General features: G+C 30.1%; 11 protein-coding genes across 18 annotated transcripts; 6 read left to right on the forward strand and 5 right to left on the reverse strand.

Moving 5' to 3' along the window:
* The first annotated feature begins 4516 nt into the window (after positions 1 to 4516).
* Positions 4517 to 31484, forward strand: LOC119611403 (segmentation protein cap'n'collar-like). Of its 2 annotated transcripts, XM_037966968.1 has the most exons (6): positions 4517 to 4546; positions 6453 to 7016; positions 19093 to 19512; positions 19580 to 19676; positions 28870 to 30077; positions 30174 to 31484. In XM_037966968.1, the coding sequence occupies exons 1-6, from the start codon at positions 4532 to 4534 to the stop codon at positions 30594 to 30596; spliced, it is 2727 nt and encodes a 908-aa protein (XP_037822896.1). In that variant the 5' UTR covers positions 4517 to 4531; the 3' UTR covers positions 30597 to 31484. The 2 variants fall into 2 exon arrangements, with proteins under 2 accessions (XP_037822896.1, XP_037822897.1); XM_037966969.1 differs by lacking the exons at positions 4517 to 4546; positions 6453 to 7016; positions 19093 to 19512; positions 19580 to 19676 and adding an exon at positions 22238 to 22834.
* A 1752-nt stretch (positions 31485 to 33236) lies between these two features.
* On the forward strand, positions 33237 to 34621 carry LOC119611405 (COP9 signalosome complex subunit 6). The gene is made up of 2 exons (XM_037966971.1): positions 33237 to 33796; positions 33876 to 34621. Exons 1-2 carry the CDS (start codon positions 33419 to 33421, stop codon positions 34518 to 34520), a joined length of 1023 nt encoding a protein of 340 aa, XP_037822899.1. The 5' UTR covers positions 33237 to 33418; the 3' UTR covers positions 34521 to 34621.
* Positions 34622 to 35281: 660 nt separating this feature from the next.
* Positions 35282 to 37047, reverse strand: LOC119611404 (diphthine methyl ester synthase). The gene is made up of 2 exons (XM_037966970.1): positions 36634 to 37047; positions 35282 to 36571 (listed from the first exon to the last, which is right to left on the reverse strand). Exons 1-2 carry the CDS (start codon positions 36766 to 36768, stop codon positions 35864 to 35866), a joined length of 843 nt encoding a protein of 280 aa, XP_037822898.1. The 5' UTR covers positions 36769 to 37047; the 3' UTR covers positions 35282 to 35863.
* A 2562-nt stretch (positions 37048 to 39609) lies between these two features.
* On the forward strand, positions 39610 to 44421 carry LOC119611407 (host cell factor-like). The gene has a single exon (XM_037966973.1). It carries the CDS (start codon positions 40573 to 40575, stop codon positions 44281 to 44283), a length of 3711 nt encoding a protein of 1236 aa, XP_037822901.1. The 5' UTR covers positions 39610 to 40572; the 3' UTR covers positions 44284 to 44421.
* A 1931-nt stretch (positions 44422 to 46352) lies between these two features.
* On the forward strand, positions 46353 to 49139 carry LOC119611410. The gene is made up of 3 exons (XM_037966977.1): positions 46353 to 47036; positions 47575 to 47787; positions 48689 to 49139. Exons 1-3 carry the CDS (start codon positions 46513 to 46515, stop codon positions 49113 to 49115), a joined length of 1164 nt encoding a protein of 387 aa, XP_037822905.1. The 5' UTR covers positions 46353 to 46512; the 3' UTR covers positions 49116 to 49139.
* Positions 48490 to 52421, reverse strand: LOC119611408 (bromodomain-containing protein 8). 3 transcript variants are annotated; one of them, XM_037966976.1, is made up of 4 exons: positions 51911 to 52421; positions 51658 to 51847; positions 50257 to 51603; positions 48492 to 50188 (listed from the first exon to the last, which is right to left on the reverse strand). In XM_037966976.1, the coding sequence occupies exons 1-4, from the start codon at positions 52295 to 52297 to the stop codon at positions 49227 to 49229; spliced, it is 2886 nt and encodes a 961-aa protein (XP_037822904.1). In that variant the 5' UTR covers positions 52298 to 52421; the 3' UTR covers positions 48492 to 49226. The 3 variants fall into 3 exon arrangements, with proteins under 3 accessions (XP_037822903.1, XP_037822904.1, XP_037822902.1); XM_037966975.1 differs by having other exon boundaries at positions 48490 to 50185; positions 50257 to 51847; XM_037966974.1 differs by having other exon boundaries at positions 48494 to 50188; positions 50257 to 51847.
* A 1118-nt stretch (positions 52422 to 53539) lies between these two features.
* Positions 53540 to 55951, reverse strand: LOC119611406 (homeobox protein Hox-B4). The gene is made up of 4 exons (XM_037966972.1): positions 55803 to 55951; positions 54056 to 54468; positions 53669 to 53865; positions 53540 to 53611 (listed from the first exon to the last, which is right to left on the reverse strand). Exons 1-4 carry the CDS (start codon positions 55949 to 55951, stop codon positions 53546 to 53548), a joined length of 825 nt encoding a protein of 274 aa, XP_037822900.1. The 3' UTR covers positions 53540 to 53545.
* Positions 55952 to 58343: 2392 nt separating this feature from the next.
* Positions 58344 to 108171, forward strand: LOC119611414 (LIM and senescent cell antigen-like-containing domain protein 1). Of its 5 annotated transcripts, XM_037966985.1 has the most exons (8): positions 58344 to 58531; positions 74541 to 74598; positions 105861 to 105980; positions 106047 to 106352; positions 106434 to 106575; positions 107371 to 107487; positions 107567 to 107708; positions 107783 to 108171. In XM_037966985.1, the coding sequence occupies exons 3-8, from the start codon at positions 105877 to 105879 to the stop codon at positions 107977 to 107979; spliced, it is 1008 nt and encodes a 335-aa protein (XP_037822913.1). In that variant the 5' UTR covers positions 58344 to 58531; positions 74541 to 74598; positions 105861 to 105876; the 3' UTR covers positions 107980 to 108171. The 5 variants fall into 5 exon arrangements, with proteins under 5 accessions (XP_037822913.1, XP_037822914.1, XP_037822912.1 ...); XM_037966986.1 differs by lacking the exon at positions 74541 to 74598 and having other exon boundaries at positions 58508 to 58531; XM_037966984.1 differs by lacking the exons at positions 58344 to 58531; positions 74541 to 74598 and adding an exon at positions 99233 to 99383.
* Positions 58949 to 60689, reverse strand: LOC119611413 (MKI67 FHA domain-interacting nucleolar phosphoprotein). Its single transcript, XM_037966981.1, has 2 exons — positions 60356 to 60689; positions 58949 to 60282 (listed from the first exon to the last, which is right to left on the reverse strand). Exons 1-2 carry the CDS (start codon positions 60455 to 60457, stop codon positions 59140 to 59142), a joined length of 1245 nt encoding a protein of 414 aa, XP_037822909.1. The 5' UTR covers positions 60458 to 60689; the 3' UTR covers positions 58949 to 59139.
* LOC119611412 (autophagy-related protein 13 homolog) lies at positions 63005 to 65863 on the forward strand. The gene has a single exon (XM_037966980.1). It carries the CDS (start codon positions 63610 to 63612, stop codon positions 65344 to 65346), a length of 1737 nt encoding a protein of 578 aa, XP_037822908.1. The 5' UTR covers positions 63005 to 63609; the 3' UTR covers positions 65347 to 65863.
* A 3229-nt stretch (positions 108172 to 111400) lies between the features above and the next one.
* On the reverse strand, positions 111401 to 113663 carry LOC119611411 (inositol polyphosphate 1-phosphatase-like). Its single transcript, XM_037966978.1, has 4 exons — positions 113485 to 113663; positions 113147 to 113404; positions 112708 to 112981; positions 111401 to 112653 (listed from the first exon to the last, which is right to left on the reverse strand). The coding sequence occupies exons 2-4, from the start codon at positions 113363 to 113365 to the stop codon at positions 112001 to 112003; spliced, it is 1146 nt and encodes a 381-aa protein (XP_037822906.1). The 5' UTR covers positions 113366 to 113404; positions 113485 to 113663; the 3' UTR covers positions 111401 to 112000.
* Between the last annotated feature and the right edge of the window lie 5985 nt (positions 113664 to 119648).

Raw genomic sequence — 119648 nt, forward strand, 5'->3', positions numbered from 1 at the left:
GATTCGTATCAGCGCTTAAACTTAGTTCAGTGGGTCTCATTTTAAATTGAATTATATTAAAGATAATTTTGATTCAAATGTTATTCTTAAAACTATGAAAATCTGAATAATGACTGTGTCCAATAATACATCAGCCGATATTTTAAAACTTTGAAATTGAAAGCAAAAATTTATTTCAAATGTATTCAGCGGATTTCTTTTAAATTACATCTTAAATACCTTAAGTATGGATCTCTCTCTTTTTTATCATGGCCGTCGTCCAATCAATTGCAGTTTCCATAAATTTTAGAATAACATAGTCCCAGAGTGGTGGGTTGCTCAAAGTAGGACACTATTGATATGTTACACATTTAAGTACTTGATATTTTTTTCTTCCGATGTCTGTGCATAATAAAAGTCTTAGACTAGGACTTTAAAGACCTTCTTGCATATGATATTTATCTCTTAAAATTTGTGTTATAAAAATTTGCCATTTTTCTGGAATTTTTCAAATATCCGACCAGAATGATGATCAAACATATACAATATCGTTTCCGAATCGTAAAATAGACTATTTTCAATTTAAAATACCATCAAAATAACTATTTTATCAACCTCTCTATTTTTTGTAACTTAAATGTTAACTCAGATTGTGTAAAATCTCAGTTTAAACATTTTAAATATTACATTTTTTAATAAGAAAACTTTTTCTCATTCACACGTAGAATAATTAGAAATCACCCAACCATTCTCTCAGCAACTTCTATCCATTTAATACTAGAGTGGTACCGTTATATTAAATAGTTTTCATATCATTATCAACTATAAACATAATAGTTTTACAAATTGTCTATAGTTTCTAAAAAATTCACTATAATTTTCATAAAGAGAATCCAGCAAATAACCCCTTCTAACACAAACAAACCCCCACTACTAAAAATATAAACTATTTGACCCCCCTTAAACAAATTCAGACAAGAAAATACAAGAAAAGCTAATAACAACCCTATATGTTGTATTTTGATAAAAAGCAATTGAAATGTAAATCAATGGGTTTCTAATATACAAATATTTATTCATTCTTTAACCAATAATCTTTAATAAATATTAGTTAGAAATGAAATAAAACTTGCAACGGGGGCAATCAAGCTCTTGAACATGAAGTAAAACGCCCTTAATTGTGGTGAAAGACCAAAAACAAATTGTGACAAATGTTTAATGTTCGAACATACAAATAGACAACAAATAGCAAATAAATAGAAAAGGAAAAAAATTAAATAAAATAAAACCAATATATAGAAAACACTTTAAATAAACAATAAGGTGAAAAATATTTTTCTTGTGTGTTTGGTAAAACAGGGATGGAAAATATATAATGGAAAATTAAAAACCCCTCCGAAACTAATCGTAGTTTCAACAGACAGACGAACTGGGCGATCACCTTTGAATCTAATAATGACAAAAAAAATACATACATACTGTTACGAGTCCAAATCCATTATTTAGATGTGTTACAAACTTATGTGAATGGATCACAGACAACTACGATGTATGTCCTATAACATATAAGTCGGCATAAGAAGAACACGACTTAGAAATTATGATTTTTTACGTAATTTCGTTCGGCCCGTTCGTGCTTCCAACAGATAGACATAGCTGGTTCGTCTTAGTTAGTTATTTAGATAGTTAGTTATTTAGATAGATAGATAGATAGATAGATAGATAGATAGATAGATAGATAGATAGATGATAGATAGATAGATAGATAGATAGATAGATAGATAGATGATAGATAGATCGCTCGCTCGCTCGCTCGCTCGCTCGCTCGCTCGCTCGCTCGCTCGCTCGCTCGCTCGCTCGCTCGCTCGCTCGCTCGCTCGCTCGCTCGCTCGCTCGCTCGCTCGCTCGCTCGCTCGCTCGCTCGCTCGCTCGCTCTCTCGCTCGCTCGCTCGCTCGCTCGCTCGCTAGCTCTCGCTCGCTCGCTCCTCGCTCGCTCTCTCGCTCGCTCTCGCTCGCTCGCTCTCTCGCTCGCTCGCTCGCTCGCTCGCTCGCTCGCTCGCTCGCTCGCTCGCTCGCTCGCTCGCTCGCTCGCTCTCTCGCTCGCTCTCTCGCTCGCTCGCTCGCTCGCTCGCTCGCTCGCTCGCTCGCTCGCTCGCTCGCTCGCTCGCTCGCTCGGTCGCTCGCTCCTCGCTCGCTCGCTCGCTCGCTCGCGCTCGCTCGCTCGCTCGCTCGCTCGCTCGCTCGCTCGCTCGCTCGCTCGCTCGCTCGCTCTCTCTCTCGCTCGCTCGCTCGCTCGCTCGCTCCCTCTTCGTTCGTTTCGTTCGTTCGTTCTTCGTTCGTTCGTTCGTTCGTTCGTTCGTTAGTTAGTTGTTAGTTAGTTAGTTAGTTAGTTAGTTAGTTAGTTAGTTAGTTAGTTAGTTACAACACTAACTACTAACCTATCGGAGGGCACATTGTTGGTTTGCATTAGAACCCAATCGATTTTTCTGATTTTCATTGTCAAGGGTAAGAAATACCCTGTTGACCATCCCTGCTCTAAAATATGAACAACTACAACAACCCACAATAAAACCTTAGACAACTGACTGTCTAACTAACTGACTACAAGTAGACACAGTCATGTGCTGTGAACTGTATTACCAAGAACCTATACAAATTATAAAAAACTATGAAAAATAACAGTTAGTTAAAACCTAAAATAATACACAACAAACACCAATTTAAATACAAAATTACACAAACAATTGTAAAATAACACAATTTGGTTTAAATACGAAATGAAAAATAATAATAAATTTGTATAACTAACGTTTTTTTTTTCTTGTTTTTGGAAAATATTTGAAGCATAAAAATAACAACAACAAAAAAGTAAATAACCTTTTTTTAAACAATATGGGTTAAAATTAGAAAAAGGCCATGTTTTTCTAATAATTTCTTAAAGTTTGTTTGGGTTCAGCTGTTACCAAAGAGAGAAAGAATGTAGCTGCTTCTACTGCTGGTGGTTACCCATAGTTAGATAAACATTCAAGTGCCACCTTTCTAAGCCAAACAACCAACCAGTCTACCCATCCCTCCATTTATTTATATTTACAGAATATTTTAAATTTTTTATTTTATTTTTTTAATATTTTCTTGTAGACCCATTTCAACTGAAGTGGTCTTGTTCTAGAGCAATTTAATAAAAAAGGTTATTAAACTTGGTTTATACTGTTTGTTGTTGTTATTATTTTAAAACCTTAAACCTATAAATTGCGCCTACATTATTATTACTTATACCAATTAAAATTCCTAAGAATTTTTTAAGAGTAACAAATGTTTATTTAAGCAAAATATAAATAATAATAAAATGAAAAAAAGTTATAACATAAGTTTCTTTGACATAAAAACAAAATTTAAAGTGAATGCATCTTCACTTTTGGTTGTGTTAACAAAAAATTTGGCTTAGACAACTAAATAAAACAAATTTTCAGTGTGTTTACGAAACACAAACATATAACCAAAATCTTAAAATTTGTTGCTGTTTTTGTAAGCCTGTAATAAGTGTAAAAGTTATTTCACTAAAACGCCATTTCTAACTTTTAAGGGTAGATTTAATTATGCCCTTTACTAGATGAACACCCTTAAAACACGATCACGACTTTTCCATATTCAATTTTATAATTAAATATTTCATAATTCTTACAGCTGCGCTTCCTGCATTAAGCTATATTCCATATTTTGCTCTTACAATAAAAATTTATGATTAATGATCTTTTTTTTAAGCTCCTACAGTTTATTAAACATATTTGTTTTAATATTTATAATAAATGATTTTAAACTAGTCATTGAGAAAGAACAGAATTGTTCTGCTCAAATAAATATTTAATTATCAAGAGATTTGTCGGGGCAAGGTGTTTCCAAATAGAAATAATGACAAATAATTTATCAAATAAAAATGTAACTGCAGCTACCACAAACAACTACTGTTTGTTTAAAATTTAAAATACCCTAGGGCATTTCACTAATAAATTCTCATAAAATTTATTTTATAAAATATATTCAAAATTTCTTAATGCTTTAATTTTAAATATTAAAAATAATAAATATTTTGTAAATATTATTGAAACTGGTTTTTGTTTCAAATTGAAATTGATTATTCTCTTGGGTTAAAACTCCATAGAATTATTTTCTTAATTTACAAAAAGCCTGTCAATCAAAATATTTTTATGCAGTTAAAAATTTTTTAAAAGGATTTTTTTTTTTTCGATTTTAGTTTAAGTGTAGGTTGTTCATTATAATTTATTCTTTCTTGGACTCTCTTCTCAACTCTTTTCCTCAATCTTTTGTTGTAACAAAGTCAAAATTATTTTCGTTTTAAGTATTATATTCTTTTCTAAGAAATTGTGTCGGTTTTGTTCAAAAAAGTATGCAGAAATTTTTTTGAATACTTTAAGAATTTATATTTTTGAAGATTTTATCTAAAAATGTTTTTTTTTTGTGATTTTCTAATTTTAGGTGAATACATTCGTTTGCCTTTAGACGATATACTTAACGACGTTATACAATTTGCTGAATGGCTGGTGAAGAGGTAAGATGAATGAAAAACCTTTGCAAAAAAAAAATCCAAAATTTAACATCTTTTCTATAGAAAACTTATCCAAGAATAAAACAATTTTTCCACAGAGAACTTGTCCAATAATCAGACAACTTTTCTACAGAAGTCTTGGACAGGAATCGAGCAACATTTCCATTGAAAACTTGTCTAAGAATCAGACAACTTTTCTATAGGAAACTTGTTCAAGGATTAAACAACTTTTCCATAGAAAACTAGTCCAAGTATCTGAAAACTTTTCTATAGGAAACATGTTTAAGAATCGATCTACATTTCTATAGAAAACTTGCCCAATAATCAGACGACTTTTCTGTAGAAACATGACCAAGAATAAAACAACTTTTCTATAGAAAACTTGTCCAAGAATTGAACCACTTTTCTATAGAAACTTGTCAAAGATTTCAACAACTTTTCTATAGAAAACTTGTGCACGAATTGAACCACTTTTCTATAGAAAACTTGTCAAAGAATTGAACCACTTTTCTATAGAAAACTTTTCCAAGAATTAAACCAGAATTGAACCAATTTTCTATAGAAAAGTTGTTCAATAATTGGACAAGTTTTCTATAGAAAAGTTGTTCAATAATTGGACAAGTTTTCTATAGAAAAGTTGTTCAATAATTGGACAAGTTTTCTATAGAAAACTGGTTCAATTCTTGTCCAAGAATCAGACATCTTTTCCATAGAAAACTTGTCCAAGAATTGAACAACTTTTCTATAGAAAACTTGTCCAAGAATTGAACAACTTTTCTATAGAAAACTTGTCCAAGAATTGAACAACTTTTCTATAGAAAACTTGTCCAAGAATTGAACAACTTTTCTATAGAAAACTTGTCCAAGAATTGAACAACTTTTCTATAGAAAACTTGTCCAAGAATTGAACAACTTTTCTATAAAAAACTTGTCCAAGAATTGAACCACTTTTCTATAGAAAACTTGTCAAAGATTTCAACAACTTTTCTATAGAAAACTTGTGCAAGAATTGAACCACTTTTCTATAGAAAACTTGTCAAAGAATTGAACCACTTTTCTATAGAAAACTTGTCTAAGAATTGAACCAATTTTCTATAGAAAACTTGTTCAATAATTGGACAAGTTTTCTATAGAAAACTGGTTCAATTCTTGTCCAAGAATCAAACATCTTTTCTATAGAAAACTTGTCCAAGAATTGAACAACTTTCTATAGAAAACTTGTCAAAGATTTCAACAACTTTTCTATAGAAAACTTGTGCATGAATTGAACCACTTTTCTATAGAAAACTTGTCAAAGATTTCAACAACTTTTCTATAGAAAACTTGTGCAAGAATTGAACCACTTTTCTATAGAAACTTGTCAAAGAATTGAACCACTTTTCTATAGAAAACTTGTCCAAGAATTGAACAACTTTTCTATAGAAAACTTGTCCAAGAATTGAACAACTTTTCTATAGAAAACTTGTCCAAGAATTGAACAACTTTTCTATAGAAAACTTGTCCAAGAATTGAACAACTTTTCTATAGAAAACTTGTCCAAGAATTGAACAACTTTTCTATAGAAAACTTGTCCAAGAATTGAGCTACTTTTCTATAGAAAACATGTCCAAGAATCAGACAACTTTTCTATGGAAAACTTGTCCAAGAATTGAACAACTTCTCCATAGAAAACATGTCCAAGAATCAGACAAATTTTCTATGGAAAACTTATCCAAGAATCAGACAACTTTTCTATAGAAAACATGTCCAAGAATCAGACAACTTTTTTATAGAAAACATGTCCAAGGATCAGACAACTTTTTTATAGAAAACATGTCCAAGAATCAGACAACTTTTCTATAGAAAACATGTCCTTTTCAATAGAAAACTTGTCCAAGAATTGAACAACTTAAAAAACTAATTTTCCTAGGAGGACGATACTGGTGCCAGTACCTCAAAAGCGGCTGCAGCCAATAACAACAACGGTAATCACTTGAAATCGGAAAAAGAAGAACAAGAAGATGAACAAAAATCTACTACACCAATAAAAACTGCTGCTGGTACAAGAAGTAAAACTGAAACTGACTTTGGTAAGGATTATAAAAGTGAAGGTGATTTAAAAGACGATCTAAATAGTGACGATAACAATAAGAGCAAAAACGGTACTGGAAAAGAAAACAAGGACAAAGCAGGCATCGACGAAGACGACGACGACAACGATAGCGATCTGCCACAATCAGAGATCGAAGTCAGTTCTTTGCCATCACCATTGTTTGATTTAGATGACGAAGCAAAAGAAGAACTAGCTGATTTAAGTATGATGTTACATTCGTCAGCTCCGTTTGCTCCGCATCATCATCATCATCCGCATGCACATCATGCACGTGCTGGCGGTGCTGTTGGTGGCGTGGGGGGTGTTCAAAACTATGGTGGTGTAAATAGTGCTTTTCATCGTCAACCAAGTTCGGGTGGTTTCCATCATGGACATCATCAGGTAAGATATTTTTATTATGATTTTTATTTATAAATACATTTTTTTTTAATTAATCTTTTTGTTGATGTTTGTAAGATGTGTGTAGATTTTGTCAAGTATCCTTCATTTTTATTTTACATGTCTCAAGTACTTTTTTGGTGAGACTTAAAATTGGAATTTTTCCAGAGATTTAAGTGAATTCAAGTTAAAATTTTAACATACATTCAGTAATTTGTTTAGTTTTATTTATAGAATATTGTGGTTTAAAAATTAAATTTAAAAATAATTATAGGAAATTTTATTTGCTATATAAATATTGTTTACTTAAAAATTCTCATAATTTATTTTCTTTACAACTTTATTATGACGTTATTCGGGGATTATATAAGTAAAAACTATTTATATAAAACTTGTGAATTTAATACAAAAAAATATATATAAAAATCATTAGTGTTAATACACACATTAATTGAATTACTTTCATTAAATATTTTACACCACCGAACTAACGAACTGCAAAAAAAAAGTATTAATTATTTTAAAACCCACAAAAAACCTTTCTTTCATTCACAAATATAAAAAGTTCCCCCTTTTTTTCAACACAAAATACAACAATGAGTGAAAAAAATCAAATCAGACATTCAAACGAACGAGCACATCACATCATCTTTTCATCCATCTATGAGAAGAAGGAATAAAAGCGTTAAATTGAATGAAATTAAAATCAACAAAAAGTAACAAACAAACTTGGCTTAAAAGATAAACTCTAGAGTTAAATATTATGGATTTTTTTACCTTCTTAACGAAGCTGCAACCAGAAAAAACGTCTAAATTGAGATTTAATTACAAGCGTCATAAAACATTCAAAATAAACAAACAACAACTACAGAACGAGGTACGGGGACAAATGGACAGACTCTCAGACAAATGGTCAATCAAGAGACATTATTATTACTGTTGTTGTCATATAAGTAGTTTATTATTATTTTTTTTTATTATTATTGTTGCAGTTGTAGATATTATTGAAAAGATTTACTTTAATGACAGAAAAAAAGGTTGGCTAAATGCAATTAATGCAAAATGCCACTGCAAAATATGTTTCGTACTAAGTACTACTGCTGTTGCTGGTACGTACCTTTACTTTTAAAAGTTTTTTATTAAGGGGTGACAGTTAAATTTAATTAATACAAACAATACACTCATACAATGTTTAATTAATAGTAAATTGCGAAATTAAATAGATTTAATAAAATTAAGTAAACAAAAATTAATAAATTAAATTCTATAGAAGACTCGCCAAAAAGACAAATAACTTTTCGATAGGAAACTTCACGTAAATACAGACAATTTTTCTATTGAAATATTGTCCAAAAGACGGACAGATTTTCTATAGAACACTTGCCCGGAAGAAAGACATTTTTACTATAGAAAACTTGACAGAAAGACAGACAACTTTTCCACAGAAAACATGTCTAAAAGACAGACAACTTCCCTATAGGAAACTTGTCCAAAAGACAAACAATTTTTATGTAGACAACTTGTCTAAAAGACAGATAACTTTTCTATAGAAAACTTGTCTAAAAGACAGATAACTTTTCTATAGAAAACTTATCTAAAAGACAGACAACTTTTCTATAGAAACCTTATCTAAAAGACAGACAACTTTTCTAGAAAACTTGTCTAAAAGACAGACAACTTTTCTATAGAAAACTTGTCTAAAAGACAGACAACTTTTCTGTAGAAAACTTGTCTAAAAGACAGACAACTTTTCTGTAGAAAACTTGTCTAAAAGACAGACAACTTTTCTATAGAAAACTTGTCTAAAAGACAGTCAACTTTTCTATAGAAAACTTGTCTAAAAGACAGACAACTTTTCTATAGAAAACTTGTCTAAAAGACAGACAACTTTTCTATTGAAAACTTGTCCTAAAAGCAGACAACTTTTCTATAGAAAACTTGTCTAAAAGACAGACAATTTTTATGTAGACAACTTGTCTAAAAGACGGGCTACTTTTCTATAGAAAACTTGTCTAAAAGACATAGAACTTTACTATAGAAAACTTGTCTAAAAGACAGACAACTTTTCTATAGAAAACTTGTCTAAAAGACAGACAACTTTTCTATAAAAAACCTGTCTAAAAGACAGACAACTTTTCTATAGAAAACTTGTCTAAAAGACAGACAACTTTTCTATAGAAACTTGTCTAAAAGACATACAACTTTTCTATAGAAAACTTGTCTAAAAGACAGACAACTTTTCTATAGAAACTTGTGTAAAAGACAGACAACTTTTCTATAGAAAACTTGTCTAAAAGACAGACAACTTTTCTATAGAAAACTTGTCTAAAAGACAGACAACTTTTCTGTAGAAAACTTGTCTAAAAGACAGACAACTTTTCTATAGAAAACTTGTCTAAAAGACAGACAACTTTTCTATAGAAAACTTGTCTAAAAGACAGACAATTTTCCCAAAGAAAACTTGTCAGACAAATAACGGCGGCAATTATTTGAACTCTTTTTTTTTTCTATTGATCCATTATTTCTAGAAACCAAAACTATTTGAAATTTGCCGATTTCTAACGGTAAATACAATTTAAAAGGATTAACTTAGACAAACACACACAAAAGAGATTTTTTTGCAAAATTCGGGATAAACAATCATTAAGGGAATTTTCTTTTTGCAAAAGGCAAAAACTAAAAACATTAATCACAAATCTTGATATTTACTTTCAAATAATGTGCGCTTACATGTTGGTATTCAAATGTACAACTTGCTTTGATCTGAGGCGACAATGAGAGAAAATCTCAACACAGCAAGTGAAAAATCAATTGCATTTTAGTGTTAATCCCTTCTTTGCATTAGAGTGAGTTATAACAGGGTGTGGAAAAAGTGTAATTTAAAAAATTCCTTATTGTTATAAACATTAAAAAAAACTCTGCTGTAATATTCACACAAAAATAACAGCTCATATGTGAAGACACCTATCTATCTATTACAAACACTAAATTTTTACACAGGTATACATACATACATTTCCACATTTATGCAAAATTCCTAGATCCTGTATAAAATTTTTATATCATGTTCCTTTCTCTTCTTCCTTTTGTGTGGTAATTACTTTGCTACTGTGACTTTATGACTGTGTGGTTTTACATTCTCACTCTTTTTTTTTTTGTTTTTGTAAATTCCATTGTAGCATTGCACCCAACATCGTGTGATCTATGTATGTTGCACTGCATGCGTTATTCGGGATATACCGCAACAAATCATTATGCGGCTTCATGACTTTGACAGGTACTTAATGACACCCCATTTACATGATATTTTTCGGTTTGACTTAAAGCCTGTATGTGTGTGCTTAAGCTGGACGAACAAAAAAATAAAACAATCAGCAGTAGCATTTAGTAACAATTAAACAAGAGATTTACTTACTTACATGTGTATGAACATTTATAGTCATTAAACATATTTTGTTGTTGTGTTTTTGTTACCCGACAATCTGTGACATTATTGTGCTGTGACAGCGATTTATAAATTTTATTCTGTAATCCGTTTGTCACCTGTTGATTGTGTGGTTTGTTGAATAATTTACTAAAAAGTCAAAAAATTATTAGTAAATATTGTTGTATGTTTAGAAACAAAATTTGTAATTCTTTTAGAGGTTGATGATCAATTTGTGATTGCTATATTTTACAAATTTCTTTTCAATAATTCTATGGAATCCAAACTTCATTTGCTAGAGCAAAGGGAACACTACGCACGTAACTTATCTGAAAGACTTTTCCAAAACATATCTGAAATGTAGAAATACTGAAAGACAGCCAAATTTTCTATAGAAAACTTGTCTAAAAGACAGACAACTTTTCTATAGAAAACTTGTCTAAAAGACAGACAACTTTTCTATAGAAAACATGTCTAAAAGACAGACAACTTTTCTCTAGAAAACTTGTCTAAAGACAGACAACTTTTCTATAGAAAACTTGTCTAAAAGACAGACAACTTTTCTATAGAAAACTTGTCTAAAAGACAGACAACTTTTCTATAGAAAACTTGTCTAAAAGACAGACAACTTTTCTATAGAAAACTTGTCTAAAAGACAGACAACTTTTCTATAGAAAACTTGTCTAAAAGACAGACAACTTTTCTATAGAAAACTTGTCTAAAAGACAGACAACTTTTCTATAGAAAACATGTCTAAAAGACAGACAACTTTTCTCTAGAAAACTTGTCTAAAAGACAGACAACTTTTCTATAGAAAACTTGTCTAAAAGACAGACAACTTTTCTATAGAAAACTTGTCTAAAAGACAGACAACTTTTCTATAGAAAACTTGTCTAAAAGACAGACAACTTTTCTATAGAAAACTTGTCTAAAAGACAGACAACTTTTCTATAGAAAACTTGTCTAAAAGACAGACAACTTTTCTATAGAAAACTTTTCTAAAAGACAGACAACTTTTCTATAGAAAACTTGTCTAAAAGACAGACAACTTTTCTATAGAAAACTTGTCTAAAAGACAGACAACTTTTCTATAGAAAACTTGTCTAAAAGACAGACAACTTTTCTATAGAAAACTTGTGTAAAAGACAGACAACTTTTGTATAGAAAACTTGTGTAAAAGACAGACAACTTTTCTATAGAAAACTTGTGTAAAAGACAGACAACTTTTCTATAGAAAACTTGTCTAAAAGACAGACAACTTTTCTATGGAAATCTTGTCTAAATGACAAACATCTTTTCTATAGAAAACTTGTCTTAAAGACTGACAACTTCTCTATAGAAAACTTGTCTAAAAGACATACAACTTTTTCTATAGAAACTTGTCTAAAAGACAGTCAACATTTCTATATCTTGTCTAAAAGACAGTCAACTTTTCTATAGAATACTTGTCTAAAAGACAGACGACTTTTCTATAGAATACTTGTCTAAAAGACAGACAACTTTTCTATAGAAAACTTGTCTAAAAGACAGACAACTTTTCTATAGAAAACTTGTCTAAAAGACTGACGACTTTTCTATAGAAAACTTATCTATAGAAAACTTGCCTAAAAGACAGACGACTTTTCTATAGAAAACTTATCTATAGAACACTTGTCTAAAAGACAGACAACTTTTCTATAGAAAACTTGTTTAAAAGACAGACAACTTTTCTATAGAAAACTTGCCTAGAAGACAAACAGCTCTTCTATGAAAAAACTTTTCTAAAAGACTGACAACTCTAAAAGACAGACAACTTTTCTATAAAAAACTTGTCTAAAAGACAGACAACTTTTCTATAGAAAACTTGTCTAAAAGACAGACAACTTTTCTCTAGAAAAATTGTCTAAAAGACTGACAAGTTCTCTACAGAAAACTTGCCTAAAAGACTGACAAGTTCTCTACAGAAAACTTGTCTAAAACGCAGACAACTTTTCTATTGAAAACTTGTTTGAAAGACTAACAACTTTTCTATTGAAAACATTTCTAAAAGACTGACAACTTCTTTATAGGAAACTCGTTTGAAACACAGACAACTTTTCTATAGAAAACTTAACCCCCTCCTGGCGTATGTACATTGTAGGTGTTTACATCTAAAATGTTTTTTTTTAATATAAATGTCAAGTGTAATTCAAGTTCAAGAATCTTAAAAGTTCCAACCCTCTTATTACATTTTGAAAATGTTCTAACTCTATAATTTAAATTCACATTGTTGTTATTATTCAATGAAAAGAAAATACACGCAAAAACATTGGAAAACATTGAAAATTTTAAAAAGGGCTAAAAATGTGTATAGAATTGAAATACTAAATACAATTTTCTATAAATGGAAAAAAATGTTTCATTTTGATGCTTTTAAAATATAGTAATTAAAAAGAATAGACAGTAGATACGATATTTACATGTTGCAGTTGGAGGAGGAGCGGTGAAATGGGAGATATGAAATAAAATATTTAATAAATAAGTAAAAATGTTTAAAGCGTCTGAGTCGAAGTTTAAACACCCTGCAATTTTCTTTATAATTCGAGCAAACTTTTTTAATCATCATGCCCTTATTTATCAGCACAAAATTATTGCCTACATTGTGATCGAATAGTTTGCTCTTGCGCAATAGACTTCATTTTTGTTAAAAATCAAACTTATAAATAGATCAATAAAATAACGTAACAATACAATGATTTGTTAATAAAATTTTGAAATGGGTGACAAAAATTCGTGTGAATGAGTTTAAACGAAACAAAAAATCTGTAACTAATACCGGTAGCAATAGTAATTTGTATTTCATAAATGAGTGAAACCAAAACATATACCAATACACACATAGATACTTTTTTTGGCTTAAATACTAATACATTGATATAAATATAAATCTTTTTTTGGTAAAAACAACAGCAACGATTTGTTTATTTATTTACTTTACACAATTCTTCAAAAAAAAAAATGTTTTACCTGTCTTAAAATAGGGACTCTAAAAATGAAGAAAAGAATCTTGAATCTTTACCTGTCGTCTACGAAATGTTTATTTACTTTAAAATACCAATACTAAGCCCAAAACATAAGAACAAGCTCAAGAAGTAGTCGAATGAATATGAAACAAATATCAATCATAAAACAAAACAATAGCAACAAGAACAACAAAAAATAATGAATAAAATATATGTGCAACAGCATCCACATACGTATGTATATCCATCCAGTCAGCCAAAAACATCTTGACCAAAATCTTATGAAAACACTTAACAACTACAAACACACACACACATCTATATACAATCTACCACTACTATAACACTTTAAGATCAATTGTTAAAATGTTGTTGTTGTGTATGGAGTAGAAAACATTTGCGTGTTTTAATCTTTTCATAAACACCAAAACATCCCATCAATCCATGTCGTCGTAGTCGTTTTAGTCCGTCGTCGTCTCCTCTCACAAACTCTAACTCTCATCATCAGACAAAATTGATTGAACGACACAGTGTTTAACAATTTGTCAGTCGTCTCGTTACGTCTCGTAAAGTGATGTTTTTAAATATTTCACTTCAAAATTTTTATTCTAAGTTGATCTTGGAAATTAACAAAAAAAAAAAACTAAATAAAAAAAATTGAAAATATTTACATAAAATAACCATCGTCGGATTTTTAAACTATTAAGACTAAAAGTGTAACGCAGAATAACAAATCTCTTAAAGAATTGAAAAAAATTATTAAATAAAAAATATTTATTTTCAAACATTGAATCTACATTCTAAACATTTCTGAAACTTTTAGTGTAATTTAAACTGTGATATTAAATAAATAATAATAATATTTAATTGAGGTACGTGAAAAATTAAAAAAAATATATATATTAAAAACTGCAAATAATAGAAAAATTCGCAAAAGAAATTTTTAAGAAAAAATATACAATTTTTAAAATGTTTTTGCTGTGATTTCTATAAAACCGATATCTGAAAAATTTAACTGGATTATAAACAAGTAAGAGTTCTATATTCGGCTGTGCATAAAGTTGAAAAATGAAAAAGTACCAGAAAGTGCACTTTTTTATTGAATTTCACCCAAACAGGATGCTGCGTACTTAATTCTATGTTTTTTAGGTTTAAGGCCTTATTCATAAACATTTATCAAAGGTTTATGGAACAAATTTTGCAAACTAAATTTTGATTCATAAACCTTTGATAAAAGTTTATGAATAAGACCCTTAACATTAATAAAGGTTCAAAAATTATCAGTTGAAGAACAAAAAAGTATCACAAAGTTTAGTCTTATAAATGTTTAATATATTAGGATCCTATATGTATGATTTTAGGTTACTATGTTCAAGAATACAGAAAATCAAAGAAGTACCATTTTAATGACGAAAAAGTACCAGAAACTTCCCTTTATAAATTTCCATTCAATCAATATACTGTGTGTTTATTTAATACTAGCATACCCCGGGTGCTTCGCTACCCTAACTTAAATTAAATACATACAAAATTTTGTTTACATTTATAAAAAAATTAAAATTAATTAAACATTTTTTTAATGTTTCAGTTTTATACGTTCAATATCACGTGATTAAATTCGCATTCAATAAGAAGCTGAATGCGAAAGTACTACTGAAAAAAGTACTATAAAATACCTCTAATAGATTAATATTTAATCAAATATTTAATGTTTCTGTGTTCAATATTATATACAAATCAAAAAATATAGTTTGATGAATGAATGAAAAGTACCAAAAGTCCCTTTCAGTAGATTCTCATTCACTAAGGTCCTTACATTTTAAATTTTATTTTCAATATCTATGTTCAATTTTGTAAAAATATCAAAAAGTACCATCGGAAAAACGAAAAAGTACAAAAATCTCTCAATAAATTCTCATTTAATAAGGACAGTGTGTTCCGGCTAACCATTATAAAGAATCTAAAAGGTACCATTTGAAGAATAGAAAAGTACCAAATAGTTACCACTTACAGAATATTATTTAGTCAAGACCATGTATGTTAAAATAATGTTCCTAGGTTGAATATACAGAGTATCATTTGAAGAATGAAAAAGTACCAAAAGTGGAATAAATTCTACCTTAGTGGAAAGTACTAAAAAAAATAGTACAATTTTTCCCCTTTTCGCTTAGAAATATACTTTTTTGAGAATTAAGATTACAAAATGTTCCGTACTTATGTAAAACTATATATCACAGATAAAACTCAAACGATTCAAATCTGCATTCATTTGTTCCAGAAAAATAGTGCTTTTAAAAAGTACCAAACAATTTACTCGAATTTGGTCCTATATAGATCTTAGTACTCGAATTCCAAAATAATATACCAACAGCTTATTTTGTGTGAGTTAATAAAGTACTTTTTAAAATTTTATAAAAATTGGCCGAATGAGTTTGAATAAAATTAAATTTCCCGTTTTTCCCCTTTTTGGTACTTTTTTCCGCAGTGAAATAGCAAAAATTTTATTACAATAAATATTACAGAGTTAGTCCGTAATTTAATAGGAATAATTCAATAAACCGAAAAAGTTTTCTTAATGTGCTAAAAAAAGTACCATACCACCCAAAAAGGACTGAATATTAAAAAAGTACGAAACAGGTGTCTCATAATTTTGGGAGATGTATCCAAAATATTTATAAAAATTTTATTATGTTAATTAGTTCAAAAGTTATAAAGGGCCAAAAAATGTACCAAAATCACAATTGTTACACATTTTTACCCCTTAAAAGTACGAATTTCAGAAAAGTACCAGACACCCATCTGCTCATTTTAAGAGTAGATACAGGTCATTTAAAATTTTTCTTGTATCACTAATATTGTGTAAGATAATTAAGAAAACCTGTTTTACCCGTTTTTTCCACTTTTTACCCATAAATGTACAAATTTTCAAAAATCCCTCCTTAGTGGATCTAGATAACCAAAAACACATCTACTGTCAAAATTTCATGATTCTAGGTTTAGCCGTTTGGGCTGTGCGATGATGAATCAGTCAGTCAGTAACGCTACTCTTTTATATATATAGATTGCATTTCGAGGTTCAGAATTATAAAAGATTAAAAAAGTACCAAAAAATTTACTTCTATAGACCAGTTGAAGCATAAGAAGTACCAAAAAAATCATTCCTATAGACGAGTTGAAGAACACAAAGTATCAAAAACTTCACTCTTGCAGATTTAAATTCCATCTGGCTTCTGGATTCAATATTGCAGAAAAACCAAAAAGGGCCAATTGAAAAAAGAAAAAGTACCAAATATATTTTTCTACAGATTTCCATTCACTCAAGGCTCCGAATGTTGAAAAATGGTCCTTGGTACCAGAGTTTCAAAGAACACCCTATTAGCATATTTAATTTTACAAATTTTAAAATTTTTTCTCACTCACAATTTTCCATCTTTGATTTTGGCAATAACAACACACAGCTTCAAACGTTCCCTGCAAAATTACTGGAGTATATGATCAGTTTAGTAATCCCATATTATGCAGGCATGTTTATTTTTTTAAAACTAAATGGTCCATAGCCTGCATAACATAGGATCACGTTGCGGATCATGTACTTCATAATTTTAGCAAGGGAGTACCCAGCAGTTCGGTCGGACAGTCCCGAACTACCTATTTAGCCTAACGCTTAGGGTTACTCCTAGCCACCGACTGTCCAGGTGACTAGCTATTTTAACATGTGTTTGTCCTACGAGGAAGTCAATTGTCGCTCCATAGATTACGAAGAGAGAGAGAGACAAAAAGCTTAAGTTAGTTTTTTAAGTGTCCCCTCTCTCGCTTACAAAGGGGACACATAACGATTATCTTCACCCTCGTTTACAAAGATGAAAGACGAATTAAAGCCAACCAGTTGGTTAGACGTTAGTGGAAATCATTTTTTAATTTTTTCGGATGCATTGAATCTTTTTCGAACTGCTGGGTAGTTTAGGGATTACCCTGATGTAATGCGTGGATTGATTACGTGGTTCTCACCTAGGACATGGGAATTTTAATTGGATTATGTTTTGTTCCATATATTTGGATTAGTTTTGGACCAGTCCTAGTCTTTTGAGGAGTACTCTTTACATAAGTGTACGGAGTAGTTTTTCTAATTCTCAAAAGCTTGTCTGATAGAAATAATGAAGATTTAGATCTCGGCAGATATATGGGGTCTTATGAAAACCCCTTTTCTGCAAAACCAAAAACTATAAAAAAGGCTTTTAATTAAGTTTATGCCGAAGTTAACTTCGAAAAGGTGTAGTTGTTAAAACAGACCAAAAGATATTAAAACGAATATCGATTCCATAACCGAATTGGTTTCTATTCCGGATTCTCATTTCCACAAAACTAAAAACTTTAAAAAGCTTTTGATCAAGTTTATGTCGAAGCAAATTTCGAAAATGTATAGTAGACTAAAACGGAACAAAATTAAACTATTACTTATTAAAACGAATATCGATTTCGTTCACGAATATAAGTTTCTATTCGGTTTTGGCCAGAAAACAAAAAATTCGTTCAAATGATTTTTTTAGTAACAGTAGTAACATATTTTTTTTTTTTTTAATTGAAAAAAACCCTAAAATAAACATTTACAATTCCCACCAAACAAATTTGTTGCTACAGACAAATACACTAACCTCAGTTGACCCTCTTTTTATGCAAAATCAAACATTTACTTAAAATTAACCAAAAAAAAAACTACCAAAAAAAAGATAAATACTTCAAAAAACCAACGAAATATATAAAAACATATCAATTGAAACGTTTTAAACAACAATTCAAAAAAAAAAAGCTGTCGATCATATCGACACGATTTTTTCATTTCAAACATATTTCTTCCTCTGAGACCGGCACCTTCAGTAAGCCAAATAAATACCAATGAAATGCATTTACAACACTACCAAAAACCCGGCTTAAACACTCTACACTAATATTTAAACAGTCACTTGGAGCCAGTTGGCTTGAAAGGTAGAAAAAAAAACTTCCAACACCAAGCTGTGAGCACTTGTCAATATTGTATGAAGGAATGGAATTTATTTCAATTTAATTTCGATCGATCTTTTCGTTTGCTAACAACGCAGAAACTAAAAAAAAAACTGTAGTTGAGTTGTTGTCTGTTTTTGAAATATTTATTTATGAATAATAAAAGAATTAAAAACCACGTTTAAAACATCGTCAAAATTTGATGCATTGTTCACGTTTTCTTCTTGTGGGTAATGGATGTTGTACTTGTCTTGATTTCATTTTTTTTTTTAGCCATAAACTCTCACAGTTTGTTTAAAATTAAAAGATGATCTCTGCAGAAGAAAATAAATTTACAAATAAATGTTACGCATGCGCACGTTTTAAGATTTGATTTTTTGTTGTGGTGTGTTTTCTTTTGTGAAAAAATCAGGGATTTTATTTGAATTCTGTTTTAAATTTTATTGTTTTTATTACACACAATATGATTGATTACTTATTTATTGATTTCAAAAGTTATGTTTTTTTTACTTTTCTGGTTTGTTGGCAGCGGTTTCAATAAACAAAATTAATCACCCACACGTTGTACAAACATCAACAGTTTGTTTTGTAGAAAAAAATTACAACAAAATTTTTTTTTTTTTTAAATCTTAATAAAACATGTATTTTTTTTCTCTCCCCAATTTGTGCACTTCAGGGTCGTATGCCCTCTCTTAGTCGTGCCGTCTCCATGGAACATCGTTTTCAAGATATAGCCAGTCTTTTCAATCCCATGGGTGTTGTAGGTGGTGTCTCCGAAATGTCTCCTTATCCCCACTATCCCTCACATCCTTATTCCTATCAAAGTGGACCACAACATGCTCAATATCCTCCACCACCACCACATCCCCATCATCATCATCACGCCATGTTACATCCCAATGCCTCTTTGGGTGATTTGTGTTCGTCACAGCCTCATTATGGTCATAATTTGGGTTCTGCCGTTTCGTCTAGCATGCATTTGACTAATTCCTCTCACGAATCTGATGTTTCGGGTGTGGGCGCCGGTGCTGTGGGTGGTTCTGCTGCTGCAAATATTGGAGCTTATAAAATGGAACATGATATGATGTATTATTCGGTAAGTGATTTGTGAATTGTATTTTGTTTGGTTGAGTTTTTAACTTGATTTATTACCTTCTTCTTAGAACGCTTCTTCGGATATGAATCACACTACCGATGGTTTTATCAATTCAATTTTAAATGATGAAGATTTACATTTGATGGATATGAATGTTAACGACAGTAAGTACAAGAAATTTCAAAGATTTTTAAACAAATTTCAAATTCAATTAAGTCATTACTAAATGGCCCTATGATCCTATCAGGATCGAAATAAATTAATCATAAGTCATTACTAGACTCTTTATAGGTAATGTAGTAGTCATTGAAAAGTAAGTTCTTGAGCAAATACTAGTCATTACCGTGTTTTTGCTGGGTGTTTTTCTAAGGGATTGACTTGCGTAGAATTTCTACACCATAAAATTACGAGATGTCGTGTCCAAAAATTTTGGTCCATATCTATGACTTTATAGAAGCGCGAAAACACCTTTAATTATAAAATAAAGTCCAATCTACTGACTTTAAAATAAAAGTTTAACCTGCTGTATATCTTCTTCTTCTCTATCTTCTTCTTAAGTTTAAAACTGCTATAAATTAAAAAAATAAAATATGTATTTATGATTGTTAAAAGATGGAGGAAAGAATATATAAGAGAGATCAAAACTTTATTTCAAAGTCGAGAGATTGAACTTTCAGATGATATAAAAGATATCACGCTATTGTAACGTGGTCAAAAACGGGTTTATTTTACGAACAATTATTAATACACTTTATTTCAGATTAGGATACGGGGCTGCTCAATTATTTAGAAAAGTTTTTTGTTATAAGGTCTTACGCCAATAAGATTTGAGGCCAATTTCTTGGATTTTCTAATTCTGGAACATATTTTTTGAAAATATTTCAAAAATGTTCATGAGTTTTAGAACACTTTTTATAGCATGAAAGTATACACTTCTGTTCCTGCAAAAATGAATGAAGTAAATGATCTATTAAAGTAATCCCAAAACTATTCCCCTGTAAACATGATTGGAGAACATGATCCGTTAAGTAGTCTAATGTAATGCAGGCATGGATAATGTTAATTGTTTTGATAACAACATGGTCCATAGCCTGCATAACATAGGACCATGTTGCGTATTATGTACTCCTATCATTTTAACAAGGGAGTAATCTGATGTAACAAGGGAGTAATCTGATGTAACAAGGGAGTAATCTGATGTAATGGGATTAATCTGATGTCATGCATAGATGGATTACTTGGTCCTAACATAGAACATCACAATGTTAACTGGGGTGTGACTTTTTGTTCATATATTTGGATTAGTCTTGGACCAGTTCTAGTCTTTTGAGAAGTACTCTTTATATGTGTGTGGGGAGTAGTCTCCATTTTTGCAGGAGTATTATTTACGTATGGAAAATCAAATGATATTCAATATTTTTTGTGTTTACACTATTGGTATAAGACAATAACAAAGTAGAATGGTAACAACTGTTTCTTTTCTTTTTTGTATATGTTTACATTAAAATACATCCCTGATCTAATCTTGCTTTTAAAATTTTTCATTTGTAATATATCGAAATTTTCGAAGGATCGGTCACAGGTCATAATTATGAATACCTATAATTTGAACAAACAAACGGCTTTATTTTGTTTCCAATATTAAAGTGTTTTTACTTTTTTGAAAATTAAAAATGGCTACATAATACATATTTAAAACTGAAATCTGATTTTAATAAAAGTTTGTGGGAATATGTGGATTCAAACCACCATTTTTTTTTTTTAATGTTATTCATAATTCAGACCATTGACACTAACTGAAATTATGTATAGAAAGACATTGCACTATGGGTCAATGAGTAAAACGTATAACAGTGTATAAGTATATGTTGACAGCTTATGAATAGCGTAAACATTATAACAGATTTATTATCGATGCAAAATAATGCACTATAGCTCGAAAAGAACTAATGATAGGCAAAAATAGTGTTCAACTAAAATGTAAGAAATTTAATTATCAACATAAATGTAGTAGAGTCTGAAGTCATAGAATTTACAACAAGTGAAATATTTATAAAAAACTGATTTTTGTAACCTTTGACCCCCAATATCTTGCTTAGTATACATGGAATTAATGGTAACTTTCAGCCCCTTAATAACGACCACCAAGACGAGGACATGTATTATTTTTGACTTACTTCCCAGAGCTATAATTATAAAATTTTCAAAATTATAGTATTATAAAAAAACCGTTAAATTTGTATTTAAAAATTTAGGCGGGAACTAACTGTTTCTGTTCTTTAATATTCAAATGAACTTTGAACGTCTAAAAAGTAACAAAATTGAAAACAGAATTGTTTTTAGTATGTACTCTATACAACATTTACCTAATGGGCATGAAAAGAACGTGATTAAGAACAAATAAAAAAGTGAATTTCTGTTGAAATAAAAAATAAGATAAAAGACGACAAAATAAACTCAAACGATAAGAAAATTTGCAAAACAATTGAGAGAAATAAACAAGGTTGCTTAATTATGATGACAAATGAGTAAAAGCTTTTTCAAAACGTTACACACTCAAGAATAATTCTTAAAAAACTACAACAATAAATTAAAAAATAAACAACAGGTTGAGAATGAAGAGTAAACAACAACGACAGAAAAATTATGTATGAAGTAAAAAAAAGCTTTTTGGCTAAAATATTTATTTTTCAATAATTTGTTAATATTTTTTGAGTGAAAAAAAACAGCCCATAGCGACAACACTAATACAATCTCCCGCTAAAATACACTCAACAAAAAGAAATAATAAAATAAAGAAAAATAAAGAACAACAAGGCGACGAGAAAAGTTAAACACGATTTGTGTATACCGTCATCATTATCATAATTTTAGCTAAATAGACTAGACTGGACTGTGACTACGTGCTGCTGTTAAGCAAAAAAAATAATACAAATAAGATCGCAGCACCCACAATAACAACAACAACAAAATTATACTCAAAATACCGCAATATTTTTTTGAATTAATAAAGTTTAGAAATAAACAAGTGCCAATGTACTTGATATAAGAAAATAACAACAAAAAAATGTCAGCAAAAGAAATTAAACAAATTTAAATAATCATTAAATATAAATAATTTGGCATGTGAGAGTTGATTTTTCTACGTATAAAATAATTAAAAGATAAGAAATTAAAAATAAAGAAAAACAACAACATTAATATATTCAGTGATTTATTTTCGTAATTGAGAATTTGCCTTGAAACACATAAAAAAGCGTACAAAAACAATACAAAATACAAAGTAGAATAGAAAACGAAACAAATAAAAAAAAATCAACAGGTGAGCTTTGATATTTTCTACAATTGTTGTTGTTTTTAGCTTTTGTTTGTATGAATTAAGTAAGAGAGCAAACTGTTGCAGTTATTATTATTTTTTTTTTGCTTCATTAATTAAATTTACGCCAAAAATTTAATTTTTACGAGAGAGCAAAAATTGAATTACACATTTTAAGTGAAATATGAAAGAAATTTGTTATCTTGGAACAAAATAAAAATGGGATAAAAATGTTAAAATCAAAATAATACATTTGAAAACTGAACCTTCATAAATTTTATTTTAATGTTTAACATTTAAAATAATTAGTTAAAAATAAATAACATTTAAAAAAAAAGCCGGCAAAAAGTAAACAAAAATATATATGGCAACAAGAAAAACAAATATAAACAAATAAATTAATAATTTAATTTCACTTAATACTGCAAACTTATAATTAATATTAGAAAAGCTGGTAAATTGAGTAATCAATCATTGAAATTTGGATTTTTGTAACAAAATAATAAAAACTTAATCACATTGTTACAAATAAAATAATAAAAACAAACATTGTTTTCTAATGTGTCATCATCAGACTAGTGTTTATAAACCGGTTAACCGGTTAACCGAAGAACCGGTTTTTATTGCATATTTCGGTTTTTCGCAAACCGGTTTTTTAAAACATTGGTTTTCGGTTAACCGGGTTATCCGGTTTTTAAGTCTCGGTTAACCGATTTCAAAAAAATCTAATTTTTAGTACAAAATTGTATGTTTTCTTTGATTTTTTATTGTGATTTTTAAAAATTTTGGATAGTTGAGATTGTTAAACAAATGTTAGGAAATGTTAAACATATACTATGCATATAAAATGGAGATTTACAATTTCAGACAATCAGGAAATTAGTAAAAAGTTGGCATTTAAACCAATAAAAAATTAAGTATTTAAACAAATTCCAACCATTATATGAAGAAATTTGTTACTTATTAAGACGAATAAATAACTTTGATTATAAAATGCACTTCCTTGTTTACTGCGTGAGTATAATAAAAATCGAGAAGTTTGTCAAACGTTCTCAAAACGAATTTTATTTATCAAAACATAAGGGTAATTGTCGCTGTCCGAGAATTTATGCTGCTGGGGTTTTTCACAAACTGTAATGGCTCTTAGGTTGATTATCAGGAAGTAAGTAATGACACCTGTCAATATTCCTAAGTGTCATTCACAGTAATTTGAACAACAACAGGCGTAGCGAGCGGAGGGTGGTCACAATTAAAGCAGTGGTGAGAATCCATGTGAAAGCGGACAGCAGTCGGATTTACCATCTCCGATTTTAATGAAACTTACCACACATATAAAATATATAATATGTTCCACATATCATTGACTTTTTGAATGGAATCTCATTCCAATGTAAAAATATAGCGATTTGAAAATTGAAAAATATGTTAAAATTTCCTAAAAGTACATACACATAATTGCCCATAACTCTGAAACTACTTAAAGTCCAACATAATTTTTGATTTCATATTAAAGCCAAAGATATTGTCTTTAAAATCGTGTAAACAGAATATTTCACTTCCAAAAGGTTAAAGGTCAATTTTCATAGTGTATAATTCAATGTCAAATAGGTCAGACAGCCCCGTGTTAAACATGATAAAAATACATGGTATGAGGATACCTAAACTCTCTTCTATATTCTAGTGAAAACTTTTCGATGGAGGCTCGTGTAGTTCAGGAGTTATTAACCAAAACGTAATTTAAAACCAGTTTTTTATACAAAATTGTATGAAAAATTAAACAAACAGAAAAAATACACATTAGAATCAATTTCAATTTATATGGTAAATTACATTGTATCTCATAAACCACTGGTCCGATTTAAATGAAATGTGCAAGAAAATTATGAAGGACGATCAGGCCTTACTGGAGGTATCCTTTGTCATCACAATATTAAAATAAAAGGTGGAAAACAGCGTTTAAGAAGTCATCGACTTCAAAAATTATTTTAAAGCTTCTATCATCTATAAATGAGATCAAATCTAACTGATCATAAACTTTTCGTAATCTATACAATACAGTAAAGCTAGATCCATATTGCAATACTAATTAAATTTAAGGGTTTAAGAGATATAATTTAAATAAAGTAGTAGACAAAAGTTAAACAATTAAACTAAAATAATTTTTCAATTTTACTTATAACTTAGTACTACCATTAAGTTTTATAATACCCGTATTGTCTACTATAAGAAAAATTCAACTTCAGCCAAATCGGTCCTTATTTGCAGATTTGTGAAGCTTTAATATTTTTTTATAGACGAAGTACTCTCATTTAACACCACATACCTCACCTTGTATTTTAACAGGGCGGTAACAAGGTACATTTTCAGTAAGGTTAAATCGTTCTTAATAATTTTCTTGTACATTTTATTTAAATTGGTCCTGCAGTTTAAGAGATACATAGCATTTTCCATATAAATTGAATTGATTCCACTTTGTATTTTTTTCTGTTTGTTTAATTTTTCATACGATTTTGTATAAAAAAAACTTGCTTTAAATTACGTTTTGGTTAATAACTCCTGAACTACACGAGTCTCCATCGAAAAAATTTCACTAAAATATAGAAGAGAGTATAGGTATCCTCATACCATGTCCTATTATAATTTTTAATATGGGGCTGTCTGATATATTTGGCATCGAACAATACACTATAAAAATTGACCCTTAACCTTTTGGGAGTAAAATATTTTATTTGCACGATTTTAAAGACAATATCTTTGGCTTTATAACGAAATCAAAAATTATCCTGTACTTAAAGGAATTTCAAAGTTATGGGCAATTATATGTATATACTTTTAGACAATTTTAACATATTTTTAAATTTTCAAAGCGCGATATTTTTGGTCTGGAATGGGATTCCGACCAAACGTCATTGATTTAAAGAACACTTTCAAACCATAATATGTGTGGGAAATTTCATTAAAATCGGAGATGGTAAATCCGAAAATTGCTGTTTTCTGTCCGTTTTGATATGGATTCACCCAGTGGCTCAATGTCTATGTCGAGACAGTCGTCGTCTACTTCCGTTCCCAATGAATCGTCGCGAGCCTGAACACTATTTATACTAGTGTTGGACATACAATCTTTTATTGATATAGATGCATTATATATTCAAAGGTCAATTTATTCCTCCTATGGCAACTTCCATATACCTGACGAATCAATAATAACTTCAGATCTGTATAAGTTTGCTTTCTTATGATATATTAATGTACATATTTATACTAAAAAGTGCAAATATCTTATTAAGTAATTCATAATATTTCGCAAAATGAAATCTTTCAACTAAATATTATAATATTTTAAAGATTTCCAAACATTTTGGTTAACCGGTTTAACCGGTTTTTTTGTACTCGGTTAACCGACAAACCGGTTTTTTAGAAATGGTCAATTTTCGGTTAACCGAAAAACCGGTTTTTCCAAAAGTCGGTTTTTTATAAACACTACATCAGACCCATCATTCCCCTCTCAAGCCCACCACCGCCGAACAACAAACATTCTAATATTTATTTCTTTATTTTTCATTAGCTGATCATCACATTTATTCGAAACGATCTTGTGTTGTTTAATTTTTTTTCTTTTAATTTTTTTTTTTATTATTTGTTTTCTTTTCGCTACACATCATACACATTTTTTGCTATTATTCATCCATAAATGTATATCTACTACGTAAGTACGTATTCATTGAGTTTGAATTCTTTTAGTAACAAACAAATTAAACCCACTCTCTCTCTCTGTTTATGACAACCAGGCATGGAAAATTGAAATTTTTAAATGGTACTATTCTATGACAAATTGAGTTCTTTTTAGTTTTTAAAGTACTAAACTAAATTGACTATAGACTAAAATATAGACTAGACTATATATTAGACTGCAAACTAGACTATATACATTCTAGGCTACATACCGGATTATAGACTAGATTATAAACTAGACTAGGGAATAGACTAGATTGTATATTTGGCTATGTACTAGACTTTAAACTATACTATAAAATAGATTATAGACTAGAGTATAAACTAGACTATAATCTATATTATAGACTAGACTATAGACTAGATTCAAGACTAGCCTAAAGACAACATTATAGACTAGACCATATACTAGAATATATACTAGACTATAAACAAGACTATAGGCTAGACTATAGACTAAACTATCAACTAAACTACAGACTGGTCTATTGACTACTAGTTAAACTACTTATCAAAAATTTATATAATAAGAAAAAGTACCGAATATCTCGAGAAGGTACCGTAATATTTTTCGATATCAAAAAGCACTAAAGTATACAATTTTCCATGCCTGATCACAACTATATTGAGTAATAATAATTTTATTTCATTAAAACAGTACAATAGTAACAACAACAAACGAAACTGAATTTTTAATTTGATAAAAACCGTATTCCAACGTGTTGAATTGTTATACAGTAGTGTTAATAAAAGTAGTACTATTTGGAACTCATCAATATTTTTATATTTTCAAAAAAAATCTTATCATTCTCAAGATTAACTCGATTAGAACAACCGAAATCTCATTTAATTGGGGAGAAATTTTACCAAAAAAAAAATAAAAACAAGTAAAATACCCCTTCTTATTGAAAAGTTGGTCAAAAATAGATTTATAATACGAAAAAATTAGTAAAAAAAAACTCACTTATGTATGTATGTTGAGATTAAAAACATTTTTAACAATTTAAGATTGTTAACAGATATTTATATACATATGTAGGTATATTATTTTATAAAATTTTCTTTACTCCCTATAATTTTACACTTAACTGTTGTTACTCATATGTATTTCGCATACATTATTTGTTGTCAATGTATTTTTTGTTTTCTTTTTTTATTCATTTTGCGCTGTTTACTATTTTTAAAATGCTGAGTCATTCTTTTTGTTCTTATTTTTGCACAAAATACTCAATTCATTTCTTTGCTGCTTTTTTAACATTTTATCGAATCGAATAAAAGTGAATTTGAAATACATATCTTTAAACATAATATCAACAAGTTGTTGGTTGGTAAGATAGAGAATATTAAGCATAACAAGTTGTTAATTTAGTTTAAAATAAAAATTTAAATACAACATTTTTAATTTAAATTAATCTAATTAATATAAAGTATTAATCCTCTTTAAGAGGTTCGTTATATTTTAATTAGAAATCATTTTGACAAAGAATATCGAGTGTCAAATTAGAATATTATTAAACTTATTAACTTAAAGTGATATTGAATGTCATAATTTAGCAAGTAGAACTGTTACAGTTTATGACATTGTATATTGAGCCACGCCTTTTAAAAGTAGGCGTTTAAAATTTAATATTACAGTTAGATTAATTTATAATGCAATTTTTCTCAACTGCCAAGTCATCACAGATAGTGTTTAATTTAAACAGAAATCAAATGCCCTTGTTGTTGGAATCTTTGAAAAAATTGATAATTTCACTACAATTTTGTTTTTTTCAGAAGTCATGCTGAAACGCAAAATATAAAATTTCCCCAAGTCATTCGAGAACATAAATGAGTTGACAAAAACTTTCGAAAGTACCCTGTATGTGTAGGGGAAATTTTATTCTTTGCTAAAATAAAGATAAGAGAATATATTTTCAACATTTATAAAAAAAAAATTTGCACATAAATAAACATTTAAGAATTCTGTAGATGTTTTTTTGTAGGCATTTAGTTTAATTAAGAAGTATTTTAATTTAAAAAAGTATTAAAATCTCGGCAAAATATATGCTATTTTCTAAAACCAACTGAAAATATTGCTGAATCAGCTTAAACTAGAAAAATCTTCCTATTGCAAAAGAAAAAGCATTTTATATGTTTATTACTTAAATTATGACCACAATTATTGTAAATTGTGAGTAATTTAAAATGAAAAAAAAAAGAAAACACTAAATAATAAACAATTATTATCAACAAACAAAAAAGATTTGTAATAAATTTTTCATAGAATAATAATAGCAATAATTAATTAAATTTTGTTTTTAATTTTTAAGGTTTCTGCCGTATGGTTGATGTCAACAACAGCACCAGCAACAATTCATCGGTTTTGGGCATTTCCAGCGGCCATGCCAATGCAGCTACTGGCTCAGCTAACGGTTCGAGCAGTGGCATTTCCATGAGTGGCACAAATGTAGGCGCCGCTGGTGGTGCCGCCGGCATGACTAGCGATTTAATGAATAGTGCCGGTGCTCAAGGTGGCACCGATCGTTTAGATGCCTCTAGTGATAGTGCCGTCAGTTCGATGGGATCAGAGCGTGTACCCTCCTTGTCGGATGGCGAATGGGGTGAGGGTAGTGATTCGGCACAGGACTATCATCAGGGCAAATATGGTGGTCCCTATGATTACAGCTATAACAACTCTACTAGCAATAATCGTTTAAATGATGGCACTCGTCAACCTCCTGTAGCCCAGAAGAAACATCATATGTTTGGCAAGCGTTTCCTTAATGAACAGCCTGCTGTTAATGCGGCAAATGGTGCCAATCCTGCTGCCACTGGCGTCAATGGTGTGCTAAATGGTCCTGCTCATTCGATTAAATATGAATATGAACCTTATCCTCCGGTAGCTGGTCTACATGAAAATATGGACAATGGCCTGCAGGGTGGTGCCATGGGTGGTCCCACTCTAACCAAGGAACATCATACCTATGGCGGTGCCTACTCGCTCGACTTCTCGGTACGCACTCCCCGTACAGCCCATGAAATTGTCCAACATAACCACACGTACACCCTGCCTCAGGGCTCGGGATCACTACCACGCCCTCAGCAACGTGATAAGAAAACGTCTACATCATCCTCGTCTACCAAATCGTCCAAGTCTGCTCATAATAGTAGCGGCAGTGGCGGTGAGGAAGATAACTATTTGACACGCGATGAAAAACGGGCACGCGCCATGAACATTCCCATACCGGTGACAGATATTATTAATCTACCCATGGATGAGTTCAATGAACGTTTATCGAAATACGATTTGAGTGAGAATCAATTGTCATTGATACGTGATATACGTCGTCGTGGCAAGAATAAGGTGGCCGCTCAAAATTGTCGTAAACGTAAATTGGATCAGATTTTATCGCTTGAAGATGAGGTGAAACAGGTGCGTCGCCGTAAGGAAGATTTGCAGGCACAACGTGACCGTTTGTTTAATGAACGCAAAAGGGTGTCAAATAAGTTTGGTGCTTTGCATAGACACATTTTCCAAGTAAGTTGTGTTTCCAATAAGATTTTATATTGTTAAAAAACAATAACTGTTTACTTATAAAATTATTAACAAATACCATTTTTTATACTATTTTAGTACTTACGCGATCCGGAAGGCAATCCTTGCTCACCATCCGAATACAGTTTACAGCAAGCTGCCGATGGCTCAATTTATCTGCTGCCGCGCGATGCTGCCAATAAAAATGACACCTCTACTGGTGTGCTACAGCACGGCAGCACCGCAAATGGCAGCTCTCAACCAACACACCATCAGCAAATGTCACAAACACATACAAATGCCCATGTAGCCGGTGGTCACCATCATCCTCATCTGCAGCAGCAAGCTACCACTGCTGCTACTGCGGCTGCTGCATCTCTGGCTCACAGTCATGTGCAGCCACATCATCATCACCATCAACAGACACAGCAGCGTCTGCATCAGCCCGGACAAACCACGCATCCGCATCCACAAACACAGCATAATGGTGGTGGTGGAGCGGCGCATCAACAAAAGGATTGAAATCTATTGTGGCAACACTATGCAGCGCATTGGTTTCAAATTCATCATCATCAACATCGTCGTCATCATCAACAGAAACAGCAGCAACAAACCTCTAGTACTCATGGTATAGTACATTCTAATCATTATTATCACCATCATCATCCTCAAACTTCTTGTCACAATCTTCATTATCATCAATCTCCTTCTTCCCATTATTATCAACATCCTGGGCATTACGAGTCTACTTACTGTTGAACATTTGTATTCAGGGGTTTTATATCTTTATTATTTTCTTTCTTATATTTTAATAGTTTTTTTATTTTTATTATTATTTGTTAATTGTTAAATTAAGGCCGTATAAAGTGTGGGTTATGAGAAAAAAACTGATAAAACAAACAAAAAAAGAAAATTTTAAGATATTTTGCACAACAAAAATTTTAGAAAAGTTAATTTTTTTATAAATAGAATTTTAAATATTTTTAACTTCTTAGCTACAGCTTAATTTTATAACTTTGGTTTCAAATGTGATTTTTTTTTAAGTATAAAATAATTCAAAATTTTCCTTTTAATTATTTTTATTGTATTTCAAAAATTTTTTTTGGAAATAGAAAAAAAAGTAGATTGTTAATTAAAATTGGCATTTTTTAAAGAACATTTATATAACAAAATCTACACCACAACAACAAACAATTTTATGAATTTGTGATAAATTTTCAAATTTTAAAGAATGAATTTTTTCTTTTTTTTTCAAAATAAAAACCAAACTATAAAAAAAACAATTACAGCAGCACAATATTACATATGTACTTCTAAAATATTAATTTGTTTCCCCTTTTTAAACTAACACTCCCTCTCTAAAGTATCATCTCTCTCTCTTAACACTAGTGAAGTTATTTAAAAAAAAAATTAACTATTATTTAGTTTATATAATACAAGGAAATTATAAAAATATTTTAAAACTTCTAACAAATCGTAACAAATAAAAAATAATAATGTAATTATGGTTCCACTTAAGTTAAACAAAAAACTGTTAATAATATTTATACACCTAACAACAACATACACGTTTTATTAAATTATTAAAAAAAAATAAATAAAAAATGTACAATTTAGTAACTAAATATTAATTAAAATAACTGCTTGTTGTAAAAGCTTGTTTTCCTTGTTTAAAATATTGCTAATTTTTTTTCTTTTGTTTGTAAATTTTCTTTTTTTATTAATAATAGTTTTTTCATTTATTTAATTTATTTAAATTAAATATTCTTTTTATTTACCTTGTATACATATAAAAAATAATTATTAATTAGTATAACTAGTTTTGCTTGTAAAATGTTTAAGGCTTTTTTTTGGAAAAAAAACAGAAAATTAAGAGAAAAAATACAATAATGTTTAAGCATTTACTTTTATATATATAATTAAAAGAGAAAAAAATTAAAAAAATACACTTAAGTATATGTATTTACTATATAAAACAAACTATCATATTATAATAATAATAATAATGAAATATTCTCAACAAATAATATTATTTGGCTTATAGAAATTCTGTTTAAGTTGTTACACCTTCAGTTTTGTATAAGTCTTTTAATATTGAAGAATATTTAATTTTCTTTGTAAATATTAATTTTAAAACGTATAATTATTATACACAAAATAACACAAATTAAAGAAACTAACTTAAAACACTAATTGTTTTAGTATTTAAGGCGTGAAAAATAAAAACAAAAATTACAAATACGTACTTTACATAAATGTATAATGTATAAAATAAAAAAAAATACACAAAAAAAAAAAACTAAAAAAATAATATAAAATTGGTTTTATTCTTTTAATTTTTTTTTATTTCTCACAAATACAACTCGTATTTTAGAAGCTGCTCACCAAATGCTCCCGATTATTTCAATTCGTCTTTCAGACGTAAATTAGTAATATCATTCTTAAACATAAAGCACTCCCGACTATTTCAGTTACGCTTAAACAACTTCTACATCACAAAAAGAACTTTATGATGATAAAGTAAAAAAGTTGGTAAATTTGGAAGTAAAATTCTATTTTTAATTGTATAAGGGTGTGGCTGTGGGCTGAAAATTTGTCTGCTGTAAAAATCTTTATTTTCAATCTTTTATATTAACCCCAAATTTTCTTAAATATTCCTAGAACTTTAAAAGTTATAAGCAAAAATGTAAATGGGGTATTCAACCATTTGCTTTCTTATCTATTCTTCTGATCACCTAATACTTCGTGGAAAAAATACGATAATTTTTTTTTAAATTTTAGTTTATATGGTTTGCTGTTATGTATTTCAATCAATAGCTCAATAATAACATGTAAAAAGGTTAAATTAATGCAAATGATTTTTTCAGTGTATTTTTAATATTGCCATATGATTCTCTATTATTTGTAATGTTACCATCCTATTTCTTTTGATGATGTTACCAGATCAATACATGTATGTCATTGCAAAAATATATGAAACAAGCAGCTCCTGTGCAAAAAATCATTATTATAGGCTTTTTCGCTAAAATTTTCAAAATTTATAAATTTTTTAAGGAGATAATGCAAAAAAAATATTTTTTCAAAATACCTTATAGTAAATATTTTCTTTATAAATTTTAAAATATTTTGTTACAGTTTTCTTTACGAAAAATACAAATTTTTTCTTGAGTTTGGTGCTTTTTGCATTTAAAAAGTTGACAACATCGCTAGGAAGAAATAGCAAAAACAAAAGCCGAAAGATTTTTGCATTATTAAACATTTTAATCAAATCAATTTGTAATTCAAAAAGAATATAATTTTTTAGTAAAATTGTCGATAACAAGTAAAAAATAACTAAATTTCTAATGGAGCAAATGGATGTAGATTTGGATATGAAGGCTGGATCATCTAGTGAACTTAATACCGGTGGTGATGGTTCTACAAAACCTAAAGTGAGTGTAGGTACCGGAATTATAGGAGCAAATGTAATGGCTGATGCCAGTACAGTGCCATCGGTAACAATTTCTCTACATCCATTAGTAATCATGAATATATCGGAACATTGGACACGTATACGTGCTCAAGCGGGTGAGACATGCCAGGTGTATGGAGCTTTGATTGGCAAACAAAAGGGACGTAATATAGAAGTGATGAATTCATTCGAATTAAAAACGGATATAGTGGGCGACGATGTATTTATCAATCGGGATTATTATATGACCAAAGAACATCAGTATAAGCAGGTAACTTGCAGAAAAACCTCAGCTTATGGATTTAATTTTTTTTAGCGAAAGTAAACTATTTTGTTTTTTGTATTTGAAGGTATTCAGTGAATTGGACTTTATTGGCTGGTATACCACCGGCGAGTCACCCACTGAAAAAGACTTGGCTATACACAAACAAATAGCAGAAATCAACGAATGCCCTATCATGTTACAATTGAATCCTTTGTCACGCAGTGTTGATCAACTTCCTTTGAAGCTTTACGAATCTGTTATTGATATAGTACGCAGTGAAGCCACTATGCTTTTTGTACCCCTCACCTATACTCTGGCAACAGAGGAAGCTGAACGCATTGGAGTTGATCATGTTGCCCGCATGTCGACTAATGATACCGGTGAAAAATCCTATGTTGCAGAACATTTGGTGGCCCAGGAGAGCGCCATTAAAATGTTGAATACACGCATTAAAATTGTCTTGAAATATATTAAAGATGTGGAAGCTGGTAAATTGGCTGCCAATCAAGAAATTTTACGAGAAATTTATGCATTAAGTCATCGGTTGCCCGTGATGCAAGGTGGAGCTTTTCAGGAAGAGTTCTATACACAGTGTAATGATGTTGGTTTAATAAGTTACTTGGGTTCGATGACAAAAGGTTGCAACGATATGAATCATTTTGTTAATAAGTTTAATGTGCTTTATGATCGACAAGGTTCGGGCAGGCGTATGAGAGGACTCTATTTTTAGACTACTTATTAAAAAAAAATATAAATATAAAAATGGTAAACAATATAATATGTATACAAATGCAAACATTTGCAAAATAAATTCTTTTTAAAAGATGTAAAGATGGAGAATTATTTTAATATTATTGGTTATTTTTTAAGAATCTAAAGAAATAAAAACCAATTTCTAAATAATATGTAGTTCTTTTAGAAATATCTTTAAAATTAGTTAGACAAGTCAACAAAATTAAGCTTATTGTGTGCTTTTTAAATAACAATAGCTAACTCTTATGTATTTCCACCCGCTGAGTTCAAAAATGGTTTTGAAAATTTCTCGTTTCCGAGATATTACTATAGTTATCGAGAAATTTGTTAGTATTTTTAATATAATTTTTAAGAACTGACATAAATCCAGAGTTTTTTAACAACACGGTAATCTACGCGAAATTATTCTTTTAAATTGTATAATCATGCTGACAGTTATTGCAGGATAACTTGCAAGGAAGTTGAAAATTGTACTTTTTTGTTTTATCCATTTGATAACATTGAACTCGGCAGGCTAGGAATCAATAATTTTCATTTAAAAGGCATTCCCAGTGTTGTGTAGTGTTATCTTTGTTACAAACATATTCGGAACACACTTCAGTTTTTCTAATTTTCAGCAGCTTAATATATTGAGTATAAAAATTGATTGTTTTGGTTAATGTTGATTATACTTACAAATAATAGTAAGTGGAATATTATCACAGCAGCATTAGAAAATAATTAACTTCATTAACTTAATTTTCTTTTCAGGATCTCACATCAAATATTATTTTTAATAAAGATTTTCGTTTTTCATTTTTTTTCTTAAGATTCAATCACATTTCTTTCTTAGCTTTTTAACAATTATTCAAATGAAGTACATGAATGTAAAAATATATAAGATTATTATTACTTTTTGTTAAATGATCCACATGTTACTAATAAAACCATTAAATTCATAACACTTCCAACTACTTTTGAATGCTACTTTTGCTATTGGAAAAAGTCGAGAAACGATCTAATCAAATGTGTTATTAACTTTATAATTGCCAAATATTTAAAGGTATCTTTTTGGAAATACGTAAACTAAATTCATTCATATTTTGCACTACAAATGCGTATAGTAAAAATACAGAAAAATAAAATTATATTAGTTTTGTAGATAGAGATAACTACCCTACTTTTAAAGCTTAAAAACCTACAGATGTAAACCTTTTATAAAGGAGTACGGGTGTTGGAATATATTATATGTAGTGTTTAAGGGTTTCTAGAAAAGAACAGAAATAACTATAATTTTCTTTACGTATACAACAATCGAAATCATTCATGTCCATTTGAAATCTAATGATTGTAGTCTTCTAATTTTAAATTAGCAAATTGTTGTAGAAATTCAACTTCTAATGGATGCATTTCTTTGGCAGGTATAACAATCGAATGCAGCGGTCCTCCCAAATCTGTGGAGGCCATATCACGCAACGTACTTACTACGATGCGTTGATTGTCATGACCCACGCGGGCCAAGCCCACGCACAAAGATTGTTCATTTAGAATGGTATTGCGTTCCAAAGCATCTTTCTTCTCAACTATTACGAGAAGTTGTTGGGCTGCCTCGGCTACGGTCATGAAACGTGGAGGCATAAACTCCTTTCGCCCCCGCATCAATGATTCCAGTGTGGGCTCCTTAACCTTGATGTCCAGCAGACATAGGGTGTGCATATTGTGCAGTCGATTAAGTTTGATTTTGTCGTAAAAGCTATCGGGTTTCCAAGTCTCATCCCAATATGGGATAGATACTGTTTCACCGAATTTGTACAATTGAAGGCCACAACAGCCGATGGCATTCATTATGGAGGCATTGTGTATAACTTTATAGGGGATTTTCTTTTCTTTGGCTCTTAAAATAAAATCAGTATGTGTAGTGGCTCCAAATGGGTCGCCCACCACTAGTAAAGCAACATCCTCTTCACCGGAACCAGCCAAAATTTCATCAGCACCTTGTTCAACAAGGTCACGATCTGCCAATAGTATAGGACGTCCATAGAATGCTTCCTATTCATAAGAAAATTATTTTAGTTTTAATTAAATATTATGGAAATAGTCGTCACACTTACCAATTCCTCTTTAGGACAGCCCAATATGGAGGTATACATTTCTAAATATACTCTTGTGCATTGTTTTACAATTTCAAGGCCTTTTACTGTAATGTCCTTGGGATCTCCCAAACCCAAACCAATTAAATAAAACATGATTGTGAGTTTGTGTTTGTCTCTGCTTGTGCGTGCGCCTTTGTATGTGCGTTTATTTTTATTTTTGCAAAACTTTAAATAAAACCTATACTCTTTCGAATGTACACCTATTCCCTTATTGGAAATCTTCTAAATCCTTATTTTTGTATTGAGAATTTTTGCAATTTTACACTACTTGCGAAATTAATCCTGATTTCCTGCGACGACTAAAAAGCTTTGGGACAGACACGTGCTGTTTGCTTGTTGCTTTTTTTTTTCTTGTAAAAATGTTGTCTATGCCGTCAAAATATTTAGTGTCTGCCACCGCCGTTAATGTTTGTAGGCGCAGTACTCTGCATGCCCGATTTTATGTTTACATTTTTTACTGCAAATTCGTCTGAGGCTCAGCAATTTGCTGTTTTTTATATAAACTTAGCAGCGAACTTAATAAAGAAGGCAGGGTATCTCAGATCAAAAGTTCATTTTGAAAATGACGCCAAATCACTTTATACGTAAAAAAAAACTTTTACGGAAGGTATGCTATTCAGAAAATGTGATTATAAACAATAAAGAAAAGCAAGCTAGAGTGCTATATTCGGTCATATGGAATATTACATACCCTTCACCTATAAGCTAGTTTTTTTAAGAAAACGAATGTTTATAGAAAGATAAATTGTATATAAATTTATAGTTTATTATAGAAATTTATTTTTTTATAAAATGTTTAAGTTTTAATTTGGTTTCATCCTGATATTATTAAGTATTGAGTTATTTACGATAAGGTGATTTTCAAAAAAAGGCGTTATATGGGAGCTGTGACCAATTATAGGACGATACGAAAAAAATCAAAATGATTTACAAGAGATGTTCGAGTCGAATTTTATTCCGATATCATTATTAATTCATGAGTTATATACGATTAAGTGATTTTTAGAAGTACATACATATACATTTTATGGGACATATGACAATATTTTCATAGGTTTCGGAATTTTGTTCATATCTCCGTCGTTAATGGACCGATTTTGCTGATTTTAAATAGGAAGGTGTGTCTTATAGAATTATTGAAGATTTGAATATCGCGGGAATCTGATGGCTTCAGAAAATGAAAATTGCTTCCAATAAAGTACATACATATGTACTTTATAGGATCAGAAAATACTATTTCAAACCATTTGTATAATTTCGAAAGTTTTTATTTCATTTGAATAATTAAGTGAAAATTAATACATTATGAATAATATTTAAGCAAATTTAATATGTATTTAGATTTGCAAATTGTTCTAAAATATTGCCAAATTTTTCAAAATTTGAGTTACCCTGTTATTAATATTTGAGTTTATAAGAACTTAAACGTAATAATAACTACTACGTTTTTAAGCGTATCATTTTATTGCCACCATAGTTTCATGGACGCATGTCTGATAAGTGTCAAGAAGAAGAAATACTTGGAATGTTTTGACATCTAAACATCTAGCTACATACATATATTTATACAAGTCACAATAAGAATACTTCATTCACAATTAATGTAGTGTATTGTGACATAGGAAATGTTTATATAGATATGTATGTAAATATATGTATACACATACTTCAAATGAACATACATATACATATGTATTTATAAACAAATATAACATTATCTTTAATATAAAACTATCCAAGTATAGTTCATTTTAAAGTATATATATTGTACTTCATATGACAGGGAAAATATTGTAAAATGTTGTTGTGTTGTTTTTCTCACTAACGCCATCTAGTGTTGGTAAAATACTGCAATAATGTTTATATCAACTTTACAGAAATAATAAAAAATTAGACAATGTTTCTCCAATGAATAAATTTGGAATCTATAAATTAAATTAATAATATAATGTTTTTGTTTCGATTTTATGTCAAAATTTATTAAAAATCAAAATTCCAAACAAATTGTGTAACAGGTTATTGTGAATCAATTATGAATTCATGTGTATACGTCAACAATTCGTTGTCGTTGTTGTTGTTGCTGCTTCTCTCGGCTGTCAGATGATATGCGTTATACATATCGTTTGTTCAATTTTCGACATGCGCCATACATAAAATCGATTTCATTTACGTAGTGAAAATATCAGTATACAACAATCAAATACGTAATCGAAGTTTTTGTAGTAAGTGAGTTAGTTCTGCAGTTAGTTGAGCAAGACGTAAACACTACACTGGGTAAATCAAATATAATTATATATTATAAAATGTCCAGAGATGATTTTTATAAAGCTTCTGAGGAAAATATTTCATATATGTATTTGCAATAAGTAAATATAAATTAAAATGTGAGAAAACTAGAATGTGTATTCGCATTTTCACTATAGCCAAAGGGATATTAATGTATAATTCGCGTTTTTCATTGCTTTCCCACTCTTGAATCTGATCTCATACATGACTTTTTTCATATTTGACAAAAATGAGGTGACCCCAAGAATACATATTTAGCCAATGCTTGATACATCCCAAAAAAGGAAGTCCCTGTGTCTGGTCTAAGCTCAGATATAAAGGATAAATAATTATAAGCCATACAAAATAACCACCATACAAACTGGTTTCTTTTATATATTTTTTTTTTTCATTCAGTTGAAAAATACAGTTTAAATTTTTATAAAACCCCAAAACAAGAAAATATCATAAGAAACATAAACAAGCAAAATTTAAAAAAATATAATTTTATTTCATTATAAAAAGAACTATAATTACCCTGTTCTTAAAATAACTTCTTTGAAACACTCTGTATACGGAATGCAATTACGTATTTACATCTTAAGCATATATTTCCATTTTAAGTATTTACGTATGAAATGATGGAGACGCCTTGCTGTATGATACATGCTGTGTCATTCGTGGCCTTGCCACTCATATGTATATAGAGTATTCCTTATAAGAAAAGTTGACGGATGGTAGCATCAATAATAAAGCAAAGACCGAGAGCGACGCGAAATACATAATTAAAAAAACAGAAAGAAGAAGCAGAAAGGAAGAATAATTAAACTTCAAAGTCAGTGGAAATTCAAACGCCGTCTTTTTAAATTTGATATATATATTGTTGACAGTGTATAACCGGTAGTTTGCAAAAGAAAAAATTGTAAAATAAACTGTTTATAAAATTAAAAGTTGAAACGAAAATCAATGAACAATCAATTTAAAAATGAACAATTAAGTGTGTACTTAAAAATATAATAATTGAAAGATAAAACAATTTATATAAAAAAGAAATTTAAAAAACTGCTTATATTTCTGTAATACAAATAAAAACAAGTTGTGTTTTTGTGGTCAATTGAATAATATAAAAGACATTTGTGTTTTTTTCGCAAAAAAAACTTCAAAAATTAATATTGAATAGGATTAACGTCGTCAAATATAAAAATATCTACTAGCGGCTTGAAAATACTTTTGACGTCGTCTTTGCATTAACAACTGTGTAGTTTTGTATATTTTCCAGTTTGCATAAAACAAATGAAATTAATTTAAAAAAAGAAAAGTAAAAGGAACATAAATTCAATAACTAGTGAAAAATTAAATTATATATATAATTATTTTCCATATAACAAACTTTTTAATATCCCTTCTATATAAAATAGATGTGAAATATAAGAAATACAAAAAGTGGAAGTTTTTTTATACAAATGCTGCCTTTCCGCGTTAATAAATTTGCGTAGCCAGGCAGAGAAGAAGAGGAGAATCGACGCACATACATACATAATTACTTATAGGAACACATACACACATTCATATGTGTAGATAGAAATTTTTGTAACAAAATAAAAAACGAGAAAATACAACAACAATATCAAAATGGGTATAAACACGGATAATTCTAATAACAGTGATGGCAACGCGCTAAAAGATAATGAAGTGACACCAACTACAACAAATCAACTAATGCAGTCGGGAGGACAATCTAAACAGGCATCGATTCCAGATCCACTTCCAGTTACTCCAACACATCATAACCAAGGGGATGTAACAGAAATGCAGTTAACCAGCTTATCTACGGAAGACGCGCTTGAAATGGATACGGCAAACTCCGATAAGTGGCAGCAGAAATTTCGTTGGAGAAGAGTTTTTAATACAACCGGTCCTCAACCCCGGCCACGTCACGGTCATCGAGCCATAAATATAAAGGAATTGATGGTTGTATTTGGCGGTGGCAATGAAGGCATCGTTGATGAATTACATGTTTACAATACCATAACAAATCAATGGTTTGTGCCAGCCATGAAAGGTGATGTACCGCCCGGATGCGCCGCTTATGGTTTTGTTTGTGAAGGCACCCGAATGTTTATATTTGGTGGTATGATTGAATATGGCAAATATTCCAATGAACTTTACGAGCTGCAAGCTACAAAATGGGAATGGCGCAAAATGCAACCAGAGGCCCCAGATAATGATGCTCCGCCCTGTCCTAGGTTGGGACATAGCTTTACGTTGGTGGGCGAACGTATATTGTTATTTGGCGGCTTGGCTAATGAATCCGATGATCCCAAGAACAATATACCCAAGTATCTTAATGATTTGTTTATTCTGGAGACCAGAGGTGCCCACAGTCACAATGGCAAGTGGATAGTACCCAAAACTTACGGTGAAAGTCCACCTCCTCGAGAGTCTCATACAGGTGTAAGTTTTACTTGTAAAACCACGGGCAAATTGTATCTTTTAATATACGGGGGTATGAGTGGCTGTCGTTTAGGCGATTTGTGGTTGTTGGACATTGACACCATGACTTGGTCGAAGCCTTGTACCAGAGGTAGAGCTCCATTGCCACGATCCTTGCACAGCGCTACTATGGTTAACAATAAAATGTATGTTTTCGGTGGTTGGGTGCCTTTGGTTGTAAACGATTCAAAAGCCACGACGGAGAGAGAGTGGAAATGTACCAATACGTTGGCCGTTTTAAATTTAGACACAATGACCTGGGAAAATGTTACCATGGACACAGTTGAGGAGAATGTGCCACGCTCAAGAGCCGGCCACTGTGCTATTGGCATTCACAGTCGCTTATATGTTTGGTCTGGCCGTGATGGCTATCGAAAAGCCTGGAATAATCAAGTGTGCTGCAAAGATTTATGGTATTTGGAAGTGGATCGGCCTTTATACGCCGTGAAAGTGGCTTTAGTAAGGGCTTCTACGCATGCTTTGGAAATTTGTTGGCCAGCCACGACTTTTGCATCGGCCTATGAACTACAAATACAAAAAATAGAACCTCCCACGGGTATAGTAAAAGTAAACCCATCTCCTGGGCCCGTAGCTCCTCTTAGTGCTACTCCACAAATTATGCCTAATGGTAATCAAACTGGTGCTGGTTTAAATGCTGCCAGCAATACGGGAGGTGCAGCTACCAAATTTCATCGTATACAAACTCCGACTTCAGTACCCATTGTACCGGCTGCGGCTGCTACAGCTGGAGTTACACCCATAACCACTACGGCTCCAATTGATCAAACATCGGTAGCAGCTGCTCCGGTACGAGCCACCAATAGCAATCAAACAGTGGTTGCAAATAAATTGCAATCACCCGTTTTAGCCCAACAGACATCCGTCAACGCGACTGTACAACCTGTAAGTACTGGAATTTATATAGCACAACCCCAACCACAAACAATGGTAACGGCTTCGGCAGGAGTTGCCACCACAACACATGCTATTACCTCTGTTGCGGGAGGCAATTTGAATCAAACTCCTGCCCAATCAACAGTGGTAAATAGTGGATCTAATATCACCACTATATTGCAAAAATTCCGGCCAACATCTGTAGTTTCAAGGCCCGCCACCACCATAACCAGCACTGTCAGTTCGATGGTTTCTCCTATAACATCCCAACAAATGGTTATTACTTCAGGAACCTCAGCCAATGCCGGTACAGGGTTGCGTGTAGTTAACACCGTCTCACAACCTACAATGGTGGCTACAAGCTCGGCCAACAGTACAGTGCGTTTGGTTTCGGCCACTGGATCACCCGCTTTGCGTTTAAGTACAGCTCCAACGGCCGCCAATACCACAGCTGTTCTGAAAACTACTGCCGGAACTCCTGGTCAGGTTACAACTGTCAGTCAGATTACCGGAAATCAAACCATACAGCAAACATCATCTACCAGTGGAGGCACAACATCGACCACCATCGGAGGCAAACAATACATCATACAAAAACCGTTAACTCTAGGTTCCAATGTACAATTTCAATTGGTTAAGACCAGCAGTGGCGGCGTAGCTGTTCAAACATTTCCTAAAATTAATATTAACATGGCTAAAGGCACAACGACAGGAGCAGCTGGTGGCCAGACAGTAGGCCAAGCAGGTACTGGAGTCACTAACAAGCAGACTCAGTTTATAGTAAGCGGAAATGCTACGGGTCAGCAAAAACAAATTGTTCCCGGCAACCTTGTGAAGTTAGTCTCGCCGCATACTCTTAGTGGCGGAAAGGTGATTATGAAGAACTCCAACATTTTGCAAGTAGGAAAAATGACATCGAATGTCTCGGGCAAACCGGCTTTTGTTATTACCAACAAACAAGGACAACAGCTGACCAATCAACAGATCATTATAGTCACCACGGGCGCTGGTATACGTACCATACCATCGGCGGGAGTTGTGACTAATGCCTCATCTTCCAATATTGTGTCGATAGTGGGTTCTACATCAACTACGGTCTCTAGCACCACACGGAATGTAGTAAACACCCAATCTGGTATGAAAATGCTGCGCAATGTACCGACAAGTGCCGTAAGACCCATTACTATCACCTCGTCAGCGGGCAATAACAATGCAACACAACAGCAATTGACAACACATCAGACACAGCAATTTGCGAATGTTAGTGCAGCCAGCGGAGGAATGCATCAGAAAACTATAACACTGGGCGGCAAAGCCGTGACGGTGCAAATGTCCTCCAATCCAGCCACCATAACAGCTGTACCGAAAACCGTTACCATAGTCGCTTCCAATAGTGGCCAATCACAAACACAAAATCAAATTATTACCACGGGCGGCACAAGTGGCGGTACTACTGGAAAACTCGTTATGGTACCCACCAATTCGGCAGCAGCGGCTGGCAAAAAGGGTTTTGTTAATATATTCAATGCCAGCAATACATTGCAACGTACTATAACGCTGTCATCTAAAGGTACTGTTGTTCAACAGCCCAGTCAGCAGACTATCACAACTGCAGCTACCATTGGCGGTAGTGGTTCAGGCGATAATGCCAATGATGCCATTGCTATAGCTCTGGGCGACCAGGCCTGCAACGAAGGTGACGCCATGGATGATATAATAGAACAATTGGACGGTGCCTGTGAAATTCCCTACGAAGGAATCACAGAAGACATGGAACAAAACGACAACCAAGCTAGTTTACATTGCTTTGATTATCAGAATAATTTGGATTTAAGAAACAATTTGCCAGATCCTTTCAAAAGTAATCACTCCGAAATATCTGAAGAACGAAAAGCGGCAGTAGCAACAGCTTCATCACCAACAACAATAGATAGTTACGTAGGCGCATCGATATGAAGATTTTTTTAAACTTATAATTATTATTAATATTATACATATTATTATGTTTATTAAGCTAGAATAACAATAAGTTCATTGGATGAAATTGTTGGTTAAATGAATTCAGATCATTTTCTCTGTCTCCCTCTCGATAAATGCAAACCAGTTTTTTTATTTACAATAGACTCACACTAACACACACATACGTATGCTGTATGAAATCATTCATATAAATACTTTGTTTTTCTTATTCATTAATTCATTAATTTTACTGTATGCTTTATTCCTTTTTCGTACTATTTAATGTTTCTTTTACATTTTATGAATTAGATGTAATTAAAATTAAAAAAAAAACATTTTTTGACTTTGAAAATAATAAAGGAATAAAAAAAAAAAATGTACACACAATATCTTACTTTTAATATACATCATATGTATTCATAATAGAAACACGATAATGTATAACTTTCGGGGTAGAAAACTTTTATTTTGGGAATGCTGAATCCGAACATATTGGACAAGAATTTTTTACTACTTTATCAAAATGTTAGCCGGAAAACTAATCATTCATATTCTGCATTTCGATTACGTTACGCAATGGTCGCAAAAAGGTGTTCCAACAGAAGAAAAAGCAATTCCAGCTTTACGATCGTAGCTAATTTTTTGTAAGCTGTTAATTTATTGACGAAGTTTCGAATAGAAATACAGAATATCAATGGTACCAAACAGACAAAAATCCGATTCGAATTGAAAATCTTTAGAAGAAATATATAATAATTAATTCACTAAGTTTGTTATTGTCAAGTATATTTACTTTCATTCAGTCGTTTAAATTACGCAATCAAGTAAATCCATTAAATAGTTGTCATATAAAATGAAAAATCCAGTATTTTCCGTCAAATATATACAAAAACAAATAGATAAAACTAAAGCAGATTTAAAAAGGAATGTATTCTTTTTAGAATCTACTTTAAAATCCAAAGAAATAAACATTTAGCTTTATGAAAAGTCAAATTAAAATTTAAAAAAGTAACGGTCTTGAACTCGTTAAAGTTCACTTTATTTACAGGCAATTTATAAAAACCTGCGTTTTTATAATAGTTGTATGTATTACTTTTAACAAGGACACATTAAGCAAATTAAGTTAAAATAAAGTTAACTAAATAATTACCATGGCATAATTAAAAAATTTAAGAAAAATAATAATTTTCATTAAAAAACAAACAAAAACAATAAAACATAATATTGTTTTTAGTCATTTTTTTAATAAATAAAATCATTAAATAGGTTATTTCCGTAAATATATCTTCTCCATTGTTTAATAAAGCCGGTTAAACTTGTTGAAAATATAACGTATTTTTTAGAGTTGTTTCTTTACTATGATTATCATTATTATTATTATTATTTTTATTGTTATTATTGGAGTACATTAAACTATATTTTGTAATACTACTCTACCCGAGGTGGCAATGAAGTATAAACAATTGTTTAAGCACCTTTAATATGAAACAGACAATCAAAACAGCTCCAAGAGCGTCTGTGCCACTGCCATGGTTTTTATTTGACTATAAATGTAAACTACTACCAACGCTACTGCTGCAACTATTTCAACTTCTTTTTTCTTCTATTTTATGGTCTTCTTAATGTGCCAATGGAGTGAGTACTATTGGTGAAGTGTGTTTTTAATACAGTATGAAAAATAGTATTTCATACAGTTTCAAATTTATAAGTTTCGATCTTTTGATATAAGTTTTGAACGGAAATTTAACTAAAACTGAATTGAAACTGCAGTGAAACTAAACTGAAATTGAAATGAACTGAAACTGAAATTAAACTGATCTGAAACTCAGCTGAAAATTAACCGAAACTAAACTGAAACTGAACATAATAATAGTGCCTTTTATTGTTATAACTATACATTTCCATACTGTATCAATTACACTTGTAGTTTTATTTATTTACATGTTCACATTTTTTTTTTTTACAAATACAATTTAACGGTATGGTCGTATCTACATAGATACCACAGATACAACAGCGACTGCTGCTATGATGATGATTTTTTTTCAGTTATTTAGTAATAAAAATATTTTTAAAAAATACAAACAATAACAGTGGCATAATAACCAAATTTGTTTGTATATTATTCAATTTAAACTAATCGGTCGGCTAAGCAAGACGTCAATAACGGTTAAATTTGAATTTAAAATATCTACCCATAAAAAAAAAACAAAGAAATCAAATCAAATGTTTTATAACAACTTAAAAGGATTTTTATTAATGTGCTGCCTAGTAACCGTTATCTATGGCAATAATAGCGTGCAAAGTGAATATTTATATAAAAAAATCATAAAACCCAATACACCCTCGATGATACAAACGATAAAGCAAGATATGCATCAAGCATTTTGTTCGATAACTAATAATACCCGCCTGTTAAAACAAATGTATGATTTTGAAACGGCAAATACGGATATTTCAACGTTACTATTTAAATTACCGAACAGTGAAGAATCACCCGAAACTGAAACGTTAATATTAATGAATCGTCGCGAATTTATAACGCCCACATTTCCGAATCTCACCAGATCATATATGACATTGAGACGTTTGAAAGTGGCTAAATCTCCGTTAGAGGAAAATATGACGGAACTTTTGAAGTTGGAAATGAAAAATATTGTAAAAGATTATGTGTATGATGGCTGGACTGATATGGGTCTGGATGGTTGGAAGGGTGATATAGCAGATTCAAAAATACCCATATATCATAAGTAATTAATTCTTTTGTGTTAATTTTTCTTATTATGGGGTTAAAACCATATTGTGATCTACTTTAATCCACTATTCAAAAAGCTATAGTTTAAATTAGAGTTTTTTATGAAAAAGTGTTCACTAAAAAAATCTACTTTAATATTCAGGCCGACAATATGTATTTAAAAAAAGTCGATATAGAAAATTTTTTGTCTTCTGATACTTCTGACTATTGGCTTCAAAATAAAGATTAAAGCTGTTGTATCTTGTTTCAAGGTTCAAATAGCATGTTCTTCATTAATATTTTTTTGCAAATTTAGGTTAAGATTGGCTTTTCAGAAAAATTAACATATCACGACAACCTGATTCAGATTCAGATCAGTTTTTGTAATATAACAACAACTTAAAATAGGCTTTAATAATAAGGGCTTAAAAAATTAGTTAAACTCTACTTTGAAAAAGTATATATTTAAAATTACTTTTGCAAAATATTTTTCACTCGAAACTGATTATGAACGTGATTTAAATACTTTCAAATTCTCTCACACTTTTCAATAGATATCCTACAACTATAACAAATGATTATCCACATGCCGATATAACTAAAGATTTAAGTAAAGGAGAATCGAATGATTTTTTTCAAGATATCACCACTAATACGTTGAAAATTGAAAAGGCCGAACAATTGAAAATACAAAAAGAAATGGATAAAAATGTATATATAGCCAGAGCTAACGATCCATTTGGTTATTCAACAAAATGGCAAACAAGGTAAGAATTTATGGCATAAAGCTTTTGTTTAAATACTATAATAAAGTGTAGAAGTGTTCACTTACCTTTAAGTGCACGAAACTTTGGAAACTTGTTTGTTATATTTTGCGAGAATTTTTAACCTAATTTAAACCATTATATTGAAAAGTATTTAGAATTCTTAGAAATTGCATATAGTTTAAGGAATTTTGCTTTTTAGGAGTCCATTAAAAATGCATCTATATAAAAATTATATAAAAAAAATTATTTCGTTTAATAATATTATAAGAAACCAAAATATAACTAGAACATAACTTAAATAGAACTAGAAGAGAACTAGTACAGAAGTAGAACGGAACTAGAACAGGACTAGAACAGGACTAGAACTGAACTAGAATATAACTAGAACAGAAGAAATCAGATTTTTGGTAAAATATTTTTTAGTAAAAAATCGGTTTTTATGGAAAAAAGCGAATTTTCTGTAAAAAATAAATTTCTAGTGAAAAATGGGGTTTTTCCGAATACAAAGTAAAAAAAAATAATAAAAATCGTATTTTTAATCAAAAATTGATTTTAAGGAAAAATTAAAATTTCAGAGAAAAATCGTGTTTTGAGTATTTTTTAAAAATACGATTTTTTATTTCACTAAATTTTTTAATATTTCCAATATATTTTTTTACTAAAACACGATTTTCAGTGAAAAATTTAATTTTTAGTGAAATGTGTATAAAATTAAAAAAAAATTTTGAGGTTTTTTATTGAAAATCCGAATTTCAATCACATATTCACACTTTTAAACAAATATTTAATATTTTTAGCAAAAAATAGAAAATTTTATTTTACCAAAACTCACATATCTTTTTAACAAAACTGATAATTTTGCAACATCCTAAATTTAAATTATTCTCAAATTTCATTTTAGAAATGTCTCGAATCAAAACAAATATAAACGTGATGTTTTGCGTCTCTATTCGATGATTAAATGTTCAACCGGATGTGAACCACTAGTGTACAAAGGTTACGGTTGCTATTGCGGTTTCTTGGGTGATGGCATACCAACGGATGGTATTGATCGTTGCTGTAAATTACATGACAAATGCTATGAATACAGTAATTGTATATCATATTTGGAGTATTTTGTGCCGTATGTTTGGAAATGTTATCGTGGTAAACCATTGTGTGCCATAGATCACGGTGAATGGGGTGGACCGCAGTCGTGTGCGGCTCGTTTGTGTCACTGTGACCTGCGGCTTTCGAGATGTTTGCGTCAGTATGCTTGTCCTGGTCGCAGAGCAGTATGTCGTTCGTCCGCTTCGAGAAGGCTGCAGAATTTGTTGTTGACAAAGTAATTTGGTTATTATATGTATATTAAGTTAACTGTTATGTAGTATGTATGAATATATGTTTATTGTTTTTTATTAATTAATTGTTTTATTTTTATATTAATGGTAGCATTTGCTTTACGATAAACGTAAACTTTTCCTAGAGCCACTGCGTCCCTTTGAGGTACCTCCACCAGTGGAGGAAGCTGTTGAACTATTCGATTTTGTATCACGAGTTTCTCGATCCATCTTGTGTCCCGTTTCACAACCATTAGCCATAAATTCTCTTATATTTTGACATTCTTGTTGAAACTGTAGAATAGTTTTAAAAGTGGCCGAAGATGATTTTGTAATCATAAGAGCATTTTGACACATCCATAGAATGTCTCTTTGCAACTCATATATGGAGCGTATATGACCAGATTCTATATTTCGCTTTATTGTTATAAAATCTATAGATCTGAGGCATATTTCATCTAATCTCTGGCTAGAGGACTCATCACTAAGAACTCTTTGTAAAGTGGCGGAATATTTACTGGAATATAAAACATTGTAGATACTAAGTAAAGACTTTTTGGAAGTTCTTAGTTCACGTTCGTCACGATCACTGGATGCCGGTGAATTAGGTATGCTGTCGATGACTGGCGTAGAAGAGTAACGCCTTCGAGAGCGTTGATTTGTTGTGGAGTGATCACTATGTGTAGTGGCATCATCATCAATCATCGGGCTTTCCGAACGATCACGATCGCGTAATTTACGCAGAGCTGTTGGTCGTGGTGTTAGATTGCCACTAGCTGTGTTGATATTTGGTGTTGGCATTTGTTGTAAGGAGGGATTCGGCATTTCATCGTCAGTCTTAGTTTCATGTGGACTTTTACGTTGTCCCCGGCTGCTGCTGTGCTTTTCATCTTTACGTGTCTGTACACTTATATCGGTCGATGAAGAGTTTTCATCAGTATCTGCAATTGATATAGAAGGTGGCGGTTGTATTTTTGGCATCACCAAAGCTTCCGTCGCTTCTTGTTGTGATTCGTTGTTCATGCTATTAGAGGTTTGCTGTTCGTTATTATCCATTTCCTCTGCATAATTTGAAGTATCTACTGTTTTAAGGAAATAAGGATATTGTGAAATTAGTCCATAAATTAGTTTACTTTGTAATTTAACTTACCATTCATTTCATTTTCTTCTTTTGTCTCCATTTTAATTTCTATTTCTTCTTGATGTTGTTCTTCCTTGACCTCTTCTCTCTCCTTTTTTGCAATATTTTCCTGTTTTATCTCTTCCACCATGGGTGCCACAAAAACATCGTCTTTGTGTTCACTTTGGTCTGCCGTTTGTTTTTTGCTATTTGCCTCATTGTCGTTAGGTGAAGGCTCCGCATTGAGTTTTTCGTGGTCATCTAACATTTCCTGTTTAATGGTCACACTATTGTTGGAACTAGTTTCATTTGCGATTTCTACTTGATCTAGTTCGTTTTTTAAAATTGCAGACTCCACCTGATCTTTTAAAAAATGCTCCTCGTTCGATGATTCGTTCATATTCAAACGATCCTTTGAAGATTCCAAAGATGCCACAGCTGCCAGTGGTATGTTATCATTGGAATCATCGCTTGATATTATTTCTATCTTACCGCCTTCCGATTTCATTTCTACAGATTTTTGTGCCGTTAATGACTTTTCGCTAGAATCGCCAGAGCTGGCCTCATTATGTAAAAGTTTTATGTTATCTGTCAGATCAGTAAAATTATCATCTAATTTTTGCTCAAGATCAATATTTTCATCCAGTGGTGTTTCTTCGTCTACACCTTTTAGAAAATCTACTTCTTCGTCTATTACATCGGAAACATCAATGTCTAACTCTTCGATATTGCCAATATTCTTAAAAACTTCCAAAAGCTGTTGTTCTTCATTGGGATCGGTATCATCGATGTCGCCAGTTTGTAGTTCCTCATTTGATTCTATTTTTGTTGCCGTTAAATCCTCTTCAATATCCATGGGAACTGACTCATTATTCGAATCACTCATTGTGGAGTTTTCTACAACTTTTGCATTAGTTGATGCAATCAAATCTGAATTTTTAGCTTCTACTGGGAATGGCGCTCCGGTTTTATTCTTTTCCAGCAACATCGAAAGAGTAGGCGCCGACTGTGAAGGACTTAATAAATTCTGTGTAACTGACGCTGGAGTTGCTATAGTATCTAATGGAGGGCCACTTATGGGTCTAGTTAACAGTTGAACCGCTTCATCATGCGATGGTATTAATGCTGGCTGATTTTGATTTGGTATAGAGCCTCCAGTTAATAGAGTTGTTATAGTGGGTGCAGTATTGCGTACAGAAGGCGATGAAGGTATTAGGCTCGTTGCTGGTGCTCCTGTTGTAGGAGATTTTAAGAGTGATGACAAAAGAGGCGAAGTACCAGTTTGCATTTGGCCTGCACTATTATTGTTGGATGACTGTATAATCGTTTTTCCTGAACCAATGATTTCTTCTACATCCATATCGACGGCTGTAGTATCTGTTGATGATTTTTGTGAGTGTGTTGAAGAAGATGAACTGTGTGTATTAGTACCTGTACGCCAACTTCTTTGTAGTTCTTGCTTTTTCAACTCCCTTTCACGCAATTGATTTTCTAATTTCATTTCTTCTATTCTCTGCATTTCCTGCTCCTTTTCAAGTTCTTTCCACATTTGCAGCAACTGGTCATCACCAATTTGTCCAGCCTGTATGGCTTTAATTTCGGCATACAATTTGGCATATTCCTGGAATGATATTCGAATTATATTTTCCGAAACTATTATTTGGTATATTTTTCAAAAACTTACTTCCTGTTCCCGCCTCAATTCCATCTTTATCTCTTGCATACGCTCCTCTGTCAACCGTCTGAGGATAGCTTCAGTGGGAGATTCTACGGTGGCCGGTGAAGACGATACACTACTCTCCGATGAACGTTTTTTACGCTTTGGCGTCTCAACATCTTCCAATAGATGACCATATTGAACAGCACAGTTTTTTTGTGAAAACCAATCGGACGGTCGGGCTTGCAAAGCATCTTTAGTATTTCCGCAAACAATTTTCAATGTACGACTGACAGACATCCAATTTTGATCACCACTACAGGCGACGGCCGAGGCCAAACATAATTGCTCACGGACTGACCATTTATCCAATGGGATACGATTGATTTGTAAGCGTTCTTGTACACTAGTCATTTATTTAATATAATTTATAGATTTTCAGTACTTTTGATTAGTTTTATTGTTTTCTAACAAAATATTTTCACTTAAAATGCTCTGGCATACAGAGCCCAGCGCCGATAAATATTAACGGCGCTGACTGCTGACATTAATTTCTTCGGAGGCTTAAAATCGACTTAAAATAAAAACGGAAACCGATTGTTTAAAAATCGATATACTTTAAATTGTCTATATAAAATCGGAATTTAATAAAAAAAAACAAAATTCTGCTGCGTCGAATTTAAGTAAAATAATTTTTGATTTTGGACCGTGAGACAACACTTGTTTTCCTCGAATGTGGAATGGAAATAGAAATTTGTGTACTGTATTTTTATGAAAAGTCCCTAAAGTTTATGAATAATATTCTCGAAATCCTTTTAAGTAGTCATTATCACGACTCAACAAAAAACAAGGCTGCCAGATGTTCATCAGTTTGAACATGTTAGTACAATTTATTGTGAATATTTATTTCATTCACAATAGTTTTCTCAGTCAGCAAATCTGTTTATTTTTAAATGTATTATTAGCAGCAAACTTAAATAATGACTTTGGTGAGATTCGTCAACATGGGGATGTAGCTCAGATGGTAGAGCGCTCGCTTAGCATGTGAGAGGTACGGGGATCGATGCCCCGCATCTCCAATTGAACACTTTTTTCATTTTTTGGGAAATTAAAATTTTTTTTTAATGAAAAATGCCCACAACGTTCGAAATATCTAATATTTGATTGAAAATAATATTTTTAATTTTTATTTCGCATTTTTACTAAATTATTATTTTGATCGTATCTATTTATGATTAGTATTAGGCCTTTTTGATTTTTTTTTTTCGATTTATAAAGTTTGTATTCAAAAGTAAAAAATATATATTTTTTCGAAAAATTCAAATTTGTGAACAAATGATTAAGAAAAATCCCCAAAATCATCCATATGTATTTTAGAATATACATGTAGTATGTATGTACAATAGAGCGTTCAAAAAATGGAAGTTGCCTAAGTTACCCGCCGAGAATTATAATGTTTTCATTCTAAGATATAATTTTTTGTCCTGAAGTCAATATTTGGTGAGCCGGATCAAGGAGTAAAAAGATATTTTGAGATTTTATGATTTTTATATATTACGATTTCTTTATAACTAAAATGAAATGTATACAAAGAATATTTATTTAATAAACAATTTGTGCACAAAAATAAAATGAAGATAAACAATTTTTACTACATTAATTTTACAGTTGTTTTTCCATTTTTAATCTTTTCCATTTCATGCGTCTATTTTGAAACCAAACTTTAACCTGTCGAAAAAAAAAGTTAAATAAATTGCGAATCTTGTTTTGCTTTAAATATTTCACCTGTCTTTCTGTTAAATCCAATGCCACTGCGATTTCGTATCTTCTTAAACGGGTTAAATAATTTGCGTGTAAAAATTCATTTTCCAATGCTTTAATTTGCTCCTTCGTAAATGCTGTGCGTTCTTTGCGAGACGATGAGACAGTTGATGTTGAATTTGGAATACTATTTGTCACTGAGCAAGGTGTTTTGGCAGTATCTAAAAATAACATTATACTATTAGAGTTATAGTTGAATATGATTTAGGCCTGTTATCTCAACCTCCGGCTATCAAAGATTTTTAAAGAAACTATGAAGAAATAAATTTCTCGATTTTCAGTTTAAACGTGTTTTGATTTCTCTATGTAAATTTAACCGTTTTCCTCATGAATTAAGAATATTTTACAAACCTTTTTTAATTTCTTTCACCAATTTTATACTGTTGCTGCAGTCTTTTATTTTATTTTCTAATAATTGCTTTTCATCTTCAATATTTTCCTCACACTGATGATACGAATTCCAATTGTAATCGTAATTTGAACAATTGTTATTATAGTTTTGAAAACTTTGATTATACGAATTATTATAATTGTTACGATTATCATCGATCACTAACCGTTCCGTAGACGAACTAACACACATACTATTGATATTAGTTGAATAACTTTGATTAAATTGCTCTATATAATAAGATTGTATAGTATTACGATATGAAGTATCATTTATTGGCGTGATATTATGATTACTGTTAAAAGGATATGATGAGTGTTCCGAATTATCACAAAAGAAAAATTCTTCCAAATTAGTTTGCATGACTTTTGAACTAATTACGTTTAAATTTGAATACAAACTAAACATTGTGTTTTGTGTTCATCTCGTTATGATGTCAACTTAATTTCATTTTACAAATGAGTTTTACAGTTATGTGGGGGCCTCGCTCCGATTGGTTAGAAAGTAAAAGGGAGCAAGTGTTTTGATTGGTTAATGTGATATTTTCATTAAGCATGCATACATACTTATATACCCACATATGGTAAACTGACTATATAAAGAAAAATAACTAAAAGCAGGCTAGAAAAGACAATAAACAAATAAACTGTCATAAATAAGTTGTAATTTTTTAAGAATATGTATGTATTATGAATGCAATAATTGTTTTGACAATTGTGTGGTCGATTTTGGCCTCTTATGAATATGGTTTGTTTATTTTGTGAAATATGATTATTATTACGGAAGTATTTTTAAAATTTATATAAAACACACCAAACGCACGTAAATACTTACACACATACTACATGCAATAATAGTTCTGGTTATTCCTAGTCTTCATTACTCTTAGAGCATAACTATGCCATGTGTGCTTTAATGGTTCTCTTTTAATTACTTACTTCCTATTTGACATGTACTTACTATTTCTATGTTTTTGTACTTGTTTTGCTTTCTCTTGTTTTTTTTAAAGTTTGCCGTTATTTAAAGGAAAAGTTTTAATGCGCCATTTAGTTTAGCTTTTCAATCGTGGTTCCAACGATCAAATAAATCATTTGCCGCATATTAATTATTCATTCATCATTTTACATACATACATGCTAATGTACATATTTACTATGTCTTAATAGTAAAAACAAAGATTTTTCTATTAGACGTTATTTGTTTTATACACATATGGATCATTTTCTTTATTCATTTTAATGTTTTTCTTTTTCTAAAGCAAGTGTAAATATTTTTTTAAGGGGGACTGACTGCATGTCGTGTGTCTTTGTCTTTTGGACCTAATGTGAATGACATGCATACTTTTTACACAGATAAATATTTTTATAAAGTGTTTATTATATTCTCCCGAAATTTTTAAAACATTTTTACTTGTACATAGTTTTATTTAGGGTCTCATTTTACAAAACGAAACTTGGGATATTTTTGAAATTTTGAATTTTTTCAATAAACATTTTTTGAACGTTTTTCGTTTCGTTTTATAAAATGAGACCCTAAGGGTCTCCTAAGGGAGACCCAAACGTTAAAAAAAATTATGGAATTCATACAAATTTATTACGATGTTCAGTGTTTATTACGTTAACGAAAGTTTCGTTTTATAAAATGAGGGGGTAATATTCCCCGTTTGTGAGTTACCTGTAGACCCCGAGTAGGCGGGATTTTGTATACCCAAAATTTTTCTGCTGATTTTTTCTTAAAGGTGAGCGTGTAACAGATTCTACAGTGTATGCATTGGAAGCACTAGGGACCATGGTGCTTATAGAGCCCACACTGCCCGAGCCATTGCGTCTGCGTGGTTTGCCTAAGGAATCAGTCATAGAAATTCCTTTATAACATAAAATTTAAATATGTATTATAAAATTATTTTTTTAAGAAAAATTTAATTTTTTCTTACTATTTTTAGTTATTGGTTCTTTAAAGCTAGCAAATAATTTGTAATAGGCAATACAAGAACCCTTAAATGTAGAGGAAATTTCCGAAAATTATGAGATGAAAGGTTTCATTTTTTAAAACGAAACGACAAACGTTCAAAAAAAATTTGTATGGAAAAAATTCAAATTTTCAAAAATTTCCCAGTATGTATTCTTCATACAATTTTTTACGTTAACGAAAGTTTCGTTTTTTAAAATGACGGGGAAAATTAAGTTTCGTAGGAATATCTATTCTGTCTGGAAACTCAGCATTCTTGTAAATTCCCACGCTGAATGCGAAAATGGACCTAGGTCCATTGTTTCATCAAAATTTCCAAAATTTGTTTACTTTAAACAATTTATGCTGTTATTTCAGGATCTTGAGGCCGAGAGCAACTGAACATTTTTATTTAACGAGTTATAAGCAAAAATTAAAAAATAACAATTTTGATGAATGTTGGAACTAGCACCCACATTACAACAAAATTTATACATTTATTTTTATGTTTGCTTTTTTAATCTCGAAAACTACAGGCCGAATCTGGCTGGAAACTCTTCACGCAGAGTCCGAAAATGGACCTTGGTCCATTTTTTGATCCAAATTTCTGATTTTTTTATTTTGAACAATTTGTACTATTACTTCGGGTTCTTAAGGCCGAGGGAAACTGAAATTTGTCAATTAAGACTTAAATCTATGTTGAACCCGAAAATGGTTTCAGAATTGAGGGTAGGTCCAATAATTCATTAAAATTTCTAAAAAAAATATTTGAGCCAAATATCCCACGAAAGTGGACCTTGGTCCATTGTTTCATCCAAATTTCTTAATTTTTTTTTATTTTGAACAATTTGTACTACTACTTCGGGTTCTTAAGGCCGAGGGAAACTGAAATTTGTCAAGTAAGACTTAAATCTATGTTGAATCCGAAAATGGTTTCAGAATTGAGGGTAGGTCCAATAATTCATTAAAATTTCTAAAAAAATATATTTGAGCCAAATATCCCACAAAATTTAATTTCCCATCATTATTTTTCTTGTTTACGATAAAACCCCAAGGATAAAACAAACTCTGAGTCCAAAAATGGACTCAGAATAAACCTAAGACCTATAATTTAATCAAAATTTTGTTTTTTTTATCTCGTGACGAAAGTTTCTAGAAACTTGACCTTTTGGGTATAATGAAGCTTAGAAACCTGTAGAAACATATTTTTTTTTATTTAATATTTAAACTTAATACATTTATGATTAATATTAACAATAACATTTATAGTTCTATTTAATTATATGTAAGGGCAGTGTCACACGTTCAATATATATCGTGATATTGTTATATGTATTGAACGTGTAGCATGTAATATTGATGGATCGTGTTCCATATCACAGAAAACCCCAATTTTCTGAAATCCAAAATTCGTATCAATATTAATGAATCACGTGATTAATATTGAATGTGTAGCATGTTTTGTGATATCAATCACGATACATTTTTAAAATTTGGAAAAAAATAAAATAAAGCAAATAAAAATGAAATATTGTTTTAAAAATTGTTAAAAAAATATAAAAGAAAATTACTTTTTTCAAAATTTTTGTTATTTCGGTATTTTTGCGGTATTCGTTTAATCATCCGCCGACTCGTATACCATAAAATATAGCAAATACTGAAGAAAAAAATATTGAACGTGTAGCATACCCGAGTTATTCATCAGTATATTAAAATGGGTCTTGATCCATATTGATCAATATATATTGAACGTGTGCCAGTGCCCTAATAAGATATTTACAATTAATTTTTTTAAAATTAAATTAAAAAAAAATAAAAAGAACATTGGAGATGCGGGGCATCGATCCCCGTACCTCTCACATGCTAAGCGAGCGCTCTACCATCTGAGCTACATCCCCATGCTGAGCAGATGTGTCAAAATTAGCACTTCTTTACAAATATAAAATGCATCTTTCGACTTTCGTTCTATTTCATTCAACTTTTTTGACTTTTATATAAAAAGTCGACTTATGACAAAATAAGTCGATCGACTTCGACTTTTCTCCACAAATAGTCTATTCATAGAAAGACTTTTTTTATTGCCTAACCTGCTAATAAAATCAGTATAAAATCAAAAGAATAGTTATTTAATAAGCCTTTGTTTTTTATTGCAACTATTTTAAAAATAAACGTTTTTCTTACTTTATATTTTTAACATAAAGAAGTCAAAAAGAGTTTAAAAAACCCGAAAACATTGCTAAAGGTCTACTGTTTGTTTCAACTATAAAATCTTAGAATGACAGCAGACAACCGTTTTACAAGAGAAGTTTTTTTGACAATACCTATGTAATAAAAAAACCAATCGAATTCCACAGAAATTGGCGCCTTTTCAGTAGAAGTTTTTTTGGCGAAAGTGAAGTAGTGTATATTTTGGTTTGTGCTGTAAAATTTGTGAAAAAAGTGAAAATTCGGAAACAAATTTAATTTTCCGCGTTTAATTTATAAAAATGGTAAGTCAATTAAATACATAAATTGGATAGAAACATAAATCCATGGGAACATGGGTCGTGTAAGTTTACTCATTGACGATAAGCAATCAATTTTAGTATAAAATTAGTTTTGTGATTCCTACAGGCCAAATAATTTTTAGCTGATATCGAACCTTTACATTAGTTGCCCGGCATTTCCAATTGAATTCGAAAAATTTGTTAAAAATTGAGAAAAAAACCATTTATTTATTCGTTGTCGTCAAAGTTTTTAATTGGCCAAAGCATCATGTAACATATTTATAAACATGTATCGATGCATTGATAGATCATATAGTAGGACTTAACTAGCCTTCATTAAAAAAATGTGTATTGCTGCTTTTTAAAAATCTTCAAGCAGAGATAATTGTCTAGATGTCCTTAAACTTAACACATATTTAATTTTTTTTATAATTTCCATTTGTAACACAATCAAATAGAATATTTGCAAATTTTATTAAAATTATATACATACAAATATTAAAAAAAAGAAACTTATATAAACAAACGAAAAACATATTTCTCATATACATACTAATTTTATTAATTAATATAAGTTGGCGAATGTTTGTAATACCTACAAAACTATTCAATTATTTTACTTTCTTCAGATTTTTATTAGACTTTAAGGGTTTAGCCAATTTGCCGCCTTTTACTTTTGAAAGTGGCTTAGCCACTTCTTTGGCTGCACTCATCTGTAAAGCAGTCTTATTTTTCGAAACTCCTGAAGGCTGTTTTAAGGATTTCTTATTGAATTTGCTGATGCCGCCCGTGTGTGGTTTACGCTTTAACATTTGATCGAAACGTTCAACGTTTGAAGATTTTAATGATTTGCCAAAATTCTTTTTGGATTTTTTGGCAATAGATGGGACTGGTTCTTCTTCGGCGCTTTCATTTTCGCTATCTTCATCTTCTTCGTTATCTGAACCTTTAGTGAAGCCATAAGTTTCTTCATCTGAAGAATCCTCATCAACTTCAGCATCCTCAGCTTCACTGTCTTCAGCCATAGCTATGTAGTCTTCATCATCGGAATCTTCTTGTATAGTATTTCCCAAAAGGTCTTCTAGCGCCACCTTTTTCTTTGGCTTCTGTTGTTTATTGGAGGAAGCATCATCACTTGTGGTTTTCCTTTTCGTAGCTTTTGAGCTGCTTGCAGTTTTTTCTTCTTCTTTGGCTGCCTTGCCTTTTGCCTTTTTCTCTCCATCAGTCAAGATCTTGGGTTTTGCTATAATTTCATTGATATCAATACCAAGATGAGCATATTTTTTACCAATCTTTTTAAGTTTTGCTAATTGTTTTTGTGTGCGCTTCTGATAGTTTTCTTCGGACCAATCATTGTGATTCTTCATTTTTTGTTGAATAGCTGCAGTTTTAGACGATACCCATACGTACTTTCCTGATTTATTCTTGATTTTCTTTAAAGAGGTACGGAAATAATTGAATTGTTGCTTTTCTGGTGGTATGTACGTAGCCTTGACAATTTTTTTAAACATCAGATAATTATCCATAGTTTCGGCAGCAACTTCAGCCACTTCGGGGTACTCAAATTCGACAAAGGCATAGCCCTTACTGTTGCCAGTGCGTCTAGAGCGAGCCAATCGTACACGGGTTACATTTCCGAATTGTTCGAAATATTTTTTCAGCTGCTCCTCAAAGAAACCGTGTGGCAAATGTTTGATAAAGACAACACCTTTGGGATCTTTCTTGGGTTGAATTTTATTGATTTTCTTTTGTAACTGTAAAAATATTTTTCGAATTGCAGACATTTTAACACGTTTTTGTTATATTTACAGTTATAGGATTCCTTACCTGTCCCGATACAACAGATTCACCAGCATTTTTAGCCTGCTTCTTATCTTTTCCACTAGTCTTGGGAGATTTATTTGGTTTTTGTTTCTTTACTGGTGGCATTTTTATAATTTATTTTCAAAATCTGAATAATACTTCAAAAAGTTAATAATCTTTTACACACGTGCACTACACTAAACAAAATAAGATTTATGAAAACACAGCCGTAGAGATCTGTGCTGACAAACATTAACGACGACGGCGACTGACACTCAAAACTTTGGCGGCATCTTCAAATTGTATGCCGATACTTTTACTAACACTTGAACAACAGAACGTCATTTTGAGGTAAAAAATACTTTTTAAAAGAACCAGGGAGGACGGAATTAGGTTAAAATTAAAAGAATACATTTTGGTATAAATACCGGCACTCAAGTGTTCTGAATAATGGTCTGTCCCCAGAGCCCTGCGGCGACAAATATTAACATTAAATATGTCGGCGGCGGCTTAAAATCGACTGTAAGCCGCAAAGTTTTCAACTACGTTTAGTTTTTAATTTTTCTACGATTTTAAATAAAAACGGAATCCGAGAGATCAGAAAGTGGGATTTTGGAAGCAAATATATTGTTTATAACAACAAAACAGAGCAAGCTCATAGGTTGTGTGAGAAATTATGCAGGGATGAATAAAAAATTCTTAAAAATTAAAAACAAATCCTTTCTTCAAGTTTTACTAGGATCTACCGATATTTAACCCTATCCTCCATAAAAAACATTGCAGAAATTTTGCCTTAAGAAAATGATCAATAACGTAAAAACAAAGATTTTTTATTTGTTTATTTATATATATACCCAGTGTGCTGTGCTACCCTAAAAGCAATATAAATAAGAAACCCACTTAACGATTTTGATGATTCTAACTACAATGGTTTTCCAGATATACAATTTGTTACATATGGGAGATTCCACGCAAATTATTGCAATTTCGCCAATTATTCCGAACGTTAATAAAGATTTTAATTTAATCTATGAAAAATTTGAATAATCTAATAGCTTCCCAGATATACAAAATTGTGTATTTAATTCATATGGGAAGTGCCAAGCCCCCCATTGAAAGTCCGCCCGTTATTCTCTAAATGTTCTTCAGTAAAATTTGAAGATTCTACCTCTAATAGTTTCTCAGATATACGATTTTTTCTATTTAATTCATATGGGAGCTCCAAGCCCCCCAGATGAAAGTCAGATGAATATTAAAGTTCTTCGTGCAAAATTTTAAGAATTTAGTTCTATTAGTTTCCCTGATAAACCAATTTTTGTATTTTATTAATATGGGAGGTGCTGCTCCCCTCATGGGTAGTCCCATTTATTTCCCAAAATGTTTACATGGATGTTAAAGTTACTCGTGCAAATTTTTAATATTCTAACTATAATAGTTTCCAAGATAAACGAATTTTTGTATTTAATTTATATGGGAGGTGCCACGCCACCTAATGCTAATCCGCCCACCTTTTGTCTTAAATAATTATATTGATACTAAAGTTGCTCCGACAAAATTTGAAGACTCTAACTATTATATTATCTCAGATATACTAATTTAACATTTTCTTAATATGGGCGTGGCACGTCGCCCACATGAAATTTAAACATAAAAAGTAGCCTATAGTTCTTTCCAGACATACAGGAAGAAACTGTGAAAATTTCAGGAAAATCGGTCCAGCCGTTTAGCAGTCTATAAAGCATATACATACATACATACATACATACATACATACATACATACATACATACATACATACATACATACATACATACATACATACATACATACATACATACATACATACATACATACATACATACATACATACATACATACATACATACATACATACATACATACATACATACATACATACATACATACATACATACATACATACATACATACATACATACATACATACATACATACATACATACATACATACATACATACATACATACATACATACTACATACATACATACATACATACATACATACATACATACATACATACATACATACATACATACATACATACATACATACATACATACATACATACATACATACATACATACATACATACATACATACATACATACATACATACATACATACATACATACATACATACATACATACATACATACATACATACATACATACATACATACATACATACATACATACATACATACATACATACATACATACATACATACATACATACATACATACATACATACATACATACATACATACATACATACATACATACATACATACATACATACATACATACATACATACATACATACATACATACATACAAACACACTTTCATTTTTATATATATAGATAAAAATTTAAAAAAATCATTGATACAATTTCTTGTTTTTTTATTATTACTATTAAAAATAAATATTAAAATTTAATATGAATAATCTATTTCCCCGAGTATTAGGATAAATATATATTTATAAATTAAATCTGGCAATATTTTCGTACTAAAACATGCGTACGTGACGTCAGAATCGTACCAAATGTTTTAGTACACTCTGTTCACACATAAAATACAACTCTGTGTACAAAACACAAAACGAAATCAGCAAAGTTATTTTTTCTCTGAGCGTGTGATTTCAGTCCAAAACGGATAAGGCAACTAGAAATACGAAAAGTCACTGAATAAATGAAGAGATATAACGAAAATTCCTTTGTTTCTACGCGATAAAAATATTAGAAAATAAAATAATTTATATTGCCAACAAATATTTACGTGGATATAAAAACTAAATAAATAGAAGATTTATATTTTCAATAGTGCTAAAACAGAAATAAACTTGGTTTAAAAGAAAACAAAACTAAAAAAGGGTGTGTAAAAAAACTATATGAAGAAAAAAATACATGCCAATTTAATTGCAATTACAAAAGCAAAATCGTGAAAAAAAGACAGTGCAAGTTTGATGAAAAATTGAAAAAGCAAATTCTGGTTTTTGACAAAACGAAAAATTTACAAAAATGCGGAAGTACAGAAAATAATTAATTAATTAGTGATATTTTAAATTTAATAAAAAATATACTATATGCCAGAAAAAATAAATTATTTTTAAAACAAAACAAGACAAAACTAAAATTCTAAGAATTTCCAAAACAAAAGCTAAACAAAGAAAAACATAAAAGGAAAATACATAATAAAAAGAGAAAGAAGTGAATAAAGTGAAAAAATACAAAATGTCGACACAACGCATTAATGCAGCTGAAAAAGATTTGGAGAAATTTATTAAATTTCTAGCCCTAAAATCCACCCAAGTAGTGGTGCAGTCCCGTTTGGGCGAGAAGATTCAAACGAAGTGTAATCCTTTGGCGGGCAATGATTGGTTTAATTTAGTCGTCGAAGACCATCCAGATGTTTATGCTGAAACAAAAAAGGCTTTAGCTCTGGCTCCAGGAGAATCAATTTTAAAGCGTTTACCCTTGTGCGTGGAGATTTCATTGAAAACAGTAGAAGGCGATCAAATGATTTTGGAGGTGTGGTCATTGGAGTTGCAACCATCAGCCTCAAATAAAACTAAGGAAGCCAACGATAAGGCCCAAAATCAAAACCTGAATTCTACAGCCACTGAACAACCCTGCTTAAAGACTGCTCATGCTATTTACAATCGCATGGGTATGCTATTGAAATCATTGATTTCTTTGACACGTGCCACACCCGCTTACAAGCTATCCCGACGTCAGTGTCCTGATTCTTACAGTATTTACTACCGCATCTATGTAGAACGTCCTCAGATTCATACTTTGGGTGAAGGTCACAAAAATGTTCGCATTGGTCATTTGAATACTATTGTGGGTAATCTAGTTATGTCGGTTGCCTATCGCACAAAAATGACTATAACGCCCACAACCACTGCTGGCCAGACGAGGACACGAGAAACAAATACCATTATGATTGATTCGAATCATTTCAAACATACCGAAACGGCTGGCAAACAAAATGCGGGCGGTTTGAATGGCAAAAAGTCTGCTGGTCTAGGGGGTGAAAAGAAAATCATCGATATTGAGAAGCCTTTACGCCCAGGAGCATTTACTGACATCGGCAAATTGCGTCAATATACAGAAGATGATTTCGTTTTACCCGAAACACCACCATTTGAATGGCTTTTAAGAAAACCAAGACATGAAAGTGCTGGTAGTGCGGGTACTGGTTCAATAGAATCCTTAAATCGTAAATGTGATTCACCGCAAACATCCCCCTTGGGCAATGGACATCAGAATAATATCAACATTAACAATGCACTGAACAATAATTCAACCAACAGTAATAATGCAAATACCACCACAAACAACAATTCAGCAGCGTTTAAAAGTTTGGAGAACGATGAAAATTTACAACAGCAACTGTTGCAGCAGCAACAACAAAAGTCACCTAACAACTCTACTCATTCACAATCACCCGTTAAGAGTCTGTTTGTTCCACAGCCACCTGCTAACACAAGACCGCCGCCACATGCCTCTACAAACAATTTGCCCTTGTCGCAAGTCAACAATCATTCGGCGGACGATGAGAATCTCCTGAAAGAACTCAATTTCCCTTTTGCCTCGCCAACCTCACATGTCAACGATTTGGCGAAATTTTATCGTGATTGTTATCATGCCCCACCCCTAAAAGGCTTTTCCGAATTGCAAGCTGAAATCTGTACGACAACAGCAACAACGACTACGGCAATTGTAGCACCAATCTCCTCCTCCGCCTCCTCTAATAATACCCAAACAAACGCGGTAAATCCACAATCCTGCTCGGCTGCCTCAAATGCTGCCGATTATTCATTTGTAGATGATCTCTCTAAACAGCTGGAACAGTTTGAGACTTCATTGGAAGATTATGACAAACTTGTGTCACAATTAGGTATTTTACAAACCTCCTCTTCGACCGGCAGTCGCAGTAGTGGTGGCCTGCAAATGAGTAATTAAGTAGCAAACCTGAAAAGAGTAATAATTATCTGTGTATAGTAGAAAAAAGAGGTTATATTCATATTTTATATAGAGAAACAACAATATTTTTTAGTATATAAAATATATTAAATACATGCATATTATGTAAAAAATTACGCTAAAACAAAAAAAAGATTTCTAAACGAAAAAGGTACTGATATTGTAAATTGTAATATTTTTAAATATATATTCGTTTTATTTTTGTATTTATAAATATTATATATTTTTTTAATTTCGTTTAAAAATATCACTGTATAGTTTTTAGTTTAAAATTTGTTTAATTTATTAGAAAAAGTAAGAAAAATCTTGAATAAGAATGTTTAAAAAAAATATATTTTAAAGGCCCTATTATTACATCAAATTTGAAATGTGTCTAAGGTTTAAAAAAAATTGTATGCACATTTTTGTTTCATAAAACTTTGATACGTTTTAAATTGATTGAAAATATGGGTCAATTATTTAAATATTATTAAAAAAAAAAAACCAAAAACATACAAAAAACTAAATATTTTCTGTTGTTTTATTTTCTTTTGATCACATTTTTTATAAGGTTTTTAGATTTGCTTTGCTGCTTATTACTTTTATTAAATTTAAAGATTTGTTTTTTCCCCAAAATAATTTATGTTTTTTCATTTCAACAATATCTAATAATTTTAAAGAAATATTACAAAAAAAATCGAACAATTCATGACAAATCTAATGCATTTTTTGTTACAGTATAATGAGCTTGAGTTTCTTTCAAAATGTTTGTCATTTATAAATATTACAATGAAGATTATAAATTTAAAACATGTTGTTTGGTCCACACATTTCATTTAAATAAAAAAATCACTAGTTTTTGCACTTTTCTCCATTGAACAAGTCGTCATTGTATTTGCAATTAAAATCAATAAGTAATTTTTTTAATTGAAGTAATTATTTTGTTTATGCAAACATAAATGTTAATTAAAAACAAATTTATTTCATATTTATTTAAAATTTTGAAATATGATTTAGCTGAAAAAACACAGTCTCGCTTGATTCTCTTTTATAATCATTGGTGAAAACCATTATAATAATTCCAATTTGTTTTTTACATTGTTTATATTTTTTACAAAATATAACAATTAAACTTTCAAGCAAACAACAATAACAACTCATAATTATAATAAGGTCCAATTATTTTAAATGATCCATTATTATCTAATAAGTAGTATTACTCAACAGTAATATTATAATAAAATATTTTTGTAAAGAAAGTGTTCCTTACTTCTGTGTCATCACAATCTCAATCACTACACCATTTCCCAGTATGTCATGTCAAGGTTGTTTTGTTTAAGATGTGTATTAATGTGTCTTTCATTTTCTTTGACACGTGCCTTTAAATATATACTCATCATGTTATGTTTTCATTATTTTTTGCAAATATTAATTTGTTTTATATATAGAATAAAAAGTCTAGCGTTTTATTTATTTGTTATTTTTAAATATGGAAAACAACATGAATTGGCAACAAAAAAATCCCATAAGAAGTGACTTGAATATGTTCATGTGTATTTTATTAAAATTTATGGTAGAGTGCATTTAAGACACTTTTATTAACAGTGAACAATATAAATTTTCATAAATATCTATTAGTTATAATTTTCTTATATTATTTCTAAAACAACTTTTTTAACATTTCTAAACTAATAACTATTCTTAAAAATTGAAAATATTTCTTTAAGTTCAAAACTCAATTTTTACACATTTTCGAAATTCTCCGAAACTCAAACGTCAATTTTTATAAAGTTTGTCATCTAGGATCTTAAGAATATTATAGACTAGACTAGATCATAGACCAGATCATAGAAGAGATCATCTACTAGATCATAACCTGGTTATAGACTACAGACTAAACTATCGATTAAACTCTTACAGAACTAATGACTAGATTATGGACTATACAGTAGTCTACAATAAAATAATCTATAGACTAGACTATAAACAATACTATAGACTAGACTATAGACTACAGAGTAGGCTATAGACTAGACTACAGAGTAGACTATAGATTAGAATATAGACTAGACTATAAACTAGACTACAGACAAGAATATAGATTAGACTATAGATTATACTATACAATAGACTATAGTCTAAATTATAGACTAGACTATAGATTAGACTATATACATGACTATAGACTAGACTATAAAATATACTATAGACTAGAATGTGGAATATACTATAGACTAGACTAAATTAGAGACTAGACTATAGATTAGACTATAGGACCATGACTACAGACTTGAACAGTAGACTAGGACTATAGACTATACTATAAATTAGGCTATAGACTAGACTATAACAAGACTATTGACTAGACTATAGACTAGACTATAGACTAGACTATAGAGGGACTAGACCTATAGACTAGACTATAGACTAGACTATAGACTAGACTATAGACTAGACTATAGACATAGACTAATAGACTAGACTCTAGACTAGACTATAGACTAGACTATAACTAGACTATAGACAACTAATAGACATACTATAGACTAGACTATAGCTAGACTAATAACAGATAGACTATAGACTAGACTATAGACTAGACTATAGACTAGACTATGACTGACTATAGACGAGACTATAGACTAGACTATAGACTGCTATAGCTATAGACTATAACTAGACTATAGACTATACTATAGACTAGACTACTAGCTAGACTATAGAAAGACTATAAGACTAGACTATCGACTAGATATAGACTAACAAGACTAGACATAGCCTAGACTATAGACTAGACTATAGACTAGATAGGACTAGATATATATAGACTAGACTATAGACTAGACTATAGACTAGACTATAGACTAGACTATAGACTAGACTATAGACTAGACTATAGACTAGACTATAGACTAGACTATACTAGACTATAGACTAGACTATAGACTAGACTATAGACTATAGATAGACTACTAGACTAGACTATAGACTACTATAGACTAGACTATAGACTAGACTATAGACTAGACTATAGACTAGACTATAGACTAGACTATAGACTAGACTATAGACTAGACTATAGACTAGACTATAGACTAGACTATAGACTAGACTATAGACTAGACTATAGACTAGACTATAGACTAGACTATAGACTAGACTATAGACTAGACTATAGACTAGACTATAGACTAGACTATAGACTAGACTATAGACTAGACTATAGAATAGACTAGACTATAATATAGACTAGACTATAGACTAGACTATAGACTAGACTATAGACTAGACTATAGACTAGACTATAGACTAGACTATAGACTAAGACTAGACTATAGACTAGACTATAGACTAGACTATAGACTAGACTATAGACTAGACTATAGACTAGACTATAGACTAGACTATAGACTAGACTATAGACTAGACTATAGACTAGACTATAGACTAGACTATAGACTAGACTATAGACTAGACTATAGACTAGACTATAGACTAGACTATAGACTAGACTAGACTATAGACTAGACTATAGACTAGACTATAGACTAGACTAACTAGACTAGACTATAGACTAGACTAGACTAGACTATAGACTAGACTATAGACTAGACTATAGACTAGACTATAGACTAGACTATAGACTAGACTATAGACTAGACTATAGACTAGACTATAGACTAGACTATAGACTAGACTATAGACTAACTATAGACTAGACTATAGACTAGACTATAGACTAGACTATAGACTAGACTATAGACTAGACTATAGACTAGACTATAGACTACACTATAGACTAGACTATAGACTAGACTATAGACTAGACTATAGACTAGACTATAGACTAGACTATAGACTAGACTATAGACTAGACTATAGACTAGACTATAGACTAGACTATAGACTAGACTATAGACTAGACTAAACTAAATAGAAGGTTATACACAAGTAATAGTAATATTTTTTAATAAAAAAATTTAATTTTATTTACCCCCATATTTTCTCTTATTATAAACTTTATTTTCCATCAAAATAATTAATTTATTTTTTACTTTTATTTTAATTTTATATAATTAAAATAATAACTAATTGTAAATTAAAGTGCCTTTAATTTGACTATGAAAGAGAAGAAAATTTTAAATTATTTAAACAAAAAGCTGCAACGATTATTTTTGCTAAAAACAAAAAAAAATAAACCTTAAAGATTTATTTAAGGTAAATGACATTTTAATTTAAACGAAAAAACAAAACAATTTAAATAATAAAAAATGGTCACTATAATATAGTAAAATTGTAAAATAAATTAATAAAAAATCTATACAATGCAAGTTTTTGTTATTAAAACAATTCAAAGGTTACTTACTATTTATTTTTACAGGTACATATTTTCGGAAAAAAAATAAAGACCCATAATGCGAAAGTAAAAATGTTTGCTACAAACGTAAGACTTTGAAGATTTTTTTGCAAAATAAAATTATAATAAATTCAATGTAATTAATAATAATACTTTAAAATTTAAATGAAAAACAACAAAGGTTTAAAACTTATAAATATTTAAAAGTATAGATTACATTGTTATTGAACTAATATTTAAAGAAATTATTAACATTGTTTGACAAGCTATTATAATTTTTTTAAAAAGCTTGTTATTAGGATTATCATTAAACACTGAGTGAAGTAATTATAAGTGCAAATATATTGTAATTTTTTTAATTCGTAACGATTTTAAAAAGATTGTTTTAAGAGAACTTATAAAAAATATCGATCTATAATTGAACAACAAACTAACAAATGTACTTATAACTATTTTACATAGTGTATAAAAATAAATATTGTAAATACAGGTATTATAATATTTTTTTCTATTAAGAACGTTTATTGTATTTTAAATCGAAAAGAGAGCAAAAGTCAATGAATTTGTTATTTGATCTTTATAATCTTTAAGTGCCATACGTTTATTCCCTCTCTATATTTACACAATATTTTTGTATATAGATTTATAGAAAACGTCAAATAACTAGATTTGCTGAAATATAATACATTCAATCTTAAACTTATAATAATTTTCTCAATTATCTCAATATCATCAAATCAATCTAAAAACTTTATTCATTCAGTCATTCATTATTCACTTACTTTTTCTGCTAAAGCCTCTAAAGAAACACTAAATGCATATTATTATTATTAATAAAATTATAAATAAAATAAAAAAACAAACAATATTATTCAATTTAAATTCAACAACAAATTAAATAAATAGATATGAATTTGACTTAACAATCATCATCGTTATACTGGAGAGTCAGAAGCAAACAGTAAATGAAAAATTGTTAAACAAATAACTTTAAATTGTAGTTTTATTTACTTAAACGTCAGTCCGCCAATATAAAGTAAAATTTAGCATTTATTTTATTAAAGACTAGACTATAGACTAGTCTATAGATTAGTCTATAGTCTATAGTGTAGTCTGTAGCCTAGTCTATACTCTAGTCTATAGTCTAGTCTATAGTCTAGTCTATAGTCTTGTCTATAGTCTTGTCTATAGTCTAATATATAGTCTAGTCTGTAGTCTAGTCTTTAGCCTTGTCTATAGTCTATTCTATTCTATTCTAAAATCTAGTCTATAGTATAATCTATATTCCAGTCTATAGTCTAGTCTATAGTCTAGTCTATAGTCTAGTCTATAGTCTAGTCTATAGTCTAGTCTATAGTCTAGTCTATAGTCTAGTCTATAGTCGAGTCTATAGTCTAGTCTATAGTCTAGTCTATAGTCTAGTCTATAGTCTAGTCTATAGTCTAGTCTATAGTCTAGTCTATAGTCTAGTCTATAGTCTAGTCTATAGTCTAGTCTATAGTCTAGTCTATAGTCTAGTCTATAGTCTAGTCTATAGTCTAGTCTATAGTCTAGTCTATAGTCTAGTCTATAGTCTAGTCTATAGTCTAGTCTATAGTCTAGTCTATAGTCTAGTCTATAGTCTAGTCTATAGTCTAGTCTATAGTCTAGTCTATAGTCTAGTCTATAGTCTAGTCTATAGTCTAGTCTATAGTCTAGTCTATAGTCTAGTCTATAGTCTAGTCTATAGTCTAGTCTATAGTCTAGTCTATAGTCTAGTCTATAGTCTAGTCTATAGTCTAGTCTATAGTCTAGTCTATAGTCTAGTCTATAGTCTAGTCTATAGTCTAGTCTATAGTCTAGTTGAAATTACTTACTTTTTGGATGGATAATTACTTATTTTTGTTCGACAAGGTTAAAAATAACAGGTGTTTCTGTGGATGTTTAGTCTATCCGCTTACACAATGATATTTTAACCTGCTATTTGGGTTTAACTCACTTCCAACTGTTAGTTAAACAGACGTAAGTAATGTATGAAATAACTACATTACTGATTACCAAAATTTTCAAACTTTATGATGCAGGGGAATTCGATATAGAGCCGTAAATCTAATATAATAACGGAATTTGTTTACTTTACGAAAGCCCATTCGACAACGATTGCGGTATTTTAGCTCAAGAAAATTATGCAATATAAATTTATTCGAAGTTTGTTTTGCTGGTAAACAATGGAAATATTTCAAAAATTTAAAAAAAATGACTTTTTGATCCTCTATATAAATTAAAAATAAAATTTAGTTATTATTTTTAACAAAAATAAAATATGTACTAAGTAAAATACATATATTTACATACATATGTATATACTATATACATGTGTATATACATATATAAATGTATGTATTATAAATACATACATATGTAATTCCATTTTGCAAAAACCCATTTGCTGTGCCATAATATTATGCGTTTTCGTAAACACATTTAATAAATGCCAAAAAAATTATATTATTAACTTGAAAATTTATTTTATAAAATAATTTATTTTTAAAATTGTGTAAATTATTTTGCAAAAAAGTCTAATTTATGTCTTTATTCGTCTTCTGTTTATTGTTTTTTTTACGCTTGTCATTATTGTAGTATAATTAAATAATGTTTTCTCTTGTTTATATATTTTTAAAATTGTATTTTATTCAAATTATTGTTTTTAAATGCACCTCAGACACTATTTTTGTCATGAAATTGTTCGGGTTTTTTTTTGTATTTTTAATTATTTTCACATGGCAACAAACCAAACTGGCATAAAGAAATCAAATTGTCGTTGTCAACAGTGTCTTCTTTGTCTGATAATTTTTGTAAAAAAATTATCGTCTATATTATATATGCATATTGTTGCTGTTTATGCATGAGATAAATTGCAATGCAAAAATAAAAAATATATATGTAAGTATATTAAGAACAAAGTATAGTCATTGTAGTTAAAACAACCTGTTCTATAGTAAAAGGGGTTTTCTGCAAGATTTGTTATTTCACATTAATATCAAAATCAAACATTTAAATAAACTGAATTTGAACTAGTTACATAATTGATTCTTTGGAAGTAATTACTAGATAACTTTCAATAATTGACGCATCGGTTTTAACGTTTTTCGTAGAAATAGATACTCATATTTCAAATTTAAACATTCATTTCGAACATTTTATAAAACTTTTAATCGAAAAATACGCCTAAAATTCCTTGAAAATTTTACCTACATAGCTATTTACTAAAAATACGTTTAGAATTATGACCGATTAACCTTAAAAGGTTTTGGAAACTCCTCAGACAAAGAGTTTTTTATTCACGTTCTCATGTTTCATTCCGATGTTTGACAGAATTCGGCAAATGCAGCGAGTTCTCATAAGCGTCGTAAAGATAATCCAAATACAATATTTCAATACCCTGTTTGTTATGATTATTTATGATTGAGTATATTATTTAAGATTAAAAATAAAACAATAATCTTAAAATTAGAAAAAGTTGAGACTGTGAATATTGAAACGAAAATGTTTAAATACAATGGAATTTTTTTGTTATTAATTTGTATTATGAACGATTTTAATGATTTATTTCAAATACATTTTGTTAATAAATTTAAGTCTTTCATGTGTCATTGTTTGTTTTAAATTCTAGTTAATTTTCGGCTAAAAATTAATTTAAATTTTCATAGATTTTTATATATGTATGTATGTACGTAAACTTGTCAATCCGTTTGTAATTTATATAATAAAACTATCCGATCCTATAAAGTATGTATGTATGTATGTACATTTCAAGTCCTTAAAGATAACGGAGTCGATTAAGCTATGTCCGTCTGTCTGTATGTTTGTTGAAATGAATTTTTGAAGACCCCAGATATCTTCAGGACCCAAATCTGCAATAATTCTGTCACACATGCCACATTTTAGAAGATCGCAATTAAAAAAAAGCGATTCGGTCCATAAATAATGGTGATATGAGTAAAAATCCGAGGCAAACTTTGAAAATTTAATAAAAAAATTACCATTTTTGTGCATGCTTTGACAAAAAGAAATAACAACAACAACATGCAGCTTCATATGCTACTAATTTTATTACTGGAACCAAGGACTATTATTGGTACTTTTTCGTTTTTTAACTGGTAGTTTTTTAGTTTTCTATAATACCTAAAATATGAAATTAAACATGTAGAGCCCGGAGTAAATGAGGAGACTTTTTGGTACTTTTTCGTTCTTCAAAAGATACTTTTTGAATTTTCTATAATATTGAACCTAGAAACGTAAAATTAAACATTCAGAGTCCAAAGTAAATGAAAATCTGTAGGTAAGGATTTTTGGTACTTTTTCGCTCTTCTAGTGGAACTTTTTGGGTTTACTGCAATATTGAACCTAGAAACATGTAATCGGGCATATATTATCCTGATGGAATGAAAATCTATCATCGGTTTTTTTTTAATATTTTATGATATTAAATATGTATTGGTCCTTTTTTTCGATATATAGTATCCATATAGAAAATCTATAAAAATTTACCTTCTGAAACTTTTTCGTTCTCCAACTGGCATTTCTTTCTTATTTTATATTGAAAACAGTAATAACTTTTCGAATTTTATAAAATTAGAAAAAAATTCTTCGTTCGCATTTAGAGGAACAAGCCCTAACACTGTGCTGAAGGGTATTTAAGATTTGGCACCGCCGATTGTAGTTTTATTTTAATCACATCCTTCATTAATTGTTTGGGTCAAATGTTAAATATAAAATTTGTGATTTCTATTACTTATTTGCATAATAATTCAATAATTATTAAATAATACTAACGTCATTATAATTATTTTCTTAGGTATACAAAATGTCAGTAATCCATGTCTAAAACAATCTTAAGTCATGTGAATAAATTGGTAAGTACGGGTTTTCTTAAATAAGGTACAAAATATTTCCGATTCCTATTATACTGACCCCCATTTTCACCATGTCTAGTTATTTTTTAACTTTAAGATATACTGACAGTTCTCATACAAAAATTATCTTAACTGGAAGAATAACTACCGGTTAAACGATAACTAAAGGTGATGAAAATGGGGGTAAATATGAGAAAAAAAATTCTACACGAATATGTTTTGTAAATATGCTAATCATTCTGCGACACTTTTTCCGGATCGGTCCATTATTTGCTTATTATTTAAGCTTTCAAAATGTATAAAATGTAAATGTAAATAAATTATATTTGCATGTTAGGTCTGGTAAAGAAAGCTGAAAAAGTAAAGCATTATTGGAATCAATCACATCAGGTTTTTGAAATATCGTGTCATGAAAATTAAAATAAAAAAAGGTTTTTGATCATATTTGAGACGTTATAATGGTGCAAGAGATCTGATTCGGATTCCTCGTAGCTTATACCTTTAGAAAAATATACTTTGGTCTCTGGGTTAATAAATTTTTGGAACCATTACTCGATTCCAAAATCAAATTTGTACTAACAATTCTACCACTTATAGAAATTCACCTCTCGTTATGGTGAAATCAAAGATATAACCTTAATATAAAATTACTTCCTGTTTAAATTTTCAACTATTTTTTTTTTTTGGCAATAATTAATCATTAGAAAATTATTTATTTTAAATGACCTTAAATTAAACAAAAAAAAAAACCAACAACACATTCAGGTTAATTATTTATAAACATTTATATACATATTTTTTCTAAATATTGTTAAAAAACAAAGATTTTTGTTGTTGTTTTTGGTTGCACGTTTCAATGTGATTATTTGCACATTTGTCTATAATAATCATTGGACTTATTGTACAACCAACCAAGTACATACATGTATTTAGTTATGAGTACAAGTATGTGCGTATGTACATTAGGGTAGCTTTTCTTTGATATATAATACTTTATTATTTCATTGGGTTTTGGTTTAAATAAGTATATCAGTTTAACTGAAATGTGTCTGCTTTCGTACTTTCTTTGTAAATAACAAAACAAAAACTTACATTGTAAAGTAAATTTTAAGTCATTATTTTAACACGTTGATGACTTAGTACTTACCACGCTGACTTACAAATAGGGAGTTATATAAGTACTTATTACGAATGATAAGTAGCTAAGCAAGTACAAGTCATTACCATGTTTTTGTTGGGTACATTTTTAATATTTTTGTTTACTTTATTAAAGTTTGTTTTGGGATAAACTACTTACTGTTCATGTATAAGAGAGAATAAGAGCTAATATTGGTTTATTTCTGGAAAATGGAAAATTTTAAGCATCTTAAAATATTTATTGGTGTACTACTTCAACCAAGGCTCTGGAAACGTTGCTAGATATTCCAACCATTGAAACATATATAAGATATGAGGCGGCGCTTACAGCCGAACGGCTCTTTACTTTAGGCGAACTGGCCAAAAACGGTTATAGGACACGTCATCAATGTATACTGGACACATTGGAAGGTTATACACATTCATCGGACGTGCCTGATCGCATACCAGACACTGAATATGTCGGAAACTTTGAAACGCTAATCCTAGATAGAATGTCTTGGTCAAGCGGAACATTAGAGCAAATACCAGTAGGAATCCGTTGCTACACGGATGGCTCTAAATTAGGGGACAAAGTGGGCCTGTATCTATATTGAAGACCCAGAAACAGAAATATACCACCGTTTACCTAATCATAACACAAGCTTCCAGGCAGAAGTACGAGCAATAACGGAATGTGTAAATTGGATTAGAATAAGTATGGCGCCCACAGGGCTTAATATATTTACCGACAGCCAGAAGGCAATTTGTGCGATATCAGGTGATAGAATTAAATCTAAGACCGTATTGGATTCTAAGAAAGCTTTAACTGAATACTCTCCCAGAGGTAAGGTTCACATCATATGGGTACCAGGCCACTCGAGAGTAGTCGGCAACGAAAGGGCGAATGTAATAGCTTTAAAGGGAAGGGAGCTCGATGTAGTTAATCTGACAAACGCAAAACCATTCGACGCAACAAAAGCTGAATTAAAAATATGGATGAGAGAATCCCATAAGGCCTCTTGGAATAATGAAAAGGTGGGTAGAACCACAAAGATTCTATGGGGTGACCCTGATGAGAGCAAAACGAGAAATCTTCTCTTCTTCTCTTCTGAGTGGACAAACAGGATTACGAGCACATCTATACAAAATTGGACGTGCGGATTCAGACGAATGTAGAGCATGTGGAGAGGACAGTGAAACTCTGGAGCACTTTCTTTGCCATTGTCAGGCATTCGTCGAAGTTAGATCCAAGTATCTTGGAAGTGATGTTATTCCGGAAATAACATTCTTAACCAACACCGATTGGAAGATTCTTAGGAATTACGTCCAGGAAACTGAGTTTCTGAACATGGAAAAATAATATATTCAGTGAACAATTTTTTTTTCTTTCTTGAATTGGAGCGCACAACAGGCCCGATAGTGGCCTAGGTGTATTTCTTCGGATTTGATGTAGTATACATCCTCCTATCAACCTAACCTAAAATATTTATTAAATGTAGCGAATTTTAATTATATTTTTATAAATCTAAATATATTTATTTATAATATTATTATTGGAGTTTTAAGTTAGATACTATATTGAGATGATTCGAAAAAAATTACTAATTAAAATTGAATATAAACATTAAATTTCTTTTACTGTCTTTTTAAAAGATATGTATTGATGATCAAAATATATTTCAATAAATTTTATCTTCAAGTCTAGACTAGGTAAAATTTAAATCTCTGTCATTAAAATAAAATTACGTAAAATTATTTTTTTTTTTTTTGGAATTTTCGCAATCTATAAACATAAATTAGAAAATTTTTTATTTTTGTTTAATTAACAAATGGAAAGAAATTAATGAAATTCACTGTACAATTTCAGCAATCCAACATATTGGGTTATTATTGGTTGTTTTGCAATTTTAATTCACGTGTACAAATAACAGTTGGCGTTTGTTTTAGGTTATTGCTGTTTATCTAAAATTTATATTTCTTAATTTTTATTTTATATATATATTTTTCAATAAACAACAAACAAAAAATTGCCAAAGACAACAACAATCAACCGGTAACCGGTCATGACGCCTGTCGTAGACATACGACATGGTATTATATACTTACGTACATACTTAGAAAAACGAGGGAAATCTGAACAATTATTAAGTTTCAGACTTATATAATTTTCAGAAGTTTAACATGATATCATTCCTTTGTGTGAAACATGAACAAAATTTGAAAAAACCTGATGTAAGGACCTTTTTATCCATTGACCCCCCTCGTCAAATATTGACCTCAGGATAAAAATTTTGAGAACTAGTATCTTGAATGAATCAAGCTTTTTTCGGTGGAACCATCAGTATCTTATTGTTTCTCCATACAAACGGAGCCATCGTAATGTATACACTTTGGAATCATTAATGCGTTTTTATAGAACGGGTTTTGTAAGTAATGGCAACATCACTTTACTACTTACCCTCGTAAACTATTTACATACACCCATATGTATGTACATATATGATTCCAGCAAAAACTTTCTATATAAAGTAAGGGGTTAAAATGATAAAATTACACAATAGCATTTTAAGTCAATATTTCAACACGGTGATGACATTACGGTCAAGTACTTACCACACGTTCACTTATAAAAAGGGAGTTAGGTAAGTACTTACTACTTGCTTGCTAATAAGGAGTCAATAAGTAGTAGCCGACAAGAATGCAGTGGGCGTATCCTTGTCGGGTACTACTTATTTCACTAATGGTTTTCCTAAAAAATATATATATCTATCCGTAAAAAATTTAATTCAAAAACAAAGTTTCAAGGCTAAAAAGTACAAATAAAGTTATTATTGGACTCCTTCGATTGAAAAATTAATTATTGGCTAAGTACAATTAATTACCATGTTTTTGCTGGGTTAGTATTCATAGGAGCAGTCTAAGCTCCGTACTGAATTTATACCAATCAATATACTGCAAAAACAAGTAAAGTTTTTAATATATAAAATTAATATATAAATAAAAAATTGACGTTGGCAAAATGTTTTGCATGCATTTGTTTAAGTTTTAAATTCATACATATTGTGTTGACGTTGCATTTTTTTCTTTACTTTTAAAGTGTTGCTTTCATAAAAAAACTAATAAAAAATCAAAATAAAAACAAATAAAATTAGCAAAACAAAATAGAGAAAAAAACTAAAAAAAAAACTTTTAAAACAAAATTTACAAATTCAATAAACAAAATTATGCAAAAAATAAAATATTTTTAAATTAAAACTGATAAGAATGTAGAAATATAAAAAATGTTGCACCAGTATACATACATACATATACAAAATAAAATGACAACAGAAAGAGGCAGAGGAAGAAACGAAAAAAAAAAATCTGATAAGGTCGACAATCACAAGTACCCTAAACAAAACTAATTGCCCAATTAAAATAAAATTTGGGATTTGAATATTCTATCTTTTTATTGCAATAAAAATATGTACATATTGCAATACAAAGATTTCTTATATTTCATGTCGTTTTGTAGGATATAGCTAAATCGGGAAAAAATGATTTTGCACGATAGTTTTGTGGTTGCCAAACACCGCTTAGAACTAAAGCTCTTCCGAAACTGACACTGTTATTCTTATTTTCTTTGAACATCCCCGCATAATTGACCAATATTTTTCTATTGGATGTATTAATGGTCTATTTGAGGGATTATTTTATTTTAGTACAAAGTCTATAGTCTATTCTCTAGTTTAGTCTATAGTCTAGTCTCTAGTTTAGTCTATAGTCTAATCTATAGTCTAGTCTATAGTCTAGTCTATAGTCTAGTCTATAGTCTAGTCTATAGTCTAGTCTATAGTCTAGTCTATAGTCTAGTCTATAGTCTAGTCTATAGTCTAGTCTATAGTCTAGTCTATAGTCTAGTCTATAGTCTAGTCTATAGTCTAGTCTATAGTCTAGTCTATAGTCTAGTCTAGTCTATAGTCTAGTCTATAGTCTAGTCTATAGTCTAGTCTATAGTCTAGTCTATAGTCTAGTCTATAGTCTAGTCTATAGTCTAGTCTATAGTCTAGTCTATAGTCTAGTCTATAGTCTAGTCTATAGTCTAGTCTATAGTCTAGTCTATAGTCTAGTCTATAGTCTAGTCTATAGTCTAGTCTATAGTCTAGTCTATAGTCTAGTCTATAGTCTAGTCTATAGTCTAGTCTATAGTCTAGTCTATAGTCTAGTCTATAGTCTAGTCTATAGTCTAGTCTATAGTCTAGTCTATAGTCTAGTCTATAGTCTAGTCTATAGTCTAGTCTATAGTCTAGTCTATAGTCTAGTCTATAGTCTAGTCTATAGTCTAGTCTATAGTCTAGTCTATAGTCTAGTCTATAGTCTAGTCTATAGTCTAGTCTATAGTCTAGTCTTTAGTCTAGTCTATAGTCTAGTCTATAGTCTAGTCTATAGTCTAGTCTATAGTCTAGTCTATAGTCTAGTCTATAGTATAGTCTATAGTCTAGTCTATAGTCTAGTCTATAGTCTAGTCTATAGTCTAGTCTATAGTCTAGTCTATAGTCTAGTCTATAGTCTAGTCTATAGTCTAGTCTATAGTCTAGTCTATAGTCTAGTCTATAGTCTAGTCTATAGTCTAGTCTATAGTCTAGTCTATAGTCTAGTCTATAGTCTAGTCTATAGTCTAGTCTATAGTCTAGTCTATAGTCTAGTCTATAGTCTAGTCTATAGTCTAGTCTATAGTCTAGTCTATAGTCTAGTCTATAGTCTAGTCTATAGTCTAGTCTATAGTCTAGTCTATAGTCTAGTCTATAGTCTAGTCTATAGTCTAGTCTATAGTCTAGTCTATAGTCTAGTCTATAGTCTAGTCTATAGTCTAGTCTATAGTCTAGTCTATAGTAGTCTATAGTCTAGTCTATAGTCTAGTCTATAGTCTAGTCTATAGTCTAGTCTATAGTCTAGTCTATAGTCTAGTCTATAGTCTAGTCTATAGTCTAGTCTATAGTCTAGTCTATAGTCTAGTCTATAGTCTAGTCTATAGTCTAGTCTATAGTCTAGTCTATAGTCTAGTCTATAGTCTAGTCTATAGTCTAGTCTATAGTCTAGTCTATAGTCTAGTCTATAGTCTAGTCTATAGTCTAGTCTATAGTCTAGTCTATAGTCTAGTCTATAGTCTAGTCTATAGTCTAGTCTATAGTCTAGTCTAGTACATAGTCTAGTCTATAGTCTAGTCTAGTATATAGTCTAGTCTATAGTCTAGTCTAGTCTATAGTCTAGTCTATAGTCTAGTCTATAGCCTAGTCTATAGTCTAGTCTATAGTCTAGTCTATAGTCTAGTCTATAGTCTAGTCTATAGTCTAGTCTATAGTCTAGTCTATAGTCTAGTCTATAGTCTAGTCTATAGTCTAGTCTATAGTCTAGTCTATAGTCTAGTCTATAGTCTAGTCTATAGTCTAGTCTATAGTCTAGTCTATAGTCTAGTCTATAGTCTAGTCTATAGTCTAGTCTATAGTCTATAGTCTAGTCTATAGTCTAGTCAATAGTCTAGTCTATAGTCTAGTCTATAGTCTAGTCAATAGTCTAGTCTATAGTCTAGTCTATAGTCTAGTCTATAGTCTAGTCTATAGTCTAGTCTATAGTCTAGTCTATAGTCTAGTCTATAGTCTAGTCTATAGTCTAGTCTATAGTCTAGTCTATAATCTAGTCTATAGTCTAGTCTATAGTCTAGTCTATAGTCTAGTCTATAGTCTAGTCTATAGTCTAGTCTATAGTCTAGTCTATAGTCTAGTCTATAGTCTAGTCTATAGTCTAGTCTATAGTCTAGTCTATAGTCTAGTCTATAGTCTAGTCTATAGTCTAGTCTATAGTCTAGTCTATAGTCTAGTCTATAGTCTAGTCTATAGTCTAGTCTATAGTCTAGTCTATAGTCTAGTCTATAGTCTAGTCTATAGTCTAGTCTATAGTCTAGTCTATAGTCTAGTCTATAGTCTAGTCTATAGTCTAGTCTATAGTCTAGTCTATAGTCTAGTCTATAGTCTAGTCTAGTCTAGTCTATAGTCTAGTCTATAGTCTAGTCTATAGTCTAGGTCTATAGTCTAGTCTATAGTCTAGTCTATAGTCTAGTCTATAGTCTAGTCTATAGTCTAGTCTGTAGTCTAGTCTATAGTCTAGTCTATAGTCTAGTCTATAGTCTAGTCTATAGTCTAGTCTATAGTCTAGTCTATAGTCTAGTCTATAGTCTAGTCTATAGTCTAGTCTATAGTCTAGTCTATAGTCTAGTCTATAGTCTAGTCTATAGTCTAGTCTATAGTCTAGTCTAGTCTAGTCTATAGTCTAGTCTAGTCTATAGTCTAGTCTAGTCTATAGTCTAGTCTAGTCTATAGTCTAGTCTATAGTCTAGTCTATAGTCTAGTCTATAGTATAGTCTATAGTCTAGTCTATAGTCTAGTCTATAGTCTAGTCTATAGTCTAGTCTAAAGTCTTGTCTAGTAGAAAATTAATTTAGTACTTTAAAACTAAAAAATTACTATTTTTGTTTATAATTTAGTACGATTTTTAAATCTAAATTTTCCTTTCCTGCTTCAGATAGTTCTGATAAAGAGGGCAATGACTTTGATATCATGTTCCACTTTAATTAAACACACATACATTCTACGCAGTTAAAGTTTCATTAAAATTGCAGTAGTTTTGCAATAAGAGTAAGGCGCCATTTAATAGGTTCCGATTATAATCAAAACATTTGCCATATTTTAGTTTTGCATTGTTTGACATTGAAAATTATCTGAAACGTTCAACCACCCCAAAGGGACGTTTATAATTTTTATATTATCTGCTTTAAATAAAATGAACTATTTTTATACTTGAAATTAAAAATAAAATTGTCACATTTTTGGTTTGGGGAAAAAGTTGTTTCAGAAAAATACTTAGTTCAGTTAACAACTAAGTATTTTGAATACATATATAAAATTTCGAACTATTTATTCAAATTCAATTGGTTTCTTAACGGTCATTAGTTTAGTCATTTATATGATATATCGACTTTTGAGAAAGGAAAATTAAAATTGAAGAATTTAGAAAAACTTTGTACATAGATTTTGAATTTGCACGTTATAGGCTTTTCGGAATTCCGGTAGTACAAATATAGTTTTAGAAATAAACAGGATGATACTTTTCCTGTTTATTTCAATTTTATTAACCTCAAAAGTAGCTGCTTTGAAAATCTAGTAAGCACCAGTAATGCAACAATAACATTTATTAAAAACAACTTACCAACTGTATAAATAAAACTTTAATTAACAAATACTTACAATAGATACTCACGTTTATAAAACCACTTACTTGTGTCCTTATAAAAGCTTAAGCTATTTATAGAATTTTATTAAAATACACAATACAACATAAATCATTTTATATTATTACCAAGAATTAAATAAATCTAAGAAAAAAGTCTCAACTCAAATACATTGCATTAAATGAGAAAAAACCCAAGTTTAAATATGGAAATTTATAATGCAAATAAATGCATTTTGCAGGTCGATTTGTTGGTGATCAGAAAATGTGATATGAAGCCAATAAACCTAATAAAATGCAAATATAGACAAATTACTATGAGAAGGCTTGATTTTTATGTTTCCTTTTGAATTGAATACAACAATTTTATAATTTGAAAGAATACGTTTACAATTTTATGAAATTTTTAAAACAATGGAATTTGAACTCTTTTTAAATTGTATGTAGACGGTGTGTGACTAAGAAATGTTAGTAATAAAAATTGTATATACATATACTTTATACGATCGGAAAATTATATTGCAGAAATTACAAACGTAATCCCATTCGAAATGTATACCATTCTCACGAAGCTGAAATAATCAATTAATAAAATTTTTATATTTCTTTTGTATAATTATAATTTTATGGTTGATCAATAAAAACATAAAATTTACTTACTGAGTACATGATCGTTGAGGAATGTAAAACATAAGAACGGTTTTTAACACCACTTACTTATAATATGTTTTTAATATTTTCGAAACTGAGTGCTCAGCATGATCTGGATTTAAGTTAAGACACTTTATAAATGTTAAAATGGAAAGTTTTTAGGGGTGGAAATTCTTTAGATTCCTTATTTTTAGATTTTTCCACAAAAATGTATAAATATCACTTCGAATAAAAGTCTTGAAAGTAAATTATCTGTCACACCATTATTTTAGAATAAAACTTCTTATCAGTGGGAAAATTTTGTTTAACTTTGGGATTTATTTAAAATATTCCAATCTTTATAATAAATTTGTTTAAATAATTAATTAAGAAATAACTGAGATTATTATTAATATACATATTTGTGGGTATTTTTTTAACAATTTTCTTTTTGAAAAAGTGCAATAAAAATAATATCTGATCTTTCATCATTGACTTTTATTCGAAATGGTCACCCTCGGAATCAGAGGGTGTTCATACTTATATACCTAGATATGCATGAATTTATTAAATCGCAACTGAACGTGTTATTTTAAAAATTCAATATTTCCTTTTAATTGTTAACGATCGGCTGCATTAATTAAAAAATATATATAATGCGGTGTTTTCAGGAATTTGTTTCATTTATTAAGTATATTGTTATATTTTGAAATTTTTGTAAACAAGTTCCAAGAACTAGTATACATACATATATCCAATCACTTCCAATTGTATTTCAGAAATTTTCAATTGCATTTTTATACCCTTTACTTTCGTTAGAAGGGTATATATAAGATTGTCATTCCGTTTATAATTTCTATAGTATAATATTCCGACCGTATAATGTATATATTCCGAGTCCTTATAGATAGTGGAGTCGTTGTAACCAGACATGCTATCGAGAAGATCGATATTTAAAAATAAGAAAAATTGGTCCATATAGTCTAGACTAGTCTAGGCTAGTCTAGTCTAGTCTAGTCTAGTCTAGTCTAGTCTAGTCTAGTATAGTCTGGTCTAGTCTAGTCTAGCCTAGTCTAGTCTAGTCTAGTCTAGTCTAGTCTAGTCTATAGTCTAGTCTAGTCTAGTCTAGTCTAGTCTAGTCTAGTCTAGTCTAGTCTAGTCTAGTCTAGTCTAGTCTAGTCTAGTCTATAGTCTAGTCTATAGTCTAGTCTATAGTCTAGTCTATAGTCTAGTCTATAGTCTAGTCTATAGTCTAGTCTATAGTCTAGTCTATAGTCTAGTCTATAGTCTAGTCTATAGTCTAGTCTATAGTCTAGTCTATAGTCTAGTCTATAGTCTAGTCTATAGTCTAGTCTATAGTCTAGTCTATAGTCTAGTCTATAGTCTAGTCTATAGTCTAGTCTATAGTCTAGTCTATAGTCTAGTCTATAGTCTAGTCTATAGTCTAGTCTATAGTCTAGTCTATAGTCTAGTCTATAGTCTAGTCTATAGTCTAGTCTATAGTCTAGTCTATAGTCTAGTCTATAGTCTAGTCTATAGTCTAGTCTATAGTCTAGTCTATAGTCTAGTCTATAGTCTAGTCTATAGTCTAGTCTATAGTCTAGTCTATAGTCTAGTCTATAGTTAGTCTATAGTCTAGTCTATAGTCTAGTCTGTAGTCTAGTCTATAGTCTAGTCTATAGTCTAGTCTGTAGTCTAGTCTATAGTCTAGTCTATAGTCTAGTCTATAGTCTAGTCTATAGCCTAGTCTATAGTCTAGTCTATAGTCTAGTCTATAGTCTAGTCTATAGTCTAGTCTATAGTCTAGTCTATAGTCTAGTCTATAGTCTAGTCTATAGTCTAGTCTATAGTCTAGTCTATAGTCTAGTCTATAGTCTAGTCTATAGTCTAGTCTATAGTCTAGTCTATAGTCTAGTCTATAGTCTAGTCTATAGTCTAGTCTATAGTCTAGTCTATAGTCTAGTCTATAGTCTAGTCTATAGTCTAGTCTATAGTCTAGTCTATAGTCTAGTCTATAGTTTAGTCTATAGTCTATAGTCTAGTCTATAGACTAGTCTATAGACTAGTCTATAGTCTAGTCTATAGTCTAGTCTATAGTCTAGTCAATAGTCTAGTCTACAGTCTAGTCTATAGTCTAGTCTATAGTCTAGCCTATAGTCTAGTCTATAGTCTATAGTCTAGTCTATAGTCTAGTCTATAGTCTAGTCTATAGTCTAGTCTATAGTCTAGTCTAGTCTATAGTCTAGTCTAGTCTATAGTCTAGTCTATAGTCTAGTCTATAGTCTAGTCTATAGTCTAGTCTATAGTCTAGTCTATAGTCTAGTCTAGTCTATAGTCTGGTATATAGTCTAGTCTATAGTCTAGTCTATAGTCTAGTCTATAGTCTAGTCTATAGTCTAGTCTATAGTCTAGTCTATAGTCTAGTCTATAGTCTATTCTATAGTCTAGTCTATAGTCTAGTGTATATAGCCCATAGTGTAGTCCATAGTCTAGTATATAGTCTAGTAAATAGTATAGTCTATAGTCTAGTATTAGTTTATAGTCTAGTCTTTAGTTTATTCTATATTATAGTCATTAGTCTAGTATATAGTATAGTCTATTCTATAGCCTATACTACTTAATGTTGCCTAATCTATAGTTGAGTTTCAATATTCTTATTTTTTTATAAAATTTACCGCAATTGTGTATTTATTTGGTAAATTAAAAAAATTCCAGCAATTTAATAAATTTGACGTTTTCTAACGGCTTTTGCAAAAACCTAAATCTGATGTTTTCTAGCGTTTTTTTCTGACATGGTTTAACGGGAAATGGTGGAAAAATACTGGCACCACTGACTTTTATGTATACCAATTGACCGACCCACCTCTCGAATTTATGATCTGAAATTCTAAATGTGTTTTTTTGCCTCAATTTTAATACCTGTTCAGAAATATCTGCCATGTATAATTTCACAATTTCCTTTAGAAACCGAATGTTTGGAAATAATTAATACGATTATAATTTTCTATTCAAACTAGTTACAAATTTCAATCCTTTTAAATTGTTTTTTTTTTGTGCATTTCATTTAAAAAGACATACGCCCAAGATTAAATTGAGTACAAACAAAAAAAAGTATATTTTTCTGAAAAAGAAATATATAAATAAATTACTTGCAAACACACACATTTTTCAATTATTGCAGCAGCAGCAACAGCTTGATCCATACATACATCATCGTCAACATGTTGTTTGGAAAACTACTTAAAGTCGAAAAAAGTACAGACAAGACTATATGCACGTCGGAAGAGGAAACGGAGGAAATAACATAATACTTAAAAATTTACTAAAAGACAAACTGACAGACAGACGGACGGACATAAAACAAACAAAATAATAGAAACATTAAGAAACAATAACAACAACAACACCAAGTAAATAAATATCAATAAAATGAGAAAGAAGTAACAAAAGTAGAAAAACAAAAATAAAAAGAAAAAAAAAAATACTTAAAGACACATAAATAGCTATTACGGCAGCTGTGTCATACATATGAACGTATAGCCAAACAAACAGACACACCACGTATCTACTAGATATAGTATCTATATACATATGTATACCCCCGATCATGGTGGTGGCTAGGTCGTCTACATTCCAGTGCTTGTTGCATTCATTTCAGTTCAGTTCACTTTAATTTAGTTTTGTATTGTGTAGTTTGTTTGTTGTTGTTTTCTTTTTTCTTGGTTTATGTTTTTTGTTGTAGGTTTTCTTAAGTACAATTTGTTGAATTTAGTGTTTAGGCTGATATAGATTCATTCATTCATATTAAATCTATTGACAGTGGTTTCTTATGTGCATATGGTTGTATGCATAAGTGTTGAAGTACATACAGTATATTAGGTAGGCCCCGTTTCTATGGATAAGAAATAAAGTAGAGATGATCCGGCCGAAAATGAATTTTGAATGAAATTCTAGGAGCTGCGTCAATGGATGTCATTGTCTCAAAGGAATGAAATAAAAATTTAATATCATATGAAAGGTCTTCGTTAAGCATTTTCTTTATAAGAAATATGAAAAATTACTAAAAACGTCAAAAAGCTTACCAAATTATGACGTCAGGACAAAAAAATGAGAAATGGTTAGAATGAAGACATTTTTCTTTTTCAGAGGGAACAGCGGAAACATCAGCATCTTGCAGTTTCAGGCTTCCCTAATGTATGCAGTTAAATTGTTTCTGTATAAACAGTTCTTTAAAGTAACGTATTCTAGAAAATAAATGGAAGAACCAGCAGAGATATAAACCAGCAGAGATATAAACATAACTTTTTTCACCAAATATCAAAGAAAAAATTCTGAATAATCAAATAGGAGAACTATATATACCCTTTTACAACTATAACCAAAGGTTACATTCCGGTAATCAAGTTGAACTCGATATAGATACAGAAACCAGAAACATGATCAGCGCAAACTAAGCACTACCCTAACCATAGATGTAATATAAACACGGAGTCTAACTAAAATTTAAAGATCCAACCGTGTCCGTTCTTTGAATCTATTATACTCTTTAAACATCCGTATAATCGATCTGCGTTTTTTACACTTTATATTATATGAATACTGCAGTCTCTATTTTTCGGCAGCCTCTATTACCCCGAAAGCTCAAAAAAGTACCTCCAAGGGATCGGTAAAGCTCTTTATCAATTGTGAGCATAGGTTTAGCGAATCAGATTTCGGACACCCAAGGAACACCTCCCAACACATACATAAAACCTTTACTCCGTTATTCAATAAACAATCATCGGATTCTACAGATTCTTTTAATACATTGGGTATTAATCATGTCAAATTCCATTCTGATGACTTGTCTTCTCTTAACAAAATGAACAGTAATGTTCAAAGGAGCAACGATAGCCTCGTTAAAATTTTTTTGAAGTTATGACGGCACGTTACCCGAATTTGTATGAGATAATTAAATATCATCTCTTCCACGTTGCCCTCGATCGAGACGACTTCAATTATATCATATCTGATTTAAATGGACGAGAGGAAGTAATATGTAAAAAAATTAGTTAGTTAGTTCGTTTGAAAGGAGGATGTCCCAAGACACACAACTTTGCTTCCATTTCTTCTGTTGTGCGCTCATTTTCCATTACCACTGCTAGGAATCTAACCTTTGAATATCGGTCAGACAGACTTCAGCACTACCTACTAACCTAGCCTACAAGGAATAATAAAACAAATTATGCTTGCGAATAATATAATGTTTTGTTTTGCAGAATTGGATCTGATCAGACCGAGTGAACATACTTAATGTTTCATAACGAGATCTTTAACCAGAGAGGAGAGCAAGAACTGATAATTCATAGTGACAAGTTTTTCTGGGGAAAAAAATCTTAAATGAATGCATCCTTTAATACAACTGATTATTGAAATTCAAGTGTTTTTTCTTGTTGTTGCTTATAACTTAACAAACAAGCGGCAGCTGCAATTATATCAATACACCCACTTTTTCCGCTTCAAAATCGTCCACAGCTCATATTCATTCAATACTTAGCTGTTTGTTGTCTTTTTTAACTTTTTGTTGTAATTTATGTTTTGTGTGTGTGTGTATGTCTGTCTGTCTGTCTGTCTTTCTTTCTTTACTTGTTTACTTCTTTAAAAATTTACGTTTTTCGCAATATATTCTTTATTTACTATATTATTGATGAGAGTGGTTTTTGTTTTACATACATTTTTCAAAACTTCATATAAATACGAATGTTTTCAATTTGAAGTTTTTATACCCTACACCACTTTAGTGGGGAGGGTATATTGGATTTGTGCTGATGTTTGTTACATATAAAAATATTCGTCCTAGACCCACCTTAAAGTATACCAATCGGCTTAGAATCGTTTTCTGAGTCGATTAAGCTATGTCCGTCCGTCCGTCTGGCTGGCTGTCCATGTAAACCTTGTGCGCAAGCTACAGGTCGCAATTTTCAAGATAATTGGATGAAATTTGGCACGCACGTTTTATTTGACCCAAGGACGAAGACCATTGAAAATGGTTAAAATCGGTCCATTATTTCACCTAGCCTCCATAGAACAGAACCCCCCGAAAAGGGCTTCTGAGCTCATAATTATGTTAAATATACAGATATATCGATAAAATACGGCATAACTAAGTTTTATAGAAGGCTTGATAACTCTGCCAAATTTCATAAAGATCGGGCCCCATTTGACCCTAGCTCCCATACAAAGTCCCCTTCAGAAAATAACTTGAATGTCCCAAATTAACTTATAAACACAAATATCGCGATGAAATTCAGCACAATAAAATATTATGTAAATATAAATATATTCACAAAATTTTATCGGGCTTGGTCCATATTTGCCCCTAGCTCCCATATAAAGCCTCTTTCAGAAAATTAGTTTTTCATCCATAAATTGCTTAAATGTATCGGAACAAGGGAATATTGAAGATAAATGCGATATTATGAAAAATAAATTACATTTAATATTCATAACTGGTGTAGGGTATCATATGACTATACTTTCTTACTTGTTTTTTTTTTATTTTATTCCTCATCAACATTATATTTTTTAACACTTTAGATTATTTCTGTTTACGGTTCGAAGTAGAGTGTGAAAGAGGGTAATGGGGGGGTAGGGTTACAGCAAAATGTAGATTTCGATGATTCATCATTTATTTCTTTCAATCATTTACAGTATTATTCATTTATTCTCACACAAACATACTTACATGTACTCTTATTTACTCACTTATTCAAATTCCTCAATTTATTTAATTTATTGCTGTAACAAACATGATCTTCTGAGATCACGTGATAAATAAAGAAATAATTTGTTTTTGTTAAAAAATTATTTAAATTTTTAAATAAAATGCTGCTGGGGCTTGGTGCTGGAGATAAACAAATGTTGGAAGCTGATAAAAACATTTACTGTTTTGTTTATTATTTTAAGTGATTAAGGAAAGTAATTCACGTACTTATTATAATTTAAAACAAAAAAAATTATTTTATTAGGCGCAATTTACATGAAGACTTTTCAGACGTCTGTTTTTTCCAATTCTCTTTTGAGAATCTTCCAAAAAATCATGAACATTTATACGGTGATTTTTTACATGCAACTATGCATGTCTTTTTTTGATGTTTAATTGTATAATCCTTTTTAATTACTTATTCGTAATAAAAATAAAATGAAATTTTTAACATAAAAACCATTTAATTTGATTTAAAAAAATTTAATTACACGCTATAGTATTTTTTTAATGCAAATTTTAATGTTTTCATGTAAAAAAAAAGACATAATTATTTTTTTACATGAGCATAATATCAACAGTACGAATGAGTTTAAAGAGGAATGTCAAAAACAATCATGAAAATCCCAAATCATGTTTGTTTTCTTACCCCCCATTCTTCTCTACCCCGCTCACCACCAATCATCGACAAACATGAAAACAGACGTCTGGGCAAACATGAAAAAAAATCATCGTGTAAATTGGGTGTTACACTTTACTACTATTTATGTATGTACAGTGAATCAATTAAGTAATTTGCCTATGTAAAATTTTATAAATTTTAAGAAAAAACTTTATCTGAACAATTATTTTTAGCAAAATAAAGCAATTTGTTTATTGTATTTTTTTAAAGAATATCTTATATTTTAATTTTCTACCATAAAAAGTAAAATCGTGATATTAATTAACGAGATTTTTGATAAAATGTGAACGTATTGTTAACTTCTAAGGTCAATAAAGTATTTTGCTTTTTTTAGGTTTTTTGTTAATTTTTTTAATATTGCTGCATTATTATTACTCCTATATATTAGAAAAACATTTTTTAGATATTTTAGTAGTGGAACGACTAAGTTTGGACATTTCTTAACCGATTTATTATCCCATATACCTATAAGAATTTTTCAATATTTGACTTAACATGAAATCCATCGTTTCTTTGATTTAATTTCGAAAATAATAAGTAATTTTGAATTGGATACATGATATATTAGGAAATCAATGGATTTGGACCTAGAAAGAAAATTTTAGTGGGGTATAAATCTATAGATTATAACACAAATAATCTAGGTTTTTGGTCATTTTGTATTCATAAACAAAAACTACATTACGGAAACCCCATCTATTTGGGGAGTTACTGTGTGAATTTTATTTAGAATTGTATAATATTGATTCTTATTCAATAAAGCTAACACTAAGTACCATCCTAGCCACTCTAAGTATGGTGATATCACCGTATACCACTATAGAACTATTACATGCTAAAATTTTGATATTCTACCTCATATTTTGAATGCATTATTTTATGAATAAAATACAGTAGGCGTAGTTGGATTTGGATAGTTATTCTTGATTTTGGTTCTAACTATATATAAGTGTATGTATTAGCCGAAAAATATTGCTTTTGTGGATCTTAGGTGATAAGAACCTATTTGTAAATATCTAAATTAAGTATTTTTCCTGTACCACACGATTGTTCGCTTTATATTGTTTCCAAGCAGCCTAAGGTCTGTTTAGAGGTCTAGATTTAAACATAGTGTTCATTTAAGTTCGTATATGGACTTTGGAGAAGATAAATGAGGACTTCAATGGTTTTTGCTTGGATACAAGTCGCTCTCCTTTGGCAGTTAAAGATTTTGAAAGACAACTCAGTGCGTTTTTTTTAATAATTCTTTGTGTTATTTCATCAATTTCTATATTTTATATTTTTTTAATGATTGATTAAACATCTCATAATTGAATTCCATTGATTTATACTTGTTCTAAAAATCTAAATTAATTTTTTATATTGGAATTGCCTCATTATTTCCCTTTAAACATTTTTAACGCAAATAACTACACAGTTTCACACAATAAGGATATGATTTTTGAAAATTACAATTGAAAAATACTTAACACGTGTCCTTTTAACAATAAAACAATAAATTCCAAAAAGCAATTAAAAAATAATTTGAAAAACCCAACGAAATTAACTGGAAATTTCAATATGCAAAATACTTTATTGACGTGCAAATTCTGATGAAAAATCATAAAATGCAACAACAAATGCACCAAAATTTTTATTTTAATATTTTTTTTCTTGGTTTTCCCATTCTACACAATCTCTATTTTCAATTGGAAAACATAAGTTTACTTTTTACCTGTTTTTTTGAATTTTATTTATGAACAAAAAACTAAATTCTCTTAAAAATGGTAGGCAAAAAACTTAGTTGATTCACTGTATGTATATTATATCATTTACCACAAGACTGGTATAATTCAAAAAAGTATGTTTTATATTATGCAAGTGTAAGGAACATAAGGAGAACCAAATGTATTCTTATCTAAAAAAAGTTTTTATTATTCAGTTTAAACCAATTTGAAAAATAATTACAATGATTGGTGACTTATACCAACCAGTACCACCAGTACAAAGATTTACTAAATACCAGTAATATCTAGTAAAAGTTACTGTTGTTTGTTGTGTACGGCTTTTTTTTTTTTTTTGGAAAAAAGGGGGTGGTGTCACATTTGAAAATAATTCTTTCAAAGAAAATATGTTACAATTTTATAATCTTATCAAATAAATTCCATTGAAATAAAGAAAACTACAATATAATGACGAGAAGATGAAAGGCAAAACAAATAGCCAGACGTTTATTTAATAATCAAAAATAAATAAAATATTAAACCTACACTTGAAATTTAGGCCCCACAAGTCTTATCACATTTTATAGAGCAAATTACTACGTATAATAAAAATACTAAAAGAAAAAAAATAATAATAAATTTGAAATAAAATATTTATTTTTTAAACTGTAAGAACTTCTACATTATGAAATACACCTGTTGAGCAATATTTGTACGTTTTAACAAACAAAACACTTAAAATAATTGAAAGCAAATAAAACAATTTAATATTTAAAAGATACATTTTGAATACACATTTTATTTATACTTATGTATATATGAATAATTTATAAATATTATCTAATATTTCTTGTTTTAGAATTTATTTCAATCAAAAACAATTAGAAAAGAAATCATTGCAAAATAACATGATCAAAAAAAGCTTCAAAACAATAAAAATACATTTATCGATCGGTTATCACTCATTTCTAATATATTATTTTAATATAACAATAAAAAATTATAACTTTTATTTGATCGCGAATTTGGATCCGAACTACGATCAGTGAACTCACTCATTTCATATAAAATTCCATTTTATACATAAACAACTTAGAGAATAATCAATCATCCTTCGACATTTTCTATGTGCGAATTTGGATCCGAACTTTGATCAGTTAACTCACTCAGATAATATTCCATTTTATACATAAAAAAACTTAGAAAATAATCAATCACCTCTATCCTTTGAAGTGAAATTTTTTATTCTATCTTGATTGACGAAAGGAGTGAATAATTTTGTAAATAAACTTTTGATCGAGAAAAGAAGTTAGTTTAGTAACGATCCATAATTTTAATAATTTTTTTCCTAATATCAGTTCCAACGAATAATATTTTCAAGTGTTTGGACTGATAAAAAAGATAATGTTAAATTATTATAAAATTCTAAAAATAATAGATTTAATAAAAACAACAAGAAGAAACTAGTTTGTACTTCGGATTATTGACTCTTTCTTCTATACTTGTTTTACCGTTAAGTGAATTTTTATTTTAATTTAGCAAATATTTAACCTTCACCTTGGCAATATCTGGGCACACGAGTTTTGGTGGTTTTATATTCTGCAAATTCATAGTCTAATTAAACTTGAGGCACGAGTTTCGCATTGGTTGCTTTAATTTTGATAAGAAAACTGATAAAAAAACGAAATTCAAATTATAAGACAAATTAAAGTTTTTTTTTAATATAAACAATTAAAAAAACGCACATCATTAGGAATATGCTGATATTAATTGTTATCAAATTAAATATAAAATGACGTCAAATGTTTTTGTCCACATTCGATATAAATTCTTTTGTTTTTAGTACGACATTAAATAATAAAATAATTATTTATTGATTATTAATTAAACAAAAAAAGTAAGAGTTCTCTATTCGGCTGTACCGAATCTTATATAATATTCACACTTATAGATTTTCATTTCATCAGGATCCTATATGTTTGATTATATGTTTTTAGGTTCAATACAGCAGAAAAATCAAATTTAAAAAAAAACTCTCCTACAGATTTTCATTCAGTTACAACTTTGAATGTTTAATTTTAAATTACTAGATTTAATATTACAGAAAACTTAAAAAGTACCTTTTGAAGAACTAAAAAGTACCAAAAAGTCCCTTTTTATATGTATGTAGGTTCTCATTTACTCCCGGCTCAACATGCTTAATTTCATGTTTCAGTTTCAATATTATAGCAAACTCAGAGAGTACCAGTTAAAGAACGAAAAAGTACAAAAATATAGTCCTACCAGAGTTACAAATAGCACCCCATTAGCATATTTAATTTTAAACATTTTTATACCCTTTACCACTATCATAGGGAGGGTATTATGCGTTTGGGCTGATGTTTGCAATACCCAAAAATATTGGTTCTACACCGTAAAATATGACAATCGGCTCAGAATCACTTTCTGAGTCGATTAAGCTATGGCCGTCTGCATGTCTATCCGTCTTTGTGACCATGTAAACTTTGTGCTCATGAAATTTGGCACAAAGTTTTTTGACCCAAGGACGAAGCCTATTGAAAATGGTGGAAATCAATCCATTATTTCGCCTATCTTTTTAAGCTAATAATTATGTTAAATGTTTTAGAATCTCTACAATAAATCTTATTTTTATATAAGTTTAAATGATACTGCCGATTTTTGTAATGAACGGGCCTCATTTGACTCCAGCCCCCATACAAAGTTTCCTTCAGAAAATTACTTAAAGGTGAAAATTCACTTTCAAACAATAATGAAATTGTGCATAAATAGCTTTAATGTCATCGTAAATTGCTCTACAAGAATTTATACGGATAAGACCATATTTTCCTTTAACCCCTCTTCACGAAGTCACTTTTCTTTGACAAGAGATTGTTAAAATATTTCAGAATTAATTAGTTATGATATGGCCTAATTTTGGATATTACCTTAATGTATACCCTTCTCACGAAGGGGAGTGGTATTAAAAGAGTTCAATCTATAGCCACCTACATATGAATATTTCCTGATCAAATCTGAAAACAGTTAGGAAATGAGTTCGTTATGTTATCACTTATAATAAATATTCGGTATATTTTGGCAATCAATTGTTTTAAATTTATTTATGACGTAATCTATCTGAAATATTGCATTTTCAATGATTTAAGAAGAATCGCAATTAAATAAAAACAAGTAAGAAATTATAGTCGGGCGGGGCCGACCATATGATACCCTACACCAGTTATGAATATTAAATGTGATTTATTTTTCATAATATCGCATTTATCTTCAATATTCCCTTGTTCCGATACATTTAAGCAATTTATGGATGAAAAACTAATTTTCTGAAAGAGGCTTTATATGGGGGCTAGGGGCAAATATGGACCAAGCCCGATAAAATTTTTTGAATATATTTATATTTACATAATATTTTATTGTGCTGAATTTCATCGCGATATTTGTGTTTATAAGTTAATTTGGGACATTCAAGTAATTTTCTGAAGGGGACTTTGTATGGGAGCTAGGGTCAAATGGGGCCCGATCTTTATGAAATTTGGCAGGGTTATCAAGACTTCTATAAAACTTAGTTGTGCCGTATTTTATCGATATGTCTGTATATTTAACATAATTATGAGCTCAGAAGCCCTTTTCGGGGGGTTCTGTTCTATGGGGGCTAGGTGAAATAATGGACCGATTTTAACCATTTTCAATAGGCTTCGTCCTTGCGTGCCAAATTTCATCCAATTATCTTGAAAATTGCGACCTGTAGCTTGCGCACAAGGTTTACATGGACAGCCAGCCAGCCAGCCAGACGGACGGACGGACGGACATAGCTTAATCGACTCAGAAAACGATTCTAAGCCGATTGGTATACTTTAAGGTGGGTCTAGGACGAATATTTTTATATGTTACAAACATCAGCTCAAATCCAATATACCCTCCCCACTAAAGTGGTGTAGGGTATAAAAATCAAGAAAATTTCGGTAGAGCTTCGAATAAATGAAAATTCTGACATAACCTTGTAGTTATTTTATAATTGTAATATTATTTTTATAAATTAAATCTAAAAACAAAATATTCAAAATGTTCCACCATTTCTTCGCTATCATTTGCCTTAATTTGACAATTAAAACTTTTTTTTTTCATAAATAATGTTTTGTTTATTCTCTCTTTTGTTATTTTCTTTAATCAAAGCAAGAAAACAATGAAAAGAAACAACACCTCCTGTTATAAAAATTTCTTACAGAATTTGTAAAAAGCAACGACAACAAAAAATTAGAAATAAAAAAATTTTGTAAACATAAACAAGGTCATTCATACGTAGCAACAAAAAAAGAACGGCAACAACAATTCAATAAAAAATGTGGACTCTGCCAGAGACAATCGCGACAAAAATCACGTAGCAACAAGTTGATGTTTACAACAAAATATGTTTTTACATAATGTATGTATGATTGGTAGGTAGTTGTTGTTATTCTTATAAGATTATTTAGTTGTTGTTGCTGATATGAATGTGTATATTTAATTTATCTAATTAAAAAACAAACTCAAAGTATGTATGAAGAAAACAACAAATTCTAGAAAATCAAAATAAAAACTAAGAAATGTGTTTACAGCAACATTTGTCTAGCATTATAACAATAACAAGAAAATAAGGAAGGTCTAGTCGGTCATCTTTGGCATGACAAAAAAAACAATAACACCCAGCCCTTCTGGCTAAAAAGAAAACAACAAAAACCCAAAACATAGACTAGAACAAAACAACAAAATCAAAAACCTGCTGTTTTTTAATGTAAATAATACCTACAATTAAGTAATCTCGCAACAACAACAACATTTATTACATTTTATACATGTTGCTTGTATTGTTTACGTTTTTTTGACTAAAATCAAGCATGACGTAGTATAATATGGGTATTTTCTATTTTGTTTTTATCGTAATTTTCACGTACACACTTGCGTATAATAGACTTCTTTCCATTAGAGAACATTTACATACATATTTCTATTTTAAAAATTAAAATTATTAATAATAAATAAATGATACATATTAAAACATTTCTAGATTAAATTTCAAAATAAAACCACGAATGAAAATAAACAACTATACAAGGAAGTTGAAATTACATACACAAACTAGGTATTTCATATAAATATGTATGTATGTGTGTATTTTGAAATAACGGAAATTTTATTCATATGCAAATATTATACAAAAAATTGCAATAGTCTTTTTGGGTTCATATAATTGTTTGCACTAACTTAATTAAATAGTTTAAATATTTCCCTCATAGTGTTTGAAAGCATAAAACATAGTGTTTGAAAGCATAAACAACATAAAACTCCAGGAAATATGAAGATCAATGATAACTTCTTTCATTTCCCACCAAAAATCAAAAATTTTTAATTAAAAGCTTAAAAGCAACTTTTTTAAGAAGATTAAAGAATCGAAAGCTGTAATAATATTTACTATCCATCAAAAATAATCTCTTTGAGCAAAAAGTTAAAAAATCTATTTGAGTAAAAACATAAAACTTAGTCGCTAGCTAGACCCTTACAAAAATTAGTGAAATTTTTTTTATTTTTAAGGAAACTAGAAGAGCTAGAGCTAAAAGGATCAAAATTTGTGATCATTTTCATCCTAAGTGGAGATGTAAGAGTCCATTTTCTAAATAAAAAGTCTTCTAAAGCCAAAAGAATCAAAATTAAAGTGAAAACTTAAAGTCCCATTTTTAAGGAAATTAAAAGAGCTAGACCCAAATCTGTCAACAAAATTTTTGATCGTTTCTCACCTTCGTGAGAAGTATATACATATGTATGTATGTACATATATAAGGTCTTCATTCAGTTTGTTATCTTTTCAATATAGCATTCCGAGTTCATAAAGTATGTATATGTACATATGTATGTACATATGTACTTATATTCTGGATCCTTTTACATAGCTTAGACGATTAAGCTGTATCCGTCAGCCCGTCCGTCCATCTGTAAATTTGTAAAATTAATTTTCTAAAGACTCCAGATATCTTCATTAACCAAATCTTCAATAGTTCTACCACATATGCTATCTAGAAACTTTGTGTTTATTTTTAAAGGAAACTGGTATCTCAGTTTCATTTTCTTTACAAATTTGAAGAAACTAGAAGAATTATTATGCCAATTTAATTCAAAAAGGCTTAACTTTAATTTCCTTTTAAATAATAAAATATATATAAAAGCTGATTGTTATAATAATTGTTGTATTTAACAGTATACTAAAGATTTGCTACTCTCTAACAGATGGCGCTTTGACAAACTGTTAAATTTTAATTGGAAATAAACAACGTTGCATATTTAAAGTACTGTAGTATTTATATTTAAGTGGATATTTTTAATTATTTAATAATAAATATTATAAAAAATGATGAATTTATATTACTTTATGTTTACATACATAACACTAATAATTTATTAAAATTTCTTTATTTTTCTATTTTACAGAACTACTATATTTGCACATTTTAAGTACTTATCTCATACAACTGTGGGCACTAGTTGGTAGATTTTTTTTATTTCTTATTGTAGAGTAGATCCATTAAAAAATTAAGAGAGCTAGAGCATTTATAGTTGTTTTTATATAAATTTAGTTAAATTTAGTGTTAAATTAAAGGTAATTTCTTAAAAAAAAACATATTAAAATATGGAATAAACAATCAGTTACAAAGTATATTTGTTATATTTAATAAATTGTTAAATTTCTTTTGTGGTGTGTGATAAAAATGAAGAAATCTGTTATCTAGACTTTGCCAAATTTGGGAGGAGATCCGCAAGACAATAAAGAAATAAAATAAAAAAAAACACAGTGAAATGTGAAGTAGAAAATCCAAAAAAGAATTTATTGGTTGCTGCTGGTATATTTCTCAATCAAATTGTACATGTGAATACAAAACTCAATTCCATATTAACCTTTATGGATTTGAGTATTTTGTTTTTACAATTTCAATCAGTTTGTTGAGAAATTTTGCAGTGTTAACGTGTGTGAAATCGGTGCAATAAATTTTTGCTTATTGTTGTTGGTTTAACTCTACTATTTAACGAAATACGAAATTCCCTAAATATGCCACCCGTTGAGTAAGCATTGTCAAAAGAAATTAACATGAACAACAACAAAAAAATACCAACAAAGTGACATAATTCTTGTGTTTATTTAATCCAAAAGAAAAATCTGAATAAACATAGTATATAAATATCTAAAATTTACATAATATTTACTTAAGATTTAGTTTTTCATAATTCAAAATTACTCTACAGGTGTATTACAACAACACAATTATATTCATTCATTAATTTTTACAACAAACAACAAGTGTATTAGAAAAAAATCTAATTATGGTGTTCAACTTTACATCCGACGCCCATACACTTATAACATAAAAGACAACATAAATATTGAAAATCGCCGACAAATTTTATACAAATTTAATAGAATTCTGTGTCATTATAATGAATATATAAAATGTTTTGGTTGTTCAATGATCACACAACCTCTGAGTATTTGTTTTTTTTCAGAATTTAAATTTGCATTTTTACTCCGACCCTCTCTCATTTACGTTTTACTAAATTGTTAAAAGTGTTGTCTAGTTTTCGAATTAAAAAAAAAACGCCATACATTGAAAAAGAATCTGAGATATATTGAAAAATGTGTATAAATAACAAGTAAGAAAGTATAGTCGGGCGTGGCCGACCATATGATACCCTACACCAGTTATGAATATTAAATGTGATTTATTTTTCATAATAAAGCATTTATCTTCAATATTCCCTTGTTCCGATACATTTAAGCAATTTATGGATGAAAAACTAATTTTCTGAAAGAGGCTTTTTATGGGGGCTAGGGGCAAATATGGACCAAGCCCGATAAAATTTTGTGAATATATTTATATTTACATAATATTTTATTGTGCTAAATTTCATCGCGATATTTGTGTTTATAATTATTATAAGTTAATTTGGGACATTCAAGTAATTTTCTGAAGGGGACTTTGTATGGGAGCTAGGGTCAAATGGGGCCCGATATTTATGAAATTTGGCAGGGTCATCAAGACTTTTATAAAACTTAGTTGTGCCGTATTTTATCGATATATCTGTATATTTAACATAATTATGAGCTCAGAAGCCCTTTTCGGGGGTTCTGTTCTATGGGGGCTAGGTGAAATAATGGACCGATTTTAACCATTTTCAATAGGCTTCGTCCTTGGGTCAAATAAAACGTGCGTGCCAAATTTCATCCAATTATCTTGAAAATTGCGACCTGTAGCTTGCGCACAAGGTTTACATGGACAGCCAGCCAGCCAGCCAGCCTGCCAGACGGACGGACGGACATAGCTTAATCGACTCAGAAAACGATTCTAAGCCGATTGGTATACTTTAAGGTGGGTCTAGGACGAATATTTTTGTATGTTACAAACATCAGCACAAATCCAATATACCCTCCCCACTAAAGTGGTGTAGGGTATAAAAAACGTATTGAAGTATTAATTATAATCGTTTATCTTCGAATATCATTACATCTGAGCAATGCTGATATCTTAAAACACAAAACTAATAATGTTTAATTCATGCGAAAAGTCCACATACCGGTATAGAAGTAAAACATAGCTTATGTCTATAAATATAGTACAACAACTATAAAATTTCATTAACAAATATGTACCTCCAAATATTTTGGACCTAAAATTAGGATCTCTATAGGCGGATGAAGGAAGAGTCAATGATAAGACAAATCGTTGGAAGAAAATGAAGAGCATAATCTACGAAAACTAGCGAAACGTATGGTTAGATCTTCCCTGGAGTGGAATCGCCAAAGATCTCGACTAAACCGGCGACCTAATGTAAAAAATATCAAATGCAAGTGTTATTCATATATCTGAATCTGACGAATTTGATAAAGTCTCTTTGATTACTAAATTATTGAAGTTTAACTTTTGACATAATATCGGGTGAAATATCAACATAAGATAGTTTTTACATACTCCACTTGAATAGAGGACTAACAGCAGCTTGCTGCACAATCACTGCAACTATTTTCACTTTATTCTCATAGAAATAAATGAAGAAGAATTATGTTCTTAAACCGCTCTAAGGTCACGGATAAAGAAACCTTCTTGGCTTCTTATAAGGTTATTGCTTTATTATGTTGCTCGGGATTGGTCACAAAATGACTGTTAAGAATTGCGGAAATCATGGAATGTCATCGGATAGGTAATATTAAGCAGTTGAAATATATGATTTTAGTGCATGCAAGGAGAAGATTAATTTGGATTAACTCTGATTAAGATACAATCCTTATTGGTCCTCATGGACCGTAGCTACTATTTAATCAGGGTCTCATAACACCTCCAGCCATCCTTACCCAGTATCAATAAAAGAAAACAATTTTTAAAATATTTGTCATATCAAATCCTACATCCGTATGGAGAGACTGCAAATTGCCAATAATCTACCTAGAATCCCTCTAAGTCCTGGTCCACACATAGAAACTTTTGTTTCATAAACTACGTATTAATTGCATTGATTTGTTGTTGTACGAATGAGAAGAATAACAAAACAAAACAAGTTTCCGAGTACGAGAAACTCCGTACCGCGAGAGAGATGAATGATATTCTTTCTCTCTCACTCAAAATCAAAAGTTTCCCAAAAAAAGTTTCCTAGTGTGGACCGGCAGTAAGGAATTTCATATGAGACTCTCGTTTCAATTTTCAAAGAGCAAAAAGCACTAAAATGACAGCACTTTATATATTTTTTACCACAGTATGAGTGAATGTGGTTTTTATCTGTCTGTCAATGAATTCTGTTGTAGTTGTTATTAATAGTGTTTTATGCGCCCACGATTATCTCATAATTTATAATTTCAATTGAATTGTTTGCAAAAAAATATGTCCCAATTAATGTTTTTTTTGTAACTCAAAGATAAACTGTAAATGTTTTAGTTTCATTTAGATCATCACTATTGTAATATGTATTGTTACAATTTCTATTTAAGTTTTTGTTTGAATTTAACGCGCCACATGTTGGTTGCAGTATATTTGAAATTTGTTTTGCTTTAAGTTGTTAGTAAATTGTTTGTCTAGTTGTATCTATAGTAAGAGTATTTTTAATTTTATTTTATGTAGATTTCAAGATTTCAAATTGATGATTCAAATTTTGTGTATGCTTTTTTCTTTTCTTTTTCATTTGTTTAGTTTAATATCCAGATGTTTATATTTTTAAAATTTGTTTTTGATATGACGTCATTATTTATTTTTAGTTGTATCTTCGTTTGAGACTTTTTTTGGACTCTCTTTCTCTTCCCTGTTGTATAGTGATCTCTATAGTACTCTTGAAAGTATGCTATATTTGTCATTAAGTTTGGCTGGCATGCAGAAAAAAAACTCTTTATAAAAATTATATTGCAGAAAGGGGGAATTTCACTTTTAACATTCTTCTTTTCTCATTAAAAATTATTTTAGAATGTTGATGAGTTAAATTTTGTTTAATTTAACTACAATAAACGAAATAAAATATTTCAGTAGCCAGAGAATGGAGTAAGATACTAGTTGTCTTCTTAAGCATGTAAATTATTTTGAACTTTTAGCGATAAAAAGTTCAAATATTTTGTATAAATAATAAATTAAATTTGATTAAAGCAAAAGAAAAGAGTTTTAAAAAGTTAACATTATATGTTTATAATATAAGAAGAAAATTTTTGAGAATTGCAGTCAGTGGGTGTTGTTCAGAAAATGCAAATATTTAGATATGTCAGTCTTATAGTAAATTAATATGTGATCCTGGTCTTGAAGAAGTTACCAATGGTTTATTACGCACTTTTTAAACAAAATTCTTTTTATAAACCATTAATAACATTATTATTCGTTAATGAATACAAACCAGTAGAATTGAACAAAAACTTGGTGGTTTCATTACCTGAATATCGAATGTAAATATTGATCTTGGCATTGTAGTGAATGTCAAGATCAAATCTTACTGGTCTTCATAATTTCTTTCAATGGTTTTCTAACAAGTTTATTCTTTATGTCAAGAGTGAGTGAGAGTGTCTTGCTCTAAAGTATTTGTGGGAAGTATCCTAGCTAAGAAGCATCTATTCCCCTAGTAAATAGATCCCACTATGGCTGTTGTCTTGTGCTAGGTTAGGTTAGCAGGTTGTCCTCAATTTACGTCACTAGGGACACACGTAAGTCCATCGTATTGATACCTTTGTGGTGCCTGAAAAGAGAGAATGGTCGACGTATTAGTACCATTCGATCTGAAAAACTCTGGAAACCTATCCGAACCATTTAGTCGCACGATTTATGGAATCTATCTTGGGGATATTCACGTCAGTTACTTGCTACCTTGCGGATTCAGTCTATGATCATCGACGGCAGGGCATTCAGCAGCTTCTGCAGAAGTCATTACTTTTGTCTAGTGGTAATGATTTGAACTGGTTACCAATAGACAATGATTACTCTACATAGAGGATAGGACCAGTAAGTCACCATATGTCCCAATATGATTCACTGTATAACCGATTTTACTTACGCCTCGATATTTTATTCTTTTCTGGTACGCTGTCCATGTTGCTCGGAAAACATTACTGGATATTCAAGGGCATGTTAGCCCCTTCTTGGTGTGATTGCAATCCGGGTGAAAAGAGGTGCTACCTGTACCTCAAGTCTGACGGGACTATAAACTGGTGGTTTCAAACTTGCGCGGAAAAAATTTTGGTTAAAATACTAACTATGAAATCTATATTTCGGGAAAGGTTCGGTGCTGGTACCGAAAATGAAGATTTCGTCAACCCGTATACCTAGAATGAGTGTGTCGAATCTTTTTCCCAATGAATATGTCTTATAAATAAAAAGTGTACTGGATTAAATGGTGATGGATGAAAAGTATCATCCAAGTAATATGTAACATTGGATTTTCCTTCCTTTTCAGTGTATGTTCAGGGATTAATCTGTTCATACCGGACTTACCACAATATATTCTTTGTGAATAAGAGGAGATTATGGTGAGAGATCAAGCACTGGAGCAAAGTGCTTGTATATAGCACCATGTAAAAGTATTGCCGCCTGCGTGTATGAACCATTGGGCAGATATGAGATCGTGGTCAATCAGAACAGAAAAACAAAGCCCCTTGTGAATCTAGGATCTACATTAAAAACTCGAAAATCTTTTACTTAATCATATCAGCTGATAAGGTTAAGTCTAAAAATGTATTGGACTGTAATAGAGCCGTAATCGAATACTCTTCCAGTCATAAGCTCGGCATTATGGACGACTATGAAATAACGAATGCATATGTAATAAAGGAAACTTGACGAATAACAAATCGTTCGACCCAACGGGAACTGAGTTAAATAAAATGGGCGAGAGAATCCCATGCATTCACTTGGAATAATGAAACATATGTACCTACCAATGTTGCGGGTGTATTTTAAATTTAAATTTTAAGAAATAACTTTTTAAGTAAATTAAAATCTCTGTGTTTTGAATTTAAATAATATCTAAAAGCAATTTAATTCGGTCCATTATATTCTTTTGTTGTCCAATGAAATGTAGAAAATAAAATTTAAGGAAGTTGACCAATCCATCAACAAAAACATATACGGTCACGAATAATGAAAAAAACCTTCCATTTTAAAAAACTTATCAATTCCTAAAATTTAATAAACACAAATCTGCATTGAAATTATAAAATTATGTCCACAACTGTGTAGTATATATTCTTAACCAAATATAAACATTCCAAGTATACAACTGATATCGAACGTTTTATTTTATTTGTCCAAGTGAAGTAAGCGTAATATTTTTTGCGGTGTTAAAACGTGATTCACAATTTGATAAAATACAACCACTTACAATAGCTAAATCTTAAAGGTTTTCGAAAAATTAAAAAGAAATCAGCAGTATACTATAAAACGTCGTTACAGAAGGACTGAATTTAAGAAAAACTAAATTTTGAAAAAAAAATGATTAAAATGGAAAGATCTTTTAGCAGAAGTCAAAGCCAATGTGCCGAGTATAAATTCAAATATTTCTTTTAAATACATAAATAATACAAATAGATAACTAATTAACTTCTTAAATTTTCTTAATATAATTTTAGATTACAGGCAGCTAACATGTCGTTGGACAATTTACATTGTACCCGATGTGCCGATGGTTTTCAGCCAAATGAAAAAATAGTCAATTCAAATGGTGAATTGTGGCATACGCAATGTTTTGTGTAAGTAGCTAAAGGATTGTTTTTATCAGCAAAATAAGTTACTAAATTGTGTATTTCGATTATCAGTTGTGCCCAATGTTTCCGCTCTTTTCCCGATGGCATTTTCTATGAATTCGAGGGTCGTAAATATTGTGAACATGATTTTCATGTCTTATTTGCACCCTGCTGCAATAAATGTGGTGAATTTGTTATTGGACGCGTTATCAAAGCCATGTCGGCCAGTTGGCATCCACAGTGTTTCCGTTGTCAGTTGTGTGCCAAAGAATTGGCTGATAGCGGTTTTATACGTAATCAAAATCGTGCCTTATGTCATGAGTGTAATGCCAAGGTTAAGGCTGAAATAACTGGTCGTTATGTGTGCCAAAAATGCCAGTAAGTTGAAAATGTTTAGGAAATTTGTTTTTTTGATATTTAAAATTTGTTTTTTTTTTTTTTTTGTATTTTACTTTAAAGCGGTCTTATTGATGAGGAACCTTTGCGTTTCCGTGGTGAAGTTTATCATGGTTATCATTTCAATTGTACTGCTTGCGGCCAAGAATTAGATTCAACCGCAAGAGAGGTTAAAAGTCGTCCAGGTTTGGCAGCTAATGATATGGTGAGTGAATTCTGGAGTTATTTTTACTAAATGATCTATAAGAGACGTTTAGCATGACTTTGATGACACTCAGAAAAGTCCAAATTATTCTCAGGAAGTGTTATTTGTGTTAGTGCCTGTGAGTGGCAGGGGAAACGCAAATTTGTAGACATAGCGGGACTATATGGGAACGGTTTAAAGTGCTAGTAATGATCCGTTCACAGTAGCATTTGAGGAAACTGCACCAACCTGCTCTGAATTGTGATAATGTAGTTATTGAATTCCTGGGCAATTGTTTCTCACAATCCGAGATTGCCGAGGGTGTTCGTTTAGGACCCTGTTGCATTTGTAGCTTTTAATGGCTATAGAAACCGCCATTTGATGAAACATTTCCCGGCGCTAGCAATTTACAGTCTGTTGACGTCCAATGGTATGAGATTTTGGATGACGTGTCTAGAAGGAGGATTCTGCATAATAATCTGATGCTTCGGTCTTAGAATTGGGATTACCCGAGCGACGCTCCAGATATCTGAAATCACCAGTTGATGAATAGAGAGTTCCAAAAGGTTGTTAGATATTCCAAAACAATTACACCGAGTTTTTTAGCATTAACATCGAGATCTTTTGAGGGTTTTGATTTAAGATTTTGTTCTCTTAAGAATTTTTCAATAAAATACTTTTTTACGCCAAAATTTTACAAAAGTACACCAAACCACAAACACTAGCTTTTTTTCTAAAAATATACATACATACAACATTATAAATTATTCTCAAGGTCATTTTACTAACTTTGTATTTTTCTCCGTATTATTTTAGAATGAATTATATTGCCTGCGTTGTCATGATAAAATGGGTATACCAATTTGTGGCGCCTGTCGTCGTCCCATAGAAGAACGTGTTGTCACTGCCCTGGGCAAACACTGGCATGTAGAGGTTCGTATTAAACAAAAAATTGTGATAAACACCAAACACAATTACTAACAATAACATCCGTCCATATTATTTTATTTAGCATTTTGTATGTGCCAAATGTGAAAAACCATTCTTGGGACATCGTCATTATGAGAAACGTGGCCTGGCATATTGTGAAACTCATTATCATCAATTGTTTGGCAATTTATGTTTTGTATGCAATCAAGTTATAGCCGGAGATGGTAAGTTGAAATATTTGAAATTTTTTGCAAAAAAAATATTAAATAATTTTTGTGTTTTTGTAACAATCATAAAGTTTTCACGGCCCTTAATAAAGCCTGGTGTGTACATCATTTTGCCTGTTCTGTGTGCGATACAAAAATGACTCAGAAATCGAAATTCTATGAATATGATGAGAAGCCAGTTTGTAAGAAATGTTATGAACGTTTCCCCACTGAGCTTAGAAAGCGTTTAAGAACAGCTCATGAAATGACTATGAATAAGAAAATGTAAATTTAACAAATCTGTTAAAAAACAAAACAAAATACGATTTTATAAAACAAAAACAAAACAAAACAAAATACAATACCTACAAAATAGTGCCTTGAAAAATAACAATATTAAACAATAATGAAACCTTAAATAGTACACTGCAACCGAATAATAATTCTAATAAATAAAAGAAACAAATTGTTTTAAACTAAAGTCAATAATTAATAATAATTAGTTGTTTTAAACTAACCTTTACAAATTATTTCTTAAATAGAAATAATGCGAAATACAAGTAATTTTTAAATTTATTTTAATATTTTTTTTAATGTATAAAAAAGCACAAACAAAGCCATAGTAAAATTGTTTTAAAGTAACAACAATAAATTATAACAAAACGAAAATAAATTTTTATAAAAAATTAAACAAACAATAAAAAAAAAATTGAGTTTTTGTGTTAAAACAAACAACAACTGCCTACCAAAAAAAAACAAAAACCATATTCTCGAAATGTTTTAAATAATTTTTATTTAAAACAAGTATTTCTTCTATTTAACTTTATTATAATTAAATATTTTTGTATTTTCTTTCTTAATTTTAATTGTAATCATTTGTTTTATTGTATGTCTTTTTCATTAAATGTTGTAAATTTATTTTAATATACACGTCTTAATTTGTTTCGTTTATTCTTAACAGTGTTTTTTTTTTTCTTATTTAATTTGGTCTTTTCCTTTTTAGCAGCTATGTTAATTTCTGTTTTATTAAATTTCCCCATTTAAATGGTAACAATATTTATAAAGGAATTTATATAATTTTAAGGATTTTTATTGTAGTTTGAGTCATTATTAATTTATAATTGTTTTTAATATCGTAATGCAATAAAAATCACTTTTAAAACAAATAAATGCAATAATAACAATTCCAGTTCATGGTAAGAATATGCTCCCGAACAATTTTGTATAATTTTATTACTCGCTAGAATTTAACAATTTGAAGAACAAAAAAGTACCAAGATTTTCAGAAATTTGTGTATTTAATTTTTATTTAATTTAAACTATATTCACTAGCATACATATATGATGTACTATACGAACAGATTACACTATAGACTAAACTATGGATTAGACTATAGACTTGACTATAGACTAGACTATAGTTAGGACTACAGACTATACACTAGCCTATAGACTAGGCTATAGACTACACTATAGACTAGACTTTAGACTAGACTATAGATTATACTATAGACTAGACTATAGACTAGACTATAGACTAGACTATAGACTAGTCTATAGACTAGACTATAGACTAGACTATAGACTAGACTATAGACTAGACTATAGACTAGACTAGACTATAGACTAGACTATAGACTAGACTATAGACTAGACTAGACTATAGACTAGACTATAGACTAGACTATAGACTAGACTATAGACTAGACTATAGACTAGACTATAGACTAGACTATAGACTAGACTATATACTAGACTATAGACTAGACTATAGACTAGACTATAGACTAGACTATAGACTAGACTATAGACTAGACTATAGACTAGACTATAGACTAGACTATAGACTAGACTATAGACTAGACTAGCGACTAGACTAGATACTACTAGACTAGACTATAGACTAGACTATAGACTAGACTATAGACTAGACTATAGACTAGACTATAGACTAGACTATAGACTAGACTATAGACTAGACTATAGACTAGTACTATAGACTAGACTATAGACTAGACTATAGACTAGACTTAGACTAGACTATAGACTAGACTATAGACTAGACTATAGACTAGACTATAGACTAGACTATAGACTAGACTATAGACTACACTATAGACTAGCACTATAGACTACGACTATAGACTAGACTATAGACTAGACTATAGACTACTAGACTATAGACTAGACTATAGACTAGACTATAGACTAGACTATAGACTAGACTTATAGACTAGACTAAGACTAGACTATAAGACTAGACTATAGACTAGACTATAGACTAGACTATAGACTAGACTATAGACTAGACTATAGACTAGACTATAGACTAGACTATAGACTAGGACTATGACTAGACTATAGACTAGACATAGACTAGACTAGACTATAGACTAGACTATAGACTAGACTATAGACCTAGACTATAGACTAGACTATAGACTAGACTATAGACTAGACTATAGACTAGACTATAGACTAGACTATAGACTAGACTATAGACTAGAATTATAGACTAGACTATAGACTAGACTATAGACTAGACTATAGACTAGACTATAGACTAGACTATAGACTAGACTATAGACTAGACTATAGACTAGACTATAGACTAGACTATAGACTAGACTATAGACTAGACTATAGACTAGACTATAGACTAGACTATAGACTAGACTAGACTAGACTATAGACTAGACTATAGACTAGACTATAGACTAGACTATAGACTAGACTATAGACTAGACTATAGACTAGACTATAGACTAGACTATAGACTAGACTATAGACTAGACTATAGACTAGACTATAGACTAGACTATAGACTAGACTATAGACTAGACTATAGACTAGACTATAGACTAGACTATAGACTAGACTATAGACTAGACTATAGACTAGACCATAGACTAGACTATAGACTAGACTATAGACTAGACTATAGACTAGACTATAGACTAGACTATAGACTAGACTATAGACTAGACTATAGACTAGACTATAGACTAGACTATAGACTAGACTATAGACTAGACTATAGACTAGACTAGACTATATACTAGACTATATACTAGACTATAGACTAGACTATAGACTAGACCAAAGTACTGAGAGTTGTATGCTTGATTTATAACGATTATTAATGGTGATTAACGCGTAGAATCTCATCTAGAAATCTCCATAGAATTATTATTAGACTAGACCATAGACTAGACTATAGACTAGACTATAGACTAGACTATAGACTAGACTATAGACTAGACTATAGACTAGACTATAGACTAGACTATAGACTAGACTATAGACTAGACTATAGACTAGACTATAGACTAGACTATAGACTAGACTATAGACTAGACTATAGACTAGACTATAGACTAGACTAGACTATATACTAGACTATATACTAGACTATAGACTAGACTATAGACTAGACCAAAGTACTGAGAGTTGTATGCTTGATTTATAACGATTATTAATGGTGATTAACGCGTAGAATCTCATCTAGAAATCTCCATAGAATTATTTAATTTCTGCAATTTATTCCAAAATTAATCGAACCTTTAAAACTTTCTGATTTTATGAATTCTCTTAAATATAAATATGGATATAATTGTGTCTAATTAGTAAATCATGGGACTTATTACCGAAATTTGTTCCTTTTAAATAATTGAAAATATATGAAGATAATACTTTTGACAATAATATTATTTTTTTATTATAAATATTTATTAAAATACACTTTTCAATAGGAATAATATCAAGTACAGTATCAGACCAACAACATTTAAAGCTACCATTTAACATAGAGATTCAATATTAATTATATGCGTATAAACATATAAAATATGAATATACATATACCATGTTTTAATAATTGGTCATTTTCATAAACAGTCAGATTTATTGGGTTTAAACAGAAAGATTTAAGAAAAATATATTCAAAATATTAAGTACAGAAATAATTTACTGTTAAACTAGCAAATCTGGCAGGTGTTGGTATATATGCAAAGAATATTATACGATTTCAAATCCTACAATTTCCATTGTTTTGATGATGATTTATTTCTTAATTTAAAAAATTAAGAATATGGTCGTTTAAGTTTAAAGAATATCTAAAGAAATTGCCACTTAACTAATACAAAAAATATGTTTTTATCAATATCAAATCAATTTTCATTTAACATTTTCAAACTATTTTAAATTATTTTCCACTTAGTTTAACAATTAAAGTAAACTTAAAAACAATTAGGAATTTTTGATTGGAATATATTTATCATTATTATGATAAATCTAAAATATAATTGAACTTAAGATTCAGCTAATTTCTCTAATAAATTATCTAATAATTTTAAATCTCTAACAGCTATTAAACCATTACTATTACACTTCCAATCCTTGTCCGCTCTACCTTCTTCGGTGTCCTCAGTAGCGTTAGTATAAGTCAAAGGTATGGCTTTTCCTTCTTTTATACTTGTTTTAAAATCGATAATATCACCATTTAAGGAACGTAATATAGCTTGGGGTGCACAAGTGTCCCATTTAAACGTGGAAGCTTTACTCAATACATACGCATCTACTTCAGCGGTTATAACTTTTAAAGCTTTATGTCCAGCACCAGCTGAAAATGCAAATTCATAGCCCAAGTCCAGCAATTGCTGTAATAAATCTGCTCGTTCTGAACTCGAAAAAATACCCAACAGTCGTGAGCGTTCTCGGACGTTATCTAGTATTTTGCTGTGTGCCTGTAAGTCGGGTAATGCTATACCCCAAAATAAAGCAGATGTATAGATATTGTCTTCGATTTTATTACCAAATGGTTGGGAAATAACGCCAATGACAGGCAAACCGCTATTGACATCATAGACCCCTATAAGGACTGTAACACAATCCAAGCCAGTGGATGTTATGCCGGGAAAATTGGTGAAAATAGTATCGCCGGATATATATTCAGCGGTGGCATCTGAATAGAAAACAGTTGCTTATGATATGTAATACGTTTATGGTTCCTTCTTACCTATGGGATCAATCCATATACCCAATTGACTATAATCCACATCATTTGGTAATTCAGGCAAATCCTCATGTAGTTCTTTATCAAATTCTACACTACGATGAACTTCTTCGGCTAGAATTTGGGCTGCCTCTTGATGTTGTTCTTGTAAAATTTGTAACAAACATTCCACAGTTTCTGTTACCTCAGCTCCCACCACGATTGGCACATTTTCATCTTGAGAATTTTTAAAGTTAGGTGACTCTTCACCCTTGATATTTTCTTTCATTTCAGGGAACTTAAACGCAAAAAAGCAGATGAAAAAGAAAGATACAAAAACAATTATGTATGTATACATAATAATAAAATAAATGCGAATAAACCAACAACAATATTTTAAAGACTCTCGACGCCTACAGGTTTTTATTGTTGGTTTATATTTTATTTCGTTTTACTAATTTACCTCTTCACCCACATCATGTTTTATAGTTTCCTGGATGAGAACGTCAGCCAAGGTCTTAAAATCATGTTCAAATCTAGCATTCGCCTCATCACCGGTTTTCTCCTGCACCAGCAGTTTCAGTAATTGTTCATTGGAGCGGCAGATTCTGGCAATGTTGGCTGCCTTTTCGGAGGCGTTAATAAGACTTCTTAACAAGTGACGGCTGCTGTTGTCACCCATGATTGATATTGTAAATGAAATGACCTTGTGTTTGTCTTGCTAATTTTTGTGGAAGAAAATACAACTAAATCATTAAGCAACTAATTTAATTAACAAGTAAAAACTTAATTTTTATTTACCTCTGCTCTATAGATTTGTTTATTTTCTTAGTTGTTTTTATTTCATAAACTTTTTCTTTTAATGAAGTATATTTTGTACTTTATATTTGCAATCTATTTTTGGAATGAATTGTTTATAAAAATTTGTCTTGCTTTAATTTTTCTGAGGAATTCTCTTCTAAGTTTGTTGTCTATTTATGGGCGATTGTTTGCAGTGTTGATAAACGTTTTAAAAAGTTATGATTTATGATTTGGTTATTAAAAGGAAACGGAAATAATTATGAAATTTTAAATTTAAATCTCTTCAAAATATATATTTTCAGATAATAGGAAACATATATCTGAAATGTTATTAAAATCGAATAATGTTAATCCATAAATTGTGAAGGTCAAAGTCAAATTATGCAATACCGAGAAACATTATATGTATGTAGTTTTCAGCCGATTTAAATGAAACTCGAGAAAATTATACGATAAAGACCCATGTAAATATATTTTTGTAATTATCTACATATATAAAATTTCCGAAATATGCAAATTAATTAAATTTTAAATACCATATAAAGAATAAGAATAATAAAGAAAAGGCCATATTAGATTCAGTTTTATCACCTACAAATATGGACATGAAATCGAATCAGATTTGTTTTTTTAATGTTTTTCCAAGTATTAATTTCGTTGGCCTGTGTATTTTTACTGATTTATAACACAAGTGTTCTAGAAATGCATAAACAAATAAATATTCAATTAATTTTAAAAAACAATTTTATATAATTTCTTTATTTCAGGTATTAATAATTCGGGGTAAATTCTGTTAGTCATAAAAATGGGGATATATATTATATTTATAAAGTGTTTGCACTAAATTGTCTATAAATTTGTTTTCCCCATTGTGTCATTAAGAAATTTTTACTTAACAGCTGTTTAAACTAACGTTTTACAACACTGTCTATATTAAACAAGTGTTAGGAAGTGTTTAGTATACTCACATATGTGTTTTAATCATTTGTTCATTGTTTACATTTACTAAACTACCATATGACTACGGTATTATGAGCGTTATAAAAGTTTTGTAACACATAAAAAGTCATTAACCGGAAGCCATATAAAAAAAACCTTTAAAAAAGTCGACTATTATCGGCAAAAATAAAGGATAGAGAGAAAAACATAATTAAAGTGTAAATTTAACAAAAATAATTAGAAAATTATCTTAAGAAAAATGTTAGTTTAGATTAAGAGTATACATTTGTTTCTCCCTTTAAGTAATATTACATTAATAAAGGGTATTTAAGCTATAGACTCCACTTGCTATTTCTCGTTTTTGTTTTGCTTTTAATATTTATCATTTTACTTTATACTGACTAGCAAACAGAATAAAAGAATGAAAATAAAAACTTAACTAAGTGCAGGTTTGTTTTTATATCGTTCTATTGTTGTTGTTCCGTTGGCATTTAATAGAAAAATGTATTTATTTATTGTGTGTGTGTGTTTAAGTGGTTAGTTGTATTTAGTTGTTGTATGTATGTAATTTGGATGCTTTTCTGTTTTTGATTCATTTCGCTTTTAAAACCCCAAAGTGTATGTTGTCGTTCGCTCGTTCGGTCTGTCGCGTCTTATTTGCTTTTGGCTTGGATTACAATATATTTTTTGTTGTGCTGCGCATCAGACAAATTTAAAAACCATTTTTTATTTAGCAAGTGAAAAATAAAAAAAGTAAATAATTTTGAATTTCATTCAATTAAGTTGCTTTCATTAAAATGAAGAAAAATTTGCTAAATTATTTTGCCTGAAAAATCAATTGTTAAAAAAAACAAATGAGATTTAAGTGAAAAATACTAAAGAAAAAAACGTATTTACGGGTGGAGTCGCCGACGCTACACTAAATGTGTATTTTATTTTAATTCAACAATAAAAAGAATAAATCAAGTTGATAACAATATAAATTTGTTTAAATTTTAATTGAGAATTAACAACAGAATTTACGTCTAGTTTTATTTTAAAGAAAAAAAAACTAGAAAAAGAACACAAAATACAGTGCGGAAGTTTTGTTGTTGTTCTTACATTCATACAACTTAATTTTAAACTAAAACTAAAACAAAATCTAATTACGTTGTTTTATAACATGAAAATTCAATTATTAAAGAAATAAATTTATAAATAATAACTAAAATAAATACTCAATTAAATTCATTTTGATTGTATACCTAATTTGAACAACAACAACAACAACATCATCAATTAGTGTTTGACATTTATTGCCTTCAACATGGATATAAAATTTGTAAATGTGCTCATTTTGGGCTTCGGTTTCATGTTTGTCTTCACCTCTTTCCAACAATGGGCAATATAGAGGTAAGTTTCCTTATTATTCTTTATTTTATAAATTGTTATACAATTGTGTTCATTAGAAAAACAATAAGCAACTCCCTTACATTCCATTCTTGAGTTTGGGTATATATTTATGTACATACATATCTACATATGCACATACATAGTGTACAAGGGCGCTCGCACGCTCCTTGTTGTTTGTTTACAACAGTTTAATATGTAGTAAATGTTCCATATCTGCCCCACACAACCTACACAGTTTTATCCTTCTGTGGAACGGATGTGTGACTATATGTATGTGTACAAATGTAAGAGCTATAGTTGAAAGCTTCTTCCCCTGGCTCGCTATTTGGTGTTATGTGCGAGGGTAGGTTAAAAATTTATTGAAATAAGCCATTTATCTATAAATGTATATAGTACATGCCTATATAAAATCTAACGTTACTGACTGATTCATGACGCACAGCCTAAACGTTTTGAATCTAGAGTTGAAATACGGACTGGAGATTGGTCTCCTATCAAAAAGATCCACTAAGACTGCTTTTTGGAAAATATAATGTTTAGGGGATAAAAAAGGATTAATTCGGCAAACCGAATATACTGTTTAAAGCTCATCGTCGTTCATTTCAAATTCGGCACATTTAGGAAATAAACGGCTTAAAACTGTATTTTGGTACTATTTTTTTGCACCTATGTTTCTTTTAAACCAGGGAACATATAAAAAATATTTTTGATTCCTTCATAACTGAACGAAAAATAAAAATACTTCTTGAATTTTCTATAATAACATGAAACAGAAACATGAAGTTAAGCTGGAGGTCCACACCACGCGTTCTACGCTTCTTCGCATTCTACGCGGCTGTCAAAAAAGTTGAATCAATGTTGTTGTGTGCTAGAAGTTACAAGCACAAAAGCGTAGGATGCCTTGACGCGTAGAATGCATAAAGTAGATCTACTTTCTACTTTGTAAGCGTCATAAGCGGCGCACGAATATGTCAGCTGATTTTGACAATTTATATTCTATCTTGAATGTGTATTTATCAATTTTAATAACTAAAACGAGTTAAATGTGAAAATAAAAAACAAAAACTTTTAAAAAACGCGAAGTTCTTTGTAAATAAAGCAAAAATTTGACGCTTAAGAAGCGTAGCATGTAACTTGATGCGTAGGATGCAAATAATGTATGAAAAGCACGAAATGCTTTGCCGCGAAGACGCGTAGTGTGAACCTCCAGCTTTAAGCATGTAAGCGATAACTATAAAATAGGACTAATTGGTACTTTTTCGTTCTTTAACTGATACATTTTCAGTTTTCTATAATATTAAAACTATAAACATGACATTAAAAGTCATTACTCAGCTCACCCTCGTATGTTTGCATAAATTGTATAAATTCTAGTTTATTACTTATGTTCATATTCTTATTTCTTTACATTTTTTTTTTTTTAATATCTTTCACTTTTCTTTTGCTCTGTTGCTTTGGTTTGTGTATCATTTGCAATTGCATTTATAATGTCCTTGGCATGCGTCAAGGCTATCAAGTCACTCACCAACAATATGCAGTTATCAAGTATACACAAACACAGATACTTGGTAAACCAACTAACACACACAAACAAATTATTAAATTAAAAAAAAAAAGTTTAGTCGATCAGGTTTTACTTATTTATTTGAAGTAATATTAATTAAATTTATTTACAATAAAATGTATGAGAAATATAGAAAACTGATTTCATAAAAATTTTTGGTTTTTAAAAAACTAATGGTTTTAAGAAAACTTAATAAAACTGCAACATTTGATCGATTTTAATAAATTTAGAGCGGGTTTTTGAGATGGTAATCAAATGCCAATTTATAATCAGATTAGTTAATCTAAAAATAATTTAATCTTATGTTAATCCCCTTTGATGTTTTTTGAGTACAAGATTAAACTTCGCAGTGTTGCCGTACAAAACAACAGAAAACTTCACTGTTTGTTATCAAAACTATGCATATTTTATAAAAAGAAGAAGAAATTTAATATGAAATTAATGAAAACTTAATTAAAAACAAAATTATTTTGAAGTGTCCATAATTTATACTAATCAATAAATAGAACATTTTAATGTTTATATTTATAAAAATTTTATTAATTTTTTTGCATCAGCTGTTTACACTTTTGCATTTCGTGCTTAAGATTAAACCACCTCCATTGGGCGCTTAAACTTGCAAACAAAATTAACTAATTGAGTACTCAAAAACATCTTTCGAGGACTAATTTTAATTTAATCGCTAATCTTTCACCTAAAGATTGACCCTTAGAGATTTAAATAGAGTTTTCGATCTATATCGGATGGTTGTCATTACAAAAGTAATCGAAATATTTTCTGTAACGAAGTGAAAGATTAGACAACTCATGGGAGTTTTCGAAAAGTGTTCATACTACATAAATTTAATTATTTACATTCTATCTACATACATATATATTCATACTTACACATAACAACTGAACTATGTTTTTGGAATAGCAAAGTTGTTTTAAATAATTTTTAGACTGACTTAAAACTTAAAAAAAAGAATCGTGTTATGAATTCCCAATTACTACATATTTAATAAAAAAACGCTAGGTTTGTAAGGTCCTACAATTACAAGTTTCGTTCCCTTTGAAAAGTTAATTTCAGTAAATTTCAATTAAATATATATTTCAATTAACAAATGTTAACTGTTATTTATAGTTTATTGTTAAATATTTTTGTTTTGTTGGCTATAAAGTCAATGAACTTGAAAAACCTCATGGATTAGTAGATCCATACTATAAATTAAAATGAACACACAATTTTAATCACAAAAAAAAAACTAATAATTGAATCAAAAATTAACTTTCAAAGCTTGATATAATATAATAAAAAAGCAGAGATTTTAATAGACGGTACGACTACTCAGTAAATTAGTATATTTACCGAACTTTTTAACACCCACTATAAAAACCAATCCAATGTTGCAAAATTTGGCAAATTTTTTAAGAATGTCATACTGTGTCATTGTATAAAAAATGTCACCTCTTTTTACTTTACATGCAAAGTAATTATGCACATGAATCATTGTGAAGATAAATGCAATATGCGACAATTGGACGCCGATAAAAAAATTTGATTGGTTTTTAAAAATAGATTTGTGCCCACGCTTTTATAGCATCGTCATCACCCTGTATTTTGTAAATAAACCATTTGTGACGAAAACTTTTACTTAAAAGAAAAGAAAAGTTATTTTTTTTTTCAACTATAATATCAAATTGACAAAAAAGCTTAAAAGAAAACAAAGCAAAAAATTGAACATAAATCGTGATTGAATTTGAAAACAAAAGAAAAATAATCGCACTGCATGCATGTTAGTAAATTGAGAATTGTCCAATGAATTTTGATTCAAGTAATTGAAGTTCTTTAAAATACCAGTTAGTTACATTGATACACAATTCCACTTCATACTAGAAACTACTTTAAGTCATAGATATTCAAATATGTATGTACTTAGTTATGTTTTTATACTCTATATTAAATTCAAACAGCTGTAATATGACGTCAAGAAAAACTTGTAATTTTATATAACTATAGTCGTTATATTATTTTTAAATAGGTATTTATGCGGTAAATTTAGATTCTTTATGATGTTTGTAACATTTGGGTATTGCAGTAATTAATTTTATGTTGCCATTCATATCGTATATCTTGTTATGCTTTATATGTCAAAAAAAATGTTTTTTCTTACCCGTCGTTATATTAAAGTATTTAAGTTTATTTTAGAAGAACATAAAACAAAGGATACGAATATTGTCAATTACATGTCATAAAATTAACAGGATAAGAGAAAATGTAGATAGAT

The sequence above is a fragment of the Lucilia sericata genome, unplaced genomic scaffold (assembly GCF_015586225.1).
Source record: "Lucilia sericata isolate MDLA Ls3-8-SP2 unplaced genomic scaffold, ASM1558622v1 Contig001443F_arrow, whole genome shotgun sequence".
NCBI classification, from domain to species: Eukaryota; Metazoa; Arthropoda; class Insecta; order Diptera; family Calliphoridae; genus Lucilia; species Lucilia sericata.

Excerpts from the sequence above, each read along its gene's own strand:
- LOC119611411 (XM_037966978.1), bottom strand. The coding sequence starts at position 113,365 with ATGGGTGACAACAGCAGCCGTCACTTGTTAAGAAGTCTTATTAACGCC. Across the intron at positions 112,982-113,146 it reads AACATGATGTGGGTGAAGAG|TTCCCTGAAATGAAAGAAAA; the intron begins GTAAATTAGTAA and ends TTTGCGTTTAAG. Across the intron at positions 112,654-112,707 it reads TATATGGATTGATCCCATAG|ATGCCACCGCTGAATATATA; the intron begins GTAAGAAGGAAC and ends TTTTCTATTCAG.
- LOC119611413 (XM_037966981.1), bottom strand. The coding sequence starts at position 60,457 with ATGCCACCAGTAAAGAAACAAAAACCAAATAAATCTCCCAAGACTAGT. Across the intron at positions 60,283-60,355 it reads AATCTGTTGTATCGGGACAG|TTACAAAAGAAAATCAATAA; the intron begins GTAAGGAATCCT and ends ATATTTTTACAG.
- LOC119611404 (XM_037966970.1), bottom strand. The coding sequence starts at position 36,768 with ATGTTTTATTTAATTGGTTTGGGTTTGGGAGATCCCAAGGACATTACA. Across the intron at positions 36,572-36,633 it reads GCTGTCCTAAAGAGGAATTG|GAAGCATTCTATGGACGTCC; the intron begins GTAAGTGTGACG and ends TCTTATGAATAG.
- LOC119611403 (XM_037966968.1), top strand. Across the intron at positions 7,017-19,092 it reads TCCATCATGGACATCATCAG|GGTCGTATGCCCTCTCTTAG; the intron begins GTAAGATATTTT and ends TGTGCACTTCAG. Across the intron at positions 19,677-28,869 it reads GGATATGAATGTTAACGACA|GTTTCTGCCGTATGGTTGAT; the intron begins GTAAGTACAAGA and ends TTAATTTTTAAG.
- LOC119611408 (XM_037966974.1), bottom strand. The coding sequence starts at position 52,297 with ATGACTAGTGTACAAGAACGCTTACAAATCAATCGTATCCCATTGGAT. Across the intron at positions 51,848-51,910 it reads AATTGAGGCGGGAACAGGAA|GAATATGCCAAATTGTATGC; the intron begins GTAAGTTTTTGA and ends ATATCATTCCAG. Across the intron at positions 50,189-50,256 it reads AGAAGAAAATGAAATGAATG|TAGATACTTCAAATTATGCA; the intron begins GTAAGTTAAATT and ends TCCTTAAAACAG.
- LOC119611406 (XM_037966972.1), bottom strand. The coding sequence starts at position 55,951 with ATGACTGATTCCTTAGGCAAACCACGCAGACGCAATGGCTCGGGCAGT. Across the intron at positions 53,866-54,055 it reads GGTGAAAGAAATTAAAAAAG|ATACTGCCAAAACACCTTGC; the intron begins GTTTGTAAAATA and ends TGTTATTTTTAG. Across the intron at positions 53,612-53,668 it reads TGGATTTAACAGAAAGACAG|GTTAAAGTTTGGTTTCAAAA; the intron begins GTGAAATATTTA and ends TTTTTTCGACAG.
- LOC119611407 (XM_037966973.1), top strand. The coding sequence starts at position 40,573 with ATGGGTATAAACACGGATAATTCTAATAACAGTGATGGCAACGCGCTA.
- LOC119611410 (XM_037966977.1), top strand. The coding sequence starts at position 46,513 with ATGTTTTATAACAACTTAAAAGGATTTTTATTAATGTGCTGCCTAGTA. Across the intron at positions 47,037-47,574 it reads AAAATACCCATATATCATAA|ATATCCTACAACTATAACAA; the intron begins GTAATTAATTCT and ends ACTTTTCAATAG. Across the intron at positions 47,788-48,688 it reads TCAACAAAATGGCAAACAAG|AAATGTCTCGAATCAAAACA; the intron begins GTAAGAATTTAT and ends ATTTCATTTTAG.
- LOC119611405 (XM_037966971.1), top strand. The coding sequence starts at position 33,419 with ATGGAGCAAATGGATGTAGATTTGGATATGAAGGCTGGATCATCTAGT. Across the intron at positions 33,797-33,875 it reads AAGAACATCAGTATAAGCAG|GTATTCAGTGAATTGGACTT; the intron begins GTAACTTGCAGA and ends TTGTATTTGAAG.
- LOC119611414 (XM_037966982.1), top strand. The coding sequence starts at position 105,724 with ATGATTAAAATGGAAAGATCTTTTAGCAGAAGTCAAAGCCAATGTGCC. Across the intron at positions 105,774-105,860 it reads AGTCAAAGCCAATGTGCCGA|ATTACAGGCAGCTAACATGT; the intron begins GTATAAATTCAA and ends ATATAATTTTAG. Across the intron at positions 105,981-106,046 it reads TGGCATACGCAATGTTTTGT|TTGTGCCCAATGTTTCCGCT; the intron begins GTAAGTAGCTAA and ends TTCGATTATCAG.
- LOC119611412 (XM_037966980.1), top strand. The coding sequence starts at position 63,610 with ATGTCGACACAACGCATTAATGCAGCTGAAAAAGATTTGGAGAAATTT.